We start from the raw sequence: 119,465 nt of genomic DNA on the forward strand, positions 1-119,465 counted from the left end.
ATTAGTTTGGCAACTCCAACTGAAGCCTCAGAGTAGATTCTTGCAGCTTCATTCAGTTGAACTTGGGTCTTTTGGCAGGTTTCCTTTTGCTAGTTCGCAGACTGGTAAGAAGTATAGGATACTGAGGATACATTGGTCGGAATCCAATTGAACTGTATTGTAGGAACAACAGTTGCAGAAAAAAAATACTCACACTATACCCGACACTATATAACTTGCTGTAAAATAGAATGTGGTCCCATGTGTATCGATCCAGCTGGATAACACCAAGTCCAAAGACGGTTTCTGGGCTGGAGAAAGCTCATGTCTGGGCAGGTCTAAGGTTGTATTCCTGGCACATGTTGACCAATCAGTCACAATTGTCGGTACGGTGTTTCTATATAAGTAGTTGCGTCGAATGACCAGATGATTAGAAAGATCATGAGATGGTTGTCCAGGCTTCTTATTCTGGCATTGAAATCACTGATTCAAGAATGAGAATGATATTTAAAAATGCATTTCTCACCTTTGCATTCACTATTTTCATGAAAAAAAAGATATGTTTGCAATCAAAAGAATATTGCCTCTTACGGTAAACATACAGAATTATGTTTCAAGTCACATTAAATGTTTCAAAAACATTAGAAGAAACAAAAGTGATTAAAATGGTAAAACCATGATTTTTAAACACTAGAAGTACTTCATGTGAAAAAGATTACAATTGATTGTGATGAGCAGTTACATGGCTTTAACTGGACACCAAATGCACATCAATAGCTCACCAAATATTGATAAAATGGTCACAATACTGATTTTTAGAATTTTTTTTAATGGGTGTTTGGTAAAAATCTAATTCGCACATTTATAATTACTATTTACATGAAAAAAAGACATTTTTGTAATCAGCAGAATATTGTCGCTTAGGCTTATTATACAGAATTGTGTTTCAAGTGACATAAATATTTCAAAACATTTGAAAAACCAAAATTAATAAAAATGATAAAAAAAAAAACACGATTTTTGCCCAAATGTTGACTTTTTTCAACATTAAAATGACTTTATATGAAATAAATCACAAATAATTGTCAAGAAAAGTTGCGTAGCTTTAATTTGACACCAAAAAGACATCAATATCTCACCAAATACTGATCAAATGGTCAAAATACCGATTTTTAGAATTTTTACTTTAAAATGAAGGTTTTTGGTAAAAAATGTATTTCTTACTTTTAAATTCACTATTTGTTTGAAAAAAAGACATTTTTGTAATCAGCAGAATATTGTCGTTTAGGCTTATTATACAGAATTGTGTTTTAAGTGACATAAATATTTCAAAACATTTGAAAAAACAAAAATTAATAAAAATGATAAAAAACATGATTTTTGCCCAAATGTTGACTTTTTTCAATATTAAAATGTCTTTATATGAAACAAATTATAAATAATTGTCAGGAACAGTTGCGTAGCTTTAATTTGACACCAAAAAGACATCAATATCTCACCAAATACTGATCAAATGGTCAAAATACCGATTTTTCTCGCGCATTTGCACCATGATTTTGTCGCCACAATTCACACTACGCTGGATTCACTATACTTCAAGATCCCCCCCCCCCCATGTCAAAAAGAAATCTACGCCACTGCGCTAAACTAAGATTGGGAATTCAGACCATTCGACAGATTAATATCAAAACGATTGGGCCAAGTCAGTGGTGGCGCCAGCGGCGCACACCGACATCTACTGATTAATAATTACATTGTACAGCAGAGACACTAAAATGAATACCCGGGATCGATACACGTGAATGTGCTATGCACGATTTGATATTCAGAAGATAAATCTTTGGATACCGGGGTAGAAAATGATGAATATCTCCGTAATTTGTTTTATTCTAAAGAAGCCGTATTTTTATGCTTGCAGTTGAATATATGTGTTGAAAGGATATGATAGTCGTTAGCTTGCGTATTGAGAAAGAACCGTTCGTATTGAGCTCAAAACTGACAAAATTCTGATTTTATATGTACCGTATATAAAGCGCAGCGCGTAGTCCACTCGTGGAGGAGGTCTAAAAGCAGATGACCTCATGACGTATACCATGCTCACTGACCGAACAGAGGTCAGTCACCAGGCTATTGTCAATAGCCTTAGTCGGATGTCCCTCAGCCCATTATGTATAAACAGATCGGAACAAAATGACCATGCGTGGCTGTGGATTTAACCTACCATGGCGATTTCTGCCATGAAGATATCGGGGCGATGACACTGTGCGGCGCACGGGGAATAAGGTATGTCAAATGTAAATTTTTAGTGAGCCAAACAAAATAATTGTCACCTTTAGGCAAATTTTTTGGACCGTCCGAAAAAATTCTGGCTGCGCCATCAGTGGGTCTAGTACATATTTCAAGATGTGTTCAATACAGGCGGTTATTGAAACCTGTTGGGTTGTTAAGGGTGGTGCAATAATTATGTGTACTCCTGGGGTGGTGAAGTCTCAAAATGGTCTGCCAAAAATCGCCCCCCCTTTTGGCCGTGTCCAAAAAATCTTTGCCCCCCCCCCCCCTTCACATGCAAGATTTCTGGGAACCTTGAATTTAAAACCTTAAATCATATAATGCGAGGAAATTTTTCACCTTATCCCGAGTTTAATCGATTGAGCATATGAATTGTTGAGCTATGAGAATATTGATTCAACAACTCTTCCTATACCTTTGTACAGGAGCCAACCGTTGTTAATCCATGATGAATCCACACTTTTACTGTAGCGTATACGCGAACGCGAGCGAGACTACGCGTTACGCTAGAGCGCGTAAAATTCGTCATGCCTGGAACATGTGTGCGTATTCAAGCTTTACAAGTTGAATTCAATATTTTTTCAGGCAGCGGCTAAATGCAGTTTTATTCTGTAGTTTTATTGCCGATATCAACAGAGAAATCATCGAAGTTTTTGTAAGGCTGAGGGCAATGATTAACTAACATTCCTCATGAAATAATCATGTGAATTATACGATCTTTAGCTTCTTTTCGTTGTTGAAAGGATTCAATCATGTTTCACCGTTGTTCATCACCGTTTAACAACTCGCGTCCGGCGCGTCTGCGTGGTTTACTTCGCTCGGGCAGCTAAAGCTGCCCTCGCGAGGTAAACCTCTCAGACGACGCGGCCGCATCGTTGTTAAACGGTGATGAACAACGGTGAAACATGATTGAATCCCTAAATGAAACGTAGTCGAGCCCTATATTTTAAAACTCATAGCCAGACCAATAAATTGAGTGTAAAGCATCCAATTTTATCATTATTTTGTTTTGGATCCAATATTTTCACACATTTGGATTCACCGTACCAAAACATAATAATGTGATGAAGTGGATGGTGTGACTGGAAATTCAGGCATTGGTCTGTGTGGCCCTCTTTTTGTTTCTGTAAACCAAAAGTGTTACACTCCCATCTTCTGTACTAACAATAAAATAATATAGAAAGATTGACGAGGGCAAGATCGGGAAAGCGTTACAACAATGCGGGCAAACAAGATAAAGTCCAAACAGCAACTCAGCCGAAACAAAAGAAAAGCAAAGACAAGATGACCAGCCGAACATTTGCCACTATCCACAACATCTAAGTGGGGACAGAGGAAGTTCAACGAATCTTTTGCAATCACGACATCTCAACTGCAGTAAGACAGCATCTTATTTTGAGAAAGTTGCTCGTCCATCCCCCCCCCCCCGGGGTCCACCCTTTAGGATAAACAATACGGATAAAACTGATTTTGACAAAATTTTATACAAACGGTTGTTTTATCTCTGCCACAAAACTTACATGCTGGTCACGGGAAAACTTTTTGGGACTCCCAAAAAAGAACACAAATTTTCAGAACCACTTCAGATATTCTCACCAAAGACAAAAAGGGAGATACCCTCCAGATGGATTTGAGAATCTATCTGAATACGAAGAAAAGGAGGCAACAACACAAGAGTGCAGACGAGGGGCCTATACCAATACCATCTACCTTTACCATCAGCTGGTCCAAAGGGCATCATCAGGTGATGACGTCACTAAGTTAAGATATCATAGACCTGTCCAGCTGTTCAGCTCAGTTTGTAATAAAAATTCCCTTTAAAAGGGAAAGCCAGCCTCAATGTAGAAGAGGTCTTGTAATTAGTTTTGGTCAATGTGAAAGGCATTTTTAGGATCACGCTTACATCTACATGACAGTCCACCAAACCATCAACGATGAGAACATGCACACTGAAACAGCAGAAAACATTAATTCCTAATCTCATGTCAACTCTTTTAATTCATTACTCCAAATTGTTCTGGTCTGTTTGTTTGTTTTTGTTGTTGTTGTTGTTTTTTGGTTTTTTTTGTCTTTTCAGCTTTTTACCCACGATATCTCAATTTCCAATTTTGTAATACCAGAACTTACGAACTCAATATCTTCGCTTAGGAATGTCCGATTTCACTGCTTTCGATATACCACTTCACAAATACACTGCCGGTTTGAGTTAACTTACATGTACATTTTATTTCAAAATAACTTAATTAATTCGCAATGTATAGTTTAAGCCTACTATATTATAATAGATAGTGGCCAGCACATTTATAAAGGACTGGTTACTCACTACAATCTTCACTCTTAAGAGTGTACTACACCCCTGGCAAATTTTGCGCATATTTTTGCATTTTTCTCAAAAATGATAGCACATTGGTGACAAGTAAGATATGTATATTATAGGGGCAAGGACTGCAACTACTGTACTGAAAATTCAGCAACTCAAAGCAAGTAGTTTAATTTATTGATCAAATATTGTTTTCCCTCATTTTTGACTGTAACTCCACAACTGTTGTCCGTGCTGAAATAAAATTTCCAGTGCAGTAGTTTTAGTCCTTGCCCTATATACATATCTTACTTGTCCCCAATGCGCTATAATTTTTGAGAAAATGCAAAAATAGGCACAAAATTGGGCAGGGTGTAGTACCCCTTAAACTGTGTTTTTCTGAATGTGCTGATCATGTTGATTGCTAGTCGGAAACTCCTGCGAAGCTATGGACATGGCATCTTACATACTCCATTCTATAACAGTCTGCCTATAGTGCCTTGTGTATTTTCTCTTCAATCATTTTGTTGAATGTAATTTTATGAATGAAATAGTTATGTCATTTTATTTATAACTAGCGGGATACCCGCGCTTCGCGCGGGTCCCCGCTAGATGAGTAAATGGGAGCGATCACTAAAACAGGAGGAATTACTGAAAAGGTAGAATCATTGAAAGGTACATTTTATTTTTCTAAAGCTGTCCCTTCTTGCATTTCCATTTTCTTTTCAGTTTCTTCTGCACGGGCCTAGTTTGTTTCCATTAAAACAAAATGTTATTTAGCTTGTGATTTTCCGTTTCCATGTTATTTATCTATTTAGGCCTAACTCCATTCCCATTCTAAATCTATCCTTTCTTATACGTTTCCCTTTATAGCTTCTTTTTTATTATCTGCTTAGCTTGTGATTTCCCGTTTGCTTCAGTTGGTATTTATTTTTCTTATTTTTCCTGATTAGTTTCTAATTTTGATTTCTTTTTTCCCTTAATTTTCCTGATTAGTGATTAGTTTCTTTCTTTCCCTCTTTAGTTTGATCCCGTTTCATTTAGTTACTGTAACCATAACCCGTATAATATGCCTACCCGTACCCTTTTTGTCTTTTTTTTTTTTTATTCTATTCATTTAGCTCCTTTCTTTCTCTTCAGTTTCTTTTGCATAGGTCTATTTTGTTCCCATGCTGCTTAGCTTGTGATTTCCGTTTCCATGTTATTCATTTATTGAGCCCCGTTCCCATGCATTATTTTATAAATCTACCATTTCTTACATTTCTCCTTTTAGTTTTGGCTTTTTTTTCTACATTTTATTCCCATTTTTCATATGTCCTGCTTAGCTTGTGATTTCCCGTTTGAATTTTATCTATTTAATTCTGTTCCTATTATTTTAGTTTTTTTTTTTTTACATGAGGCCTACCTTTTCAGTTTTGTCTTCCTTTCTTTTCTTTTCTCCGCGCGGGTCCCCGCTAGATGTGTAAATGGGGGCGATCACTAAAACAGGAGGAATTACTGAAAAGGTAGAATCATTGAAAAGGTAAATTTTATTGTTCTAAACCTGATTTAACCTGTCCCTTCTGGCAGTTTATTTAGCTTCTTTCTTTCTTTCTTCTACATGGGCCTAGTTTGTTCCCATTAAAAAAAATTGCTATTTAGTTTGTGATTTTCCGTTTCCATGTTATTTATTTATTTAGGCCTAACAGCATTCCCATTATTTTCTAAATCTATCCTTTCTTACGTTTCCCGTTTAGCTTCTTTTTTATATGCTGCTTAGCTTGTGATTTCCCGTTTCCATATTAATTCTGTTCTCATTATTTTAGCTTCTCTTTCTTATATTTCCTGATTAATTTTAATCTAATTTTAGCTTTTTTTCTTACGTTTCCTGATTAGTTTCTTTCTTTCCTTCTTTATTTTGCTCCCGTTTCATTTAGTTATTGTAACCATATAACCCGTATCTTTTTTTGTCTTCTTTTTCTTTTCTTTTTTATTCATTTTATTCTTTCTTTCTTTTCAGTTTCTTCTACATAGATCTATTTTGTTCCAATAAATATATGTTATTAATTCTCCGTTTCCATGTTATTTATTTATTGATGTCATTTATTATTATTTGATATTTTATAAATCTGCCCTTTCTTACGTTTGTCCTTTTAGCTTTGACTTTTTTTAAACATAATTATTTTGTGCCCATTTTTTATATTTCCTGCTTAGCGTGTGATTTCCCGTTTGCATTTAATTATGTTCTCATTATTTTAGCTTCCTTTTTTCATGAATTATTTATTTATTTTGTGCCCATTTTTTATATTTCCTGCTTAGCGTGTGATTTCCCGTTTGCATTTAATTATGTTCTCATTATTTTAGCTTCCTTTTTTCATGAATTATTTATTTATTTATTTACTCTAATCCACAACCCACAACCCTGTAGCCATAACCCATCCATAGTAGGCCTAGGCCTACCTTTTCAGTTTTGTCCTACTTTTTCTTTTCTATTTCTCTGGCACGGAAAGTTGGCCTATGCATATGCGCCCCGTGCGTGCGAGTGACATCCCTTGTACGCCAACGCACTAACACCAACGCGCTGCCACTGCCAGTTAGTTACGGTACGCGCTACCACTGAGTTTTGACAATAAAAAGCCCGAAAAAAACCCCGGTTTTAACCATATTTGTTGACCGTTTTCAACCAAATAAAGTGCAATGCATTTTCCGTATATATTCCTCAATCTCGACGATTCATAGGCCTAGAATAAATAATGAAATTGTACACTGACTGTCTGCACCCCGGGTCTCCACGCAGGCACTATCACCACTACCAGACCACTGTTTCCTACGTTACCTTAGTGATGACGCAAAGACCTGATACACGCGTCGTAGCCTTAATTTCTTCATTGGCTGCCAACCTCGATGCAGTGGCGGAAAATAGGGCGCGTAGCTCTGCGTAGGGACGAAAAGCTTGTAAGATCATTATTAAATTATGCGCTGTTGTGCATCTAGATAGCCTGAATCATTTCTTGGCCACCTCGCAGAAAACGGGGCAATGTTCCCAGACAAACAAGTACCTAGACCTATGACTTTGGTTTGCGTAGTGAAGTCAACACTGCTTAGCAACGATGTTGACAAGGACGCAACCCGGACGCAAACAAGCAGCCCTAATTTGCATAATTAATTAGCATTTATGCAAATTAGCTCATTAATTATGCAAATGAGGGGCGGCTTCACTATATAATACATTAGAACATATTAGAAACACTTTGACCAAGTTTCAGGGCAAAAGTATGCAAAATAAAAGTACCATGAACATTTATGCATTGATTTTTAGCAAAATATTGTCAAAAATTACATATTAATGAGCCTTTACAGTCCTTTTAGCTCATTAACTATATTGATTATTGATAAAAACAATAAGATACAAAGAAAATATAATTTGATGTAGTATAGAAACCGTATGTCCGATTTGCTTCAAACAAAAAACATATTGATCAGTGTACTTTACCCTACTCAATTAATCTGTTTAAAACATGCTCAAAGCATTTCCTTATTTCTAGAAAATGCATCCAATACCACCTTAAATTAATAAAGTAAGACAATTTATTTATCTATAAGTGCATGTCAAATGGGGTACATTGTTCAATAGGCCTACATGCATAAATTATGCCCATATTATAGCTAGGCCCTAAAAACTTTATTTTGCATCGGATTTTTTCCGTTGAAAAGACAAAACTGATGTTAATGATAGCAACCATTTCATCAATAACATTTTGAGTCATTTTTGGGCGGGTGCGGCGTGCCGCACCCGCCCTGTATTCTCTGACTATTGACCTACTTTTTCACATGCCGCAGTGTTGAGAAAATATTCGTGCCGGTTATATCCCAAACACCCACAGAAGTGATAGTTTACGGCAAGTTTTGTAATTATTACTTGCTTTTGATATGTAAGTAATACGATAAAGTCGTCATAGGCAGTAATGTGTTTGTATTAAAAGAAATAACAAAAATAATTATTTAAGTAATAGAAATACTATTTGGAAATTGCAGCAAGATTTGCACATGTTTTTATTTGAACAGTACCAGTTCACCAGTTTTGCTAGTTTTCCTAATCTTTGGGCTAAATTAACAGCATCGTGAAGGTCATATATATAATTTTATACTGACAGCTTCTGTATGGACTTAAATGTACATTAACAGCTTGTATGTGCATTGTCTTCAGTGTGTACATAGGCTATTTACTTTTCAAATCTTGTGACAAATTGTGCTTGAAAATCATGATAATGCTTGTATAAGGTATTATAGACAAATTATTAGAATGCATATGCACCAGTAGAAATGGCCCAGGTTGAATAAAATAAATAAACATATGAATGAATATTTTATTCCCTGGATTATTTTTGTTGGGACAAAATAATGATATAGTTTGACGCTTTGAAATACAGTTATGTTAATCATAATAAAGTTACAAAGTTAAAAAATAATATCGAAATATTGTAAAATCAAAGTTTTCCCCTCGTAAGTTGTATCAAAACAACATATTGCGGAAATTGATATGACATATTTTTAAACTTTGATATGGAAAGATACCCCAGCCCTGTTGTCTCACCAGAGAAGATGAGAAGTCTTTCTATCTGATAAAAAAACTCTAGGTATGATTACGAAAATGTTTTAAATAACTATTATCTACAAAAGTTTCATAACAATGTTTTATATAAAATGTTAACATAAAACGTCTTCTGTTATGATGTGAAGGGTTAATATAAAAACAGGGAAAATCTGTTCCAAGTTCTAACTGACCAGCAGAGAATAAAGGATAAGCAATAGATAAGATTAAAATCAGGAAAATATGACACAACCTCAATGGGGAATAACAAACGTATAAACGTATAAAGTTAAAAACTCTTTTAACTTTGTTTATACGTTTTGTGTTATTCCCCATGCATTGGAAATCGATGTTGTGTCATATTTTCCCTGTTTTTAATTGTGAAGACTTACTCATTCTTTCATTTCTCTTGACAATTTTTCATTTGCCCGCCCTATTCCTTTTAAAGGAATTTTATTATCCATAAAACGACACAGGATATGATAGATAACTACTTTCACATCAATATGGTCCATATGATCACAGATTGTTGAGAATCTGTGATATGATCCGGGATATGATGAAGATTTTGATTCTATAGATCTGTTATCAACATGATATCACGCTGTTCAGTGGTCAAGGAGTAAGGACCCCGGTCAAGGACACTGATATGACATCATAGGTGATGTCAGATTTTCTTCTGCTGACCATATGATGCTATATATTAACTATTATTGTTACATTTAGGCCTATACCTAGAACTTTTAAAGTCATAATTAGTTCAAACATAACTTTGGTAATACTCACTCGTTTTCGTTCGTTGAAACGGCAAAACATACTTACTTTTCCTTACAAATCGAATTAAAATATTTTTAAAAAATTCAACCACAAAAGTTTTAAACAAAAGTCATTCCAATACCAATAAAAAATAATCTCTTGAGCAAACTGACCCCATCCCAGAAATAGGTACCAGCCCGATGGGCTGGCGAAAACATCCTAAAACGTCACTGCTATAAAAAAAAAAAGTAAGTTTGGAGTTTATAGGCCTATGAGAACTTTAACAGCTGAAGGCCTGATGAACCTGTATGTAGATTTACATAAAAATAAATACTGGTGATGGTGTGTCCGTTCTCTGAAAATTCCAAAGTCTTCAGTTCCTTCAAGGTGATTGCTATTCACACACGGGCGCTACTCCAGAAAATGAATACAGCACTTTTTTTTTAAATTTAGATTTTAAAATATATTATCCTGTTTTTAGAGAATAAAGGCATTGGTTTTATACAGGGGAAAGAAGAATTGCGCATCGCACACTAGCACATTTAAACATGGATTTACGAATGGAAACATAACATGCATAGGCAGATATACCAGAGAAAAAACTCCGGACATACCTGCCTGTGCGGGGACTCAAACCCCAGAGCTCTCGCTTGTTGGGCGAGCGCTCTACCACTGAGCTACACAGACTGTCCCTGATAAACAGGACTCAAGTCTGGTACTTATGGATATGAGCAGTCAAGGGTGAACAGTACAAACAACACATTACACCCAATGCACGAGATCAATTAATGATGCTTACCCGCCAGCCTAAAATAATCATACATGCGTAAGCCTCTTCCTCTGTTTGTATTGGTTTTAGCCGCTGTCTTGCATCTACCGTCTCATATAACACGGGCAACATCATTATTTTAAGTAAAACAACAAGACCAACTTACGCCAACAATGATGATGTCGCCCGTGTTATATGAGACAATATATGCATGACACCGGCTAAACATATCATTACCTTTTATTCTCTAAACATAAAATAGTCGGATTAAGAGTAATATTTTAGCATATACATAATCTACATCTTTATGGTCGACACTTGTCCAGTCTTTGAATCTTGTGACTGCAAAAATTGTAAGAAAACATGCAAAATTACATTTTTGTCACTTATTTCTAAAAATTTGCCAAATATTATTTTGAGTTTTATTGTCAGTTAGTTAGAACCACATACATGTAACCTCAACACAGATCCTCATTCCTCAAATGATACATCTGTGTTCCAACTAAATGACTAGGATTGGGATGTTTCACTTGACAAAACAGATGTGTTTTCAATCCAACAACTTGATGCTTCAATTTTCTGGAATCGGAGAGTAGTTTACAATCTCAAAAACATTGATTTGCCTTTAAACATCTAAAAGAAGTATGTGCCACAAAATAAAAACTCAATGACACTCATACTTTGTGAGCAATAATAACTTTTATTTGTCTACATTTACAACTTAAACATAAAATTTCAATATTTATATTTTATTATCAATAAAACAAATATCCCAGCCACCAAAAAAATGTGTTCTTGTTTAAATTGTGCAGCCATATCTCATGAATACATTATTTCCATTTATTAGATTTCAGTATGCAATGGACTATTCCAGCTGAAATCCATACATCCCCTGTGGAAGACATGACATTAATCTCCCACACAAGGAATGTAGATTTCAAATGGGGTCATCCATTCATGCTGAGACTAGCATACCAGTCTCAACATTCAGGTAACCCCATTTAAAATTCACACTCCCTGTGTGGAAGATTAAGGTCATGTCTTCCATATGGTTGTTTATGGATTTCAACTTGAATATCCCCCAATGCAGTTGTACATTCTGCAGGTAGTCGGTAATTATTACCAGTATAACGCATGTTTGATGGCATATTACCAGTACAAGAAATAGCTATGCCAATTTCAACAGATTTAATTGCCAAATGATGTCCAATGTAAAAATTGTCATGTATACAAGGACACAAAAAGAATTGGTCATTAAAGTACCTCACAATGATAAAAAATTATATGAGAATGATTTTTATATGAGATTTCACGGCAATAGGGCTATGATATAAATAATACTTAGTTATTGCATCAAGTTGACACAACTTCATATGACTTCAATCAGTTATCAATCTTTCCATATAAATATCAAAGTCCACTTACTAGCCAATTATGTTGCACAACATAAACAAGACGTTCATGTACATAAAGCCTTAAAATAGTGTTAGCACAGGTGGAAAATTTGTTTCTTTGTCTTTTTAAATGCAAAAACTATAAAATTCCACTACATGGGTGCTTCAAATGAAGAAAAGACTATCCGTACATCAACACTTGCATTTTGTACCAACCAGTTGAATACAAGGAAGTTTTTAAGTCCATAGCAAAAACCTTCTTGCATTCAATAAATGAATTCAAATGCCTTGAACTCTTTTTGGTCTAAACTACACCTCATTAAAAAACACCATTATATAACAACATAATATATATAATTAACATGCAATAAAGTTATCCGATTTCTTCATGCAAAGTGACCAGATTTCTTAAGTCGGTTTAAATTTTTTGATGTCCCTTTGTTGGTTTCTTTATGTTTAACAGAAATTTGGAAAATAAATTATTATAATAGATGTAAACAAATAAATATCAATAATATAAACTTGTGCAGTTTTGAACAGTTTTATGAAGGGCACACACAGTCATACTTTTCCCCCGTAGTCAATGACTCCAACGCATTTTAATGGTTTCATTTTTACCTGAAATTGACTATAGTCAATATTTTTGTACACGAATAGACAAAGCATTATCACTCAGAATTGTAGCATTATTTGGCTTCATTGGTGCGGTGACTGTGGCAGCACCTTTGAAATACATGTAAGTTTCATTTTGATAAGATTTCATGTTAACAATTTTGTCTAATCTTATGAAACATTTACAATGGTGGATAGAAATCTTCAGCGCTTGCCAATTCAGGTTCTATATCGGTGTTCTATCCCTTGTATGTAAAATGTTGCACAGCCATACAATTTCTGGGTCTTGCTCCTAAAGTTGCACACCTTACATGCAACAATGGCAAAATGGGCTATTCCAGTTGAAATCCATACACTCCCTATGGAAGACTTGATCTTAATAGGACAGATCCATTTTAAATGGAACCACACATTCAGGTAACCTCCCACTTAAAATTCACACTCCCTTTGTGGAAGATTAAGGTTGTGTCTTCCATAAGGGGTGTATGGATTTCAACAGGAATAGCCCAATTGGAATGAAGATTTATGATACCTGTATTGGTTTTACACAGCTCTTTAATATGCTTTTAAAACAAAATACAAATCTTATTACAAGACAAATGTTACTTTACATTTTGGACATATTTTGATATTTCTACTAGATAATTAAAAGTTACACGAAATATTTTTTCATTTTGGTGAACAATATTGCAAACTTGGTGGAAAGGACCAAGGCTGTGTTCCCAACCTGGGACTCAATTTCACATGATACTTGCTGTAAGTGTACATTGTAAGGCCCTCATCCTCAGTAATGTTGTATTGAATAACAAGTTTTGTAACAGTTTCAGAGGTTTTCTACAATGAATCCTGATATGCTTTGGTTCCAAACTTAATAAATAATGATTCATAGACAATTGGGTAACTTCCATTTGAAATGCTCACTCCAGTTGTTGATTGAAGATATAAAACCATTAACAGGGGGAGTAGCGGTTTCAAAAATAATGGACCGTACCCAATTCCATTTGAAAAACACACTCTTTCTGTGGAAGACTTGTCTTAAATCTACCACAGGGGTATTGCATATTTCAATTGGATTTAGAAATGGACAATTGTGAGCACAGCCTTAGTTCCTTTCCATCCTACAAAATTATTAATTTTCACATCTCTACTTTTTTCAAACTTACTTGAAACCTCATTATTATCGGTCTAAAAAATATGCACTCAGCACTCCCTAGAAAAACCTATCTAAATAATTCCACAAAATATGTATAACATTCAGTTTACTTAATATAATACTTTATTCCTTTGTTATGTTAAGAATATGTATGACTATATACAGGAAACAAACAAAATACAATACCATGTAGTGCACAGTACACTTGGGTTTTGTACAGCAAAAATGAGAGAAAAAAAATCTATGTACACAAATTGAAAGATAAGTCACTGTTTTTCATTTAAGAATTACGAGTTCTTTGGTGACGATAAAATTATTCATATTTACATGAAATTCTTTGCAGGGTTTGCAATGATTTATCATGTATTCACAGTAATTCCACATGAAGTTTTATAATGACTCATCGTTCATTCTGTGTTCAAAGGTCTCATGTAATAAGTGAAATAAATTTTGTAATGTACATATTAATATCTGGGTAAATTTTTAATGGAGTTGCCAGTGCTCTTACATAGTAAACCAACTAAATATTTCATCATTTTTGGTGAAATATGAATATATTAAATATTGGTCAAAAATAAAGGGATTACAATAAGCAGCAGAATGTCATGATTAAATATCCCGTTTAATTCTGCGTCCCAAGCTATTTTTTTTTATTTCACTCTCAAAATAAACACACACACATAGCATATCCAAGCAAAGCAGTGACTGACATTTCAGATAACATGAGATTTAATACGCTGCTTTATTTTATGTTATCTATGATTGCTTGGAAACAAGTCGAATGTTGAAATAATTTTTGTTGTTGAATTTTGGCAAGAGTCATAAAACAAAGTCAATATTTGTATCTATTATGTAGTGCTGTACCAAAATCCAAAATTGTCTCAATTATATCACGTATTATTATAATTCACAAAATTTGAAATTTATTATGTTTGATAACAATGTAGTGTGTATTAATGTAAAAAATCGAACTATTTCAATAATATTTCAACATCAGGCTTGTTCTCTTCAATCAAATCTTGTATGAATAAAGTTCAACAGTTTGCTGTACATGTACATTATAGAGTAAAATTCTTTACCAAGTGGAGAAGGGGGTATATATCTGGGAGGGGGACAGGGATCATTTAAGCTCCATATACACTCTCATCGCTGTAGGCAATGTATAAGAAGAAATCTTCTTCATGATGGTCCTAAAAAGAGAGAAAAGAAACAGAAATAACTTTAATTATGACATCAATTTGAAACAAGTTGTTGAGGATAAGAAATAATGCCATACAGAAAATTACTTCCTCCTTACTGACAAGTAGTGTTAGCCAGAGGTGCTCCAAATATTTTTGGGTATTCTGGGTTTTTAATCCCATGAGAACTACCTGCTGATTGGCCAAAAAGAAGTTTTCATTATCAATTGGCCCAATCAGCAACATTGTTAGAATAATTTCACCATGCAAAAAAAATGGGGTGAATTATTTGCAAAGCTCCATTCTGATTGGTGATTAAAGTGAAGATATCATGTAATTGACCAATCAGAGGTAATGTTAGATGGGCAGGTAGTGCTCAGGGAGATTAAGAATCCCAGTCACACATTCCTACCCAATCCAAAATCTAGACCCTCCCCCAGTTCTGATGATAATTTATCACTCATCAGCCCTTACTCAGAAATTGACTTTATGACAAATCTATGTCAGAAGTAAAACCTTTAAAACAGTTGAATAGTGCAGGTCTAAGCTACATACGTATACATGTAACTTTTTGGAATGTGTCCGCCAATGTTTGTGTGCAGGTGTTGAGGAGGTGTTGGCACTTGTTTTCAGAGTGTACAAGTATGAGTATTATACTTTTTTCATTTCAATTCTATTTTTTTCTCTGTATATTGTAGCTAGTGCCAGTACTGTGTTTGTGTGGTGGGATAATGGATGAAGGATGGGATCAAAATTAACAAAAATTAAAAATGTCCACTAATTAGTTGCATGACACCAATAAGGCCAATTTTTTTTTTGGGGGGGGGGGGAATCTTCAGTTTTGAAAAATCCCCACAAATATCAAATAATGCTTCTTCCATTATTTTAGGGACATTTGTCAATTTTGACTACTGGATACTTGATAGATAATCAATTTAAGACTAGTCTTTCAATTTAAAGTGAAAAACATCATTTTTTTAACATATCTGTAAAATTGTCATTAAAAATTTTTTATTTTTTTTTTAGGTTTTTTTAGATTTTTTAGGATTTAGGTCGGTAGCTGAGGGCAACACTTTTTTTTTTTGGCCTAATATGTGATCCACTCAAATTAAAGCAATCTGTTGACTCAAATCAAATTACATATTTTATATTTCTTATATTACAAATTTGTTGACTTGATTTCACTGAAAACCACCACATGTTTCTATCATCTGTTGTTAGAATGTTATTCAATGTTTAGTCATCATAAAAACTTGGGTATTACATAAGAAATGCTGACACATTTCCTCCATATCTGCAAACTAGAATTTCTGACTCATTTCGTTTGATCATATCATATATTATGTGCACTTTTCTTATTAAAAATCAGACATACATTTGTACACATGGTATGATCTTGAAGGCATGTATGATTTTTGTCAAACTTTAATTCTGTTATTCTGTACCCAAAATGCTGAAATAATATCAATAATGATTAATAACTGCCATGAAGGGTTTCTGTCCATTTTAAGCTTAAATAACAAGGTAAAGTGAAAGAAAAACCACTTGTGATGTTGGTCCTTTGGGACATACATGCATATATAAACATTACAAATATGCCAAAAATGAAGTTTGAAAAAAATTAACTAATTTCATATTATTATAAAGATCGTACATTAATGGCTTTAAGGCCAAGTGGGCTGGCAGGAGCCATATTTTTTCCAGTTTTAGCCGCTAAACTTAAAAAATGCAATGTACTTCTTAATATTTATTTAAATACATTGAGCCTATAGGAAATGAGTCAAGGAAGTCTATAATCACATGTGAATAATTTCCATAGGTCTTGCGGATCTTGGCCAAAAATATATTAAAACAAAAGTTTTAGGCATCTTCCAACTCCTGAGAAAAATCATGCATATGATTTGACAACCCTTATACCCCGGGGGGGTTCACTCCCATTGTGGCCTGTACACCATCCGCGATAATGAAAACGCGTAAAAGGGTATTTTTCAGAGGTAGGCACGATACGCAGCGTGTCGTGTTTAGGGTGTCAAAAACATGAAAAATTGGAAAAAAGGGTAGCAAAATTGCAATTGCTAATACGCGAAAATGAAATTTAGGGTATGAACTTTCATGCAAGGAATAAAATCCCTGTTTAGGGTATCGTTTTAGCCAAGGGTTAAATCCTTGTTTAGGGTGCTTTTCAAAAGTTGATTATCGCGGATGGTGTACAGGCCACAATGGGAGTGAACCCCCCGGGCCTTATACATGTATTATTGTCTTGGGGTCTCCTTTATACATGTAGATCCCATACCATTCATCTTGTGTGTACATGTAAGCTTTATTTGTCTCAATATTTGAATGCTCCCCTCCCACCCACCTTATTTGGGAAGCTTAACTTTTCAAGGACACTAAGACGATTACATGCTTGCTATCTGATAAATCAATAAGGGCACCAGCAGACATAGCAGGTATTTGCAGAATTTTTAAGTTTTGATTATGTGTATCTGTATCTATTTGTGTCCATCAAGATCCAAATGAAAATTGCACTTTCTGCAAGAAGTTATCCCCAGGTGCAATAGAGTTGTGGTAAATTCATGCATTGCTGGTTGTGATAAAGGTAAAAGTGTGTAAATGTATGTATGAACTTTATGTTCGGGAATTTATCTAATGTACATGTACATGCTCGCTGTGCATGTGTGGGGGTGCATGTGCATACATGTATGTCCAAATTTACATGCTTGATTTTAATAGTTACCTGGTATAGCTGTCCCATTGTTGCACTAGTTGGAGGAATCACATTGTTGACAAAGAAAAATAGGGCGTCCTCTGGTCTCAGTTGGATGCGTTTTCTGATCAGGAAATAGAACTGGCCAACTACAATTTGAGATAAAAATGTATACATGGCAAAGTTAAGTATCACTTACAACTTACATTATACATGGATGTGTGTCCATCAAGATGCAGAAAGCTTTTTTTGGTTGGAAACGTTTACAAAACCTAAAAACATCTTGGGATCAATCAAAATTCTTCAAAAGTGCTTGACATGTACTGTAAAATCTTGATCAAATCGCATTAGAGAATCAGCCAATTCCTGTCAAGTGTGATGGTCAGCGAATTCCTGTAAAGTGTGCTGAAACTGTAGCATACTACATGTTCATAAATCACCTGCGCCTTTTTTTTCAGCTCACAGCAAATTAGTTTCGACATCAGACAGGACTGTCAAGCCAATGCTATGTATACAATATCATCGTCTCATCTTTCTAAAATAGTAAGCAAGAAGATTTCAAAAAATTCCAACCACCTTGTCTTGTCAGCAGGGGTAGCGCTAGGTTGCTTTTTGGGGTCCCGGACCCACCACAATAAGAGTTCGGACCCCATGTTTTTTAAATTTCTGCAAGTTCAGGGGTCCCTGCAGACCCCCAGTTTTTCAATCTAGCGCTATTGCAGACATACTATTTATAAATGCTGCATTTGTGCAACTCGGACTCACCAAACTCTACTCCGGACCCCCTACTTTTTAATTTTCTGCAAGTTCAGGTGTCCCCTGCGGACACTGGAGTGTTTAGTTCTAGTGCTACCCCTGCTTGTCGGTTTATAATGTCAAATATTCTAAAAAGGAGTACTGTAGTTTGTGATTTTAACATCCTCTTTTTATGCGATCCTGACTTTTAGACCACCCGCGCTATATAGGGCTAAAATATTACTACAAGCTTAAAAACTAAAAGTTTCATCTAAGGAGTCAAACTTTAAACTATTTAGCAAAAATATCCAACAAGCTAAAAACTATTTTTTTACCCGTTTTTAACAAGCTAAAACCAATTTTTGAAAAGAAGCTTAAAACGTCAATTTTTTCATCGTAAAAATCATCTAAAAAATCTTTAAAAATACAGTGACCTACCTAATATTACTAATATATGTTTCCGATGATATCCAAGAAGCTAAAATATTGTGAAAGAGGGCAGCACTTTGAGTAATGAGGGAAATTAAGGGGTAAAATACATCACGTTTTTTGAGAAATTCGCCATTTTGAATATAAACAATGTAAATGCAGAATTGCGTCACGCAGTAAAGCGATGTCAAACACGCTTGAAATGCATGATACGCTAGCGTAAATTACTGTCAAAACGAGCGTACATTAAGCGCTTGTGCTACGCGAAAACTTCGGAGCTGGCATCACCGGTTTTGTTACCAGCTCTTTTACGTCAAAAATAGCTATAAAAACATGAATTTTGGAACAAAATAAAGCTTGTTCGATGGAATAAAAGGTATGTTTGTACAGTTAAAAACATGTTTAACCTTGTTGCAAAAGTTTAATATTATAAATTTGCAATTTGTACCCTATATAGCTCGGGTGGTCTAAAAGTCAGGATCGCCGTATGTTTGATCAGATATCCACAACAACAAAATTATTCCCAAAATTTCAGTTGATTGCGATTTTGCATATTTGCGAGTTACAATGTACATGTATGCATGATTAATATGTATGACGTTGCTCCATACATGTATGTAGGCTGCTGAGCCGTAATTTACCAAGTTTACGACATTTCTGATATGCGGATGAATATGTAAGAATTTTTTTGCACACAAACATTTAATTATATAGCCACAGGTTTATGATGGTATAAAAATCTCATTTTTTTAGAAAAGGGGGGATCACAAAATCCCCCCTTTACAAGTTCTTTGAGATAAATGGCTTCCACTCACCTGTTAAATCTGATGGTACAAGGTACTTCTTCTTGTCTAAATCTCCAATTCTTGCTTTGGCTGCTTTTTCAACAATTACCTGTTCAACAATCAAAATAAAAATATTTCTTACATAAGAATTGAGATAATTATTTTCTTCAACTTCAGGACTCATGAAGCATGTGTATGGGGAAAATATTCTCTGGTATGAATATGAATATTCCATAGTGACCATCCACCACAAATAGGCTACAATGTAATTGTTGGCATTTTCACTTATTTGAGATATTGAACCTGAATTATCCTTGATACAAGCTTTAAATACAATGTCTTGAAAATATGATTGAATGGGAGTAGAAAAAAAATTGGAAAATTCTTTGTTTTCTATATATTTTTTAAAAAGATGTTCAGTGACCTTTATCTCAGGGGGTCAAACCCCCACCCTTTTCATTTTTCCCCTCTCTTTTTAGCCAGATCAAGAGTTGAACCAAGGGCTTAGGCAGCCAGCCGTTTGGGGAGTGTTTTACACATGCAAATTACACACCCAGTTTTTGCCCACATGGCATACTTTGTACACAAATCTTAAATTTACACATCCAGTTTTTTTAATTTACACACCCACCCAAACCTTCAAATCCTGCCTAAGACCCTGAGTTGAACCCCACCCTTTTGTGACCAGAGCTTACAACGTCGTAGTTGTCAAATTCGGAAGAGTGACCATCACAGTGATCGCAAATTAAATTCGGGTTCATTGTCACTATTTGCACCATCATTATACCTTTCAGAGTCCGAATGGATGCAAAATTTATTTCAAGACATGAATTCACCATCTTGAATACTGTAAATGACAAATTGCACTCAAACACGCTTGAAAATGAATGATACACTGTAAATTACCGTCAAAATTAGCGTACATCAATCAAGCACACCTGCTACGTGAAAGTGTTGCAGTTTGAATCACCGGTTTTGCAGTCAGCTCTTTTTACATCAAAATTGCAATAAAAACATGGATTTTGGAACAAAATAAAGCTTTGACACTGTAAAATTAAAAAAAGTACCTCGTATTGGACAAACCACCTTGTTTTGAATTCCTTAAAACAATGAGGAATTAAATCTTTTGTGAGTTTTGTCTCTCTTTTGTATTAATTACACAATCCACTTCAAAACAAGTAGCAATTCAAGACCAGTTTTTGACATTGTGCGTGAGTGGGTTGTGTATCTTTTATACATTGTACATTATTTAATATTTATATTGATTACTACATGTATGAGTTATTGTTGTTGTTGTTTGAAATGTATTTTTTGTCTTTTATATGAATGCACCGCCAATTTAGGTGTGTGCCGCTGATTCAAAAGCGTCTGTTCAAATAAATAAATAAATAAAATAAATAAATAAATAAATACAAGTACTAATTTGAGATCTTCAGGCCACTATTTCATTTGTATGGAGCATTGTTTATAAATAAATACAAGTACTAATTTGAGATATTCAGGCCACTATTTCATTTGTATGGAGCATTGTTTTGTGTATTGATTAGTGGTAAAAAAATGCTTCACATTTGGTGGAATAAGTACTTGTTTTGTACCGTACCTTGTTTTGCTACGGTAAACCAGGGTGACTTTGGACGCTAGGGTGACTTTGGACACAAAAAAACTATTATTTCATGTAGGCTGTTTTACCTTTTAATATTTTTGTATAGTCTTATGTGGGAATGTATGGATATTACAAATGTCTTAAGTTTCCCAGTATAATGTGTTATCTTCAGGGACAAGCGATTTGCGAGGTAAAATAGCCAATTGCGCAGAGATTGCGCGGAACTTTTTTTCACTGCAAATGATGTATCCCTGCCCAATGGAAACTGAAAGCCTTTTGGTTGGATAGTGAACACAGATGAATCAAGAACTTCCTGGGTACTCATTATAATCTACCCACTCTTATTAAGAAATTTAAAAGCAGGCTTTGTCCAATGTCACCCCGGGGTTTGGCTTCTTTTCCGGGGTGACTTTGGACATAATAAACGAATACCATAAATTTGACACTTACAAAAATACACCAAAGTGACCATGCCCTACCTCAACAGCGACCTCTGTGCTCCTACCCACCTCACACCTACATGTAGGCTACTTCCACCCTAGTTGCTCTACTCTTTAATTTGGGGTGACTTGGACACACACTAGAATACCTGGTGTCCAAAGTCACCCCCAACCCAGGGGTGACTTTGGACAAACTTTGCCCCCAAAAAATTATCAGGAAAAAAAAAAACTTGAGTTGACTCTATGGGCATGAACTCTATTGGTAAGTTTGCCAATCCCAACATGAAACTCAGAATTCTACTGATCATTATAAAAATATTTACAACAATGTAGCAAATTTGAACAAAGCCACCCCGGTTTACGATACTCGCAATTTGCCAGGATAACAAAGCTAATCCACCATTATTTAGCTGGGAGCTTTAAAATGAGGTGGTTTGTCCAATACGAGGTACATGTACTTCCTTTTCACAGTGCTTGTTCGAAGAAATAAAAGTTATGTTTGTATACCTAAAAACATGTTGAACCTTGATGCAAAAGTTTTAATTTGATAAATTCGTATTTTATCTTAACCTTACATGTATAATATAGCTCAATCTTATAAAGATTGCATAAAGATTGCCATAAATTCAAAGCTACATACATGTAGTCTACATGTACATGTAGGCTTCTCTAGTACGTGTATACGTACGGACGGAGCCGAGGTCCCTTACGAAAATGCAATCACCAAAAAAAGCTTGCGCAACCTTGCAGCAAGCATGTACACGCTTGCTGCAAGCTTGCGCAAGTAACAGCGAAGCATGCACAACCTTGCGCAAGCACTATGCAAACTGCAAACACTGCAAGCATTGAGCTTGCGGATGCATGCAAGAGCTTGCGAAAGGTTGCGCAAGCACTATGGAAACTGCATGCACTGCAAGCATTTAGCTTGCGGATGCATGAAAGTGCTTGCGAAAGGTTGCGCAAGCACTTGCAAACTGCACACACTGCAAGCAAACCAGCTGCATGCATCCTGCAAGCATCAATGTGCTTGCAAATTGTAATCGCAAAACAAGCTTGCAATGCAAGCACCTGTCTGCTTGCATGCAGCAAGCACCTGCTGAGATATGCAAGCACATAGCTGTCAGACCAACTGTTTAATTGCAGAACTTTGCACTGAACAAAATTTGGAAGCACAATCCGGGCGGCACAATCTAATAAATTGTAATGCCTCGGCACGTCGCAATTCAGAGAATCAAATTAATGCTCCACCTAAAAAAATCAATGCAACAAATGAATAAAATAAAATGCAAAAATTTTGTTCTTTAGATTATTTTTTTTACTGCAAATTTTGTTTCTTCAGATTTGTTTCCACCTGCCAAAATTGCTCCCCCTGTCCATTTTGTTTGCCCTAACCAATATTGAATTATCCCCTCATGAGTACAGGGGCATAATTAGCCTCTAAGAATCTTTTTCTCTGAATACCACTCCAAATTCTTTCCAACTGATGTCCATTTTTCTAGCTACAAATAATAAATAAGTCGGTATTTTTGTATAAGAATACAAAATGGGCATCTGAGGCAACTAAGGGCTGTACAATAATTATGAGCAGGGGGGTAAAATTTCGAAAGGCCCGCCAAAAATTGCTCCCCCACCTCTTGGCCTGCCAAAAATCGATTCCCCCCCCCCACCTCAGTCCCCGCCAAAAAATCTTTGCCCCCTTTGAACATGCTAATTTTTGGGATCCCAATTTCCAAACCTTAAATGGTCTAGATATATGTTAAGAGCACAGCAAGCTGGAAATTTTGCATATCAAAGCGTTTCCATACTGTTTTCCCAAGCCTTAGCGTTTAATTAAAAGGCGCCCCATAAATGTCGTCAAAATTGCTTCCCCCCAGCTTGCCAAAATTGCTTGCCCCCCCCCTTTGGCTTGCCAAAATTTCTTGCCCCCCCCCCCCCGAAATATTACCCTCCCCTCTCCCTGGGCTCATTATTACTCAGTTCCCCGGGCTCAGTCCCTAACCATCCCTTTTTAAAGGGAATTTTTGTTCATGTTTTTAAACATGAACAAAATCATCTGCATGGTGCTCCTAGAAAAAAAAGGGATCTGCAACCGGAAATATCATGGCAGCTTACACATTCAAACAGTCATGGCAGTTGGAGCTGCAGTTTTTGTCAAAATTTTGGGCCAAATTTTGCGTTACAGAAAAGGAATTTTATTGGGTTCACTAACAATTGAGGCCGAGTATCGCCATCAAGACAAATATGATAGTGACACAACGTAGTAAAGCTTAAACAACAGATTCTGAGATTGTGATGATGCACGGTCCGGACAACCGTTAACCATCCATGCAAATACATGATAGACAACTTGGACATGCATGACGATATCGGCTGATGAGTGGCAGCTCGAGGTGTGTGTACATGGGGTGTGTAAACTGTAAGTATACAGTCGACATTTTGATTTAATTTTTAAAATCAAATTGATAAGCTTTTAGCTTACCTATTCATGTGACATGTACATGTAGATACAGACTTTAAGGTACATATTTCGAGGTGCATAACAGACACAAAATTTGTGTCATAACAAACACCAAATTGGTGTCGATGACCTGACATGCATGCATTCTTTTGTGATGGTCTTTCAATTTGTGCCGAGTGTCCTTGCAGACTTGACTATGCTTCAGTGGTCATGAAAGGATTCAATAGATAACCTCTGCCCCACTAATCCCCAGCTATTGTCTGAAATTGCACCTCGGAAGATATATTATAACAACTCAGTCCCTCAAATGATAGTCATATAACGACCAAAAGATAAATGACTGACTATCATTGAGGACTGAGTTCCGCAGTCTAATGTACATGTAGTATTGTATTTGTAAATTGTAGTATTAAATACTGAAATAATATTTTGGCATGATATGTACAGTACGGTACATGATGACGCGTGACGATGTCATTATGTTTATGATAAAGACTGAAGTCTTGCTGGCAGGACTATGATGATGTACCATACTCACAAGATGCACACTGCACAGTTCATGAGAGTATGCACAGTGTTACTTGAGCATGTTGAGAACTACTACTGTAAAAGTAGAAATTTTCGCGAGGTTTTTATTTTCACAAATTTCGCGAGTGGACATAAAATCGCGAAAATAAAAACTGGCGAAAATAACCTTTTGCATTACGTTTCTATTGTATCAATATCAAAACCGTGAAATTTAATTCTCACGCAATTGACAAAATCTTCAAAATCGCGAAAATATCTTCTCGCGAAAATATTGACTTTTGCAGTAGTTTGACTACAATTTAAGAGACTAGCAGTAGCATATGAAACTGTCGCATGATCGGGTTTTTTTTCAGTAGGTATCGGTACGGACTCGATGAGAACTCTTGCTTTGAATTTGTACACGATACTCATTCGATGCTGAGTTTATAATATGTTGCTATCGTTTTTTTGTTGAACAGCGTTGACATTTTTAGCAAATAGTATAGCAACGGATGATATTTATTCTGTTAATTTTTAAACTTGGATCCAAAGTACTGTCGACCGTCATAATTAAAATTGGCCTATTTTGAAAAGTCTAAATTTTTGATGCGATCGCCCGTTGTGATCAGCTGTGTTTACTGAAGTGTACTTCCATTGCTTTTAAATACACAGACAGTGTCATGCTTTAGCGAATCTGTCTCTCTAGTCTCTAGCAAAGAATGCAGTGTTGTAGCCGCGCCGGTCGGAGCCAATTACCGGCATGGACCGGCGCCGACCGGCACTAAAAAATTTTTTTTTTTAATTAAACATTTTTTTAAAATTAAAAACAATTTTTGGGGGGGTATACCCCCTTTCCTATTCCCTGACCCGCATGTTCGCTAAAAAGATTGTGCCCCGAGCCAGCACTCTAATTTGATAGTAAAATTAGCCGGCACTCAACTTGGTCTAGCTACAACCCTGAAACGAATGTGAAGCTATCGGTGAGCAAGGTACGGTAGATCACCGATTTTGGGTCACCGGTCTAATTTTTCTGTCATGCACCGATTTGGGTACCAATGGTCATATTTAGAAATCTATACACCCTATGATAGTAAAAGTATACATTTTTGGAAAGCTATTGGTCCAAGGAATCTAAAAATGGTATCAGAACTAATGTAGGGTGTATGTGGAAAGAAATAATGTATAAAATGCAAGCATTTTTTTTTTTTTCATTTTAGATGAAGCTTATTTTGGTTACTGGTACTGATTCATGTGTACCCCTTAATTCTTCATGCAGTTTTGAAAAATTGAGACCATTAGCTTTCTAATGTAATGATATAGAGCTGAACGATAGAAAAACAATGTGTATAAGAAAATGTCTGGTGGATTTTTATACCATTTCAACCCGTTGGTGTAAATGTGTTGAAAAAATATTTTTTTATGGTATCACGCCTGTAGACATTAAACTAATTTTAAGGTTTTTATTTAATCCTTGGGCCAAGAGCTTTCCAAAAATGTATACTTTTGCTATCCTAGGGTGTTACTTTTCAAAATACAGCGATGATAATCTCAATATTGCGCTTGAAAATTTTCATGTGACTTACATGTAGTCATGTACCTGTCACTACCATTCGCAAGATCCTGTGAACTACCAAATCGCAACAGTTTAAAAAAGTTTCACAACCAAAAAACCAAATGCTCTGTGCATGGTCTGCAATTAATATCGTTTCCGCCACCCAAAACTTACGCTCAGACGTACAGCTTGTCAAATACCATTTTTAATTTCATGCATTTTTTTCACAGGCAACCGTGATGCTTGAAAAGTACAAGACTCAATGGATATATCATACACACTGTCTACAGTCTGGAGGAATTCACTCAAATACCAAAGGTACGGTTTCGATATAAATTTAACAAAAATGGTTACAACAGTTCCCCATAGGATAGTAGGCCTACATGATGCACTTCCGTTCCGGCGTTCCGGTGTGGTAATCCCAATTCCCTACATTTTTGTTCGTACCATCAAACAAAACTTAAATATCTCGAGCAATAAATTGTATACGGGCGCGGTACAGTGGAAACTCATTAACACAAAGTTGTGCAGAATTCAAATTTTACTTCTTGTTATCAGGAGTTCGTGTTATCCAGTTCTAATAACATGTGAAATGTATGCTTGGAATGTAAAACATACTTCTTGTTATCAGGAACTTCATGTTAAGAGGGTTTGTGTTAACGAGTTGCCACTGTATTATTTTACTTGGTTATGAGAAATGAGCTTTCTTCTGATACTGGCACCAACATGTCACTTTTGATGAAGAAAAATGGGGCTATGCTTAATTCCCGTACTCATTAAAATGTAAATTTGTATCCTTCACTGCCCTGGTGGAAAAAGCCCTGGTGGGGGAAAACGTGATGTGGAAATATCTGACCCGCCATACATTTTTTGTAGACCCTGACTAAAATTTTAGAAGTGTAAGATTTTCCTTATTAAAGTTTCCTGACCTTTGTCATAAGTTGTCAAAATTCCATTTTGAATGTTCACCAAAACAATTTGTGTTGGTTTAATTGATGAGGCTATATTAAACTAAATAAAGTGAAAAACTTTAATGATCCTAATTTCTCACCAACACAAAATATTTTTTCTGAACGGTGTTGTTTCAGATGTGTAAGCGGGAATATTCATTTTGCTAATTGAAGTGTAACTAACAGTAACTTATCTACAATTTGCTTTCAGTTGCTGCTGAAATGTGACCCTACTGCAGCAGGAATAGACTTCCAACAATGGCAACGCACCAAGAAGAAAATGCTCTACATAAATCAGCCATGCAAAATGACGAGTTAAGATGTTACACAAAAAAGTCATGTGAAAAAAGAACTTTGCACTAATTTTGCTTGTCAAAGACGGATTTATCGGAGTCATGCGCATGAAACTTAACCATTTTTTGATTCATTTTGAGGCAGTGTAAAATGGATCGATCAAAACTTTTGATTGTTTTATAAAATTGGTCAAATATCTGACCTGTTTGTAATTCATAACAAGCAACTCTTTAATATTATGGTAAAAATATATAAAGAATAGTTATGTCCGACGGACCTTGACTTTGGAGCTCTAAGGGCAATGCATTTTTTAGGCCTCATGAATATGCACAGCTAATAATCTAAAAATATACAGTGGAACCTCATTAACACAAAATTGTCTGGGCCTCAGATTGAAAGAGTTGTGTGTAATCAGGTCTTTTGTTAATTGTTTAAATTATGCTTGGGACTTTTTGTGTTTCAGAATCTTGTGTAAACAGTTTTTGTGGTAACCATGCAGTTTCCACTGTATCTACAGTGTATTATGTAACATCATTTAAGCCACATTAACCAGCCTTTTATTGTTTGATTTTAAATTGACAATTTAAAAAAAGGAACATTTGAGTGTATTTGCTGGATGACTATACCATTTTTTCCTAATGTGACAGTGGCGTTAACGCGTTGAGAAAGCTGTTTAGCTCGTGTATCTATGTAGCGTCTTTAAGCGTGTACACCAGCGCTTTGAGCGAATGATAGCGATTTGAAGCTGATGCGCTCAATAAAATACGCACTGATTTCGCTGCCACATGGGGGTGAAAAATGGTAAACCTATTGCCAATGATGCTTATTTATTATGTAAATTACATCTGGATAGACTTAAAATATCTATACTGCGAAATGAAATCAGCATGATCATGTTTTGAATCTGTCAAACCACCGATCGAAACCAAGCAGTTTTTAGCAAGAAGTCAGTTTTTTAGCATGGTTTTTGATGGTTTAAGTCTATTTTAGTTCTTTATTTACCAACCAAACCTGCTGAACCTGTTGCAATATAGGAGGGGATATCCAAAAGTTTTTGACATCACCCAGAAGTGAAAGAGCTATACTGATGAAATTTTGTCATTGTAATCACTGGTCCTTATACATGTACATTATGGTCCAAAAATGGTCTCATAAGTATGTTTACTTTCTTCATAGGTGGCGCTAGATGGGAAGTAGGCGCATAACCTTTTCATGATAAGGTCCTCCACTTTCTTGAGTTTTTTCACTGTGGCCGCATCATCTGTAAGTGATGGACGTCCACTTCTTGGCTCATCTGTGAGGGACATATGGCCAGTTTGGAAATTCTTTTTCAAAAAGCAATAGTGCCATATGATGGGCAATCATCACCGTGAGATTGCTTTCATTTCATCATAGATTTTCTGAGCATTGTAGGTCTAACCCTTCAAATGCAGGAACTTAATCACGCTGCGTGCCTCAATTTTCACCATCTTGCAGGTTATGCGCCTACTGCCCATCTATAAGGACCAGTGATTACACTGACACAATTTCATCGGTATAATAGCTCTTTCACTTCCGGGCGATGTCAAAAACTTTTAGATACCCCCTCGTATATGATCAGTATTTTTTTGGAAAACGTGTTGCTCCTACGTATCGTAGCTATGAATTATGTAAAATTATATGAAATGTTTCCAACAATTATTGATATTATTAATCCAGTATGTCTTTCATTCTTGATTAGTTAACAGCTTAGCTTCAAGGTGTAAATGGGGAACCAAAAACATGTAGCAGTGAACTAAAACAATGCAAAATCAATGTTTAAGGTACAGCCGGGTGAAATAACTACACATGTAGAAAGTCATATTATTTTGCAAGATTGTACTGTAGTTACTTGAAAGAAGAATTTAATTGCCAAGCACAACAACCAGATGTGAAGTGTATCATTTTTGTCTGAAAATATATCCAACTATAACATGTTACTGAACATTGTAAACAAGTCTAGAAAAATTATTTTGTATTTATCTGTATTATTTCCTTGGAAGAGCCAAGTTTTAGAACTGTGTCATGAAATTTGTTCATCGGCTCTCAGCTTGCTGCCATCTCAATAGACAAAAATATGAAATGTAATCAGAATTACATCACAATGCATCCACTTGTTCATGGATGTAAACATCAGTTAAACCGCTCTAAAGTATGTGTACTTTAGTAAAATATGAAGCTTAAAAGATGGCAAAACTGATGTATCTATGAATAAACTGCTGCAGATTGAAGAAACATGAATGTTGTGTAAAAATACGAATTAGTAGGTTTACAGTTACAGGCGAAATACGTATATTTGTAATTAAATTGGACCTGATGTCTATATCAGCCTCGTCGCACACTTAGCATGCGCATTGCAAGCTTGCACATGCGTATTGCAAGCTTCGCGCATGCTTGCAGTAAAGCTTGCGCATGCCCATATTGTTCCAAATAAAAGCTTGCGCAAGCTCTTGTATGCCTGCGCAAGCAACTGCAAGCATGCAGAGGCAAGCACGCGGTGATCGAGGTCATGCAGGGCGCAAGCACGCTCAGTGCAAGCATGCAACAAGCAAACTGCTTGCAGTGCATGCATGCGAATTGCATGCATGCGTGCGAATTGCAAGCATGCAACGGACCTATTTGCCTGCTTGCGCATGCCCGTATTGTTCCAAAATAAGCTTGGCGCAAGCTTGCAGAATTGTTTGCACAACCTTGTATAATGCAAGCATGCGCAACCACTTTGCAAGCTTGCAAAAATGCTTGCCATTTTCATAAGGGGTCCCAACGAGGTCCACTGTTAATGTTCAGACCGTGATCATTGGACATACCTTTCAAATATCGCATGTCGCTTTCTGGCAATACATGTAGGTTAAGTAGGTTTCAAGTTCAAGTTTCGTACGGTAAACACCCTGCATCAGCTGGATTTGGTGTGCTTTTTTGTTTCAGCGAGTCTCAAATCATCGACATGAGTTTTGATTCACTGGTGCGATCCCGGGGGTGCAATATATATGCCAAAATGGTTGTAAGCCAATGCCCATAACATGCATATTAACGCTATATCAGATATAGTACCGATATAGTGGCTTTCATTATAGAAAAATTATTTAATTCATGTACATCTTGGAACATTCTCTTTGCGTGGCTGTGCGTCCTGCAGTACTATAATCAAATTAAAGCCATATTATAACATTTGCTGAGGAGAACGCCCTCAATAGTTTTTCAAAATTCTGTTTTTTACATGATTATATTGTACTTTATTAAACTAACATACCCTGAAAAAATCAAGACTTTAGGTGCTGTAGTTTTGTCAAAATCCGAGATTTTGAATAAAACGCCTGAATCAGCGTTTTATTATTACGATGGAAATATTAGTCGAACACGTACACGATATTGACAACACAGTACGTGCATTGCGTGCGGGACGGATATACACATCAAAGGATAGTACCGTAACACAACCGACGGAGTGATACACATTGGCGACATCGGCGCTGGTAGTAAATTCCAATTTTCTTTGCTTTACCTCGGTTGTTTGGCTCAAAATTAAAAGGGGACATGTCTGATAATAAAAGCTAACATTTTATGGCAAAGAAATACTTATCTATTTTGAATGGAAATGTTATAATATGGCTTTAAGTAATTCTTGGCCAAACTGGAACACTGTGAACGCTAGTGGCTCCGCGATAAACACACACGAATATAGCGCGGTACAGAAGAAAGTATACACGCGCCTTACACTGCGTACACGCTTAGTACACTACATGGACGCAACGCGCATGTTCCAGTTTGGCCAAGAATTGCCTAGTACAGTACAGGTCGCAAGAAACTAACCGCCCTACACGCGATGATATCGCGACGGGTTCCCGTGGCAAAACGTGGGTTTTTCGTTGACCACGCAAAAAACCACCGTGGCAAATGGCATACACAACGCGTTGTGCGCGCGTGGAAAACCCGTTGACAATTCGTAGCAGATTCTCGAGTACAAAAGTCGGATGACACCTCAACGAGAAAACCACGCATTTTGCAATCTGGATTGGTTATGAGCCAGCAAGATTGACATTCTTGAGTCGATCAATAACCTCAAAAGTTAAGACGATAATCAGGTTAGTATTTGTTAGATTCATATTTTACATTCACTTCGGTTTTTGCATGACAGTAAGGCATAAGCTTAATAATATTGTGAAAACGGCGAATTTGTAATGTTTTTTCGGAGTCTCTCGTATCAATCATACGGTTTTGTATCTAATCAGATTCTTCATCGTAGCAAATCGCTTTATCTACCAGAGAACTTGACAAGAAACATCTTCTCTGACCTCTGAATTACGATCTATAATTATACTAATTATAATTCGTTATCCCGGTTCGTTATGCATCCCGATATTCATCATTTAATGTTATTTCTCTTCCAGGTGAGCAATGCAATCATGTTCCTGACAAGAAATCGAAAAATTCAGACCACCATGCACCACGGAACGTTCGAGAGAACTCCACCAGCGATATTGGCAAGAACCCGACGTTTTGGCCGTGTTTTAGCAAGCGCAAACTCATCCCGCGCTGGTGACATCAAATTTCCTCACACATCCTTGTATCATTTTGTATGGGAAACAACACATAGGCCTACATGTGCGAGTCCGACGAGTCGCAAATATTCTGCACCCAAAACATAATATTAATACTAATATTAATATCTTGCCATTAACAATTTTGTAGGCCTATATCATTCAACATTTTCGTGTAGGCCTACCTATTAAATCGCCGACATACCCAGGTTTTCATGCTGTTCTTGTTTGTTCTTACCTTACACATATTTATGATCTTAGTACTTCTGATATCATTTATCAGTATTATTGTTCTATTTCCTTTTCGTTGCAGAACTAAAAGAGCACGTAGATTTATATCCAATCATCTATTTGCCAAGTGCACCAAAGCCCCGAGACCCAGAACTGAAAGAAGCCGATACCCTGCGGTCTTCAATGACCCATCTCAGCCCCGGGATCTCAGCCCTGCATCTCAGCCCCGGGATCTCAGCCCTGCATGCGGCAGCCGGACCAAACAACTCATAAATCATGCCATGAGATTTATTTAATTCCGAAGGCTTGCAAGATCGCACCCGAAAAGATCATCCTGACACGACTTTAAACTCGTAATGTCAATACAAGACACCAGTTCTTGCTGCTCAGCCTCCGACTGTACTGAATATTAAATGTCATTGTCATAATTTGATTTATACCGAATGACCAATTCCAATATCTGAATTATTCAAATTGGCCAAGTAAGTACAACTGCAGTCCCGCGATCTCTGGAATGTGAACATCACCGATGATGCACATCGCATGCACATGGTATCACCGGGCCCCGTGGTATCACGCATGATGTAAACAATAAATTAAAGAATAGAAAGTCACTCCCCAAATTTTTGATGTCATGTCATTCACCAGAGAAGATTCTCTGCATTCACTTTTATGACAATTTCAACTGTATTCAAATTAATGCTGCAATCCGAGATGAATATAACTTCGTCTCATCTGCAATCTACAAAAGTTTTTTTTTTTTGACAAACTTTTAAAACTAGGTGATTCTGTTGTTTTCATAACAATAACTATTTTCCATTAAAAGAATCAACGAAACCCGATTATTTTGAACAGATCGGCAGGAAGCCAAGAAGAAAACAAAGAATGTTAATGTACTGCCAAATCTCCGAGTCTTTTATTTTTACACCGCGATCTCGGAGTCATTTAATTTTTGTTTACTAAGAATAAGAATTATTTTGAATGAGGAAGGGTGGCAGAAAGTTCCGTCTAGAAATCAACGTGATATATAAAATTATTGTTGCGACACGCAGAGAAATCCCCAGCTCTAACATGCATGATCATGACTGTCGTAATAGAGTTAGGGACCTGGGAAAGTGAATAAATAAATAACACAATTTGACCACTGAGTGAACCCTTGGTTTCATTAATGTTCCTGGGTGAGGGGCGTGGCTTAGTATTACTGTTTGGGTGTGTACGTGTGATTGTTTTTAAATACCAAGATTTGCGTTTTGTTTGTTTAAAAAACGGGCCTGAAATTTTAGGATTGGCGACATTCATACTGACAGATTTTATAAATAACTTTTTATTAAGGGACGCACCATTAGATATTATGGAGAGTCTAGGGAGTTGGGTCAGGCAGAATAAAATTGTTGGCGAAATTTTTAATTTTATTAATGTACGTATTCCATTTTTTACGCATCAGTGAGGCAATTTTTTTACTCATCAGTAAGGTGATTTTTTTACTCGTCAGTGAGGCAATTTTTTTTCTTCAAAAACTCCCTAGCCCCATTCCCCATAATAATGGTGCGTCCCTGAAATACTGCCCATGCGCAATAGGCTTGCATGTACGAATTGCTGTCAATCAGTGCCGGGCTTCAACGCATGCAACGGTTGAGTGACAGCTATGCGGGTTACATAAATCCACACAACGTACGTGAGTACGCGCGGGAGTACTCGCTGTGAGTCGCTGACATGAAAGGCGATATCAGACGATTGGCGCCTCAGTGGCCATTGAGCTAGCGTATATTTTGCGTTTGCGGTATCTACAAACAGTGAGGGGCCTACGCTGTTTAGTGTCACTTACACAAGTTACGTCCTATAGCCAATTGAAAACAGTTTTATTTGGAAATATTTGGAAATTCAATAACCAATCAGCGGATCGTCATTTCGGGGTTGTCGCCAGACGGTTTGTTTAGGGGCTGTGCAATAATTATGAGCCCTGGGGGAGGGGGGGGCAAGAATTTTTGGCGAGCCGAAAGGGGGGGGCAAGCAATTTTGGCCAGCCGAGAGGGGGGGGGCAAGCGATTTTTGGCACACATTCATGGGGCGCCTTTTAAATAAAACGCTATAAAAAGGCTTAGGAAAACAGTACGGAAACGCTTTAATATGCAAATTTTCCTGCTCGATGCGCTCACAACATATATCTAGACCATTTAAGGTTTGAAAATTGGGATCCCAAAAATTTGCCATGTGTAAGGGGGGGGGGGCAAAGATTTTTTGGCGGGCCGAGAGGGGGGGGGCAAGCGATTTTTTTTTTGTCGAGAGGGGGGGGCAAGCGATTTTTGGCGGGCCGTTCGAAAATTTTACCCCGGGGGGGAAAATAATTATTGCACAGCCCCTTAGTGACGGAGGAACACAAACAGGCTGGGACCGAGACAAGATCGGAAATTCCCACTTGTTTACACGTTTGACCCTGGGGATTTACCGGCTGTACACAACGGCTCCTAAAAACGTGTGGGTGCAGTCAGAATTATGTGAAAGCGATGGGGGTAGGGGACAGTAAAATGAGAGCGAGGGTTAGGGGCCAGGGGACAGTAAAGTGAGAGCGAGGGGTAGGGAGAGTTAAGTGAGAGCGAGGGGGTAGTGGGACCGTAAAGTGAGAGAGGGGTAGGGGTCGGTTAACGTTAACTGAGAGGCAAAGTCAACCAATTTTGCCAAAAATTGACGCAAAAATTGTAATTTTTTTGTTGTAAATTTGGATTTTTACTAGAGACTAGAGAGGGGCCAAGAGTCCTGACTGGGAGCATTCTGGAGGGGAGGGAGGGGCAGAAAGGTCCCGCGGCCCGGAAAGAGGTTTTAGGTAAGTTTTCTACAAATGTATTCATTTTCCTAAGGGATGCTACAATTTTTAAGTTGAGCAATCAGTATATTAATCAAGAATAATAATATATTGGAAAATACATTTCAATAATTGGAATTTTTTTTGGGGGGGCAAAGTGAATTTCAGGGGGGCAAATCGATAAATGTTGTGCAAAATTGCTGCAAAAAGCGGAAATTTACGTAATTTGGGGGTTTGCCTCAAAACTGAGGGGGGGGCAAGAAATTATTTTTGGGGAGGCAAATGCTCCCCGTGCCCCCCCCCCCCCCGTAGCGCCGCCACTGATTATAATACCAGGGGTGTGAGTAACCACAGATAAAAAAAGTCTGAAATTTGGAAAGCTCCTATACTTTTGTACAGAGGAAGAGCAGAAAACGAGATAAAAATTGAGATCAAAAAATCTGAACTCTCACACCCCTGTAATACGCTATTCTCTAGTTTTGTCTGTCTCTGTCTGTCTGTGACTGCTAATGTGAGGCTGTCGTAGGTTGTACAGGGGTGGTTAGGTGAAGTTCTGCCCTGGCATGAAGAAATTTATGTTCGTTAAGTCATCTGATCCCGGAGCCCCATCCCAGGGGTCATCTAAGGTCAAATGACTAAAAACTGTCGTGTGAAGCCGTTCTAGGTTGTACGGGGCCCAAACTCGGTGGGTAGGTGAAGTTCTGTCCTGGCAATTAAGAAGACGTTTATGTTCGTTAAGTCATCTGACCCCGGGGCAAATTGAGGTCAAATTACTAACAACTGTCGTATGGGCATGAAACTTGGTATGTACAGTCAACATTTAGAGCCAACATTTTGGAAGGTCATTTTGGGGTCATCCGAGGTCAAATTACTACAAACTGTCGTAAGGGCATGAAAGTTGGTGGGTACAGACAACATTTAGAGCCAAAATTTTGGAAGGTCATTTTGGGGCCATCCAAGGTCACCCAGGGGTTATCTGCGGTCAAATTAGTAAAAACTGTCGTATGGGCATGAAAGTTGGTGGGTACAGACAACATTTAGAGCCAAAATTTTGGAAGGTCATTCCAAGGTCACCCAGGGGTTATCTGAGGTCAAATTAGTAAAAACTGTCGTATGGGCATGAAACTTGGTGGGTACAGACATCATTTAGAGCCAAAATCATATAACAAGTAAATTAATTATCAATAATAATAATATAGATGGGGAATGCCGTATATATTTCAATATTTTTTCATTTCTGAAATTGTATGCGTGTCCATAGGGTCATTTGGTGTATTGTGAAGCCAATTGCACACCAGGCAGGGTGCATACAAAATGTATCATACTGGTGCTCCCTCAAAAGAACGGAAATTCCTAGGATATGTATACTAGCGAATTCCAATATGTAAGGGATGACAGCTCTACTAAAGTTTTATTCAGATTTCCTTTGACAGCTTAACCATCGCGTACCTATATGTGTGCGACGTCAAGCATGTGCAAGTGCAAATAATACGTGCTGGACGGCTAGCAGTACGCTCAATTTGTAAGGAAATCTGAATAAAACTTTATCACGTTATTGTATTTCTGTTTAGTTGAACAACTTTTATCAATATTTACTTCAAAGCAGAATTTACAAAGAAAAATAATCTCAGGGGCTATTTGCTTGAACTGAAAATGACACTGAGAAAATCGTGAAAAGGATGAAAGTGTAGAATTAAAATTCCTTCTAAAAACTTGACTCAAGTTCAGACAACACAGAGGACATAATTATATTTTTTTTACTTATGCTCAAACCATTTTAATGATGAGTTGATCTATCATTTAACAAGTAAATTATCAATAATATAATAATACATTGTAGATGTGGAATGCTGCATATATTTCAATATTTTTCATATTTGAAATTTTATGCTACAAGTACGTGTCCATAGGGTCATTTGGTGTATTGTGAAGCCAATTGCACACCAGGCAGGGCGCATACAAAATGTATCATACTGGTGCTCCCTCAAAAGAATGGAAATTCCTAGGATATGTATACTAGCGAATTCCAATATGTAAGGAATGACAGCTCTACTATCACGTTATTGTATTTCTGTTTGGTTGAACAACTTTTATCAATATTTACTTCAAAGCAGAATTTACAAAGAAAAATAATCTCAGGGGCTATTTGCTTGAACTGAAAATGACACTGAGAAAAATCGTGAAAAGGATGAAAGTATAGAATTAAAATTCCTTCTAAAAACTTGACTCAAGTTCAGACAACACAGAGGACATACTTTTTTTACTTATGCTCAAACCATTTTAATGATGAGTTGATCAATCATTTAACAAGTAAATTATCAATAATAATAATAATAGATGGGGAATGCTGCCTATATTTTAATATTTTTTCATGAAATTTTATAGTACATGTAAGTACGTGTCCATAGGGTCATTTGGTGTATTGTGAAGCCAACTTTGCACATCAGGCAGGGCGCATACAAAATGTATCATACTGGTGCTCCCTCAAAGAACGGAAATTCCTAGCATATGTATACTAGCGAATTCCAATTTTTATGCTGGGTGATTGCGTAATTATGTAAGGAATGACAGCTCTACTATCACGTTATCATATTTCTGGTCGGTTGAACAACTTTTATCAATATTCACTTCAAAGAATTTACAAAGGAAAATAATCTAAGGGGCTATTTGCTTGAACTGAAAATGATAGAAAAATCGTGAAGAGGATGAAAGTGTAGAATTAAAATTCCCTTCTAAAAACTTGACTAGAGCTCAGACAACACAGAGGACATAATTATATTTTTTTTTACAAATGCTCAAAACATTTTAATGAGTTGATCAATCATAACAAGTAAATTATCAATAATAATGATAATAGATGGGGAATGCTGCATATATTTCAATATTTTTTCATTTTTGAAATTTTATGCTACAAGTACGTGTCCATAGGGTCATTTGGTGTATTGTGAAGCCAATTGCACATCAGGCAGGGCGCATACAAAATGTATCATACTGGTGCTCCCTCAAAAGAACGGAAATTCCTAGGATATGTATACTAGCTTAATTCCAAATTTTTATGCTGGGTGATTGCGTACTTATGTAAGGGATGACAGCTCTACTATCACGTTATTATATTTCTGGTTGGTTGAACAACTTTGATCAATATTTACTTCAAAGCAGAATTTACAAAGAAAAATAATATCAGGGGCTATTTGCTTGAACTGAAAATGACAGAAAAATCGTGAAAAGGATGAAAGTATAGAATTAAAATTCCCTTCTAAAAACTTGAAACAACACAGGACATAATTATATTAAACATTTCGCATTGCAAGGGGGTCGGGACGACAATTTTTAGTAGGCCAAGGGGAGGGAATTTTTTTATCTTTTGAAGTTTGCCCATCCCGGGGGGACAGATAACTTTTGCACAGCCCCTTGGGTATAAAGTACCATTGAAGTACGAGTTCCATGGGTACTTAAGTCTCAGTCCATGTCATCACTCCGGGAACATGTATGTATACCCATACAACAGGTTTTTTTAACTTATTTGACATCAGATGATCCCTGGTGACCCCGAAATGACCTTCCCAAAATCTGGTTCTAAATGGTGACTGTAACCACCAAGTTACATGCCCATACAACAGGTTTACTAATTTGACCTCAGATGACCCCGAAATGACCTTCCAAAAATTCGGCTCTAAATGTTGACTGTACCTACCAAGTCTCATGCCCATACGACAGTTTTTAGTAATTTGACCTCAAATGACCCCTGGGTGACCTCGGATGACCCCGAAATGACATTCCAAAAATTTAGCCCTAAATGTTGACTATACCCACCAAGTTTCATGCCCATACGACAGTTTTAATAATTTGACCTCAGATGACCCTGGGTGACCTCGGATGACCCTGAAATGACCATCCAAAAATGTACCCTTAATGTTGACTATACCCACCAAGTTTCATGCCCATACGACAGTTTTAGTAATTTGACCTCAAATGACCCCTGGGTGACCTCGGATGACCCCGAAATGACATTCCAAAAATTTGGCTCTAAATGTTGTCTGTACCCACCAACGTTCATGCCCATATGACAGTTTTTAGTCATTTGACCTCAGATGACCCCTGGGTGACCTCGGATGACCCCTGAAATGACCATCCAAAAATTTACCCCTTCATGTTGACTATACCCACCAAGTTTCATGCCCATACGACAGTTTTAGTAATTTGACCTCAAATGACCCCTGGGTGACCCCGAAATGACATTCCAAAAATGTGACTCTTAATTTTTATTGTACCCAGCAAGTTTCATGCCCACACGGCAGTTTTTAATAATTTGACCTCAGATGACCCCTGGGTGACCCCGGATGACCCGAAAATGACCTTCCCGAAAATTTAGCCCTAAATGTTGACTGTACCTACCAAGTTTCTTGCCCATACGATAGTTTTTGCTAATTTGACCTCCAGAGTCCAGATGACCCCGGGTGACCTTGACCCACTAAACAAAACAAACTTGTTCTGTCTGGGGTCAAGATGCACCCACCCACCAAGTTTGAAGAACGTGCGACCCCTAGTCTCCGAGAAAAGAGGCGGACATCCAAACAAACAGACGGATAAACTCAGTCACAGATTGTGGTGAATTATGTTATGAGTCTCGCGACCCACAGGGCCGCAAAAGAAATATCCCGGAAATTACCAGGGCCTGAGAAATACTAGGGTATCCAATGAGATCATGCAATGGGATTGTTTCACTTGTTTCCTAGGTTTGTTAAAATACCCGCCCATTCCAGGGGCGGATTTAGGGGGGGGCGCAGCCGGCGCGCGCCCCCTCTATTTTTTGACTAGCAAAGGGCGCCGGTAAACAAAAAAATAAAAAATTGTAAGAAATTAAAAAAAAGGAACCAATTCGGCCATGAACAGCAAACAATGGGCCAAAACCGTTGAGTTTTCGAGGGGTAACCCCTTTAACACATTTTTTTAAGTCGTCGACCAAAAGGCGCCCCTTTATCAAAATGCCTGGATCCGACCCTGCATTCAAATATGAAGTGAGGGCGCACCATTAGATTTCAGGGGGCATGGGAGTTTTTGAAAAAAAAAACTTAGCCCACTAGTGAGACGAAGAAAAAAACTTCGCCCACTAGTGAGAAGAAAAAAAAGTTTTGTCTCACTGATGAGTAAAAAAATTCCCCCACCTAACTTTGTATTTGGTATACATTAAAATTGAAAAATAAATACTTAGCCGCCGAAAAAAAAAAAATTGCCTTCGGTGGCGAAAAAAAAAAAATCCGCTGCCTTCGGCGGCAAAAAAAATTGCGGCCCCTCTCCTATTTTGACAACAAAAATTTTATGACCCACCTCCCAATACACCTTACCCCTTAAACAGGTTTAAATTGTATTGAAATCAGTTTTTTTGAAGAAAATAAACACACTATCTGTAGTCATCTTGTATCACGCAATCTCTTCCGGTATGATGACAAGCAATCATGTACGTGTTGTGGTATACCATCCCATCCGGACTGAGTTACCATGGTGACGATGAATGGCCCTGGTACAATGTATTGCATGATTGTAAATGGAATGCGGTACAGCATACACTAGTAGCGGTGACCCTGGATGTTCTACAAATCCCTTGAGTTGCACCTGGGTTTCCCTGCATAACCGTGGGAATGTTTTGCGACATTCAAGTGCGTGCGTTTCAAATGAGGACGACTACTGGTGAAAATGTGAATGATCTTGTTAATATAGGAACTTTTAGGAATATAGGAATCATGGATCTTCTCTTCCACCAACACCTTTCCTTGTGTCTTTCTTGATCACACACACGCATGCATGATACACGTACCTGGAATGACTAAATAAGGAAGTATCAAAATATGAATGAACAGCTATTCAGGAAAATATAAAATCGTTATCGTGTTTGAATTACTACGGTATCGTAAAAGGACAAGACGGCAAGGCCTTCGATATCAGGCCATTTCTATAAATGGAACAGCTATCGATGTTACTTTCTGGAATATATAATGGCAGCTTTTATATTTTTTTGATGAAGGATTTAATATAGGCCTAAAGGTAAGATTTTTAAGCCAACTACATGCCCATCACGATACTACTTGGTGGTCGACTCGGCGAGAAACCTCAACGGTGATGATGATTCTGTGGTGGGTTTTGTCATAGATTATCAAAAACATGTTTTTGATAATCTATGATGCGGTGGAGAAGAACGTAGAACGTGAAGAAAAAGCTTCATAATTATGCTAATTGATATTAGCTCATGACCTTCTCTTTCCTATCCCACGAAGTTCGTACCCGTGAAGACTGATGAGTGTTTCGGGCTATCGTCGTGACCGGCGATGGACGGAGCTCGGGAAGTCATTTGGTTTGGTTTCATGCTGTAAAGTTTGTTTCTCTCTTCAACTCTGGTAGCAGAATAATCTGGGTTAGACCAGAGAAGAAAGAGAATCACACTGCAGTGTAGGCCTACTAGAAAATAATTAAATTACTTACAACCACTTGGCTTCAAGTTGACTACATTTAACATCCTTTGTCATCTTGTTGACATGCACTTGACATAACAATACATCGATATTGATCAAGAGTCGGGATATTTTAGGCTTTCTCGAAAATATAGAACCCACGATTCCACGCAAAGTCAACGCAAAGTCAACGCCAAGGTGTGGGTACGATGTGTGTGAAATTCGTTGATCATGTTGATTGCCGTCCGTGGTCCGCGCGTTGTCACACGCGTTGATTCTGTAAAACACACGGGTTGATAATGCGTTGTATTTTCGTGTGATTTTCGTGTGATTTTCGTGTGATTATCGTGGCCACGGGTGTGTTTCGTTTAGTTTCTTGCGACCTGTACTGTAAGCTGTTGTACGCAGTCTCGCAGATAACATCGCTAATATCATAAATATGGCGATCCTGACTTTTAGACCACCCGCGCTATATAAGGTACAAATTGCAAATTTATCATATTAAACTTTCGCAACAAGGTTAAACATGTTTTAACTGTACAAACATACCTTTTATTCCATCAAACAAAACAAGCTTTATTTTGTTCAAAAATTCACGTTTTTATAGCTATTTTTGACGTAAAAGAGCTGGTTACAAAACCGGTGATGCCAGCTCCGAAGTTTTCGCGTAGCACAAGCGCTTGATGTACGCTCATTTTGACGGTAATTTACGCTCGCGTATCATGCATTTTCAAGCGCGTTTGACATCGTTTTACTGCATGACGCAATTCTGCATTTATTCAAGATGGCGAATTTCTCGAAAAACGTGATGTATTTTACCCCGTAATTTCCTCATTACTCAAGCCCTGCCCTCTTTCACAATATTTTAGCTTCTTGGATATCATCGGAAACATAGATTAGTAATATTAGGTAGGTCACTGTATTTTTAAAGATTGTTTAGATGGTTTTACAATGAAAACATTGATGTTAAAGCTTCTTTTCAAAAATTGGTTTTAGCTTGTTAAAAACGGGTAAAAAATAGTTTTTAGCTTGTTGGATATTGTTGCTTAATAGTTTAAAGCTTGACTCCTTAGATGAAACTTTTAGTTTAAGCTTGTTAGAATATTAAACCTTGATGAAATAGTAATATTTGAGCCCTATATAGCGAGGGTGGTCTAAAAGTCAGGATCGCCATAAATATGGATGCATAGTCATAGAGTAGCGTTGTACGCTCGTGTATTAGCATGATTAGTCGCGGAGTAACAAGCGTAGTTGAATGTTCCACGATGTACAAGAATTTAATAATTTTTCTATAGTTTTACTCAGCACTGAATGTCAGTGGGAATATAATGAGTGGATCATGTGACGTGATGACCCTCATGACATTATTATTGTCTCAAAACAATGTCACAAACAAAAGAATACATGAATAGCTGAAAAATGGATGCGTTTATGATTTTTATTTAAAAATTTCATCCTTCATATGATCGTGTGCTGTCTCATACCTATTAAGGCCCATGATTTATTACTCAAAACACAGAGGAGCTGTGAAATAATCGACTACTTTTTGGTAATATACAGCAAAATAAAAAATGACAGGTCACGGAGTTCCGAAATCGAATTGCGGAATTGCGTTTGTTTGTTGAATTTCAATTTACTTACGGGTACTCTGTCTGGGTATTTCTTCCTAATTTTCTCCCCTTCTTGTCTCCTCTTTTCAAAAGGATGTTCTTCTTTATACTGCCACTTCATAGTTACTGATGGGTGATATTAAAAAGCAGTAATTACTGTGTATTTGTACTTTTTCTTAGCCAACTTCCTTTCGATGTTGCAAAATTTACAATCGCATAAGATCTCTGGCCTAATAACTGTGTTTACGTTTTGATCACCGTAGTAAAATAGAACAGTAAATAAATTTAATATTTGTTACTTTCACACATTTTCCTCATATACATAAATAATAAAATACTATATGTCCAAGGAAAACCTTTTTACTAGTTATACTGTTTTGCATCATATATTTTTCCTCAAATTAGAGAGCGAAAATCCAAGACTGCGCCTTGATAATAGCAGCCATTTTTTGTGATTGGGTTTATCACGTGATCAGCTGTTTTCCTTTTGCGCACGTCATTGTTGTTGCGGGAACTCCCTGCAGTTTCTAAAAATAGATTCGACATCACCGTCCAATCGCTGATGACCGCGACTGGCCACCCAGAAAGTCAAGAGCTCATGTTGATGATTTTGTTTGTAAACCTACGTGACATCCGAGTAAATCAAACATTAAGTTCATTCAGGTATATAATACATGTGATGCTGATGCTGATATTATAATTTAGCTTCACGAGTACCCGAGTCGTGCAAAATAACGTGCAAAATAAGTAAGCTTAAAAAACATTTTTTGAAGTTGTTGAATTCTGCACTGCATGTAATGCAGCTTGCCTTAGGTAGGTATGTTCATAAAATTTTGAAGTTCAATATTTTTAGCTGAAAGTTCTTTCATTTGAAAGAGAATCAAATTACCTAAACAATAAGGGGTCAATCATGTTTCTAGTGCATATACTTTTGAAGTTACAGACAAAAATAGTGTCACCAAATTGTCCAAATTTTTGTGTGTGAAATTGTGACAGCAGGCACATGTACAATGTACACTACTGTATGTGACCCCAGATGACCTCCTATTCTTTACTGTAAGAAAGCTGTTTTGGATGGTCTTGATTTACACACAAATTGCTTTTGAGCTAAATCAGTGTCAACTTGGTGGAACATGGATTGCACTATGTGATAGTTTATGAATCCAGTATCATGCCAGTACCTACATAAGTCAACATCACTTAGGTTTTGGTTGTCAAAATTAATTTTAGTAATTTTTTCCATTGAGCCCCACAGTAAAGCCATTTTTGGACTGTACAGGCACATTCCACTTCCCTATGGATGAATAGCGCCACCTATAGTGTGTGATATGAGCCTGACTACCTTAGGCCGTGTAAAATTAATAATTTGGTTCTCGTCCCCTCCCTCCTCAATTTCTGGGATTTGTCAGATTTTTTTTTTTTTTTAGATTTTTCAATTTTTTAAGACTTTGGAATGATTTATGAAATCTTCATACATATAAATAAGTTTATTAGAGAACAAGCATCACTTCCAAGTCTTTTTGTGGTACTCTAGGGGGTTTATCCCTCAGAATCTCACATTTGAAAAAAAAAAAAAAGGGCCTCATCGCTTCCTCGAGCACTGTTGGAGAAGACCGAAAACTACTGACAATGCTAATTTTACATTGAAAAAAAAAAAAAAAAAAACACCTCCCTCCCTCATCAATTCATGAAAATCCTCTGGACGAGAACCAAAACATTAATTTTATACGGCCTTATAGTAGGAATTCCAATTGAATGAACGCAGCTTTCAATAGCTGTACTCGATCCAACCGCGATTGTATATCGCGTATTTCAAACTTCAACGCGACGCATACGACCTTGGATACAATGCTAACAATCACGAGTGCGTTGGCATGGTTGGATTCACTTCGCGTTACTCACGCACAGTCGCTGCACGCTGGCGTACATCGCACAGTCACAGTCACGCAAATGTTAAATCACGCTATTGAAAGCTGCGTTCATTCAATTGGAATTTTCACTATATAGTATAATATTATCATGTGTTCTGTAGCTATACATGTACTGTTTATTCAGATTTCCTTTTACAAATTAAGCGTACTGCTACCCGTCCAGCGCGTATTATTTTGCCCAAGGGTCCAATGCACACGCTTGATGTTGCGCACTTATACGCGCGTACGCGGACGCAATGGTTAACGCTGTCAAACTCAAGGAACCTGGAAAACATAATAATATAATTATACTTTAGTATACTAGCCTATACAGTACACATTGTAGTATAGACTAGAGTACATGATCATGAGTATTCTGTCGGTCGTCATGACGTCACTCTCATTGGTTGTTTATTTTAATATTGCTGAGATTCGGCTGTTCCATCTTGCGCTGTCAAGGACACTTACCGTTGTACTCAATGAAATCACAGAAACATGTCATATTTAAGGCGCACCATGTGGGCTGTTTATTTAAAGTTACAGTAAGGACAGGGAAAAAGCGCTGAAATTTGCGCAATTTGGGTGTAAGGCCAAGGAAAGTCGATTTTGAGTTCCCGTCACCCGCCCTCACTTCAATTTCTGACCCTCACTTGAATTCATTATTGTGATTTTCCAAAAAATACAGACAAAAATTGGTTATATTTGCAACAAAATTGATGAATATCCATTTATTTTTTGTGGAAAAATCAAAATCAAAACATACATGTACATTTTGCTGTCAACCTTGCAGACTCTTTTTAGTATACTTTTGAATCTCATTTGGGCTAAACATCCATCTTCATGTGAGTGAGCGGCAAATAACATCACATTTTACATGCGTGTTGGTCATATAATGAAAGGCAGAAAAATAATGAATAATGAAAAAGTTACCTCACTTGTTTTCAGAAATTATGTGACGGGAAACTCAAAATCGGCTGTTAGTGGCCTAATCACACATTATAGATACGACCGCAAATTTTAAGATTTTTCAAGTACTCATTTTCCACTAAAATCAAAGAATCCATAATGATCTGCAACACAATCCATGTTAAACAAATATAGAAAATACACTGTCGCAAAAAAAAGCAAGAAATTAAAGAAGAAGAAAAATTTTAAAAATATTTTTTATTATTGCAAATACAAACTTTTTGTGGAGAAAATTCACACATTTTGGGGAATTTGTGCATTTTCGAAAAGTGGCGCACACATTTTGCTCTCAGAAATCGCACATTTTCCCTATATGTTTAAAGTTACAGTGACTTGTTGTGTTCATTTACTTTTGGGGTTGGACCAGTATATTTATATGCAACACTTTAATATCAGGGCCTAATTTAGTGTTAGAATTATGCATAGCAAAATTGTAAAGAAGTTTTATTTATTATAGCAATAATTATGTATAGCAATTACATAATTATATTAATGTGATTGCATAGCAGTTTGGCTTGATTAGCAAAATGCGATGCGATACCGGTTCCGGCGGTTATATCATGCCCTAGTTAATAATTGAAGAATTCAGAATAAGTAGATTAAACCCAGGTCGTATGGGGGGGGGGGGGCAAACCAAATTTACCAATTCAGCATCGATTCTGCACTCCTCCAGCGATGAAAGTCAAAATTTTCGTGTGCATTCCAGCACAAATAGTCATTTGAAAGGTTAATTTAAGACCAAAATTTGTGCAAATATTTGCGCACTACATGCGCAATTGTTTCAAGAATGGAAAGGTATGTATCCTTGGCCCCAGGCCCCACTGAACCATAAATTAAATTGTAACTTATATACCAGATGTTTCAACCAATTATATATTCTGCTACTGTTTTTCTTTTTGAAGATATTGTACCAAACATTTGATGTGAAAGATTCAACTAAGTGACCATGGGTCGCTCATCAAAGGACAAAAGAGATATTTATTATCGTCTTGCTAAGGAGGAAGGTTGGAGGGCAAGGAGTGCATTTAAACTGTTGCAGATAAATGAAGAATTCAATATCTTTGAAGGTCAGTAGCAATACTAAGAACTATTTTGATTGGTTACAAATAGGGCTTTATTATGTATTGAGCCAATCAGAGATATGATAAGAGCAGTCAGTGGGGCTGAAAGGGATTGAACTTAAAAGTGCTCACAGGATCTAAAAGCTGTATTTTTATTGGTAGATGATAATATATCCTGTTCTGTAATTAACCAATCAGGAGTTTGGTATCAGTGGCTTGTAGTTTTCTCATTGACCCTGTGAAATATTGAGGCTGAAAAATTTTTTTCTGAGTAAAAAAGTGAGACATCTATTAGTATTACAGAGTTTACAATAAGCCAAGATCTTCCCGAACAGAGTTCAAAATAAGCCAAAATCTTCCAGGTCCATTTGAGGCACTTGAGATTACAATTTTTACAGGCCTGAACTTAAAATTGTAATGTTACACTGGTCCACATTTGTGACTCATTGTAAGACTTTAGACTCATAAGATCAACAACTGGTAATGTCATGAATTATTGTTGACATCAGCAATGTTAACCTCGGTATCTTGCTGAATTTGGTGACAAAATGTCACATGCCCTTGAGCCAGAATTGATTTTCATGGGATTTTGGATACAATAAAATTGAATTAGAATATGGAAAATAAAAGTTGTAAATGTCTATGGACAACTATGGATACCCTCATTAACCTAAATTCTAACCCTAAACTGTAATCCTGTCATTGGGCTACAGTTACAATACACCTCCATGAGTGTTAATTTCAAATAAGGTTACCTGAATGGGTGCCTCCAATTGAAATTCCTGTATGGAAGAAGATTAGAGTCATGTTTTCCATAGGGGGCTGTGTGGATTTCAACTGGAATAACCCATTTCTCCATCTTGATAAGATGTGCAATATTTGAAAAGAGGTAGAAGAAAGAAAAGAAAATACACTACAAATGATTTTCTTTCATACTTTGCCTGGAAAAGTAACATACATGTAGAATCATTTAATAATTTGAAATGTTTTTGCCCACAGCAGCTGAAGGGAGTATCCCATCATGCATCTGCTTGCTCCATAGCAAATACATACAAAACATAAATAAGAGCAGTATAAGCGAGTAATTGAAAGTTAAAGTGAGGGATTTTGTGTACACTTTCTATGGCACATGCAGTTCTACTGTGGCACTTGGGATACACCTATCTGTTTGTGTTTTTCCCTGTGATCTGTGATCTTAAATCTGGAGTCAGAATGCCAGAGACAAGCTAGTTTGAGAACATGAATGTTACTTGTGATATTTTTTTAATTGTTTTTCAGGTGTAACAAAAGCTGTTGATTTATGTGCTGCTCCTGGAAGCTGGAGCCAAGTACTAAGCAGAAAACTCAGGTAAAAAAATATAAGTCAATTTTAATGTGTGTATATATGTAACTTCTATTTTGATTAGGTTTCTCTTTTTTTCCAATGTCTGTAATGATCTATAATTTGGTATGGGGTAGCAGGGCCAGAGGTTCTCAACCTGATAAGATTTTCAGCGCAAAATTAGCATAATTTGTGCGTATAGTTACATTGTAGGTGATTCCTTTAATATCTGTAGATCCGTTTGGGGTTCAATGACGTAACTTGGTGGGTAGCAGGGCCAGATAGAGGTTCTCAACCAGGTACATGTAAATTTTAAACTCAAAATATGCTAATTCATTTGCATAATTGATTTCAAATGTCATCATATTTATTACTGCAGGAACACAGAGGAGAAGAAATCTGAGGTAAAGATAGTAGCAGTTGACCTCCAGGCAATGGCTCCTCTACCAGGGGTCATTCAGCTCCAAGGAGACATCACCAAGGTATTAATAGCTGTGCCAAAGAGATTAGACAGAAAGAGTACCAACTCATAATTGCCGCATGTGTAATGCTGTGGTAAATCTGCCATATTGGCTTGTCACGGTGAAGACCAAAGTAGTCTACCTCCGGCTTATCAGCAAAGCCTAAAATTGAACAATAATTTGCGTTGGAGTAGTCATGGTTGTTCAACTCAAAAAAAATAATTTTTTCATTGTCTATATTACGGGATTAATGACACGCCTTGAAGATTTGAATGGGTACGGAATGCAAACATGCACTTTCAAAAATTGTTTAATGTATTGTGGTTCTTGAGATATGTGTCATTTGACTTGTTTTATGAAGATGTTACGTTTCGACACTCTCTACATCATAACTCAAGAACACAAGACCTATGTTTAAATAACACTGTACATACATGGCATGTGGTCATAACACATTAAAAGGTCCAAAGTCAGTTTTGTTCGATGGAGTGGCTCGCATTGGCGACATACATGTATATGTTATGGTGTTATTATTTTTTTGTCAAAATTTAAAGGGGCCCATATCTGACAGTGAAAACTAACATTTTGTGGAAAAGAAATACAAATCTATTTTTGTGGAAATGTTACTATATGGCTTTCCAGGTAGACAGTGCAAGTTATATCCATTCCAAGGATTTGTGTTTTGAAGTAATCATAACACACTTGAATTTTCTTTTTCCAGGAGTCTACAGCCAAAGAAATTATCAGCCATTTTGAAGGGGAACATGCTGATCTTGTTGTGTGTGATGGCGCCCCCGATGGTAAGAGTTTGTCTGTGTGTTAATTTGTGCACGTTTTCACTTGTGTTTTTTCACATGTTGTGTTTGTTAATTCAGTAATGTGTAACAGAGCTATGGACTACAGTGATGTATGTTGGGTGGCCATGCCCGTGGATGCTTATGGGAAAAGGGGCATGATAAGACCTCCATTTACTGTCCAAAATGTTATGGTTGACTCAAGTTTATATTTTTTAAGTTGCAAACATACCAATACCAACCAATACAGGCTGTGTTAAAATAATTGGTAGCCATGAATTACTTCCCAGTGATTATGTATAAGAGTGCCACATCAAGGTGCAGCCATAAGATTTTCCTACTTAGTAGATTAACCCTAACTGTTAACTGCTTTTTACCTGATCCTAACACAATTTATACTTTTGTGGCCAAGGGGAAAGCAGGGAGGGTGGAAGAAATAAGGAGAGAAAGTTTATATTGGGTGTACTAATGCTTGTGTGACCGAGAATTTTTTTCGATTCATTTTTGTTCCTTTTAGTAGGTTTAGAGATGTTATTAGAGGTTTATTATCTATATAAAGACTGATCATTTGAATGGGATCCAAAGCTGCATAAAAATGTGCTATTCTAGGTGAAAACCGTAAACCCCCTATGGAAGACATGACCTTAATCTCCCACATAGGGGGTGTAGATTTCAAATGGATTCATCCATTCAGGCAACCCCATTTGAAATTCAAACTCCCTTTGTGGGAGATTTAAAGAAGGTCATGTCTTCCATAGGGGTCATTTGAATTTCAACTGGAATAGCCCATTGGCAGAATTATAAATATCTAAACTGATGGGGACCAATTATTATCAAACCGTTTGAAGTAAAAGGTTAATGATGTTTGATTTTCATTTCTTTTTTTCTTCTTTTTTTTGCAGTCACTGGTTTACACGATATTGATGAATACATCCAAGCACAACTTCTCCTTGCAGTAAGTGTACTACCAGAGGATGATTTAAGGAAGCCACATCATGCACTGTAAAAGTGTTATCACTCGAGTTTCAACTGCCACTTTACTTTTCAAATCCCATTGAACTCTGTGCAAAAGATGTTGTTTTAGAATGGCCCGTGTGTCATTATTACTTGGTCGATTTCAGATTTATAGTGATGTATGCATGAAGGATAATTCACACCTTCTGTAGATAACATAAAATGTGAAATCGACCAACTTTTTGAAGGTGTTTTTATTGTAAATATATCTGTCCAAATTCAAATTTAACCACGCACGTGTGTATGCAGTGGGTGGGCAGTGGTGTCATGTTCACTCACACAGCTGTGCTAACCGCAAGACTTGCTGGGAAGTGCTTAAATCATCCTCTGGTGTACTACCTAAAGTGTATTTTAATTAGTGCTCAATTTGTAAATTGGTGTTGAAACTAGTTATTGCCAAGTCTTTCTGTCTTTGGTTCCTGATTTTAAACATTAGCTATTATATTTTGGTCCATTCCTGGGATGTGTAAATAGTCAAATTCTTTAACCAGGGCTGTGTCTCAACTTTTTTTCGACACAGTATTATTGGCAAGAGAAAATGTTGCTACTGGCCACAAATAATTAAAAAAATATATGTAATAAAAAGGTAATGTTCTTTTTCTTCTTACAGGCTCTCAACATAACAACACATGTACTCAAAAAAGGAGGCACATTTATTGCAAAGGTAAACATTCCCATTGATTTAAGTTGAATTGAAAACTTGAGCACGAAGAATTTCATTCAAAGGTTGGATTTTTCAGATAGAATTCCATGTGTCATCTTTGATAGTGAATCTGCATCTTTGATAGTGATCTGAATCAGATCATGACCTTATGGCCTTTTGGCATGGTGATGTCATCTGAAAATTCTGGGATGGGTATGAAGTTCTTTGTGCTTGAATCCAAAGTTAACTTTCAACAATGTTTTTTAACACAATGGATTTTCATAAATCTAAATTATTGGTCTATCATTCATATTGTCACAGAGGTATAAGTGTGTTAGTGTTATAGACCTGACAGGGAAGTCCTCTTTTGGTCTATACACTAGCGCGCTCGTCTTTTAATCCCAGGGTGGTGTGTTTGAGTCCCAGCAGGACTGGAAGTGGCTCGAGAAGGCGCAGGAGCAGTTTGTGACAATATAAGCATACATAAAATTAGCCTATCCTCAAGACTTCATTGAAGGATTAGACAGTAAGCCGTAAGCTGTAACATCCCTGTCTTTGATATACTAGACTAATTTAGAGTAGGTTTGCATGAAGGTAACATCAAATTATGTAAAGATATGTGACCTGCCCCAACAAAGTGAACATAAAGTCACAAGTTTGCAGTTTCAAGACTGTTGAGTTGCTGTTCTTTGTTTGAAGACACCTGTATAGTCAGTGGTATATCCTTTGTGAATGGGGACAGAATTGAATACAGAGTACAGCTATTATGTCGCCATTCACAAAGGACATACCACTGCCAGTACAGGTGTCTTCAAACAAAGAACAACTCAAAGAGTTGGAACGAATGTCTTGAAACTCTCAACTTGCGACTTTATGCTCATTTTGTGGGAGTAGGTCACATATTACCTCATTAGGCCAAAAAAATAAATTGTTTGGGTGCCCTTCCAAGACAATAATTTGGAGGGTCGGTATACGTAGGCCGATCCTTTTTTCTTCCATGGGCTCTTCCTTCATTTTTACTCCATTTTGAAAAGGCTAGTATTGACAAATGCTTGATCATTTTACTGCAAAAAAATTGGGCATTTTTGGAGTGAATTTAAATGGAAATACTGCTTGTTTTTTATCAAATATGCATACCTGCCAACTACTCCGATTTTCGCGGAGTTACTCCGATTTCCCGAGTTTTAAACCCCCGAAAATCGGAGAACTCCGATTTTCTGGAAAAAATTAAAAAAAAAAAAAATATTTTAATATTTTTTTAATTTCTTTTCAAAGTTTTCGGCGACTTTGGAGAACCACTGGACCTATTCTGAAGTGCTAGGATCATTCACAGTTAATTTGAAAACAATTAAAAAAATTACAAACAAATTACAGTTTGTTATCCTTAATATGCAAACCACTAACTAATGTTTACCTCTTCATCTAGCACATATTATAAAATGCATGGAAAACCAATGCATGTATAATATTGTGATAGATGAAGAGGTAAACATTAGTTAGTGGTTTCCATATTAAAGGGGAATAACACTATTGGTTTTGGATATGTATTGTCTTTAAAAATACATAATAATATCAAATATCGCCTCCTTTATGCTGCTTTGTAAAAAAACGAGAGCATTTTCAGCGTAAATGTGAATAAATAGCCAAATTTGCAATCCAATACCTTGGTATACGTGAATTGCATTCTGGGCAGGCAATGACGAATGCTGACATGCTGTACAATGCCCGGCCCGTATTGAACGGAAAATGTTTTTTTTTACCGTAAAAAAAAAAAAAAAAAGGAAACAAAATATATTTCCCCTTGCAATATGTACATTTCAAATGAATATAAAAAAGTTTGGGTAAAATGGAGAGAAAAAAACCTTCCAAGACCGGGTTTTGAACCGGGTACCTTTCGGGTAAAAACAAACACGCTAATCAATTGAGCTATTTAGCACACCACGTTTACTGTTGCCGTTTTCATAACTATATACGGCGCACCGTCTCCTCAGCAGTTAGTGTGGTTCGCTTCTTTCACAGAATGTGTATAACGCGAAACCAAAGTAGCTGTTGCGGAGACTGATATTTCGTTCATAATTCCCTCCCAGAAATCCAAAGTATTTACCATTGTTTACAAACTGGTAACCTGTAAAACCGCTGTGATTCATGATTTCTCGAAATACATCGACTTGGAGCGTCAAATTTCAGGATAGTAATGAGAAAAATAGTATCTATTATGTGATACCAAAACCTCATCAACAATGAAAAAAATCGGGGATGATGTTGTCGATCGGATTACGGACCTTTAAAGATAACAAACTGTAATTTTTTTGTAATGTTTTCCAATTTTTTTTTTCAAATCATCTGTGAATGATCCTAGCATTTCAGAATACGTCTAGTGTTTATCAACAAAAACTTGTTTTTTGTTAAATGGGTTTTTTTTCTGAATTTTTAACTTTGTATTGTGCATCATATCAGTGTCCTATCAGTCACGTAGGCCCTGTTATAAAGCCAAAAAATCGCTTCAACGAATGATCGGTATGTACAAAAGTATAAGAAACTGCATTTTTAAAAGCACATTTTCTATGTGAAGGAAGCATATTTTTCAAACTTGTAAAAACAAGTCCCAGAATGTTTTTTCACATTTTGTCAAAGGTTGCAGTCATCAAATATGTGTTGAAATTGTTGCCAGATATGGAGTATAAATCCCTCCTCAAAATGCAACCTTCAGAATAGGTCTAGAGGTTCTCAAGTTGCCAAAAACTTTGAAAAAATGGATTTTTTTTCAAATTTTCACCTTTGTATTGTGCATCATATCAATGTCCTATCAGTCATGTAGGCCTTGTTATAAAGCCAAAAAATCACTTCAACGAATGATCGTTATGTACAAAAGTATGACTGCATTTTTAAAAGCACATTTTCTTATAAAAACAAGTCCCAGAATGATTTTTCACATTTTTTTCAAAGGTTGTAGTCATCAAATATGTGTTGAAATTGTTGCTAGATATGGAGTATAAATCCCTCCTCAAAGTGTATAAAAGCCTAGGGCTTCATTTTCACCATGTTGTTTTTCTATAAAATGTGTCTAATGTGAAGGGGCTTATAAGGGTTTTTTCAGTGTAGAAACCCTCTAGCTTTGGGGGGCTTCGCCCCCTCAACCCCCACCGGGGCTTTGCCCCTGGACCCCACCAAGGGCCCTTAAGCGGCCCCTGGACCCCCCGCCGTCAGAGGCGATACTACGGGCGCTTCGCGCCCTACGTTCGCCATGTACTCTGTTTTCTAGGTTTTCAATGTTGGCAGGTATGAATATGCATTTAATAGATAAAATAAATGAAGAACAAATATAAAATGTCCTTAATACTGTACAAATTTAAGGTTTCTTCTTAAAAAGTGATTGAAAAAAAAAACGACCCAAGATTTTTAATTTTTTCGGTCGGTCGGTCGCTGAGGGCAACCAAACATAATTTTTTTTGGCCTTATTGTGGTAAACCATCTCTTGACTAATTTGATTATGTTCTAGTTAAAACATGCTTCTTTACCAATTCTTAGAACCGTATTTCGGTCTGGAAAATCTACTCTGTTTTGGTTTCTGTATTCACTTCTGATTCTCTTTCTTTTCAGATTTTTCGTGGCAAAGATGTGACACTCCTGTATTCACAGCTCAAGATTTTCTTCCCCACTGTGACGGTAGCCAAACCACGCAGCAGTAGGAACTCAAGTATAGGTAATTAATAGTGGGCTATTCCAATTGAAATCCATACACCCCATACACGATTGTTTGATAGGATCATTTATTAGTTTTTCAAACAAAACATCATTTATAACCAAATTTTAGGCTTAAATAGCTAAAAGTGATATCGTGCTCATGTATACAGATACTTTTGAGTCGTTTTCAACTTTAATTTCCCCTCTTTTACAAAATTATTCACTTTTATAGTATTTTTAAATGCTTTTTCGGATATAAACTATATGTATTAATGCCAAAATTGGTGGCGCTATTTAGTTACTGGAAATTACCCTTTCAAGCTTTTAATAGAAATAATTTCTTTTATTGTTTGATAAAATATGTTTATAAAATTTCCTTGTTGCTTGTTTCACCTATTCCAATTTTAATGGCGGTATTAATCACCTAACCCAGGGCTCCGCAAATAGCGGCGCGCGCGCCACATGTCGCGCGCCGCGGCCTCCCGAGTGGCGCGCGGCGCCGTTTAGATTTAAAAAAAAAAAAAAAAAAATGCGATTCCCATGTTATCCTTGTAAAGACAGGCTAAAATAGTACAAAATGTTGCACCAAATGGCGTCGATAGCTCTGACTCCCCCGGCGACTTCGCAGCCATTGAGTGGCGCTGTGCAGGTTTTTTATTTCATGTGGCGCTTCAACAAATCTATTTGAGGAAGCCTGACCTAACCCTTGCAAATAAAGAAATATGATTTAGGATAAATAGCGCCATTTATAGTTTGTATTTAGTTAATAATGAAGCAAATTTTATATTCATCAAACAGCCATGCATATGATAGGCATAACCTAAATCTTCCACAGAGGGAGTGTGAATTTCAAATGGGGCTACCTAAATGGGTGGCTCCATTTGAAATCTACACCCCCCTGTGTGGGAGGTTAAGATCATATCTTCCATAGGGGGTGTATGGATTTCAACTGGAATAGCCCATTTACAGCACAAAGCCTACACGTATTTGAAGTGATTCTTAACCAAGGTGGAAAAATCAACATGCTTGTAGCTCCATGATAAATACACACATATAACATACATGGTCCAGAAGATTGCATACACATGTCTTTTGTGTACACACTTAGTATGCTACATATGCAGCAGATCATTCCACCATGCCTAAGAATTACTTGAAATACCTAGAATCTCTATCTTTTTTATCAATGCCGATGTTCCTACAGCCCAGCACTATCGTACATAACAACCAGTGTACAGTATTTGAATCCCACCAACTTGACTCCTTCGTAAGTATAGGATGAATTTTTTTCCAGAAATTTGATTACCTGTACTTGGAGCTGAAGAAGGGGAAATAAAACATACAACATTAATCCACCAGCTCCCAAAACACACACTTGACCAGGGTTGTAACCGTGCCGGTCGGGGGTATACCCCCTATCCTATTCCCGGATCCCTCATGTTCGCTAAAAAGATTGTGCCCCGAGCCAGCACACTAATTTGATAGTAAAATTAGCCGGCACTCAACTTGGTCTAGCTACAACCCTGCACCTGACATAAATATTACTGATTGTTATAAGCTTAAAGTTAACCAGATTTTTAGAACAAAAACATAATATGTGACACAATCTGGTCCATGGGGGCCAAAGGTGGCAAATTTGAAACTGAGATAAAGGCTGAGATAGATGGTGTAAAAAAAGAAAATACATAAGAAAATACACATCACTAAACCTCGTAACTTTAGAACCAAGTATGTTAGACCTTCAGTGTTTTCAGTATATGATAGCCTAATGTTACTACAAGGTAATAAATATAATTACAGTAACTGTTTTCAAAAATGCCTCCTTTGGCCCCCATGGAGCAGACCGTGTCACATATAAACAACATACAAACATTTAATGGTAAACTGCTCAAATAAAGAAAGTCCGCAGTCATGTAACCCGTCCTACACCAAAACCTGATCGTGTTATGAACATTTAATTGATAAAGTCGTGTGCAGAATCTTGTTAGCTCCAACCTAATACCAAATTTGCCACCAAAAACTCTAAATTCAGAGAGATTGAGACCAGTATATGAAATTTGGTGCATTTTCAAAAGTTGCAAATTAAAAATGGACCACGCGGAGCTAGAGGTGAATGGCACAGCGCGACCATTGATATAGCCCGAAACAACCGCTAGGTCATATCGATCGCATCGTGCCCTAGTATTCATCAGTAAAGCACTGTAGCAATCCATGCGTTTTAAATTAACAATTGAATAAAGCGCGCACTTGGGATAGTCGACATGGGTTCATCGTGGGCAAGCAAGCTTGACCACATTGCCACACTAAGCAATTTCGACCGCGTTATCCTTTTGATTTGCAACTTTTGAAAATGCACCAAATGCCATAAACTGGTATCAGTCTTTGTCACTTTTGAGTGTTTGGTAGCAAATTTGGTATCAAATTAGAGCTAACAAGATTCTGCACACAACCGTATCAATCAAATTTTCATAACAAGAACAGGTTTTGGTGTAGGACGGGTTACATGACTGCGGACTTTCTTTATTTGAGCAGTTTATATAAATTGAAGGCAGAGCTATTACAGTATGCACCAATGTAACATTCTAAAATTGTATTAGGGCTATGGGGAAATATTTATCCAACCCTCCCAAAGTGGCCATTCACAGTACTCCAGAAGGACTTTTGTTCCTACCACTTCAATTCTGGTTTGATTTGTCTCAGTGGCTTTTTTTAGAGCTTTTTTGTATGTAGTTATAATAATACTGTCAATTTTATTTGTGTCCTTGCAGAAGCATTTGTAGTTTGCCAAGGCTATGCTCCACCTGAAGGCTACAAGCCCAACATGTCTAACCCACTACTGGACCATCACTATGGTAAGTCAGTATCTCAGTCTAGAAGGGCCTAATTGGATTATTGGGGCATGAGGGCGTGGAAAATTGGTAACTATCAGAGGCACTGTAAGGCAATGTTTGGTTGAATTATCACACAATATGACTGATTAGAAAAAGTGATGTTTACTGAGAGAGTGAGAGGAAAAACATACCTTTTTCCATACACATGTCTGCAGCATTGTAGGGGATAATTACGCTGGCCAGTGGCCATTCTCACTTTGTTAAATATTTGGGGCTGAAACATCACCCAGTTTTTACACCAATAAAAATCAATTATTTCAAATTGACCCCAACGCCCGAAGGGCTTTTTGGCAACTGGAAGGGAAAGAATTGGGATTTAAAAGAGAAAACAAGCAAAGAAGAGAGTGGAATTTGAATCCGAGACCTCTCACATGCCAAGCACTAGATCGCTGACACTTAGCCACGGGTCTTACACTGGCCGGGCTAAAGAAAGCTTGCCTATATACCACTTAGGGTGATTGCATCATCACATTCGATGGGATGCACGCGTGCGCAGTGAAGTTGTTTGTAGTATTTTGTAGTACTCTTGCCAGTTAGGCTTAAGATAACGATTAATCTCCAGTTTGAAGCTCTGCAAATCGTGATTGGAGACTACATGGACTCATAGGGCATTATACCTGCAGATTATCGGAGAAATGCATCTCCTGTGGTTAAACGGTTTGCATCTTGGATTTTTTACAGCTACAGTCCTGCGCGAAATGCTTTGGACAGTTTGTTTATTTTATGCTTCCCCGCTCACCTTATTCAATGTTAAATGCTGAAAAATAGTAAGAAGTGGTTGCGCTCAATGTCTGCTCTAACATTGTTTCCAGGGGGAGGGGAGGGGGAGTAAGCAAGTACATAACATGATCTATGAAACGGATCATGTAATTTTAGCATTATGTTCAATTCACAGGAAATTGATCTATAAAAACATCATCTGTCCCAACGATTTTCGCACAAGATTGTAAGTTATGATATCTGACAGGATGCTTGTAATACCTATGATGACAATGACCTGCTGCTTGACTAGTTTGATATATTTTCCTAATCACAGATGCTGATTTCAACAGTCTAGAAGGACCTAATAGAATCATTGTACCATTCCTAGCATGTGGAGATCTCAGTGCCTATGACTCGGACAGGAACTATCCACTAGAGGTAAATATCTGAGAATCCATTCCATGTTGCATGTGTTAAAGGAAATATTTTGTGAGGCTTATTTTTTACATTTTTTTCACAATTTATTTTATTTTACACATTTGGCAAAAAGCACAGGCAATACCCAATAGTACTCAAAGAGCACTAAATGAAAGGGAAGCGCTACGTACAAAAAATAAACTGAAAAGCAAAAACAAGACATACAGACAGACAAACATAAAGGGAAGAAGCAACGATAAATCAAGTAAGTTTTCAAAGTACAGTAAGCCAAAAATTAAGGTACCAGTTATGTTCACCCCCTGTATATCCTAAACAAAGGCAGATATGTCATAATTGGAACCAGCAGCCAATAGCTGCATCTTTTAGCTCGAATTTAAGACCTCATTTGTTGAAATTGTTCTAGAAATAAAAACATGACGATCCAAAAACCCAAGGAATATGCCCATTTAAAAGTTGCAGTTTGCTACATTGCATGCCCTATTGATTTGTACACAAAGCGTTCACGAACAAGAGAACTGGCTCCGTGCTTCCATTGATTAGCACGTTAAAACTAGCGCCATACTTTCATTGAATAGAACACAAAAGTGCAACTTTTTATTTCGTTTCTTCATTAGGTTTTAGATCACCGTTTCTTTAATTCTCAACCAATTTCAATAAATAAGGTCTTAAATCAGAGCTAAAGAGTCCAGGTGAGGTAGTGGCTGCTTGTTTGAATTTTGACATGCTTGTCTTTATTTAGGATATACAGGGGTGAACACAACTGGTACCTTAATTATTTGGCTTACTGCATATGATTTGTGGAATGAACTTTTGCAAAACATCAAAGTATTAATTTTCAATAATATATTGATTTAGACAATGAAAATCAATTTTATTTTTTGGCTACTTCGACCAACAATACCACGTCTACCGTTAAGGTAGTTCATATCCACAACTTTTACCTCTCACGTGAGATTTACAATGCACTCTTTTGACAGTTAACTTTACTGTGACTTTGAAATGAGTACATTGTAAACCTCACAAAAAAATCCCACCGTACATATATACACTAAATAAAGGAATTTTCAAAATCTTGTTTACAAAAAACTTTGGCATGCATTAAAAATATTGTCACTCTAAATATGATGACACCATACCTCATTTTTAACCAACATTAGGGTTTTCTTTTTGGGCTCAAGTTGTGTGTTTAAGAATGTTTACAGCTCTTCTTGAGGAGACCATGAGAGCATTCTACATCTCGTAACAGACAGTCCCTGCTACATGATTAAAGTTTGTTCGGCTTATATAAGGTGAAAAAAGTAAGACTTGTAACACTATATTGATATAGAATGGTGTGCACGTATATAGTTGGGCTCAATGCTTACGCTATAGCAGATTCAACCCATCATGGAACATTTTTTCCAACGCTGCCTGTCAATCATCTGTACCTCGTCTTTAGCGTGATATGCATGATCGCCCGATAGCCTGAATTTACTTGAAAAACGTTCCATGATGGAATTCACAAATCTGCTATAGTTGTGCATTGCATAATGTGTGACTGGCAAATTTTTGCCTTATATAAGCTGAACAAACTTACATAAAACATACCATATACCATCAAACCTTTTTTTTTTTTTTTCGCAGCTGACTCCCTCCCTCCCCGTCTAATGAAACTGAAGTGGGTCAATATAACATTGATGATTTTTAAGAGCATAGAGAAACATAATCAATATATTTAAGCCCTCACTCCCTATCGTTCATTTGACTTATAAATCCTTTGCTTTGTTCCCTTACTGAATCCTTCATGTACTTGAATTCCTGTTTCTAATAATTTTTTTTTTGTTACAGCTAAAACCGGGCGCAGGTTACACATATCATCCTCCGACTCAGTCCCCCATCAACCCACCGTATGAGAAAGCTATATTCCTAAAGAAACACGACCTGCTCTCTAAGCAACAGTCTACCTCATCACAATCAAAAGATGGAGAACCACTAACTCTCACCGGTAACCATGGTAACAAAACAGAAAAGACAATAGGGGAAGAATCAGAGGAGACTTGTACAACAAGGGATGTGGAAGATACTGAGCATAAAATGGAAAGACTATCTAAATCTGGAGATGAGGAACAAGGTGGAGTGTTTGAGGGTGATGATAATGTAGGGAGAACAGGAGAACAAGGAGCTTATGCTATTCCTGGGTTATCGGACATATCTGATCAACGGACATAACACGAATTGTGGTGGCATGTGACCTCAATTTTAACCTTTGACATTTTAAACAGGAAAAGTGCCTATATTCCATCATGATTACGAGACAAATTGGAGGCCCCTTTGAAGCTATTGTTTGATCAGCGCATAATCTGCAGTAATTGTTAAGTTTTTACCACTATCCCGAAAACTAGACCCATGTTAAGAGTGATATAGTTGACCTGTCTGGTCTATATTGAACATGTTAAAGAAAGTAGAAAACGTATAGGACTTATATGAATAATTTGTGATGCTTCTGGCGAGGTGTCGTAAATATCAATCCGCGATGTTATAAGGCCCGCCGGTTACGAGCTGATCAACCTATAGTGGTGATCAAGGAGTGTAATGCTCCTAGATTTCAGGGGGATGTGCCCCCACCCACCTTTTGGGAAAATGAGCCACATGCTTGGTCGTAGTCTGAAGAAGGAGACCTTTTTGGCAGCATGACTGGTGTGTCAGTCAGTCTGTGTCAACAATATTTTTAAGAGTTATTGGCTAAAATTTGATCTCATACATGTATGAGCAGGTCAAATCCTAATCCTATTGCAACCATGAATCCAAGTGTGTTAAAATATTGGATCCAAAACATAATGAATTAATGATGATAAAAAACTTATGGCTCGACCAATAAATATGGGCTCAATCAGCAAGGATAGCATTTCTTGTGATGTGACACCAGTCGTCTTGACATTGGTTGAGAGTGGACATGCAGGTTGGAATAGCAGACAAATTAAGTGGGTTGGATCATGGAATAAAGAATAGAGCACGAAGTGCGATGGAATTGCAACTCCGATCGTCGATGTGAGGTCAGCGATCGTCACGCTTGCAACATGTGGACGTAGATGGCAGCAGCATTTTTCTTTAATTAGCATATTCGTGACGTCATGTTAACGTAAGTCTCCACAGCACTACGCATATTTTTTAGGTAGCTTTTAGTACTATCGTGGTGGCAGCAGCATTTTTCTTCACTTTTCTAAAATGGCGGCGCCCAGGGTTTAATGACAAATTCTTCAATTTATCAATATTTCATGAAAATTTACCAAACAAACGGATACAGTAATGACAGTTAATATTTAAAGTACATGTATAAATGGTCACAGTTATAAAAGAAAGAATATAAGAAACATAAACAAATGAACTGTAGCAATATTCAATATTAATGGCAGCGGCCGTGACTTATCAATGGCGCTGGCGAGTAATACACGGGGGAAGCCGACGGTGACGCCACCTTTTTGCATTGCGCTGGTATACGAGTTGCAACGGCCTGGTTGGATCAAGATAAGTTGAGTAAGTGCCACATTGGAGTCGGCTATTAGTGACCAGCTTCCCAGGTGCATGCCCTCACATTGCGCTTTCAGCTGCTTGACAAAAGGGGTTTTTTTGTTTGTGAAGGGCTGTGCAGCAAACCATAAATTACTCTCTGGTTTCAACCTCTGTTTATTACACAGCAGATATGTTGGATGCATTGGTTGAATTTGGCCCAGGTACCAGGTTGTAAGTACTAGTCAAGAGCTTTGTTTTGATGGAGGCTCTGTATACATCTCTCTGGTTGCATTCACATTAGACTTGTTAGATATATATGACCAGCTCCACCAAAACCCGGAACAAGTCGCCAGGCATGTTTGTGAGTTATAGGCCTTTAAAGATGACATTCCCATAAAAATAACAAATTTTGGAATTCTTAATTTCATGGTATTTGAGCTTGGGACTGAGTGGACTTTCAAATCATTGAGAGTACTTATTAAACAGAGGTTTATTTAATCAATAATTGACAGTTGAATTATGATAATCCCTATTCAATCCTGTGTAAAGCAGGAAACGAATTCGACAATTTCTCAGAATAGTAGTTCGGCAAAAATATCAAGGTATCATTTACATATTATCCATATCTTGAAAAGTATTGATGCTATGTATATAATTTTGGTATCATTTTGAAGCTTATTGTCCCGTGCTTACATTTTTATTCAAATCATGAAATGTCAAAAATGCGACTTGTTCTTGGTTTTGTCAGAACGGGTCACATATTGTACCCATATTGTTAATATTGTGTATTATCAAAAGATAAAATAAAAAGAAGTTCAAACTAAAATCAAATTAAATAAAGACAATAAAACATGTATGCGTGATTGCAAACTGAATTGTATTAGTAGATTGGTATTAATCATTAAATTTAAAGCCATATTGTAACTTTTCCATAAAAATAGATTGGTATTTCTTTTCCATAAAATGCTAGCTTATACTGTTAGATATGTCCCCTTTTAATTTTGAGCCAAACAAGTGTCTCTTCATCAGTCCTATGGCACGGTCCTTTGATGTGTGTATCACCGTCCTGCATGCAGTGGCGTAGCTGGGATTTTTTCCAGGGGTGCAAGCCTGTATGGGGTGGGGCCCAAATCCACCAAACAAAAATTTTGCCGCCTCTTCCTCAAAAAAAGGTTGACCCAATTTTTTTCGGTGGTTTGAAAAAGTGAAGAGAAAAAAAAAAGGAATACAAGGGATAGCGACTTTATTTTGATATAATATAGTTCTATTTTTTAACAAAGTTTTAAAATTGTTCAAATTCTATCCGCACCTTATATCGTTGGCCTATGGATTCTCTCTTTCCCTTTCTTTTCCCCTTTTTTCCATCTCTCTCACTCCTTTATTATTTTGCCCTGCGCTGCGCTAGGGGGCGGGGGCCCAAATAGGCATTGCCAGAATTGTCCCCCTGCCCCCCACCCCCCCGGCATATAGTTGGCAAGAACATGACCTTTTTTAAATGGAATCTTTGGGTGACAACCGAAACAGCACCACAGAAATATCAAAAATCAAATTTCTAGCTCTGGCTTCAAATTTCTTTGCACACATAAATGACAGTGGATGTCTTCATTGCCTCCCCATAATAATAGTAGAGAGGCCACCTGTCTATCTGCCCTTGTTATGGTTTTCGTGCAGGTGCCAGCCAGGTTTAAATTAACCATAAGAGTCATCTTTCTGATTAACCCGGCTGGCATTTCTGAAAAGTGATGTGAGCCGAGATATTTGGGTTGAAAATGCAGTTTTTGTAATTGCCAATTATTAAAACAGATATACCGGTAACTTTGAAAGTAAATATAGTATGAACCTCATATTTGCTGTGGAGAATACATGTCACATGTGTATTCAATTTTGTTAACAAAAAAAATTTGTCTTTATATCTTGATGCAATATGTTGGATGAAATGCATTATTTTGAATATTTTGTTCAATTTTGACCAAACAAAGTTAATTTTACATGGTAAAAATGGAATTTTTAAAAAACTTGAAATAAAAATTATACCAATGCATTGATATGAATGTGTACATCAAAAAAGTCAATCATGACAACTTCCTGAAACCAAAGGTTTTTGACCTATGACCTCTTTAAAATCGAAGGTCAGCACAAAATGATCGTTTTTAGCAGTTTTGCCATCAAAATCGACTGGAAATGTGGTTGCTATGGTATCTGACCAACTGTCCTGAAATTGTGATACTAGTTCATACAAATAATATTAGTTGCAATAAAACGTGTGTATAGCAAGTAAACAATAAAGATTTGGAAAAATTACTATGTAAAATTCACTTTTGGTCAAAATTGAACAAAATCACCGAAATAATGCATTTTTCGTCAAATATTTTGTCAAAATATAAAAATGCAATTTTTCGTTAACGAATATTGAATGTGCATGTGACATGTATTCTCCACAGCAAATATGAAGTTCATTCTTTATTTACTATCAAAGTTATAGCTGTTTTGATAATTGACATTTTTGGTTTAAAAAAATCACAAAAACTGCATTTTTCAACCCAAATATCTCAGCCCATGTCACTTTTCAGAAATTCCAGCCAGGTAAAATGAAAAGATCAGAGTGTGCAGATACATTTTAAGAAGAACTTCAAAATCACTATGTGGCCATTTACTTTTATAAAAGTGGAAAAATCCAAATAATATGTATTTCATATTGAAATGGCCTATGGTTTTCTGAAGGTCATAGGTCAAAAACTATGGGTCACAGAAATATGTCACTGAACTGTTTCAATTCAAACATCCAGCTCAATACATTGATATACATGGCCTGTCAAAAAAAAACAATTTGACACCAAAAAAATTGCGTAAAAATTGGCATTTTTGGTCAAAAGTGATAAAAGTCATGAAAAAAGCATGTTTTAATTCAAATTTTGCCTTATATATGGTATGATGGAATATTTTTGTTCACAGATCTAAAATATTCTATTATTCAGAGCAAAAATTAAGGTTAAAGTCAATTTTCTTTTGAAGTTATGGCTACTTGAATATTTGACATTTTTGGGTAAAAATTCGACAAAAAGTCACAAAAATACCTTTTTCAATCAAACTATTTCAGTCCACATCACTTTTCAGAATTGCCAGCCAAGTTAAACAGATAGAGGAGACTCTGACAATTAATTCTAACCCGGCTGGCACCTTTGTCCGAATCTGATGCACAAAGCCCTGAGTAGCCACAAAGGGGCCTCTCTACTGATTTTTTTTATCCCCCCTTTTAGGAACAAAAGTAATCCCTTATATTTTCCAACACCCTTAGAGTATTTATGAGCACTCCCTAGGTCAAAGTATTGTTACGAGTCGTTAATGACTCAAGGCCAAAAACACCTTTTTCCCAAATTCACTTCAGAATGCAAAACAAAACACACTGTTTAATTAAGTTAACAATATCTGAACCTTTTAATCAAAAGAAAAGTATGGTTTAACAACAATCTTGTGAGTGAACATAAATACATACAATCAGTCGGAATCAATATACAGTATGTTTAATAATTTTACTTAGCAGCCTTCTTCGTGTTGTTGATTTCAAAGTTTTGATGTATGTCCTGATTCACTTGTCCTGTGAAGATCACTGTTCAGCAAAGTCCACTGAAGACTTTTATATCCTTTGCATAAAATCCTCGCACAGGTGACTATCTCCAAAATGGTGCTATTTTCACCTTTCACACAATTTCTTCAGGAAAACCGGCCTGTCTTGGAACCTCCTGTTTCCACTTACATTGACAGATGTGTTGTTTCATTGAGTAATATTACCAAAAATGTTGAAGGTCAAATGTTTGACTCCAATCCACGGGGGTCAAAAGATGAAAATACTTCGAGTTTTGAAGAAACAAGAATATTTTTAAACGTTATAAATGCGTTATGGTTCGGGTCAAAACATTGTACGTTTAAATGTCGGGTTATATAAAGGTTATGAAAACATTTTAAAAATATAAAAACACTACAACAACATTTGAAAAAAGTCAAAATAATTTGGTAAAATATTCTTTGGCAAACATTTTTGAAAAATGTTTTGTCTACACTGAATAATATTATGTTAATGTTTACATCACATTTTCAAAAGGTTTTCTGAACGTTACTAAAACATTGTATACCCTTTACACATGGTATACTATCAGTCATGCAGGTATGTTAAAGAGAGATTTTCGATGGTATAATTCCAGAAAAAATATACATCTCTGTCTGAATGCCCCTTGAAGGGTAGACTAGGTATTGTTGGTCGAAGCAACCAAAAAATTGATTTTCATTATCTAAATCAATATATTATTGTAAAGTAACAATGGTAACACTTTGATCTTTTGCAAAAGTTCATTCTACAAATCATATATTTTGAAAACTTGCTTGATTTATTGTTGTTAATGAATTATGTACGTTTTACAAAAGTGTTGTTGTTTCAGCCCTCTTTACAATATAACTCAAGAACCACAGGACCTACACACTCGCTATGAAATGATCAATGCATTTTTTTGCCAAAGCTCACTACCATTCGCACCCGGCATTCACAAAGGTGCTGTGAAGTACCAAATCACAACAGTTTAAAATAGTTGCTAACCTTCAAACGCTTTATCTTGGTGTAGATTATTCTGGGGATTATTCATCCAGTAGTTCAAAACATTATTTTTGTAAATTAAATCTAATACTGGAACTAAAATTTGCAACTCACTTTGCTACGTTGCGTGACTTTGCGTCCGATAACTTCGGACTTCATCAGACTTTTTTGATGAAGTTATCGGACGCAACGTAGCAAATTGAGTTGCAAATTTAATTTACAAAAAAAAATGTCTGAAAACGTTTATTCTGTCAAACGTTTTGTGTTTCCTGGGTTAATTTGTTTGCCCTGTTTGCTTGATGCTTTTCGTGTCTCGTCACAGTTTCGTAAGAGACCATCCGGTTTCATAAATAAGTTAATATAAATATGCATAACACTCAAATCCTCCTCTCAGAAAATTTGTGCAAGGTTTACACACAATACTTGTTTGAATAAATTGAACTTTTAGCTGAGTGCTGCTTTTAATACATGGAAGTGTTTACTGTTAATACAAGGTGTTCCATAAAAAGGTTACACGTAGAAAATGAAGCGTATTTAGCGATGAAACAACAAAACTAGGTCATATTTTCAGATATTATTTATTCATCTTTTTTTGTAGATGTTTGCTAAGTTTCAACTCTGTATCTTAAAAGCAACTTAACTTTTGAGCGCAAGATGACAGGGGTGTTAAAACTAAGAGTGACTATCTGTCAAAATATCTCACAACGAAAGTTGAACAATATAGTATACCTTTTTTCACATTTCTTTCTTTCTTTCTTACTTTTAATTTTTTTTAATGATTGAACCTATTACACAAAAGACACATTCACAAATTAAATGTTGCACATCTGAAAATAATTCGGTTTTAGAGCTTCTTGGACACTTCGTCGTAACAAATAAAGGAAGATGGTCATTAGCGAGGAACACGTTTTGGGTGAACATTGAAGGCACGCTGTATCCCCTGTCGTCAACATAATGAAACTAATAACAATCTTTTGCATTTAGGCTTGGGTCTTTTTATCTTTTTCCCCTATTTATTTTTTTTCCGTAAATTTGATTGGCTGTACTTGAAGCTGGTGGTGGGAAAGAAAAAAAATACAAAATGTATACACCAGCTCCCACAACGCATCTTACATTACCAATGTTATACAAATATAAAATTTACAGAATTTTTGGAGAGAGAGAAAAAAAAATAACACAAACAACAATGAACATTTGATGGTATACAATGAAAAAACATTCCAAAAGGCATATAAATAATTACAGATAGGGCAGAAAACGAAATGTATTAATATAAAATATATAAAGGGTTATACAAGGATTGGGTGACAAGGTTTACCCAGCCTTCCCAAAGTTTATTCAAAATTTGTGTTTTTAAATTGCAAAAAGCAACACACTTTAGCGTATTAAACATCTAAAAAAAGTAACTAACCCCCCTTAAATAATGACCATTATTCAAAAACTGGTTATTGTATTACAAATCTGTAAAACGTGTTGGAAGCAGAATTTATTTCTGCGCATTTTGACACCTCATTTGATACGATACCTCAGAAAACAATAAAACACCGGCCAATTTAATGTACTGAGGTCCAGATTTGAAAGTTGCACTTTAATACAGCAATACAAAAACACTCAGATATCATTACATACATTGTCATTTTCAGTTTTTAACTCATGTGATTTAAGGTTATTAATTATTTTAAACTGTTGCGATTTGGTCATTCACAGCATCTTGCGAATGGTAGTGAGCTTTGGCAAAAACTGCATTGCTCATTTCATAGCGAACGTGTAAAAGAATTCAAATATCACAGATATATTTGGTAGGTCCTGTGGTTCTTGAGTTATGTTGTAAAGAGGGCTGAAACAACAACACTTTTGTAAAACGTACATAACTCATTAACAACAATAAATTAAGCAAGTTTTCAAGGTATAGGATTTGTCGAATGAAGTTTTGCAAAACATCAAGGTGTTATTTTTCAATAATATATGGATCTAGATAATGAAAATAGATATTTTAGTTGCTTCGACCAACAATACCTCGTCTACCCTTTTTATGGTTTTTACAAAGGTCTTTAGTAACTGTTGTTGTAATGTTCACTTTCATATCAGTTAATATCGGGTGTGGCTTCCATCTGCCTGAATAACTGCCAAGCACCTTCGCCTCATACTGTTGCGTCCCTGGTCTATTGCTGCCCATTCCCGTCTCAGAATTTGTTCCAGTCCAATCAAAGTTGTTGGCCTGATCCTCTTGTCTACCCGGTACTTTAACTGTCCCCACAAATGCTCCAACGGGTTCAGGTCTGGAGATTTGGCAGGCCATAACATACGATTGATGTCTAGTTCCATAAACTGGTTGGTTATCCTAGCCCTATGTGGAGTTGCATTATCGTCAATCAAGATAAAGTCTCTTGTAACCTTGGCATGTTCAAAAGGTGAGATTTTACAAAGATGACCAGCCTAACCTGATCTAACTCAACCGTTGAAATGACAACTTGGCGGGGCATTTAAAAATGTGTTAACTCTTCATGTTTCAACTAGGGATTCAGTGCATATTGACCAACGATAACAATAATGACAATATTGATATTGATTTTCCCGACATTTTGACCCCCAAATGCATGAAACAAAACGAACATTTAATTCCAATGAGAGCCTAGCAGATTTCCTTCAATAGAATTTACTGCAACTTTCAAATCTTGGGTTACATTGATTTAAATGTACGCTGCGGCGTCAATATTTAGACAATTGCTACAAATGAGGTGTCAAAATGCGCAGTATTAAATTCTGCTTCCAACGCATTTTACAGATTTCTATATACAATCGTCCGTTTTTGAATAATGGCCATTATTTAAGGGGGTTAGTTACTTTTTTTGAGTTTATAATAATACTTCAGTTCTTGTTTAAAAATGATCATATCGGGTTTCCTTTCGTTCATTTTTGATTTGTATACATTACTGGTTGACACACGATAATACGTCCAATAAAGTCACCGGCCAGTTCCAAAAATTGCTTAAGTACTAGGCTATGGCCTGCATAACTTATCCAAAACAAATCATGGCTAACTCTTTGAGCTGATAATATTTGTTGGGCCCACTATCGAGTGACCACCGAGTAATGTATGAAACTTTCCTTAAACAATAATTTGATTCCTCAGATAATTACCATCTTTTACAAACATAATGCCTAGTGGGATCAATGTAACAAGTAGACGGGAGATATTTTCTGTTGCGTATTTTTGTACTTTGATCCAAAAACATGACGAAACAGGACATTTGATAAAAAGGTGGGATAACGTCTCCTTCTCTTCATTACAAAATGCACATAGATCGTTTTGACGTTTATTCATTTTAATCAACATTGCATTTGTTCCGAGAATTCTGTGTATTATTCTGTACTGAAACCATCTTAATTTTACATCATTTGTAAATTTGAAATTGAGACTACAAATGTCTTTCCATTCTGTTTCTGTAAAATTACACATTAACCCACAGTGCCATTTACACTTATCTGTAGGAGATCTATATTGAACAAAACATCATAAGATAATCGACATCCCTTTTTGTTTGGCGTAACAGGTCCATTGCAATTGGATTTACAAACCATCTTGCTTCCTTAGTTTTTGCTTGAATTTAAAACCACCTTCAATTATATAACAATAATAAGGCGTTTCCAGGGCCGTTCCTAGGGATTTTGCCGCCCTAGGCAAAGCCTCTCCCTGCCGCCCCACCAGAGCATACCAAAAATGTGTTAATCTTTTTTTTTTTTCAGTGGCGGAGCTAGGGTTTTACCACTGATTAATTTATGTTATAATGATATTGAATATCGGTCTTAAATTGATATTGCAAATGAACTTGTGCGAAATGCGCGCGAAGCGGGCGAAAATTTTGACTTTCATCACTTGGAGCGGCGCAGAATCGATCCTGAATTGGTCGATTCGGCGTTCCCTACGGAGGCGCTGTCATTTTTTCTTCCCTTTTCTTTCTCCATTTCCGTTTTTTTTTCTTTTTGCGCCCCTCTAGGTTTGCCGCCCTAGGCGACCGCCTTACCTGGCCTGATAGTCGGAACGGCCCTGGTTCATATAGCACCCAGGGCCGTTCCGACCATTATGCCAGGTAAGGCGATCGCCTAGGGCGGCAAACGCAGAGGGACGAAGAAAAAGGGGCGGAGAAAGAAAAACGTGAATGGAGAAAGAAAAGGGAAGAAAAAATGAGGGCGGATAAAAAGAAAAAAACGGGAGGAAAAAAAATAGGTCAAAACTGATGAGTTTTCAAGGGGTATGCTTTGGTGGGGCGGCAGGGATAGGCTTTGTCTAGGGCGGCAAAATCCCTAGGAACGGCAAGGTATTTATAATAAGTACAATAAAAGAGTGACCTGCGCCCAAAAGTCTCTAAAGTACACATAAAAAAGCAAAGCAGTTACAAGAAACATTTTAAACAGTGTGAAAAAATCCCAGAAAACTTATATCTAAAAACACGTCAAACAACATAATCTGCTGATGATACGAGTGTAACGGGATTTCCCCTCTATAAATAGCTTGTTTTTCCATTATTTTGCAAGCCAAATAATCACGTGTTTTGCGGCCACATCAAGGTATTTTTTGTACCACACTTAAAGCAATATTATAACATTATCATACAAAATAGATTAGCATTTCTTTGACATAAAATGTTAGTTTTTACTGTCAGATATATCCCCTTTTATTTTTGAGCCGAACAACTACGTCAAAGCAAAGAAAATTGGAATTTACTACCAGCGCGTATGTCGCCAATACGTACCACTCCTTCGGTCATGTTATGGTACGACCCTTTGTTGTGTAGATCACCGTCCCGCACTGTGTGTTATGAACATCGTGTATGCGTTCGACTAATAATTCCATCGTAATAATAAGACGCCGGTTCCGGCGCTTTATTCAAAATATCGGATTTTGACAAAACTGCAGCATCTAGAGTCTTGATTTTTGCAGGGTATATTGGTTTAATAAAGTACAATATAATTGTGTAAAAAAATGAATTTTAAAAAATCAGTGAGGGCGTCCTCAACAGCAAATGTTATAATATGGCTTTAAGTTGTTATTGTGAAGTTTCCATTGTATTCAGCGCGTATAATCACCGTCAGTCAGGAAGCGGCTTCGCCCTTTGTGAGGATTTGGAAATCGCGGACGCTGATTGGACGGAGGTCAGCTGATCCAAACTTTGGCGTGGGTTTTGAGTGCGCGGATTGAGAAACTTGTCAGACCGAAAGACCGACCGACTGAGTGCAGACCGTGTGACATGATGGACAGGGGAGTGGAGGATGACCAAGATGAAGACAATTTCGACGATAAATTTACCTTTGTGTGCTTTTCTGAAAGAAAGACGAGAGTTTAGAAGAGATGGAAATTACTGGCAATATTTTCGTGTGGAATTGGAAAAGACCGAGCAAAATTGACAGCAGCGAAATGGACGATACCAATTACCAAGTTGACGAGTTTTAATTGTGAGCAATTGTGACGACACTTTGCTTCGTAGTATGCTGAGAAATGGAGAAAGATTCGCATTATTTGAGTGGATATTATCGCCTAGATTGAGGTTATGTCTTCAATGGAGTTAATTTTGGCAGCTCATGACGCACGCAATGGACATGATATTTTCAAGTGATTTAGCGAAGACGCCATTTTCTTCTATCGCATGTATTTCTGCAATGGACATTTCGCAATTAAAAAGCTGGCCAGCAAAATGTCGGATTTATTAATTACTTCAAAAGTGCACTTTCGCGACAACGACAGACAAGCAAGATCGACAGGCGACGACATGGGACATTGTGTGTATATTTTTAATGTGAGTTTATGATTTTGATGACATGCATATTTAAATGTAAACAAACAATTTGTGCTTCTTGTGGGGGGATGAGTGAAACAAAATGTTTGCCAACTTGGGATGTGTTTTGAGCAATGTCTTGGCTTGTATTTGTTTTTGAACATTGTTTTGAGAGTCAAAATATCTGAAATTGGGTCAGAGTTCAAGTTTAGGTCATTGTTTGGCAGGGATTGGGACAAAACCTGTGGAAAATAAATTGGGTTAAAATATTATGTTTTGCAGAACAAGCAGCACAGATGATTGCAAATTGTCATGACATTTTGTGTACAGAAAGTCAAACTTTGTGTAAATAAATATTTGAAGCTATTTTATCATGTTGATTGACATTTTGTAGTAAAAGTATGGTGCGCCAAAAGCGTCATAATTGTGATTGTGAGCATGGTTCAGATATTGTGCACTTTGCGTAAAAGTAGGTCAGGTTGAAATAATGTGTGACTTTTGATAAGCAGTTGCATAATGTACCAAATTTGTGCATGCTGATTGCGTAATCATATTTTTGGTTTAGGCTAAATGCTCTGTGTATATTAAAGTATGTAGTGCACCATTTGATTCAAGATTTGCATAATCTATCAGTGTTATATATTGGATATGTGATGGTGTCATATTTTAGGCCTTCCTTACCTTAAATGGTTGTAGTGGAGACTCTTGTGCTTCTGGGTCTCTCTTGCTTTAATTAGTTGGAAAGTACAGTAAAATTGTCAACTTCAGGTCTTCTTGCTTTCACTAGCCGGTAGTTACCTTTAAGCCCAGTAAAGCACCCCTTAATATCCAATTGTATTTCTGTGTGCATTTTGTGAATGAAAGTCCTTGGTTTATGTAAAATGCTCAATTTGTGAAATGTAAAGTAAGCTATTTTCATAAAGATGTGTATTTATAACTTGAGTATGGCAAGCCATTGTTGACAAAATTAGCACTGAAATTGATGATTGGTGTGTGATAAAAATAGATCATTTTAATGTAATAAGTGATGCAGCCATTGTTGAAACCTTGTATTTGTGTGTGTTGAAATCTGTCAAGTTGGGTATTGGATAAAATTACACGGGATTTGTGTACCAACTCAAAAATGTGTGTTGATGAGTAAACAGGTTGTATTTCATTAAAGACACGTAGAGAACAGAAGAAACCCGAAGTAGAGATACTAGTAACACTGACGAGTGGCTACGGCGTATTACTGCTATACCGGAAGTTTCACTGGCTTCTATTTAAGCCCATGCAGACTCCTCGTGCACTTTGAAGTCTGTGGTGGCCATAATGTGTCATTGTATAAAAAGCTTGTTTTTGTATAATTAGATTGTCTTTCAAGTGGAAATCTGCGCAGTGGTGCAGAATGTGTTGATGTGGCTCCCAGCATCAACTCCCGAAGGTTGTGCGCAACATAGATTTCCATGAGGACATTCGCTAAACATGTGTTCAGTGTGTAGGCGTAATATAGTTTCAAAAATGATGCTTGCAGTGTGCATTCATAATGTCATTTTTGTGAAATAATTGTAAATGTAATATAATGTTGGCAATTGCGCTTTTGTGATTTATGCATTTAGAAGTTGCAGATCAGGCGAGTTGTGAGAGAGCTTTTGTGAGAGTTTAGGGACGCGGAGGTTTGAGGCGCTCAAATTGCGAGTTAACATTTGTGTACAATGTTAGAGTTGTGTATTGTTCAGGATTGTGTGAGATTAAAATAGTTGGAGAATTGGCGAGTTCAAGGTAAAAAGGTGCTCAGGTGATACCAGTAGAAGGAAATAGTGTACAGTTGTAATGGACAAATTGGATTCAGGAGTGAGGTAAAAATCAATTGTAAGGTTTGGCATTTTAAATAGTTTGTGCATGAAATTAATAGTGCAGTGACCTTTGTTATGTATTTACATGTGTCAGGTGCTTTAAAAATAAAATGGATTGCTAGAATTTTAGATGGAAATAACAATAACGCTATATGGAAGAAAATATCACAGCATTGGTTCAAACAGCTTGGTGGCTTGTCTTTAATACTCGAGTTTAATTGTAATGCGAAAGACATAAAAGAAATCGTGTATGACAAAATGCCTCTGTTCTATAAAGAGGTTTTAAAAGCTTGGTATACACTGCAAAACAGACAAAGGAAAAACATTTCTGTAAACAATAATACTGTATTATGGGGCAATACAAATATAAGACATAAAAATAAAGTTCTTTTCTTTAAGGAATGGATTGATGCAGGTGTAATACGCATGAAAGACATTGTTATAAATAATAGGTTTTTACATTTAAATGAACTATCTCAAGTTATCAAAAATCCACTGAACATGTTCTTATTTCACAAATTAATTCATGCGATTCCGGAAAACTGGAAAAAGAGGTCAGGAGTAATTCTATGCCCTCCTGTAAAGAAAAATCGTTCACTATTTTTGAAATTCAGAATAAGCAATTTAAACATATATCCATTCTTGAAACGAAAGAAATTTATAGTATGTTAAATACTGATCTGGAGAAGCCTGTGTGTATTCAGTATTGGGAAAAACATGGTGTGTATGCAAGAGTGTGGGAAAAGGTATTTCAATTTAAAATTCGAAACAGAATTGAAAATAGATTGGGGCAATTCCAATTTAATGTGTTATACAATCTTATTCCATGTAAAAGGAATTTGTATTTATGGAAACTTAGTAATTCAGATACATGTGACTTTTGTAATAGTACAGATAATTTGGAACATTTCTTTATGTGTTCAAATAACAACGTATTCTGGATTAAATTTTCAAACTTTATTTGTCAAATGGAAAATTGCAACTTGTTTAAAATAAACCTGGAAAACATTTTATGTGGGTGGGATATTGAAAATAATGAAAACATTTAGCTAATATTTTAATTGTTTTGGGGTGTTTTGCTATTTACAAATCTAGAATAATATACAATGATACTGGAAAATCTGTACCTATATTGATGTTATTTATTCAGGAAATAAAAAGAATTGATCAAATAATGTTGAATACAAAACGAAAACTGAGGATAAATATAGATAAAGAAAAATGGAATTATAGTAAAATATATTGGAATATTAAGTAATGATACTACATTTATAATAATGGTAAGAAAAAAAAAAAAGAGAAAGAAAGAATATAGAAAATTTCATAAATAAAGGCGTAAGCTAGACAATTTATTTGTCAAAGAAAAAAAAAAAAAGGTGCTTTGATGAATCCAAAAAAAAAGGTACCATGTATTACTTGTCATTGTGTAGGATGCTTTGATGAACCATATAAAAAGTATTCTTTGTAATGTTAATTGTGAAACTTTATGTAAAATGATGTAATGTTTCAAAACAACATAAAGTATGGCAGGCCATTTGCGTCATAACACAGCAGATAAAAACACACTGTTGGTAATTGTTTAATTAAACAGCTGTGCATTTAAAAATCATTTCTTTCAGCCAGGTATGGTAAGCCATTTGTGACATAAACTGTTATTCATGTAGTAAAGTAAGATGCATTTTTGTAGAGTAAGAACATTTAATAAAACTTGTTAACAAATTAATAATATTCATTGTTGTTGTGTTTTTAAGCCTGACCAGGATTCCTTTGACGGATACCTCGGTGTGTTCTGCCACACCAACTTACCCTGATGGTGGCAGTGTTTCTGTTCGCATGGGTCTGCGCATTTGGAAACCAGCCTTCGCTGCTTTTATTTTTACCCTGAAAGGAGGGGTGGCGCTGCTCCAAAAATTGTGGCAAGTCCGCTCGGCCATTCAACAAATAGGGTCAGCCAGCACCCACCCCCGTTCCTTTTAAACGAGCATAAAAAAACACGCTATATATATAGCGAGTGAGATGCGGACCACGTAAAAAACAAGAAAAAGGAACGAGCGAGAACAAGCCAAAATAATAATCAGATGGTCGGCATGATCTCACTCAATATAAAACTTGATAAATAACTTGGCAAGTAGCATAAACAAACAACATAATAGGATTGTTAAAGAGATGAGTTTTCAAGCGTTTCTTGAACATGGCAAGAGACGTGTCTTTCCTGTGGCAAGCCATTCCATAGCTTGGGTGCGGAATTGGAGAAGGCCCGCTCATGAATGAATGATACTCTAATAGTCTATGAAATTTGCTCGAGCCCCAATCACGCCATTTAAATTATAATTTCTCGAGCTTGCATCGTTTATTTCCGATCCTCGCATATATTAATTTGTGTTTCGCATTGTCTTACGCCCTGCTAGGGTGAAGCATAATAGGCCGCCTCCTTCTTCATTATTTAATATATAATTGGCCGCTGAGACACAATGAGAGAGTTATCATGGGGACTTAAGTTGAGATTGCCCGTGTACCGACTGTGAACTCAGGTAGCACAGTGGTAAAGCTCTGGACCGGTAATCCAGCGACCGGGGTTCAATCCCGCTGAGTCCTGATTTTTTCTCTCTCAATATTTTCATATGCCAGTTTGCTCGAGCCCCAATCACGCCATTTAGTCTATGAAATTGGTATGAATATCATAGGTTTGCAAAAAAAGAATCAAATGTTTTAAAGCCACCATTGTCATCAAGAAGATCATTCATCTGCACGCTGTATTGTCTGTCGTCAACATGATGAAATTAATAATAATCTTTTGCATTTAGGCATTGGGTCTGTTTGGTTTCGGTTCCTGTTTCAGTTTTCGGTTTTAGATCTCATTGTTATTTTAAGTGTTAGCATGGTACGTGTGAACAATCCTTTTATTCTAGCTTTTGTTGCTCACTAAAAAGTTGAACGAAGAGAACTTCTGTTTTCGGTTTGTTGAGTAATGTTAATTTCTGACATGGAACCTTGAGATGAGAGAGTTTGTGCTAATCTAGACAAAAGAAGGTGCTAAATTTTACGGTCTTAAATTCGTGATAAGTTGTACGGCTTCAATTGCGGGAGTGGCTCATGAAATAGCCTAGCATCGAAATAAACACTAATCAGTGTTGCCAAGAAGTATTGGGTAGTTTTATGCATGTAGGTATACGTTTATGTAGAGATGAAACGGGGAATTATTTTCGTCCCAAAATACACCTTAGAACTTGAGTCCTAGAGTTTGTTTTCACTTTTTTCTTGTAACTGTCTCATTGCTTGATATAATGCATTTGTACATACGGGCCTACGTATTTGAAAAAGAAAATTGAATTATTGTGATTTGTCTTTTTTTCGATGTAAAACATTTCCTGCGATTTTTAAAATTGTTGTGCTCTCCTCAAAATATTTGCTGTAATTTTACCAATTTTGTGGCGATATCCTGCGATTTGACCCCAACAATTCCGATTTGAAATATTTCCTGTGATTACACAATTTTTGTGGATATTTACCATTTCTTTGACAATTTTACAAAATTGTTAGCGATTTCACGCGAGATTGGGTTTCTACGCGATTTCCCGCGTGACATGTAAAATCACAAATAAATTATATAAACGTAACTCTGGTTTCATGTTGTTCATTTTGTGTTAGCCGTTCTCTTCACCGCTCCTTATTCCTCCTCCTTTGGCGGGCCCTGGGGACTCAAATCCGGTACCGGTACCTTCCCTTTGAGGAATTCCCCAGGTTAACATCAGAGTAGCATTAAAACAGTTGTAAGAAAATCTGAAATAGTTCAGATAAACTACGGTGCAAAATTCTCCTGTGAGCAGTCTTTGTATTAAGTTGTACGGCTTCAATTGACATGCATTTGGTGTACATAGGCACTTCCGCCTAGGCGGGAGTGGCTAGTGAAATAACCTAGCATCGAAATAAACACTAATCAGTGTTGCCCGGGGTGTTGCCAAGAAGTATTGGGTAATTTTATGCATGTAGGTATACGTTTATGTAGAGATGAAACGGGAAATTATTTTCGTCCCAAAATACACCTTAGAACTTGAGTCCCAGAGTTTGTTTTAACTTTTTTTCTTGTAACTGTCTCATTGCTTGATATAATACATTTGTACATACGGGCCTACGTATTTGAAAAAGAAAATTGAATATATTTATTTTTGATTATTGTGATTTGTCTTTTTTTTCGGTGTAAAACATTTCCTGCGATTTTTAAATGTAAAATTGTTGGGCTCTCCTCAAATATTTGCTGTAATTTTACCAATTTTGTGGCGATATCATGCGATTTGACCCCAACAATTCCGATTTGAAATATTTCCTGCGATTACACAATTTTTGTGTATATTTACAATTTCTTTGACAATTTTACAAAATTGATTTCCCGCGTGACATGAAAAATCACAAATAAATTATATAAACGTAATTCTGGTTTCATGTTGTTCATTTTGTGTTAGCCGTTCTCTTCACCGCTCCTTATTCCTCCTCCCTTTGGCGGGCCCTGGGGACTCCAAATCCGGTGCCGGTACCTTCCCTTTGAGGAATTCCCTAGGTTAACATCAGAGTAGCATTAAAACAGTTATAAGAAAATCTGAAGTAGTTCAGATAAACTACGGTGCAAAATTCTCCTGTGAGCAGTCTTTGTATTAAATTGAGGAGGTAAACCGTGCAGAATTATGATACCTCACCAACCTGAGAGGATTATATTCAGCGACCATCAGCAGAAAACTTCTTTTAGCCTACAGGGTTTTTTAACATTTTATTTTGTTTTCAATGGATCTCGACAACTACAGTACCGTATGTCTATTTGCAGAGGTGCTGAATTCATAAAGCTGAACGTGCTCAGCCTCGAAAATACAGGGATTCTCCGGCGTCGCAAACGAAGGAGGTGGTTTCTGTAACAACTGCTTCCGCCTCTCCACTCCAGCGACTTGCGAATTCAGGATCAGGGAGCGATTCCATCATCATGATCATAGAGAGCGGATCAACTACCATTTCAAATCCGTACATCAATCGCACGCCGTGGGGAGATGTAATATCCATGTTTAGACAATTGATTCAGTTCTTGTTGACTCTCCAAATCGTTTGGATGCAATCATCTCCTCTCCTGATATGTCTTGTGTGAGCCTTTTGTTTATGACGGCGAGTTTACTTTTTGGCAATGTAACTCTCGTATGGTTTATCAATACAAACATTTATTATTTGACTCCGTGTATCTGACGATGTAAAATCACAATAAATTTTATAAACGTAATTCTGGCTTCATGTTGTTCACTTTGTGTTAGTCGTTCTCTTTACCGCTCCTTGTTCCTCCTCCCTTGGGACTCCAAATCTAGTACCTTCCCTTTGAGGAATTCCCTAAGTCAACATCAGAGTAGCATTATAACAGTTGTAAGAAAATCTGAAGTAGTTCAGATAAACTACGGTACAAAATTCTCCTGTGAGCAGTATATTAGGGAGGTAAAAGGTGCAACTTGAAATTATGAAACCTCACCCACGTGAGGTATCAGATTCAGACCATCAGCAGAAAACTTCTTTTAAAGGTTATTTTTAACATTTTATATTGTTTTCAATGGATCTCGACAACTGCAGTATGTCTATTTGCAGAGGTGCTGAATTCATGAAGCTGAACGTGCTCAGCCTCGAAAATACAGCGAGACTCATTGCAAACGAAAGAGGGGGTTTCTGTAACAATTTCCTCCGCTTCTCCCTTCCAGCGGCTTGTGAATTCAGGATCAGGGGGCGATTCCATCATAGAAATGGAATCAACTACCATTTCAATCGCGTGAACCGGGGTAAGCGGGTTGATGTTAGCTTTTTTGAAAACAACTTGTGGTGCTTTCATTTGTATCTTCTTTAGACTTCTTCGCCGACATTTAAACATACATGTACTACAAAATTGCTTCTGTCCCATTCGCTTCTGATCCATGCAATCGGATTTCTTTTTCAACTTGCAAAATTCTTGTTTAAATTTTTTGGTCGTAAAGTATATAAATGCGTTGACAACATGATTTAATCGGTAGATATCTCTGGCGATAAGAAAAAGTACGTAGACTATTTTGTTTGTTTTTATATTATCGATAAGCCCTTGGATTGAAACTATTTGTAAACAAAGAGATGTTAAGAACAAAATTGCAAAAGTAAACGTGGTTATAAGCAGCTTTATTGTTACTTTAAGTAATGTATTACGGTGAAGTTTCCTGGACAAAGTTGCAAGAGAATCATTTTGTTTTGCTGCTTCTTCTGTCTCCATACAGGTAGCTTCTTCACCACTAGATCTCTGAGCATTAAGCTTCTCTTGCAGCTCCTTTGCAAAGTCTCTGGACAGCTTTTGTTGAGCACGAATATAGCAAATGGTGAAAGTATTAAACAGGAAGATGACAATAAATGTTCCTAGGATTAAACTACTAAAGATATATGATATTACAACGCTGGGTAAATCACGTGATTCTCGATCTCCGGGTGTTACACCTGTCCCTAGAGCGAAGGCACCTATTCCAATGCATATTAAAAGGTACACGAAGATGAGTACTGTACACCTCAGCTGGAATGACTTGGTGGATTTGTTACGAAGAGACGTCCTGCGTATTTTATCGAAGCAACTCAAAGCAATAAGACCATTTAGAAGCACGGTAAAAAGCTCCAAGCTAATTTGTGAAAGCATCATGAGTTGACAGCTCCATGGCCAATCGTATGCATGGTATACAACACACAAATCATGTTCTGTGTCGAAGTAAACGGTTCGATTTACTGGCACTAATGTTATTAATATGACAGCCCGTAGGAAGCCCGGAAGAAAGCAGCACAATAGATCTGCAGCGGCTAGAGTTAGTATTACTATCACCGTATCAGTTTTAGGGACGATTCTACGGCCGAGTGTGACGAGTATAATACAGTTGGCCGGTATGCCGGTGAGAAAAATTATGCAGTCGTATGCAATACTTATAACATCTGTTATCCTCATTTCTGGAAGGAGCCGGGAGCCAAGAAGAAAAAATCGAGTGTTATAAAAGGTATCTATTGCTATAAAACGTAGTTCACTTTCTCACTTCGCGTTTTTCAAAAACGATCACAGATAGCTACTGGTAAACTTCCTCAATGCACGCACTACTCCAATATAATTTTTTTTTTAATATTCAAAACTTTTAGAAAACTGTCGTTACGAATCGCAATGTGACGGCGCACTCCTGATTCCAGAAAAATACAGAAATAAGTTTTTGAATTAAAAAATAAAGGTTGTTTCTCCAATTGAATCTCAGTCCTTCAGTTAGACCTAACTATCAATCAATTTCTAATTTTAATGTTGCTAAATTTTGGACATAAGGATAACAAACATGCGTTGTTAGCGTATTTTTAGGATAATTTAGCCCAAAGACTATGCATTCTAATTTCTAGCAAAAATATTTTCTGATAAAGATTATGAATGCGTAGACTTGTGCCAAGTCTTTGAATTTTGTGACTGCAATTGTAAGAAACATATTAAAATTGAACGTTTTTTTGGTCCATTTTTATGGATGGCGGATACGTTTTTAATATATCTAAGACAATACGCCTAACCTTAGACATCTAAGATTGCATCTAAGACGTGTAAGGTTATGCGTTTTATCTTAGGCGTATTTGTCCATCCATGGCAAATACCTTCTAATAACGCCTAAGATAATACGCCTAACCTTAGACGTTTTAGATGCAATCTTAGACATCTAAGAATTTCGCGGTAGACTTAAGGGGGTACTACACCCCTGGCCAATTTTGTGCATATTTTTGCATTTTTCTCAAAAATTATAACGCATTGGTGACATGTAAGATATGTATATTACACGGGCAAGGAATACAACTACTGCACTGGAAATTCAGCAACTCAAGGCAAGTAGTTATTGATTTATTGATCAAATACTGATTTTCCCTCATTTTTGATTGTAACTCCACAACTGTTGTCTGTGCAGAAATAAAATTTCTAGTGCAGTAGTCCTTGCCCCTATAATATACATATCTTACTTGTCATCAATGCGCTATAACTTTTGAGAAAAATGCAAAAATAGGCACAAAGTTGGGCAGGGGTGTAGTACCCCCTTAAATCAACGAATCATAGAATCGTTGATGTCTAAGATTGCATCTCAGACGTCTTTGCCATCCATACATTTTCTCACAAAATTGCCAAATATTTTAAATTTGAGTGCCAATTAGATCTAACTAAAGAATTATGATTGAGATATGTATTATGGCAAAACAGGATAATATTTTTTAATCCCCCAAAAAAATCAGTTTTGTATTTTTCTGGAATCGTACAGTAGCGTATTTGTATTCCTACTCAAGGTTTACAATGTTTGCCTTGCTTTTTGACGGGAAAAGCCACAAATATTAACTATAAATAAAATTAGGTTAGGTAAGAATATGAGGCTGAAAATTCTCTGAAGTTGTTTTAAGGGCTGGGGTATGAACGTTTGGACAGTATTTATTTTGGGACATTAGAGCACATCAGACATATCGTATTGCATTCTGAATACGAAGAATGTCATTCTGATATCAAATAATTTTGTTTTTTGGAATTCGCAATTTAATACACATTTTATGGCAAATCATTAAAAATTGATATTTTTGATATTTAACAGTACTTGAAGTAAACTTTATAAATCTGATGATTTATACTTAAAGTGTATGTAGATGGGATGAAAAGCCGACGATCAATTGAAAATTTTGACCTTTCGTATTGAAGATATGGATTTTTTTTCCCAAAACACCCAAAAAAATTAAGTCTTTTTGGGAAAAAAATCCATATCTTCAATATGAAAGGTCAAAATGTTCAATTGACCGTCGGCTTTTCCTCCCTGCTACATACACTTTAAGAATATGTCATTAGATTTATATTATTTACATCGAGTACTGTTATATATCAAAAATTTGAAAAATATCAAATTTTAATAATTTGTCATAAAATTTGTATTATATTGTGATTTTCAAAAAATGAAAATTATTTGATATCAGAAAGACATGCTTCGTATTCAGAATGCAATTCGATAGGTCTGAGGTGCTCTCATGTCCCACAAAAAATACTGTCGAAACGCAATAAACGCTCATTTTAGATCCCTTAAACAGATAAATAGAGTAGGGCAAATTTGCCAGTGTTGAAATGATAACGTGAAAGAGTTAAGTGTCCTTAAGGGATCTAAAATGAGCGTTTATTGCGTTTTGACAGTATTTTTTGTGGGACATGAGAGCACATCAGACCTATCGAATTGCATTCTGAATACGAAGAATATCTTTCTGATATCAAATAATTTTCATTTTTGAAAATCACAATATAATACAAATTTTATGACAAATTATAAAAATTTGATATTTTTCAAATTTTGATATATAACAGTCCTCGAAGTAAATTATATAAATCTAATGACATATTCTTATAGTGTATGTAGCAGGGAGGAAAAGCCGACGGTCAATTGAAAATTTTGACCTTTCATATTGAAGATATGGATTTTTTCCCAAAAAGACCTAATTTTTTTGGTGTTTTGGGGAAAAAATTCATATCTTCAATACGAAAGGTCAAAATTTTCAATTGATCGTCGGCTTTTCATCGCCCTACATACACTTTAAGTATAAATCATCAGATTTATAAAGTTTACTTCAAGTACTGTTAAATATCGAAAATATTAATTTTTAATGATTTGCCATAAAATGTGTATTAAATTGGGAATTTCAAAAATCAAAATTATTTGATATCAGAATGACATTCTTCGTATTCAGAATGCAATTCGATATGTCTGATGTGCTCTAATGTCCCACAATAAATACTGTCCAAACGTTCATACCCCAGCCCTTAAATGGGACAAAACATAACAAATGAGGTCGAAAATTTGGCTATCATCAACACAATTCGGCGGCCGTATCACATACTGACATATTTGCAAAATACGCATTTCAAGAAAAACGAACTTGAAAATCTAGCGATTTTCAGTTGCTGCATAATCTTGATTAAAACATTATTGTTGATTAAAACCAGGTAAACAGTAATGCAAATATACCATATTTTCAATATAATTTACCTATCACTATCAGAGCATAACTTGTTCTGCAAAAAAATCAATATTAGATCAAATACGTCACTATGTGAAAAGGACTACTATCAATTTCGTCGTTTAAATGACAAATACGTCATTCATTCATTCATTCATTCATTCATTCATTTTATTTTCATCATCATCAATACATATATAAATAGCATAACAGAGATAAGCAATGTGAAAAATAATGATGTGATGAGGTAAATGCATTTCAAAGCCAAAGGCCTGAAAGACAATGCATTACCTTTACATTGAATAATATATAAGTTTAGATATTTACACAAGAAAGAAAAATAAGTAAAAACAGAAACAAGACAACACGGAACCCATCTTGAATATCACTTATAATTAACCAGGCAAATTAATGCAAAAATGTTTAAAAAGTGTTTATAAGTAGCAAGTAACTTGTACAATAGAGTAACAGAAACATTCCTACATGTATGCAATAATCAAGAGTTAGTGATCACCTTTAATGATTCTAATAATACCATTTTTGAATTTGGAGATGTAATTTGCTTCTGGTAAGCTATTCAACAGCATAGGGCCAAGTGACAAAAACGTCGCGCAAACACGTCAGTATGTGAAACGGCAAATTCTTCAAATTGCAGATACAATATACTGAGCTTGCGCAGTATAGGTGATCGGCAAATATAGGGTGTTCAAGAATTGATGTACCCCTACCCCTTTTTGTTATCATATTATTAGTGGAGGAAAAAATTGTGATGCAACTCAAATACACATACACCTGTCTTGATTGCATCCTAAGTTTTCTCTGACTTTTTAGTTCATCAAAATCGACCAAGTTTTCGCTGAGTTCTGGATATTTTTGTGAATTGGTGAAAATTAATTATACCGGAAGTTCCCAAGATTGTGCTGGATATTTAAGACGGCGCTTGGAGGCAAGAAAGAAATAACCAACAATTCATGAAGAAAAAAGAATTACATACGCTTAAAAGAGTTGGGAAAACAACCAAGGAAGTTGCTGAAACACTTGGATGGACTGAGATGTGGGTAAAATACTGGTGGAGTCAAGAAAACAAGCCAAGTCCCACCAATTGATGCTGTTGATTATTGATTGATTATTGATTCCAACAAGATGCTGGAATTCCATACCCAGAGACGTTGGGGGCGCTTGTCAACGATTACTGGACCCAACGTGTGCGGGATGTCTTCGAAAAAAATGGAGAAAATAATTTTCAAGTTAAGCTCACTTTTAAATCACAAATTAAATCATTTTCAATTGATTTATGTACCAAGTAATACGTCATCATATGAAGGGGTACATCAATTCTTGAACACCCTATACGTCGTTATGTGGCATTTCAAGGTTTTTGTAAATACGACATGATTAAATGAATTAATATTTCACTAATAAAGCCACTTTGAGGCATGGCTTTTGATGAATATATCGAGTAGAACATAACAAACTAATATACCAATTTTCTCAAAAATGTTAAAAATATCGAATACGTCAGTATGTGATACGGCCGACGAATTAGACTACAAATGAGAACGAAAATTTGGCTTTGCCCCCCCCCCCCCACACACACACACAACCCCAACAGTGTTTGAAGTAATCTGACATACGGTTTTAATGATATATCGATTTATATGTTCTTTGTATCCTATTGTTTTGATCAATAATCAATATAGTCATATAATGAGTTAATACGACTGAAAAATGACTCATCAAAACAGCTTTCATCCAAATTCATCAAAATAAATAACAAGCGTTGCAAAAAATTGTAACACTGGTGTACCGAAAAACGATAGCAGCCTACTCTAGCATCGAATGCGAACAATCGTGTGCAAATTCGATGCTACAGTTCTCGAGTAAATTGAAAGTTAATTTATTATTTACTGATATTCTACACTGTAAATTGGCCAGAACACATGGAACGCGTTCATTTAATGTAACGGTTTTTTAACACATGACACGTGTTCAACCTATTTAGAGAACACTAGTGTGAACACCTGAGAATCATAAGATACAGTTGAACACATGACACATGTGTAATAAGTGTTCTAAAATATTTCAGAACATCCGTGTTCAAACTACAAGAACACCAGTGTTCAAATGAAACAAAGAAAGACATGAGGAAATAAGAACACGTGTCAAGTGTTCAAAAGGTGTTACATATGTGTTCTAAGTTTTGGAAATGTTTTATTTTTCAAAATCAAATATTAATGTAATGTTTCCTTTCTGTAATAGTGCTAGGTAAGGAGATACTATTTAAGGCAAATTTTAGTATGGATATGCAGACATCTTTTCATATCTTAAAAACAGAGACAGAACACTAGTGTCAAGTGTTCTATGACCTTTACAGTGTACGATACTTCTATTTGATTTGGCATTATAGCTGTCATTCGATACAGCAGTATTGATTTATTTCGCCATGGTTATACTATTAAAGGGCAGGTATATAGCAAAAACAAGTTTATCTCTATTCGAAGAGAATAATTATTACATTACAAGTTGACACTTGTTTCAATTTTTTGTGCGTAAAAAAAAAAAAAAGGAGAAATTGTGTGTGTAAAGTTCAGCCTCGTACGTGTTCTTCCCCCGTTTGAAGCGTATGTGTTCTCAAATTATGACTGATGACGTAGGTAAATGAAGCGGGCACTTTATCGTGCTCTCATCATACATTCACAATCACTTTGACAAGTTTGACATTAGCAACAATGAGTTGTACTATCACTTACCATAACAATGCTGCATTACAATATGCACGCTATTGTTCTCTTTCGGGAACAAAGCCCACACAGTAATTGTTACTATGCGTTTGCTTTGTAATATTTCGTCCAACTGAAACTATAACAGATACATGACTTTGTGGACTAACACGGTTTATATGCTAGTCTCAGATGAAATTCTAAGCTCAAATTGTGTATTTATTTTTTGGCCTAATAATTCTCATGATATTGATATACATATGAATTTTAATATCACAATTGTCTAATATATAAAAAAAGAAGCGGCTGATTTTATCCATATGTTTAAAAACCATGAAATTTGTAATACTTAATTTGGATTTTTTTTCTGTGAACAACAACAGTATACGTTCTGTCCATTGAGAGCGTTTATAGTCCCTTTTCTCACAGCGGGCACATCTCATTTCATGACGTCACCGGTTTTCTAGGCCAAATCTGTCTCGTTCGAAGGAACTCACCGCTTAAGTTGGTTTTTGCGGAATATCAATTTTAAACGTCTTATTTTCTCAAAAAAAGAAGTCATTTTCATTGTCCTCATAATATTAGCTTGCCAATGATATGATGTTGTTTTTGCTATAGACCTTCCCTTTAAACTTACATCACTGACAACATATCACTGGTTGGTGTAGAGGGGTGCATGTTTCATAACACAAGGGCCACAGGTTCTACTCCCACCTCTGGCTAATTCTGAATGTAAACACAAGATTTGCACATAAGTTTACACGGGCACTTTTCTAAACTTGCTGTCCATTTTAAGATTCGCATGCGTGCTTCCTGTATCAATAATTCGATTCTCTATCTTTTACCAGGCCGTTGCAACTCATATACTAGCGCAATACAAAAAGGTGGCGACAGTGTCGGCTTTCCTTGTGTATTACTGTGCGCTTAAATGGCGTCCGATGGCGTCGCCAACAGGCACCAAATTGATTCATGGCCGGCGCCATATTGGAAAAGTATAGAAAAATGCTGCTGCCACCACGATAGTATTAAAAGCTACGTAAAAAAATATGCGTAGTGCTGTGGAGACTTATGCTAATTAAAGAAAAATGCTGCTGCCATCTACGTCGACATGTTGCAAGCGTGACGATCGCTGACCTCACATCGATGAACGGAGTTGCAATTCCATCGCACTTCGTGCTCTATTCTTCTTCCATGCTTTTACCAGTTTGATCCGCAACTGAAACACGTTCGTTTCTTAATTTGACGGACAACGATGACTGTTCCCGATAAATCTGACAATAGCAACAATTGCACAAAGTAAATGTGAATGCGTGATTCTTGCCATAAGAACACAGAATAGCATAATTTAACGCGAATATGATGAGTAGTGGGTAAATAGCAATAGTAGCACAAAGGGAAACTGACAAGTTAATGTAAAAGTGTGATTCTTTCGAAAAGAGCATAGAATAGCATAATGTAACGCGAATAATTATGATGAGTATTAGGTAAATAGCAATAGTAGCACAAAGGAGCATATATAAATGTAAGAGTGTGAGTTTTTCGATTAGAGCACAGAATAGCATAATGTAACGCGGATATTATGAGTAGAGGTTAACATGGTAAATAGCAATAGTAGCACAAAGAAGAATAACATAACATAGCGCGAATGTGCTGTGTTGCAAGTGATGATAAGATCATAGAATAGCACAATGTATTGCCACTGTGTTAATTTAGTAGTAACGGTAGTTAGGTAAATAGCAATAATAGCGTAGAGGAGCACATGATAGTGTGAAAGCGAATTATCTGTAGTGTACGGTACATCACCATTCACGCGATATATCGGGGTGCCGCCCTATTTTGCATTGTTAAACTTTGGTCCATTGCAAAATGCCTTACCACTGAAGCGCTATTCGCGCGATAAGCTGCTATTTTCCCATTGGTACTTTAGAAGTAGTGCTATTCGCGCGATTTTGCGTTTTTGGTGGTTGGTTGATAGATTTATCCGGGATGAGCTATTCGCGCTATTTTGTGTTTATAAAACTTGGTCCGTTCTGATTTCAAAATGCCTTATCACTAATGCGCTATTAAAGTTTTTCTCTGAAAACCGTCCCACCCCAGATTTAAAATTTGTCTTTGCCGAAAACCGCTGTGTCCGTAAAGTCGACATTCTCTAAAAGAGTTGTCAGGACGAGAATGTGTTGATATGAAGGACACACCGACAATATACCCCTCCCCGAAAACCGTCCCGCCCCAGCCTTTAAACTTCTCTTTAATTAAAAAGCATTCGCAATTTGAGCATTCACAATTTAATAATTTGGAACAGCCACAAAAACCGCCTCTAAACATTATCGTCTTTTTTCTGAAAACTGTCTCATCCCAGATAGCTAAGGAATCACAAGATGGCGTCAAATGCAACCTTTAGTACGCGCTTGATGCTTGAAAAAATGAGGAAATATCTACAAAATAAATTGGATGTCAATGACTTTACCAATTCAATATGGCCGCCGTTTTGATATGCAAACAATATTTTGATCACACATCACCCTAGTAACCTGTCAATGTTGTTTGGATAGTTTCAGGTGAAAGGGAATAGTTCACCATTATGTGAGTGGACACAACGAATCAGCTGTAAAGTCGGCCCGGTTAATTTTGTGTTAGTTCGTGTTTAGAAACTATATCATAAACTTTAGAATGGTATATCATTTGATTTCAAACGATATCCAGAAGTGGGGTTATGGTCTGTTGAACTCTGTTTCTTCAACAAAATTGTACTTTTTTAGGTTGTGTCTCTTTTTCCACAATTCTGGTAATAAATATCAAACAGTCACAATTGTCGATCATTTCAAATCATTCCCAAGTCAACGAAGTTCAGGAATGTTCTCTCATTGTTAATTGTTGGTTATACATACCTAGACAAAATACAATGCTTTGTTATCCACCACTTGAACAGGATTTAGCCAAATCAAGCAAAGACAAGAACTATTTAAAGATTTTATAGAAATAGGTAGCAGCTTATTATCCTCTTCAGCAATATGATTATTGATTGGTATAAACAGTGTTTGATGAGATACTTGTCGTAACGAATTGAAATACCTATGAATACGATCTTCACGCACATTTTACACTGTAACTCAGAATACAATTTGCCGAGTTTTCGGCTCATTCGTAGTGTCCAGTCACATATGATGATTCCAGACTTGGTGGGTTACGGTCAAGTTTTACAAAAGATTTTGAAAATTTTGCATTATATCGATCGTGCGGAGAAACGAGTGTTACGAGTCCTACTGACTCAAGGCCAAAATCACCTTTTACCCGAACTCACAAGAATGCACAACACAAATACACTGTTTGATTTTAAGCTGACAAATCTAAGTCTTTAATTGAAAACAAAGTATGCTTGGTACATATAACAACAATTACAATAAAATCACACAATCAGTTTTATTCTATCGGTACTTAACCAGCGGTCTTCTTGTTGGTGATTCTAGAGTTCTTGCAATGTTCTGGACGACTGATGTAATATATCCTTATTCACTAGTCCTGCGAAAATCAGCGAAGTCCAGTGTACACGTGCGTTTATAAATCCTTGCGTATAAAATCCTCATACGAAAATGATGATGCTTTCTCCAATCTCCTTTGCGCTGCTTTCTCCACAAATGTATCTCCTTGCGCTGCTTTCTCCAATAATGGTGTTTCTTTCACCAATCACTCTTTTTCCAGGGAACAGGTTTCTTTAACACAGCTCCGCTGTTTTTTGACAGATGCGTGTCCTTCACAAACCCAGCAAACTCCAGCAATTCGACAGAAGAACTTTAATCCTTTGATGAGGAAGAGCACATTTGTTTGCTCGCTATCACCTTCATTGCTGTATTAAAATAGCTCAATTATTGGCTACATAAACTGGTTAAAATGTACTTCTTTTTTGAAGCACTTGTTGGTGATTCTAGAGTTCTTGAAATGTTCTGGACGACTGACGTAATATATCCTTATTCACTAGTCCTGCGAAAATAAGCAAGTCCAGTGTACACGTGCGTTTATAAATCCTTGCGTATAAAATCCTCATACGAAAATGATGATGCTTTCTCCAATCTCCTTTGCGCTGCTTTCTCCACAAATATATCTCCTTGCGCTGCTTTCTCCAATAATGGTGTTTCTTTCACCAATCACTCTTTTCCAGGGAACAGGTTTCTTTAACACAGCTCCGCTGGTTTTTTTTTGACAGATGCGTGTCCTTCACAAACCCAGCAAACTCCAGCAATTCGACAGAAGAACTTTAATCCTTTGATGAGGAAGAGCACATTTGTTTGCTCGCTATCTCCTTCATTGCTGTATTAAAATAGCTCAATTATTGGCTACATAAACTGGTTAAAATGTACTTCTTTTTTGACGCACGAAGACCATCACACACATGTGGAGTTTCTCAATCTCCCATGGCATTCTGTAAAGTTCCAATTCAAGCCTCCAGCTTTTTATATCAGTACTCATGCAACAAACCCATCATCTATTAATAAACCATTACTTCAATCACATTTTCACAACATTGCTGCAATCTTGGGATTTCCCAAGATTAATTATACACATTCACCTTTCACATTACATCACTTCCTGGGGGGTTTCTGATGGTGCAATAATGCTGAACTGGGGATTTCCAAGTTCCAAACATAGATCTGACTTTGTTTACAATAATATGGGGGAATTCCAAAATGACTTTCCACACCATTATCTTGCACGTACAAGGGGGTTTCCCATCTCATGACATACTTTCAGATTGTAAACAAAGTTAAATAATTAAATTAAATTACTCAGGGCACATCACACCCTCCCCTTTGGGGGAATTCCAAAATGACTTTCCACACCATTATATTGCACGTACAAGGGGGTTTCCCATCTCATGACATACTTTCAGATTGTAAACAAAGTTAAATAATTAAATTAAATTACTCAGGGCACATCACACGAGGATTTCTATTATTCACTGGGTCAGTAATGCCATTTGGTCTAATTGCAGCTTCCCATGATATCTACTGCTAGACACACTTCTTTGAAATGTTGACGGTCATCCAGGCTATCCCTTACCCTTTAGTAGAACACTATGATACGTTATTCAAGGAATTTGGGTTGACGGGTCCTTCCCGGGGTATTTCTTTTTTGGGCGAGAAACGCAACGCGTTTCTCGCGCTATTGCACTGGGTTTTGACATACATATTGCTCACAGCGTTGCAGAAAATATTCGTGCTGTCTATATACTCAGGAAACTACAGAGGCGATAGTGTACATTTAAATTTGTAATTATTACTTCATTTTGATATTCAAAGAGTGCTATAAAGTTGTCTTAACAAGGAATGAGTTTGTATTAAAAGAAATAATTGTCATGCCGAGGAAGGAGAGAGGGCCAATGACAGTGCCTTAAGGGACACCACCATTAAGCAAGACCCAGTCTGAATATGTATCTTTGTACTTGACTCTTTGTTTTCTATTTGTAAGAAAATCAACCACCCATTGAACTAAAATGGGAGAAGCACCTAATTTCAGCAATTTGATAACAACAATCTTATGATTTATCAGATCAAAGGCCTTAGAGAAATCAGTAAGCACTAGGGTACTGATATTCCCCTGTTTTTCAGCACCAGATATCATATGATGACAGGCATCCACTAAACAGTGGGTGGTTGAGACACCTTTTTGATTACCATACTGCCTACTGTCAATGTTAGGTTGAATTTGATCAGTAATCCACTTACAAACCCTGTCCTCTGCGACTTTGGCCAAACATGATGTCAGAGATACTGGGCGCAATTTGTCGATGGAGGGATGAGTTTGTTTTGGGATGGGAATGATATTGGCCTCTTTCCACTAGGTAGGTAGAAACCTTACTCTGACTCAGTGAGGCATTGATCATATTCGTCACAGGCCTACTTAACTCATAAGCAAACTCTTTTAATAGTTTCGGAGGAGTATTATCTGCTAGACTGCTGCCCTCAGTCGTCAACCGTCTGGATTGACGACTGAGAAAACTACGTGGAAAAAAAGTGACGGATTTTGCAACAGGATTCCTGTGGCATAGAGCATGCGCAGTTGTGTCCAAATTGACCTTTTGACCGAGTTTGTTGTTTTAGAAGTTCAGAGCGCGATCTTGTCACAGCGGCGCGGTACAGCGACGCGATACACGGGCGCCGCTAGTCAGTCGCGCTACGGCGCACAACCAAAGTCGCATTGCATAGTTTTCAGAAGTCCGTCATGATATTGGCTGTAAGATAATCAGTCGTCACTACGAAGCACAGTATGCGAAGTGTAGACTGCTGATTGGAATTAGTCTAATTATCTGCCCCCTGCTTTTGATGCCGAGAGTTTCCTCAGATCATCATAAATCTCCCATGTCTGTACCCGGGGAGGTAGCAAGGTTTGATGTATCAACACCAGAAACATGGATGGTTGGATCGGCTTTCTTCACATTAGCCAGGTTTCTAACTTCCTTGTGCCAACCTCTCTGATCAGACATTTTGAGTTTCCTGACTTTCATAGGTTTATGATATCAACAGAAATTTACAACTCCCATTTGAAGCCCAATAATAACATTGGGCTTGTTCTAAAGACCGTCAAATTATTACGTTGTTATGAGTATGCATGTATACAATATAGAGATTACCACTACCTTGACTGAGGCCCCATTTGAAGCCCAATGGGGCTTTTTCTGAAGACCATCACCGTTGTTGAATTCACCACCCGGATTCACCACTGCCTAAAATGAAACCCCATTTGAAGCCTGATCAGAACCTTCTTCTGAAGACCATTAACTTCAATGGTTGTAATCAGTAGATGTAACAACAAAAAAGGACTTAAAGGTCACCTGGGCCTCATGGAAGAACAGAGGATACCTTAAAACATCCACTGAATGAGTAACCCAGGCAAAAGAAGAAATAAAACAAAACAAACAAAACAAAACGAAACGCCATTGACAGGATGATTCCGGCAATCACAACATTATGCCTTATATGTTAGAAAAAAAATTATAAGCACGAAATTATTTGAAACAAATTCATATTGACCATGAAAACGAATAAAAACATCCAGCTCTCAACACGCGATATTCAAAATTCCAGCGCCGAAATTGTCTAGTGCAATGACGTCATGGTCACTGGTACTCAATTGTTGTCAGCCTTCATTGTATTACTTATATCTCGTCTCCTGATATTTCTTGTTTCAGGTTTTTTGTTTATGACGGCGAGTTTTATACTGTTTGTCACAACGAGTAAATTCAATGGCAATGTAACTCTCGTATGGTTTATTAATACAAACATTTATTATTTGACTCCGTGTATCTGACGATGTAAAATCACAGTAAATTTTATAAACGTAATTCTGGTTTCATATTCTTCATTTTGTGTCAGCCGTTCTTTTTACCATTCCTTATTCCACCTCCATTGGGACTCCAAATCCGGTACCTTCCCTTTGAGGAATTCCCTAGTTTAACATCAGAGTAGCATTATAACAGTTGTAAGAAAATCTGAAGTAGTTCAGATAAACTACGGTGCAAAATGCTCCTGTGAGCAGTCTTTGTATGAATTTGAGGAGGTAAAAGGTGCAGAATTATGATACCTCACCCACGTGAGGGGATCAGATTTAGACCCTCCGAAGAAAAGTTCTTTTGAAGGTTTTTGTTAAATATTTTATATTGTTTTCAATGGATCTCCACAACTACAATATGTCTATTTGTTGAGGTGCTAAATTCATGAAGCTCAACGTGCTCAGCCTCGAAAATACAAGGAGACTCGTCGCAAACGAAAGAGGGGGTTTCTGTAACAATTTCCGCCGCTTCTCCCTTCCAGCGACTTGTGAATTCAGGATCAGGAGGCGATTCCATCATAGAAAGGAATCAACTACCATTTCAATCGCGTGAGTCGGGGTGAGTGGATTGGTGTTAACTTTTTTGACAACAACTTGTGGTGCCTTCATTTGTTTCTTCTTTAGACTACTACGCCGGCATTTAAACATACTACACAATTGCTTCTGTCCAATTCGCTTCTGATCCATGTAAAATTTCTTTTTCTATTTGAATAATTCTTCTTTAAATGTTTTGGTCCTAAAGTATATAAATGCGTTGATAACATGATTTAATTTGTAAATATCACTGACGATAAGAAAAAGTACGTAGACTATTTCGTTTGTTTTTATATTGTCCACAAGTGCTCCTTGGCTTGAGACTAAATGTAACGAAAGAGATGTTAAGAACAAAATTGCAAAAGTAAACGTGGTTACGAGGAGCCTTTTCGTTAATTTAATTAATGTCTTACGGTGAAGCTTCTTGGACACAGTTGCAAGAGAATCGTTTAGTTTTGCCGCTGCTTCCTGATGTCTGCAATCTGTCTCCATACAGGTAGCTTCTTCACCCGTTCTCCGAGCATTAAGCTTCTTTTGTAGCTCTTTTGCGAAGTCTCTGGACAGCTTTTGTTGAGAACGAATATAGTAAATGGTCAAAGTATTGAACAGAAAGATGCCAATAAATGTTCCTATGGTTAAACTACTAAAGATATATGCTGGTACGTTTGGAAAATCATGTGTTTGTCCAGGAGTAGCACCTATCCAAACAGCGAAGGCACTTACTCCAATGCCTATTAAAAGGCACACTGCGATGAGTATTGCTGTGACATTCCTCAGTTGGAATGGCTTGGTGGATTTGTTACGAAGTGATGTTCTGCGTATTTGGTTGAAACAACTCAAAGCAATAAGACCATTTAAAAGCACTGTAAAAATCTCCAAGCTGGATAGTGAAAACATCATGAGTTGACAGGTCCACGGAAAATCGTATGCAACACACAAATTATGTTCTGTGTCGAAGTAAATGGTTCGATTTACTGGCACTAATGTTATTAATATGACAGCCCGTAGGAAGCCCGGAAGAAAGCAGCACAATAGATCTGCAGCGGCTAGAGTTAGTATTACTATCACCGTATCAGTTTTAGGGACGGATCTGCGGCCGAATGTGATGAGTATGAGACTGTTAGCCGGTATTCCAGTGAGAAAAATAATACAGTCGTATACAATACGTATAATATCTGTTATCCTCATTTCTGGAAGGAGCCGGAAGCCAAGAAGTTAAGAATCGAGTGTTATAAAAGGTATCTATTTTGATCAAACGTACGCTCACGTTTTTTCAAAAACGATCACAGATAGCTACTGGTAAAATGCACGCACTACTCAATAATATAATATTTTAAATCTTCAAAACTTTTAGAAAACTGTAGTGATGAAACGCAATGCGACTACGCACTCCCGATTCCAGAAAAATACAGAAACAAATTTTTAATTAAACATAAGTTGTTTTTTCAAATGAATCTCAACCCTTCAGTTGAATTTCAGTTTGAATTTTAATATTTTGCCAATGTTTTGGATATAAGGTTAACAATCATTCGTTGTTATGGTATTTGTTTAGGATAATTAAGTCCGAAGTCTTGTACAAAGACTAATTTCAGTCTTTGCATTCTAATTTTCACAGTGCAAATTTCTAGCAAATACATTTTCTGATAAAGATTATGAATGCGTAGACTTGTGCTAAGTCTTAGGATTTGTGACTGCACTTGTAATAAAGCAACCAAAATTTCACGTTTTTTGGTCCATTTTCTCACAAAATTGCCAAATATCAAAATTTGACTTTGAGTGCCAATTAGGTCTAACTAAAGAATTATGATTGACCTATGTATTTTTTGGCCAAACAGGATAATATTTTTTAATCCCCCAAAAAATCAGTTCTGTATTTTTCTGGAATCGTTATGTAGCGTATTTGTATTCCTCCTCAAGGCTCCTAAGGTCAGTGACTTTTTCATTAGAAGATAAATAAATAAAAAGGTTTACAATGTTTGCTTTGCTTTTTGATGAAAAAAGCCACAAATTTAAACTATAAATAACATTAGGTTAGGTTGGACTGTTTTAAATAGAGTAGAGCCAATTGCCTCCTGTTACGAGGCGCACTTGACTCAAGGCCAAAATCACCTTTTACCCGAACTCACACGAATGCACAACACAAATACACTGTTTGATTAAGCTAACAAAATCTAAGTCTTTAATTGAAAGCAAGTTATGATTGGTACAATATATGACAACAAATGCACATACACAATAATCAAATATAATCACTCTTTAATTATTTAGTACTTAGCCAGCATTCTTCTTCTTGGTGATCATAAACAGTTCTTGCAATGTTCTGGACGGCTGATGTATATCCTTATTCTCTTGCCCTGCGAAAATCAGCGAAGTCCTTTGTACACTTGCATTGATAAATATCCTTGCGAATAAAATCCTCACACAAAAATGGCGTTGCTTTCTCCAAATTCCTATCTCCTTGCGCTGTTCTCCAAACTTAACTCCTTGTGCTGCTTTCTCCAAACTTAACTCCTTGCGTTGCTTTCTCCAATTTTAACTGCTTGCGCTGCTTTCTCCAAAACTGGTGATATTTCCACCTTTCCACCTTTTCCATAAAGTCCGACACAATCCGCAGTAGAACCTATGTCTTTACTTTAGTCCATTTTCGTAGCTCCGAAATAATAACCATAATTCCAGCATGTCGTTGAAGACAAAAATATTGCCCTGTGGGCAAACAACGGTATCCGCACTTGACGAGACCCATCAACATATATCTTCTTCGATCAAAGGCTGAACTTGTAGCACTGTAGGAATTCTCCATGGCCACACTTTGTAATACTCAGTGCCCAGCTTAATTATTATTGCTCTCATACCAACAATATATTACAATCACATCGATACAGGTCTGCCTAGAATTACTACCAACATAATTTTTTGTAGCCAATCTAATAATAGATATCAACATTTCACCTTATATCACTCCCCGTGATGTCATTCTTTCTTTACAGTCTCAGGGATATTCCCTTTAATATAAATAGTCTTCACAAAATATGTTGTTATTTCCATTATAGGGGATTTCCAGAAAAGTCATAATAAACAAGCTATTGCATGATTATAAAGGTAACTTCCCGTATTTCATGAAATACAATACAGGGTACATCAATGAGGGGAAAAAGTAGTGTCCTTAAAATGACTGAAAATGGGGCAAAACATCAACAAATTAGAACGAAAATTTGGCTTTGCTCCCTACAATTGGACAACAAATTGACAAATGGGGACAAAAATGTGGTTATGCCCCCCCGGCGTTTCTGACATACGGTTTTAATAATATGTGACTGGACGCGGCGAATCAGCCGTAAAGTCGGCTCCGGTCAATTTTGTTTTATTTCGTGTTTAGAAAATATATACCATAAGCTTTAAAATGGTATATCATTTGACTTCAAACGATATCCAAAAGCAGGGTTATGATTTGTTGAACTCTGTTCCTTCGACAAAATTGTATTTTTTATCGGTTCTACGTGTTTCTCTTTTTCTACATTTCTGGTAATAAATATCCAACAGTCATAATTGGTGGTCATTTCAAATCATCCCCAAGTCACCGAGGTTCAGATATATCCTCTTATTGTTCATTGTTGATTATACATACCTAGACAAAATACAATGCTTTGTTATCTACCACTTGAACAGGATTTAGCCAAAGCAGACAAAGACAAGAACTATTCTATAGAAATAGGTAGAAGCTTATTATCCTCTTCAGCAGTATTATTATTGATTGATTTAAACAGCGTTTGATAAGATACTTGTCGCAACGAATTGATACACCTATGAATACGACCTTCACATACATTTTACACTTGAACTCAGAATACAATTTGCCGAGTTTACGGCTGATTCGCCGCGTCCACTCACATATATCGATTTATATGTTCTTTGTATCCTAATATTTTTATCAATAATCAATTTAGTCATATAATCAGGTAATACGACTGAAAAAAGACTCATCAAAATAGCTTTCATTATACATCAGCAAAATGAATAACAAGCGTTGCAAAAAATGGCAACACTGGTGCACCGAAAAAACGATAGCAGCCTACTCTAGCATCGAATGCGAACTATCGTGTGCAAACTCGAGTAAATTGAAAGTTAATTGAGGAAGCTTACTAGTAGCTACGGTATCTGTGTTAATTTACTGATATTCTTCGATACTTCTATTTGATTTGGCATCGTATATATATAGCTGTATTATTCGCGACAGCAGTATTGATTTATTTCGCCATGGTTATACTATTAACATTACATTACAGACAACTTTAATATCACTGGTTGGTGTAGAGAGATGATTGTTTCATAACCCAAGGGTCACAAGTTCGACTACCACCTCTAATTCTGAATGTCAAATGTTTCTTTTTTCAATAATCATGAAGAGGGAAAAATTATATCATCAACTTCTTTACGTATTTAACCTATTATCGCGTTCACTTTTCTGTGGATGTTCCTTTGAAAAGAAACTTCCCTCTAGAATCTTTAAGTGGGTAGATGAGTGTTTTCTTATTATTAAATGTAAACAGAAGGTTTGTACAGCAGTTTACACGGGCACTATTTTAAACTTGCTGTCCATTTTAAGATTCGTATGAGTGAGGCTAAAAAAGTGCGTGCTTCCTGTACAGGGTGTCCCTGAAAGAACTGTATCGTTGGGAACTTAATTATTTGGCTATTTTAACGCGACAACTAAACATAACTAAATAACTGGTGTGGTTGAAGAACACTTTTGACAATGACCACACCTTTCTTGAAATATAAGAATTTTACGAAACTCCCTCATTTTCAAGCCTTTTCACGGATGCAAATATCAACATGATCAATAATGATGTCCTATTCGGAGTGCTAATTACGGCATTATCAGCGCATGAAGGTCTATTGTCATTGATAGATATTTGACTACGTGGAACGGATTGAAAATTAGGTAGTTTCGTAAAATTCCTTTATTTTAAAAACGGAGGGGTCGATTGTCAAAATTCAAAAGGTTTGCACATATGATAGCTGATATATTCCTCAACCACATCAGTTATTTATTTATGTTTGATTTATGCGTTAAAATACCCAAAAATTTCAGTTCCCGACGATATAGTGGTTTTTTTCAGGGACACCCTGTATCAACAATTCAATTTTCTATAGCTTTGACCAGTCTGGACCGCACCCGAAACACGTTCGTATCTTAATTTGACGGACAACGATGACTGTTTCCCATTGTGCATGAAGGTGCCAAATCTGACAATAGCGACAATAGCACAAAGGAGCACAAGTAAATGTGAAAGCGTGATCCCTGCCAAGAGCACAGAATAGCATAATGTAACGCGAATATGATGAGTAGAGGTAATAGCAATAGTAGCACAAAGGAGCATAAGTTAATAGCTGTTAATTAATGTGAAAGTGTCTTACGATAAGAGCGCAGAATAGTATATAGAATATAGCGCGAATAATTATGATGAGTATTAGGTAAATAGCAATTGTAGCACAAAGGAGCATAAATTAATTTAAGAGTGTGAGTTTTTCGATTAGAGCACAGAATAACATAACATAGCGTGAATGTGCTGTGTATTAAGCGAGGATAAGATCGCATCACAGAATAGCAAAATGTAGTGCCGCTGTGCTGATTTAGTAGTAGTTAGGTAAATAGAGGAGCACATGATAGTGTGAACGTGAATTATCTGTAGTGTACGGTACATCACAATTCACGTGATCTATCGGGACGCCGCGCTATTTTGCGTTTTGAACTTTAGTCCATTGCAACATGTCGTACCTCTGAAGCGCTATTCGCACGAAATATACTATTTTCCCATTGGTATAGTACTTAAGAAGTAGTGCTATTCGCGCGGTTTGCGTTTTTGGTGGTTGGTTGATTTGCGTTTATAAAACTTGGTCCGTTCTGATTGAAAAATGCCTTACCACTAAATGCGCTGGGGTTTTTTTCTGAAAACCGTGCCAACCCATATTTTAAATTTCTCTTTGCCGAGAACCGCTGTGTCTAAAGTCGACATTCTCTGAAAGAGTTGTCAGGACGAGAATGTTTAGATATGAGGCACTCACCGACAATATACCCCTTCCGAAAACCGTCCCACCCCAGGTTTTAAATTTCTCTACTGTTCTAGACATACTTCTTTGAAATGTTGACGGTCAACCAAGCTTCCCCTTCCCCTTTAGTAGAACACTATGATACGTTATCCAAGGAATTTTGGTTGACGGGTCCTTCCCGGGGTGTTTCTGGGTATTTTTAATGTATATGGATGTGCCACGCATATTTTCGAATAGTTTTGCTGTTTTTGCAACACCCAAAGGCACCCACATTTGCCCTAATTAAGCTCTTTTAAGGGCACTTTTGTCCAAATGCGCTCATTTGGGCACATTGATCTCCACTAAAACCTTAATCGGATGCTATTTGTGAAATAGTAGCAACTAACGGTGAAAGAATTCGAACATCTTGCTTTTTATACTCTTGGTCTACTCTAGAGATCTAGATCCCATGGTGCAAGATTTGAGTGGTGTGTTTTCCCGGGGGCACATAAAAAAAAGGGGGTCTTTCGGAGCTCTATTTTGGACAAATATATGGTGTCTTTCGGAGCTGCGAAATCCAAAAGGGTGGGTCTTTCCGGGGGAACATACCCGTATGGTCATTTGTGTTGAGTGCCCCCTCCCCGGGTATGTTTTATTCTAGGTAACAGCACAAAGGGACTCAATGGATAAAAACCTTTCCTGTGTTACCATGGTAACGAGCCATTTAACGGTAGTAGAATGAAGATCGTGTGAATTTGCCTGGGAAATACCTCAACATTCGCCAAAACTTTGTTTAGTCTCAAACAATAACTGTCGCGGAGATGTGGATGGACACATTTAAACGCGTACCGATTTACAACCTTCACGTCACTGCCACACACTTATAAGTGTCAGCTGAACCATAGTCCTGTACCGCTACCGGTGGCCGAAGAGGTACCGATGGCACTTTTATCGTACCCTGAACATTTGTACAGTCCATTCGTTTTTTATTTAAATGAAAAACAATAACATTATGCAATTGTTATTTATTACGCTTGATACAATTTATTATACCTCCAGGGAGTGATCTTAAGAGCCATCGGTATACATAACAGGGCACCGATAGTTCGATAGGACCAAATTTGATGTGGTGCCTTATAGACGATGTTCGTGATCTTGGGTGATCTGGTGGTTTTTTTTATTGGTTTACTCATCAATAAATAGTGTTAACAAGAATGAATATTGTGCAATATAAGGAAATAAAACCGTTGACGGGAATTCCCAGTGAAATCAGTATTTTATCACTGATTACGTTTTGGGTGGTTAGGGATGGAGAGTTGTAAATTTGACCTGCCTTATTATTTTGGAATGCACGGTTTTATGATCATGTGTTTTGTTGATAGAATGTTAACAATAACTATTGTGTTATATGAGGAAACACAATATATGACGAAATAAAAAACATGAAGGGTATTTCCCATGAAATCACCGTATTGTCATTCACAATAATGAATGTGCATGGTTAATGTGCAAGTTGTACATTAAGTATTAAGTATCGCAACTGTGGTCATCAATGATGACCAATTATATCAATTTTCTGATGTATGTATTGGGTTACCATTGGCTCGAGGTAAAATATATTTAAATAATTATAAAAACTTTACAATATCGTATGACTTTGACTTGTACTTTAACTATGACAAGTCAGATGATCATTTCCAATTACAAACATTTTCAGTAATTGGCTCAAAAGCAGGAAACTATTTCTCCATTGGGATCTTTCTTGGTCTTAACTTTCTACTATGTTTGATCATTGCAATGTGTTATGTACGTTTGTTCATACATATTTGTAAATCGGAAAATCCCTTGCTAAAAACTGATTTGAAAATGGGCATAAAGATGGGCGCCATCGCGTTGACTGACCTCATGTGCTGGGTTCCCATTGCCATATTGGGTATTCTAGCACAGACTGGAGTAAAGGAACTTCACCCTGAATGGTTTCCATGGATTACAACATTTGCTTTGCCAATCAATTCAGTAATCAATCCATTTCTATATGCTACTGTAGATCGTGTGTCAAATCATTTTGTAGATCGTTTACGACCAAATTGTTATAGAGAAATGGAAACAATGCTGTAGATATATTCTATCGTTTTATGTAAAACAATGTCACTATTTGATTGAACATGACAAACAGGGCAATATTCTCCAAGACGTCACAAATGTTACTACAGTAGCATTGAACATTGTCGTAAACTAGGAGCTTGTTTAGAAATATTTTTGGTTGCTGTTAATTGATTTGATTTGTTGGTGACATCCCGCTATCTCTAAGGACCGCTATCTCTAAGGTTCGCTATCTCTAAGGTTCGCTATCACTAACGTGTAAAGTCTATGGAGATCAGAATCCCGCTATCTCTAATAGAGAAAAGGGTTCGCTATACCTAAACAAAGGTCCGCTACTTCTAAGGTTCGATATCACTAATTTAGAATAAGGTTCGCTAGTTCTAAGGTTCAATATCACTAATTTTAAATACGGTTCGCTATCACTAATTTAAAATAAGGTTCGCTATCACTAATTTTGAATAAGGTCCGCTATCACTAATTTATTGAAGGTTCGCTATCTCTAAGGTTCGTTATCACTAATTGCAATAAAGGTTCGCTATACCTAAGGTTCGCTATCACTAATTTTGTTTAGGGTTCGCTATCCCTAATTAATTAAGGTTCGCTATCTCTAAGGTTCGCTATCACTAATTTTGATTAGGGTGCGCTATACCTAAGGTTCGTTATCACTAATCTTAAATAAGGTCCACTATCTCTAATTTTAAATAAGGTCCGCTATCTCTAATTTTAAAAAAGGTCCGCTATCTCTAATTGTAAAAAAGGTCCGCTATCTCTACTTTTAAATAAGGTCCGATATCTCTCATTTCAAATAGGGTCCGCTATCTATACCTTATTTAAAATTAGAGATAGCGAACCTTATTTAAAAGTAGAGATAGCGAACCTTATTTAAAATTAGAGATATCGAACCTTATTATAAATTAGCGATAGCGAACCTTGTTTGAAATTAGAGATAGCGAACCTTATTTGAAATTAGTGATATCGAACCTTAGAGATAGCGAACCTTAGAGATAGCGAACCTTAAAAATAGCGGACCTTATTTGAAATTAGAGATAGCGAACCTTAGGGATACCGGGATTGTTAAAATTAGAGATAGCGGACCTTATTTTAAATTAGTGATAGCGAACCTTACAGATAGCGAACCTTCAATAAATTAGTGATAGCGGACCTTATTTAAAATTAGTGATATCGAACCTTAGGAATACCGAACCTTTTTCAAAATTAGTGATATCGAACCTTAGGTATAGTGGACCTTTTTCGTAATTAGTGATAACAAACCTTAGGGATAGCGAACCTTAGAGATAGCGGTCCTTAGAGATAGCGAACCGTAACCGATTTGTTAATAGGTTACAAATGCTACAAAGTGTTTACTTTCATCACATAGTTCAATATTACCATGGTAACGTTTGCACCATCCCAAAGACTGACTCAACAGATGGAAGTATTTCCTGCAGCCCGAAACTATTGTTTGATTAAATGTGATTTATAATATTTCAAGATGTGCATGGTTTTGATAATAAACTCTGTGATTGCATGCACAATGTAGCAATAAAACAATTAAATTTGATATCTATTATTTGAACACAGTTTACAAGAAATATTTTAGTCTGGAGTCAGTTTGATAAGGCTCTGAAAATTTAGAAACAACTTCTTTACTACACCCCTAGCCAATTTTGTGCCTGTTTTTGCATTTTTCTCAAAAATTATAGCACATTGGTGACAAGTAAGATATGTATATTATAGGGGCAAGGACTACAACTACTGCTCTGAAAATTCAGCAACTCAAGGCAAGAAGTTATTGATTTATTGATCAAATATTGGGTTTCCTTCATTCTTGACTGTAACTCCACAACTGTTGTCTGTGCTGAAATAAAATTGCCATTGCAGTAGTTATAGTCCTTGCCCCTATAATATACATATCTTACTTGTCACCAATGCGCTATACCTTTGAGAAAAATGCAAAAATAGGCACAAATTGGGCAGGGGTGTAGTACCCTCTTAAGGTTATTCAATATACATGATATAACGAAGCAAAACGTGTAAAAGGGATTCCCATGAAAATAATAGAGCCATGCATAATTTTTGTTGCCAGTCTGAAAGTTACACTTCATAAAAATCATTGAATAAAATCGAAGTAATACAGGGTGTCCCAGAATGATCTGTACCATGTTTGAAAAAATATTAAAAATATACAATTAACAATGTATAAAAATGTATATTTGCACGTAATTAGTGGATATGTCTTCTACTGTTAAATTCATTACAATATCTTTGTTTTGTATGATGTAACATCCTCACCTCACCTCACCTCACAGGCTGTGTCACCCACTGTCGAATGTAGCCCTCCTCAAGTAGCTTCCATTTGTAACATCATATTATTGCAAATCGATGAAACCTAGCAACAACCGTCGTCCAGCCGTTGCTGCTACCATACGATGTAATATATCAAGACAAATCATGCACATTTTTTAGGAACAGTACCAATTTGGCACAGCTGTAGAATGACATGATGAATAACTCTGGATATAGGACCATGTGAAAATGTTCAAAACGAGTTCAGATATTTTTGTGTGATTTTTACCCAATTTGTCCCCAAAAATGTCCATATTACAATGACTATAACTTGCTCAAGGAATCTTTGATGTAAATATCGTCTTCACTTTCACGTAGGTGCTGGTTTGCTAATAATGTGCCTACTTTTACCTATAAGTCCCTATACCCGTGAACAGCTATTTGGAACTATGGAACATCTTATGCAAAAACTATGCCAAAATAAAGACAAGGTCGTGTTTCCTGTTGTGGGAACAAAATTATGTTATGCAATGTATTTCATTACATGTAGCACACCAGGGTGGGCTAGGTGGTCCTAATTTGACAAAAGGGTGTCTTTCAAAGAAAAATAAAGAAGATATACCCTTTTTACCAAATCAGCAGCAGCAGGACATACAATGCATGCTTCGTGTACACAAGCAAAATGTACAGGTATAGCCACATGTATCAGTGTTATACATGCATATACCTATTAAATTTTAAGCATTCGATTGTTTTGAAAGATATTTCTTTACTCTGTGTTAGCGTAAGTAAAATGTTTTGGGAGTGTTTGGCCAAAGTAAAATAATGTCAACATGTTAATCTATTTAATGACTTTTAACTATAATTAGAATGTCTATATTTTACTGGCATGTCATGCATATCACTTTTATGTGATAACTTTCCAATATACTACAAGGAATTGTTTCATCTGGTCTTACGGTGCGAAGTATTTTTGTTGCTTGTGAACGTATTCTTATATGTAGTTAGTATGATGAATATGACATAAAAATATCTAAAGGTTGTGCAAGTTATCCAATGTATTTACCATGTAGTCCCATAATATTTGATCAAAAATCATAACTGGTTTGAAACCATGTTGTGTAATAAACAAATTGTATCTTTACATTATCTTTATTGCATAACCTTTTTTGTGCACTGTAATATATTTGAAGTTTTCAATTCAAATCAAAGTTATGATCACTGTTGAAACAATTTGTAAACGTGAAATAAGTTGAATAAACAAAATGTACCTTTGAAGTATAACAGATGCTCATCTTTATTTTGTACCATCATTTTCCACATTGTATACATCATTATGAGAGAAATAATAAAAGAAGAAATCTTACGATTTTAGTGTGACGACTTCAGCAAGCAAAATAGGGACTATGAGACAAATGCAAATACAATGGAGCACCATATAGCAGAGCTGCTAGAAAGCAGGTGATTTTTTGCGTTTTTTCCGTATGCATCTGGATCAAGTAGGCCTGTATCCTTTGCGTACAAAATCCTTGAACAGATGATAATTTCCAAAATGGTGCCGCTTTCACCATTCAATCACTCTTCAGAAAGTCGACAGAGGAATATATTCCCTTTTGTGATGGATGAGTACTTTCGTGCACTCGAAATCTCCCGTTTGTTTATATTTGCTGGATTAAAGCCAGACGATTTCATTCACATTTTAATTTGATTATTCTTTGCATGCCAAATATTATAAAATATTATTAGTGACAACTGTCACTATTTCTGGTTATTTGAAGCCAAACTAATGAGGTAAAATGAAAGAATGGGGCATTTAAAGTCCAACTTTCTTTGTTGTCCTAAGAACACAATGAATTTGACTGAATCTAATTAGGTCTAAGTTGAGACATGTGTAAACATTACAAATAATATGCCTAAATATCAGGATTCCGATTGATTTTGCTTGAGTGCATCACATTTCTTCTTGTCCTGTAAATTAATTTTCAATATTTTCTTTTAATTTTTATTTTGACTTGTTATTAGGAACGTTATAAATACAGAGGAATACAGAGCGGACATTTCAAATGGGAAAAAATACACGTCCAATAAATAGTGCCGTGTTAAAGTATATTGTATAGATACGGTTGTTATAAAGATCAAACGGGAAGTTCATACTAAAATCAAATGATAATATTATAAATAAATACAATAAAACCTGCCATGTAAGACTGCAAAGGTTAATGGTATCAGCAGAATTTTACAACTATAGGGTATGAGTCATTAGCTTGGCTTGAATAACACCCGTTTTTATGAAGCCCAATAATGGCATTGGGCTTGTTCTGAAGACATTCAACTACGTTGGTATGAGTATTATACTCATATTTGAAACCCAATTGAGGTTCTTCTGAACACCATCACCTTTTCTGGTATAAGTCAATAGATTCACCACTGCTTAAAATGAAACCACATTTGAAGCCCAATTAGGCTTCTTCTGAAGACCATCACATTTTCTGATTAAAGTCAATAGATTCACCACTGCTTAAATTAAAACCACATTTGAAGCCCAATTGGGCTGCTTCTGAAGACCAATAATTTCATTGGTATGACTACCTGAGTCGGTAGATGCAGCATAAAAGGACTTAAAAATCACCACTGTCTTGAATGCAGCTCAATTTTAAAAGTCATATATTGAATTTTAAAAATACAACAACTTCTTGAATGAGAGTAAGTGGATATTTTTAAAGACCATGCGCATGATCTTGAGTGCTCTGGTGGGTGTTTTCTTTTTGTTTTACTCATCAAATAAATACAATCAACAAGAATTAATATTGTGCAATTTCAATATAAGGAACTTAAAGTTGAACGGAAATTTCAAGTAAAATCACTTACTCAGGTCATTGTGTTTTGGGTGCTTAAGTGTGGGGCATTGCAAATTTGACCTGTAATATTTTGGATTGCCATTCACAATTGAATATGGGTGGCGGACCGTGCAAATATTACTTGCCTGTATAAACCAACTTTTGTTTGTTGCATGTAAGGCTAAATTAACGCTTCAGTCGCACTAAACAAGCGAAAACATATTTGAATAATGACCTTGATCGTTACTTTTGCTTCAGATAGAACAATTCAGTTCATTGGTCAAATGTAACCAACTAGCCGTGGCGACTGGAGTTTAAACTTCAGTGCAATCTACAATGGGACCATCCATATGACACTTTGGATCCAGTTTAATCTGCATAGGATCAAAGTAGCATACATATTATCTTGTCATGATATTCAACCTATGGTTTTGGACAAAATGATGGTAACGTGAGTAACCAACACTATTTCTTCTCTCTTGTACATGAAACAAGTCATAACAATTATTCCAATAATATTGTATGCCAAGGACAAGACTAAAAGTAATGACCTTAATGTGATATTAAATATTGTATGACTTGCTTCATGTACAACAGACAGGGTACGGTGTTGATTACTCACGTTACTCAAGTTACTCACGTTACACGCACAGTTGCTGATATCTGGATCATAGTTGCATACACATTGTCTTGTCATGATAATCAACCTAAGATACACGTCCAGTGTCAATGATGCTGTCCTCCTTTATTGCCTATGAAATTCTACATCATAGCTTATACAACTTAATCTATATCAATCTGAAGCAATGCGTATTAACATATTTGTGTGATCACATGACTATTCAAGCTGAAACTATATGCACAAGCAAGTTGACAAGCGTTGTTGTTTTAAGACTTTTCTGCCACAAGCGCGAAATCACACTTTCGTACACAGCTTTGAAGTGACATGTACAAATGATGTGTTGATGTGTTGAAGAATTTCCTACTGAATGAAAGTCATTAGTCAGCATTATCAACAGAAATTGGAGTTTAAGGATGCAATTGGGGGACAAAGCAATCTCAACATATTGAATTGGATGCCTATCGCTGAACATATGCAGTTGGAAGAGATATTTTCATTGATATGAAATTTAATAATTCATTGGACTCGTATCCAAATAATGAATACTCACTGATGAACTATTTGATTCCTTCGTGATAAGCTTACAGCATTGTTGTTTAGTCTTAATATGGACCTTTGCCGTCGCGTACCTCTCATCATTTTTATTCAGAGAGCACATGTGGTGTCTTCTTGGACTTTATACCGATTGTGAGAAATCAAGCGACGGATCACATGTTAACCAGTGCATCGGAATACTTCAATTACGCCCTGCTATTGACCATATCCATCAGGTTTCAACAAAGACTACCAAATGGTCGTGCCTCACCACTGGCCGACACTTTCAAACACTATTATATTCTGACTGTTGGTAGAAAATCGTCCACTCAACATCAGCATGAGAGAGTATTACCACCAAACACCTGACCCACAAGAACTTTTTCGCGTAAATTTTCACTAAAACACGAGGAAGGGACAGCATTAAACCGAATATTAATGCCAAACTCTCAATAGATCAATTTTGTATTTCCTTTTATGTTCAGTTCTCGACAGTAAAGAAGATGGTGTTTTTGAAATCATATCAGTACCTTCTGTTGGCTACACTTGTGGTGATCCGTATGGATTTAGCAGCATTTAAAGTGGATGAAACCACGAATCCATTCTACTCTAGAATCTATACTGAAACAAACGGCACTATCCAATGTCATAACCAGCACTTGACTCTCCATGGCAACAATTCCATTACAATTCAGACGCATGGAAACGAGACCTGCAACTTTTGGGTATCCTCATCTAATGACCAAGGAATAACCGTGAATGTTCTTCGTTTGTCCTCGTGGTCTATTTATGACTACTTCACTCTGCAAGAATCTGGAGAAGAATGCTTTGATCGATCATTTGGCTGGATTGGATCTCTGATGGGAGAGCCATGCGCGATAGTTTTTAATTGTAGCGTCATCAATGTCAACATGAGAGTTGCGTCTCTGTTGAAAATACAGGAGAGTAATATGGTGTCATCAATGAATAATGTCAAGCGGGTTGATTCTGATCATCTACATGCCCCAGAGAACATTAAGTTAAACATGCACCAGTGCAAAAATGTCCATATTTTCGACAAGATTTATCATATCCCATATTATGAAATTCCCTACGTGAGACTACAACAGTTACACCCATCTCTCAAGATAACATTAGCAGGTGATCCGAATTTCAAACCGAACGAATTGCCTGGATTTGATCTTGGACTTCCAGATGATGTATTTGTGGCTGAACTCCCAGTGTGTTCGGTCAACTGCTCCTGTTACCTGAGCTTCCAAGTCTTTCATATGGACTGTCATAGTGCACCTGTTATAAAGAATACTCTATTGATATATGAATCTCCGGGGTTAGTTCGTGAACAATCAACAGTAATCGATCTCTCTAACAGACATCTTACGCGCATGGAACCCAACAGCTTCTTCAATCTATCGGATGTTATCATTGTATTGTTGAGTCAGAATCAGATAAGTACCATTGAGAGAAATGTATTTGCAGGGTTGGAGTACATCCATACTTTGGACTTGTCGTTTAACCACATCTCAAATATAGAAACTGGTTCATTCTCATATTTGTATACATTAAAACGATTACTGTTAAATGTAAATAAGTTAACGTATATATCACATAGTTGGTTAGATGGTTTAGTAAATGTACAAGTACTTTATTTAGGTGGGAATACCATCATTGATATAGAATCAGAGTTATTTTCTGAAATAGAAAGTTTGAAAGTTTTAACTCTACCGAATTCTAATTCATCTCAAGTAAGCCTTACTGTAAACGAAATGCTTTTGTTGGATCTTTCATCAAATATTTTAGCAAGTTTCCCCATGAATCTGCCCAAGAATTTGACCCATCTATCACTTGATCACAATCGACTTTCTTTCCTGAACCAAACAATATTTGATGACAGATCCAGATTAATATCACTAGTTCTGTCACGTAATGATCTTAAATCATTACAGTCAGGTGTTTTTAGAGATCTGAATCAATTACGAGAGCTGTCATTGAGCAGCAACAATCTGAAGACGCTTGAAAGTGGCAGTTTCAATGGATTGGCTAAGTTAGAGGTAATACGTCTGAGTGGCAATAACATAGAAACATTACCATCCGGTATATTTACAAATCTTCGTCAATTACAATGGCTGTATCTATATAAGAACAGACTGAAAATGATTCCACATAATCTATTCCATCGATTGACAAAGTTAGTGATATTACATCTGGCCAACAATAGCATTGAGTCATTACAGCCAGGTGTATTCAGAGATCTTCAGCAATTACAAGAGCTTTACCTACATGGAAACAAACTAAAGGTAATTGACATAGCCCTCTTCAACGGACTGACAAAACTAGAGATATTAAATCTGGCCAACAATAGCATTGAGTCATTACGGTCCGGTGTATTCAGAGATCTTCAGCAATTGAAAAAGCTTTACTTGCATAGAAACAAATTAAAGGTGATTGATATGGCCCTCTTCAATGGACTGACAAAACTAGAGATATTAAATCTGCGGGACAATCTCATTGAATCATTACATTCAGATGTATTCAAGAGTCTTCTGCAATTAAAAGAGCTTTATATGCGTAGCAACAAATTTACTGTGATTCCAGTGGACGTTTTCAACGGAATGTCAAATTTACAGATATTAAATCTGGGTAACAATAGCATCGAGTCATTACCGTCAGGTATATTTAATGATATGCATCAACTGAAAAGCGTTTTGCTGCATGCCAACAAAATAAAGGTGATTCAAAGCGACCTTTTCAATGGATTGACAAAGTTAGAGATATTAGGTCTGCGTGACAATACCATTGAATCATTACCGTCAAGTGTATTCAGAGATCTTCGTCAATTACAAGAGCTTTGGCTTGATGCCAACAAACTGAATTTAATTCAAACTGACCTTTTCAACGGATTGACAGTGTTAAAGAAATTAATTCTGGGTAGCAATAACATTCAATTGTTACCATCTGGTGTATTCAAAGATCTTAGTCATTTAAAGGAGCTTTATTTCTATGGCAACAAACTTAACGCAATTCATGTGGACGTTTTCAAAGGTCTGATGAGACTGGAAATGCTATATTTGGCTAACAATTCCATTGAATCATTACCATCTGGTGCATTTAGAGATCTTCATCAATTGCAAGGGCTTTTGTTAAATGGCAATAAACTGAGTTTAGTTCCTAATGAGCTTTTCAATGGATTGACGAAGTTAGAATCCTTGAGTTTGCGTGACAATATCATAGAATCTTTATCATCAGGTACATTTAGACATCTTCATCAATTGAAAGAGCTTTGGTTGAATGGCAATAAACTAAATGTGATTCAAAATGAACTTTTCAATGGATTGACGAAGTTAGAGTCATTAACTTTGCGTGACAATATCATAGAATTATTACCATCAGGAGTATTCAGAGATCTTCATCAATTGCAAAAGCTTTGGCTGTATGGTAACAAACTTACGGTGATTCAACCTGATCTTTTCAAACATTTGACGAAGATAAGGATATTGAATCTGGTTAACAATAGCATTCAATCATTACCATCAGGCGTGTTCAGAGATCTACATCAATTGCAAGAGTTGTATCTGTATAGCAATAACCTAACAGTGATACAAACTGACCTCTTCGAAGGATTGACTGCGTTGGAGAAATTAGTGCTGACAAACAATACCATTCAATCGTTACCATCCGATGTATTCAAAGATCTTCGTCAATTGCAACTGCTTTCGTTGAATGGTAATAAACTTAAGGTGATCCAAAATGAAATTTTCAATGGATTGACAAAGCTCGTAATGTTAGATCTACATAACAATTCCATTGAATCATTACCATCAGGTGTATTCGGAGATCTTCAGCAATTACAAGAACTTTGGTTGTATGACAACAAACTAAAGGTGATTCAACCTAGTCTTTTCAATGAATTGAAGAAGTTAAAGATATTGAGTCTGGGTAACAATGCTATTGCATCATTACCATCAGGCATTTTCAGAGATCTTCATGAACTGCAAAAACTATGGCTAAATGACAACAAACTGAAGGCCAACCATAGTCATCTTTTCAATGGATTGACGAGGTTAGAGATATTAAATCTGCAGGACAATCTCATTGAATCGTTACCTTCAGGAATATTTGAAGATCCTCGGCAATTAAAAGAGCTTTATCTGAAAAGTAACAAACTTAATGGGATACAAAGGGGCGTTTTCAATGGAATGTCGAAGTTACAGATTTTGAATCTGGGTAACAATAACATTGAGTCATTACCATCAGATGTATTCAAAGATCTTCATCAACTGAATGAGGTTTGGTTGCACGACAACAAACTTACGGTGGTTGATAGCAACCTTTTCAATGTATTGACGGAATTACATATATTAAGTCTTGCTAACAATACTATTGAATTATTACCATCAGGTGCATTCAAAGATCTACTTCAATTACAAGTGCTGCAGCTAAATGGCAACAAACTAAATGCAATCCCAAGAGATCTTTTCAATGGATTGATAAAGCTACACGATTTAAGTCTAGGTAACAATACCATTGAATCATTACCATCAGGTGTATTCAGATATCTCCACCAATTGCGAATGTTACGTCTCTATGACAATAGACTAAATGTGATAGAAAGTGATCTTTTCAATGGATTGTCGAAGCTACAGAAAATAACTCCAGATAACAGTAACAATGAACCATTACGATCGGGTGTATTAAGTTTGGGTAATTTATCATATCTAGATTTAAAGAATAACGTGCTCAAAACATTACCTTCTACTCTATGTAAAGACCTCATAAACCTGGAACAGCTCTTCCTCGATGGCAACAGACTAACTGAAATACCAAAGGACATTTTCCATCAATTTAATGGAATGCCATTACAACTTTTAACAATTCGCTCAAACAAAATTGCCAGACTGTATCCGTATCAGTTTTCAAATTTGACTAATTTGACATTGCTGGACCTTAAAGATAATCACTTGAACCAAATTCACAGTAAATCACTGTTTGGTTTAACCAAACTGAAATATATAAACCTTAAGAAAAATAATCTGACTCAGATATCTAAAACGTCCTTTACAGGCATGGCTCTTCAGAATGATAGCTATATTGCTGTAGATGATCCAGCCACATGTTGTTTTCTTGAACCATCAAATCGGTCGCAATGTGTACCGCGGAATAAGAAATCTCCTTACTTATCATGCAAGCAGCTTCTTCCCTCCACAGCAATTAAATGCTGTACATGGATTTTTGGCTTTTGTGCTTTGTTTGCCAACATTGTAGTGTTCATTTGGGGATGTGAAAAGATGAAATCTAAATCACCGGGTGAAAACCATGTGAAGCAAATGGTGTTTATCACCAACTTAGCTCTAGCAGACTTACTTATGGGTCTGTATTTGTTATTTATTGCATCTGTTGATCAATACTATCGTGAATATTTTCCTTCATATGCTAAACATTGGAGAAACAGTGTGTTTTGTAAAGTAACAGGATTTCTATCAGTGTTATCAAGCGAAGCCTCCCTTCTTTTTCTAGCCATCATAGCTGTAGACAGACTTTGGACACTTCGAAAAATTGTCATAACACGCAAGTTATTTGGCAAAAGGACACAAGTAATACTGTCATCATTTGCTTGGGTTATTGCTCTTGCATTAAGTATTGTAACTATGGTCGTCAATGATGAACAATTATATCAATTTTCCGACGTCTGTATTGGGTTACCACTGACTAGAAGTAAAATATATGCGAACAATTATACAGACGTCACAATATCGTATGGCTTTGACAGGCCAGATGACCATATCCGGTTGCAAACATTTTCAGTAATTGGTTCAAAAGTAGGAAACTATTTCTCGATTGGGATCTTTCTTGGTCTTAACTTTCTGTTATGTTTGATCATTGCAATGTGTTATGTACGTTTGTTCATACATATTTGTAAATCAGGCTTTTCCTTGCTAAAAACTGATTTGAAAATGGGCATAAAGATGGGCGCCATCGCGTTGACTGACCTCATGTGCTGGGTTCCCATTGCCATATTGGGTATTCTAGCACAGTCTGGAGTAAAGGAACTTCCCCCTGAATGGTTTCCATGGATTACAACATTTGCTTTGCCAATCAATTCAGTACTCAATCCATTTCTGTATGCTACTGTAGATCGTGTGTCAAATCATTTTGTAGATCGTTTACGACCAAATTGTTATAGAGAAATGGAAACAATGTTGTAGATATATTCTATCGTTTTATTTAAAACAAGGTCACTATTTGATTGAACATGACGAACAGGATAATTCTCTATGACGTCACAAACGTGACTGGAGTAACATTGAAAATTGTAGTAAAGTAGATGTTTAGAATTGTTTTTAGGTTGCTGTTTAATTGATTTGATTTATCAATAACTTAAAAATGCTACAAAGTGTTTATTTTCATCACATATAAACTCCTCAACAAAAGTTTGGAAATTTTTTTCGAGCATCTGTATCTCAAACTATTGTGACATACTCATACCGTGTTGCATATCAATGGATAGCTACAATACTCCCCTTTACAATGGCACCCCATTTGTAACAATAGCATTTTTACGGCTGAGTACAAGCCTTGTGAATGTAGTGGGGTCTCAAAAGGAATTTGCCAAATTGACCATTATTCTGTGCAGCAAGCTGCAATCCCATAACTTCACAATCTGGGACCTAATGCAATCCTCCAAGATGACACCGCTTGTCCCACATAGCCACGGTAGTCAACGACTACCTACAAAATATGGGAGTAGAGTTAAAATGGCCTGCCATCAGGCCAGACCCGGGGACCAGACCTCAACCCGATTGAACACTTGTGGGACAAGCTTGATCGTGATGTGCGTGCCAGAGAAGCCCATATGCAACCACATTGAATGACCTGCGATGATTCCTTGTTGAAGAATGGAATTCCATTCCACATTAACATGTAACCAGGAGGATGAGGAGAAGGTGCCTGACTATTGTGGCAGTCTGTGAATTTTCCACCCGCTATTGAGGTTAGTGGCTAGCGTTGTTTGAGCACAGAATAATGGTCAATTTGGCAAATTCTGTTTGAGACCCCACTACATTCACAAGGCGTGTACTCAGCCGTGAAAAATTCAAATGGGGTGTCATTGTAAAGGGGAGTATTGTAGCTATCCAGTGATATGCAACACGATATGAATATGTCACAAATAATTGGAGATACGGATGCCTGAAAAAACTTTCCAAACTTTTGTTGAGGAGTTTAGTTCCAGTGGCGTAGCGTGGGTCATCATATGGGGGCACCAGGTCTGATTGGGGGTGGCGGCACAGGTCATTTTTTGGCAATTTTCCTACGGGATTTTCTAAATTTTGCAATCGTTTAGAGGTGCCCGCGTGCCCTATGATACTACGCCACTCCCTAGTTCAATATTACCATGGTAACGTTTGCATCATCCCAAAGAATGACTCAACAGATGAAAGTATTATTTCCTGCAACCCAAAATTGTTGCTTGATTAGAGCTACATGTGATACTATTCCAAGATTTGTATGGTGTTGGTAACAAACATTGTGATTGTTATAATCGGGCTATAAAGCAATTAAAGCTGATGTCTAAGTTATTTGAAAAGTGTACAAGCAATATTGAGTCTGGAGTCAATGTGATAAGGCTCTGAATGCATAGAAACAACTTGAAATTAAGATTGTACAATATACATGATATAAGGAAGTATAAAAGTGTTAAAGGAATCCCCATGAAAATAATAGAGCCAAACATTTTGTTACCAGTCTGTAAGTTACATTTCATTATCGCCCTTTCATATTATGATCATTGAATGAAATCGAAGTAGTACAGGGTGTCCCAGTATGATCCGTACCGTGTTTGAAAAAAATTTAAAATATAAAATGGGTGTGTCTTTGAAGGAAAGGCACAGACCATACACCCTTTTTGCCAAATCAGAAGCAGCAAGACAAACACATAATGCATGTTTCTTGTGCACATCATACGTATCCATCTTATACACTTCAAAAAATCACATAATGATATTACACCCTAAAGTATAAATAATGTGTATCAAGTTTATACATGCATACCTATTAAATTTTAAGCATTCAATTGTTTTGGAAGAGAAATTGTTTCACTCTTTGTTAGCATAAGTAAAAAGTTTTGGAGTGTTTAACCAAAGTAAAATAATGTGCATATATTTAATCTATTTGATGATGATTAACTATTGACTGGTATGCCATGCATGTCACTTTTGTATGATAACTTTCCAATACTACAAGGAATGGTTTCATCTGGTCTTACGAAGGGGTTGAGTTTTGAAAATAACAGGCCTGCTACAAATCACACTTCTGGAAATGTTAAGGCGGGCGGAAAAAGTTTAGGAATTGAGGTGTGCTATAAATCGCACTCAGGCAGGCGATTTAAGGTGTGCAACCACACTTGAGTGCTACCTTAAAACTCAATCCCTGCTTACGATGTGAAGTATTAATTTGTTGCTTGTGAGCGTATTTTTATTATGTACAAAATATGAATATACATGATTATGCAAGTATCCCGATGTATTCACTATGTAGTGCCATAATATTTGATCAAAAAACATCAATATTTTGAAAAACATGTTGAATAATAAACAGATAAACAAAATGCATCTTTAAAGTGTTACCTTTATTTCACAACTTTTTTGTACACTTAAGTTTTCATTTCAAATCAAAGTTATGATCACAATTTGTAATCATGTGAAATAAGTTGAATAAACAAAAAGAACCTATGATGTATAACAGATGCTCATCTTTATTTTGTAACATCATTTTCCACATTGTATACATCATAATAACAGAAATAACTGAGACTATAGTTTGCACTTGATACTTCTTTTCACTTCACTGTGTAGGCCTATATTTTTATGAGTTAAATAAAAGAAGACAATCATAAGATTTAAGTGTGCCAACTTCCATAAGCAAACTTGGGACTGAGACAATACAAATGCAATGGAGGAGCACCGTACAACAAAATTGCTAGAAGGCCAGTTGTATTTGTTTGTTAAGTTGCCGTACTTAATGTGATACCTATCAGAATAAAACCACTTCATAAGTAAATGACCAGTGTTTCCTCTAAGAATTTTCCGCTTATGCAATTTGGTAATTTTGTCATAAACTTGACCCGACGAGCCACAAAAATTCACTTTTTCTCAAATTCTTGTGGGTCAATTTCTCAACTTACTGCATCAATGGAGTGCCCATAAATTACTGCCTTGAACTGAAGAGCACTACTTAGGATGTTAGGAAACAAACATTTTTCATCGCCAGCTCGTCATGTGACATCCCAGATCAATAAACCAGTCACCATCAGTTTGAAAAAGACAAGAGTCGTCGTGTCGAAAGCTCACGTAAGTGAACAAATTTAGTTGTGTGTAATGGTTTAAACTCTACCAATAAACATTTTTCATTTTCATTTTCATTTTCATTTCATCATTTCATTTCAAAACTCACCAATACTTGTAAAATGTGTGAACATCTGTGTGTAGCCATCCACCTGGGACTACATGTGTATCCAACCGCGACTATGCTATGTTGCTATGAATGTGTGGATGTCCCCACTTTGCTAGAACAAAACTGTGTGTATCCCCAGTTAGATAGTATGGAATCAGATGTGTATATCGTCTGATTCTGTACTATGCAATAGGGGACCTCACCCCCCATAATTATATCCAACTAATGCCTTTAGCGCCCTCTAGGGGGGTAATATAGCCCAATTAGCATAGTAAGAAAATATCCCCGTTTGCAGGCATATATCCAGTTTATTGGGATGGAATGCAAATGTATCCCCATTTTACAAAC

General features: G+C 36.5%; 2 protein-coding genes, 1 long non-coding RNA gene and 1 other non-coding gene across 5 annotated transcripts; 2 read left to right on the forward strand and 2 right to left on the reverse strand.

The window, feature by feature from the left end:
• Positions 1–10,508: 10,508 nt before the first annotated feature.
• Positions 10,509–10,580, reverse strand: Trnav-aac (transfer RNA valine (anticodon AAC)). Its single transcript has one exon. It is a non-coding gene; the product is annotated as a tRNA-Val (tRNA).
• A 1,680-nt stretch (positions 10,581–12,260) lies between these two features.
• Positions 12,261–43,339, reverse strand: LOC140157065 (gamma-aminobutyric acid receptor-associated protein). The gene is made up of 4 exons (XM_072180131.1): positions 43,134–43,339; positions 19,686–19,764; positions 17,737–17,855; positions 12,261–15,011 (listed from the first exon to the last, which is right to left on the reverse strand). Exons 1-4 carry the CDS (start codon positions 43,221–43,223, stop codon positions 14,946–14,948), a joined length of 354 nt encoding a protein of 117 aa, XP_072036232.1. The 5' UTR covers positions 43,224–43,339; the 3' UTR covers positions 12,261–14,945.
• LOC140157063 (uncharacterized) lies at positions 23,775–28,950 on the forward strand. Its single transcript, XR_011859627.1, has 3 exons — positions 23,775–24,114; positions 26,446–26,533; positions 27,377–28,950. It is a non-coding gene; the product is annotated as an uncharacterized lncRNA (long non-coding RNA).
• Positions 43,340–43,623: 284 nt separating the features above from the next.
• LOC140157064 (tRNA (cytidine(32)/guanosine(34)-2'-O)-methyltransferase-like) lies at positions 43,624–63,542 on the forward strand. Of its 2 annotated transcripts, none has more exons than XM_072180129.1 (11): positions 43,624–43,765; positions 46,881–47,045; positions 48,318–48,387; positions 48,740–48,842; positions 49,543–49,621; positions 50,518–50,570; positions 51,240–51,293; positions 54,873–54,975; positions 57,725–57,808; positions 58,884–58,987; positions 60,815–63,542. In XM_072180129.1, the coding sequence occupies exons 2-11, from the start codon at positions 46,925–46,927 to the stop codon at positions 61,193–61,195; spliced, it is 1,152 nt and encodes a 383-aa protein (XP_072036230.1). In that variant the 5' UTR covers positions 43,624–43,765; positions 46,881–46,924; the 3' UTR covers positions 61,196–63,542. The 2 variants fall into 2 exon arrangements, with proteins under 2 accessions (XP_072036230.1, XP_072036231.1); XM_072180130.1 differs by having other exon boundaries at positions 43,642–43,849.
• Positions 63,543–119,465: the final 55,923 nt, after the last annotated feature.

The sequence above is a fragment of the Amphiura filiformis genome, chromosome 7 (genome assembly GCF_039555335.1).
Source record: "Amphiura filiformis chromosome 7, Afil_fr2py, whole genome shotgun sequence".
NCBI classification, from domain to species: domain Eukaryota; kingdom Metazoa; phylum Echinodermata; class Ophiuroidea; order Amphilepidida; family Amphiuridae; genus Amphiura; species Amphiura filiformis.

Excerpts from the sequence above, each read along its gene's own strand:
- LOC140157065 (XM_072180131.1), bottom strand. The coding sequence starts at position 43,223 with ATGAAGTGGCAGTATAAAGAAGAACATCCTTTTGAAAAGAGGAGACAA. Across the intron at positions 17,856-19,685 it reads TGTACCATCAGATTTAACAG|TTGGCCAGTTCTATTTCCTG; the intron begins GTGAGTGGAAGC and ends CTCAAATTGTAG. Across the intron at positions 15,012-17,736 it reads CAATGGGACAGCTATACCAG|GACCATCATGAAGAAGATTT; the intron begins GTAACTATTAAA and ends CTCTCTTTTTAG.
- LOC140157064 (XM_072180129.1), top strand. The coding sequence starts at position 46,925 with ATGGGTCGCTCATCAAAGGACAAAAGAGATATTTATTATCGTCTTGCT. Across the intron at positions 48,843-49,542 it reads TCCAAGGAGACATCACCAAG|GAGTCTACAGCCAAAGAAAT; the intron begins GTATTAATAGCT and ends TTCTTTTTCCAG. Across the intron at positions 54,976-57,724 it reads CAGTAGGAACTCAAGTATAG|AAGCATTTGTAGTTTGCCAA; the intron begins GTAATTAATAGT and ends GTGTCCTTGCAG.